The 121,896-nt window shown below is 53.9% G+C and overlaps 3 protein-coding genes across 9 annotated transcripts; 2 read left to right on the plus strand and 1 right to left on the minus strand.

Moving 5' to 3' along the window:
* Positions 1-5,548: 5,548 nt before the first annotated feature.
* Positions 5,549-6,613, plus strand: LOC149744723 (junctophilin-3-like). The gene is made up of 2 exons (XM_089902491.1): positions 5,549-5,648; positions 5,832-6,613. Exons 1-2 carry the CDS (start codon positions 5,549-5,551, stop codon positions 6,611-6,613), a joined length of 882 nt encoding a protein of 293 aa, XP_089758617.1.
* A 38,644-nt stretch (positions 6,614-45,257) lies between these two features.
* Positions 45,258-115,997, minus strand: KLHDC4 (kelch domain containing 4). 5 transcript variants are annotated; one of them, XR_016391053.1, is made up of 13 exons: positions 114,219-115,997; positions 112,374-112,465; positions 109,632-109,710; positions 108,961-109,059; positions 103,402-103,538; positions 78,433-78,525; positions 67,174-67,333; positions 64,647-64,722; positions 62,583-62,791; positions 61,666-62,071; positions 60,908-61,021; positions 51,529-53,316; positions 45,258-51,334 (listed from the first exon to the last, which is right to left on the minus strand). XR_016391053.1 is itself a non-coding variant. In XM_089903390.1 (12 exons), exons 1-12 carry the CDS (start codon positions 114,414-114,416, stop codon positions 53,054-53,056), a joined length of 1,926 nt encoding a protein of 641 aa, XP_089759516.1. In that variant the 5' UTR covers positions 114,417-115,997; the 3' UTR covers positions 45,258-53,053. The 5 variants fall into 5 exon arrangements, 3 of the variants coding, with proteins under 3 accessions (XP_089759516.1, XP_089759517.1, XP_089759518.1); XR_016391052.1 differs by having other exon boundaries at positions 45,258-49,902; positions 51,088-53,316; XM_089903390.1 differs by having other exon boundaries at positions 45,258-53,316.
* Positions 46,998-58,468, plus strand: LOC111179411 (junctophilin-3). Of its 3 annotated transcripts, none has more exons than XR_016391055.1 (5): positions 46,998-47,751; positions 47,845-47,969; positions 49,094-49,947; positions 51,552-51,765; positions 52,536-58,468. XR_016391055.1 is itself a non-coding variant. In XM_089903393.1 (4 exons), the coding sequence occupies exons 1-4, from the start codon at positions 47,639-47,641 to the stop codon at positions 51,630-51,632; spliced, it is 1,173 nt and encodes a 390-aa protein (XP_089759519.1). In that variant the 5' UTR covers positions 46,998-47,638; the 3' UTR covers positions 51,633-52,162. The 3 variants fall into 3 exon arrangements, 1 of the variants encoding a protein (XP_089759519.1); XR_016391054.1 differs by lacking the exon at positions 52,536-58,468 and adding an exon at positions 51,862-52,162; XM_089903393.1 differs by lacking the exon at positions 52,536-58,468 and having other exon boundaries at positions 51,552-52,162.
* Positions 115,998-121,896: the final 5,899 nt, after the last annotated feature.

The following is a 121,896-nucleotide window of genomic DNA, read 5'->3' on the forward strand; positions in this document are numbered from 1 at the left end:
TCTGTGTCCCCAGGCCAAGCCAGGTCAGTCCAGTTGGGTGGGAGGTTTCTGGACGGGAAGACTTGGACTGTGGCATCGGCACCTGGGTGTGTGAGCGCCGTGTAGGGCCAACCAGGAGAAGGGGTGGTTCAGCCACCTCCAGGCCTGAGCCCCCGTCTGCTGCGGGCTCCAAGCCGCTCCCAGGAAGAGCTCCCCCGTCCAGGTCTTGGCCTCTGGAGGTCACCGCATCTGGCCACACTGACCTGGCCCTCTCCTGGACGTATGGCAGAGGCTGCGTTGTCCCCAGGCTGGTCCCCTGGGCTCTGTGGTGAACGCGTTGGAATAATTTCACCGGGCAGGCGGGGGCTTCAGAGGAAGAAAATAAAAGCGTGCGAGAGGCGTGTGGGGCCCTGGGGAGGCACGAGTGACTTGGCTAGAGCCAACTGCCCACGCTGCCCAGGATGCCGGCTGCAGGGGTCGAGGCCCAGATCTCTGCTGGCTGAGGGACGCGGGTTGGAGTCGGCTTTCGGACTTGGACCCGGTGCTGTCCTGAGCCAGACAGCGCCGGTGCCCACAGTGTGCCTGGAGCGATGGTCTCGGTGGCCCTCAGAGTGGGTCCCCGAGCACAGTGTTGGCTTCACCGGGGAGCTTGTCAGGAATGCAGAGGCTCTGGCCATGCCCACCCGGCTGGGTCAGGAGTTCGGGGGGTGTTAACTCGCCCTGTGATCAGGGACACTGCCATCACCCAAGCCTGAGACCCGCCGGTGGTCACATCTCATTTGCTCTTCCCTACGAGCCTGGGTCGCTCCAGTTGGCATCTTACAGGCCATGTTTAGGGAGGTTGGGCCTCCCTAAGGCCCACTCAGATCTCCTGATTCTGGGTTCCGGGTGATGGGGACAGAGGGGTCGTCCCTCATCTTCATGGCGATGGGCACGTGAGGTGGCAGTGGAAGTGGCAGAGTCCCTGAGAGGGTCACCTGCGTGCAACCCTGCCCTCCCAAGCTTACCTGGAAAGAAGCAGGGGTGTCCCCTTGACGATCTGTCCGCATCTGGGCGTCTCCCTGAGAGGGGCAGCCACGGCTGCGGGGCCCGGGGTCGGCGGAGTGCAGAGTGCAGACAGGAAGTTGCCCCTGCCCTGGGGGCTGCACCGGCCCAGACAGACCCCACAGCACCGCAAGGGTGGTGCCTTGTCGGGCCGTGCGTAGTCTTCTCTTTGCGCAAGGCTGGCTTCTGTCTTTCCACATACAAGCTGCTTGGGGTATAAAACAGAACAGTGGATTTAGTCTTTTGCAAATAACCAGCCGGATTCAATGGAACCACCATGGGGAATCAGGGCCTTGAATTCAACCTTTTGTCTGTTGCCCCAAACAAGAAAGCAAGAGGGGGAGGAGAAAAGACTCTGGCCCAGTGGAGGCCGGCCCAGAGCCTCCCTTTGGGAGAAGCTGTCTCCTCGCTGAGGGCCCGCGTTCTCTCTCCTGCTCTGCACCAGCCCTTTGCTCTCAAGCGGCGGGGCCCAGCTACCCCGGCAGGTCACAGCAGAGCTGATCTGGAGCGTATTTCTCTAATAGCAACATCCATGTTTCTTACTGACTTCAGCTCTAAAATCAGAGGTGTGTTCCGACCGGGAGCAAAACTGCAAATACAATAAAAACTGCAAGCTGCAAGCAAGGACAGCGCAGCTGCCCTGTCACGCCATGTGCAGGAGGCCATGCCCACTGCTGTATGTGCCTGGGGGGTGGGTACAGTTATCACCCCCATTTCACAGGTGAATAAACTGAGATCTGAGAGGTGGAGTGAGGTCCCCCCGGTCGTGGGTGGGTGGAAAGGCCCAGCTCTGGACTCAGGGCTCCTTACTTCTGGCTCACACACTGCAGGCTCTACTCTCCCGAGGCTCCAGAACCGCCCGGCAGGCTGGCCCAGCAGGGCCCCGTTGGCCTCAGGAGTTTGTTTCAAAGCCCCGTGTCCCTCACTCTACTCTCAAATCGCCTAGAACGGGTCCAGCTCATCTTCTGTCTTGCTTTGGGATTTGAAATTATATATTTCTCACTGCTTCCGTTCATTTTTGTGTACCAGTCATTAACCATCTTGTCTTCTGTAAGTGACCTGAAATTTCACTTAACGTACAACTAGCCATTTTAAAGTGAACAGTTCAGCGGGGATAGAACACATTCACGACGTTGTGCAACCACCACTTCTGTCTGATTCCAGGCCGTCATCTTCGTCACCCCAAGACGAAGGAAACCCCGACCCCATTAGCAGTCACTCCTGTTCCCCCTGCCCCAGCCCCTGGCAGCCGCCAGCCTGCTTTCTGTCCCCACGGATCTATCTGTTGAGGACCTGGAGTGATGTATGTATTTTAGAGCAAAGGCTGGCTGAGTAGCTATTAGCTCCCTTTTCCTCACCATTCGCTCTTGTCTGGGCGCACCCTGCATGCACATTTCTGACCCTCTCCAGCCTCTGCTAATCTGTTCGGGGACCCCTGGAGTCACGGAATTGAGGAGTAATATGCCGAGCAGTTCTTTTCGCTGATGTGGAAACAGACTCGGAGGCCGTGGTTGGTTCTGGTCCCTCAGGTCTGCAGGGGCGCAGTGTCGAGGCTTGTGGAAGGCCAGGGTGGCAGGACCCGGGAGCTCGGAGTGGGAGGGAGGCTCCAGCCCCCACGTGGGACCCTTGTGCTGCCTGCTCCGTCTCTCAGAGAAAGCTGGTGTTTGCCTTTGTCTCCATTTATGTGATAGACTCTGCGTTCACGTCTGGAAGGTGGGAACGATGCCGTCCAGCCTGTAGAGACGTGGGGTAGATTCCGTGATTGGGCAGGGTGGCCCGCTTCCCAGCACCTCCCCATTATCACCCCTTTATCTGAGGGAGGGAATGTGGGCACTCATTTTCTCAGGGGTGGGGTCCGCTGCACCACGCAGGATGCCAGCTGTTGCTCCCAGTCTGGCACCCTCGGGACGCGGTGGGCAGGAGCTCACTGGGTGCAGAGCCCGGGTATGACCGCGAGCCCTGGGTTTGAATCCCTCTGCTTTGGCTGCCTGGCCCCTCTCTGAGCCTCAGTTTCCTCATCTGGGAGGTAAAAGGCTGTTCACCCCTAAGGGTTGTTTTTTGTTGTTGTTGTTTAAAATTACTTATTTATTTTTTGCTCTGTTGGGTCTTCATTGCTGCGCACGGGCTTTCTCTAGTTGTGGCAAGCGGGGGCTACTCTTCGTTGCGGTGCACGGGCTTCTCGTTGCAGTGGCTTCTCTTGTTGTGGAACACGGGCTCTACACGTGCGGGCTTCAGTAGTTGTGGCATGCAGGCTCAGTAGTTGTGGCTCGTGGGCTCTAGAGTACAGGCTCAGTAGTTGTGGCACACGGGCTTAGTTGCTCCGCGGCATGTGGGATCTTCCCAGACCAGGGCTCGAACCCGTGTCCCCCGCATTGGCACGCGGATTCTTAACCACTGCGCCACCAGGGAAGTCCTATCCCTAAGGTTTTGATGATGAATATTAGTTACCGTTAACTGAGCATTAACGACCTCCCAGCACTTTACACGGATTACATGGATTACCGCGTTTAAGCAGCACAGCCACCGTCCCCATTTTACAGATGAGGAAACCGAGGCACAGAGAGTTAAAGCAGACATTCCCAAGGGCACAGATCCAGAAGGAGTGGAGCTTGGATTTGACCCCGTGTCTGCTCCACTCCTGACTCCTCCCTGTGCCCCCATATCCACGGCCTCCACAAGGCTGTCTGTGCAGCTCCTGTGCATCCTTAGCTGAAAGCCCAGCCTGCCTTGAAGGGATGCAGGGGTGCTGGCAGGGAGGTGGGCTGAGTCTCTTCATGTAGGAGCATCCTCAGCTTTGGTCGGGGGGGCACCAGTGGAACCCAGGGTGACATCTTGGCAGGTCCCAGCTGGGGCATCTGGATTCATTCAGCAAATAAACATGGGACACCAGTTAAACTTGAGTTTCAGATCATCAGTCAGATCATTTCTAGTATAAGTATGTCCCATGTAATATGTCTCTAAAAATTACTTGTTCATGTGAAATTCAGATTGAACTGGGCGTCCTGTGTTTTATCTGACAGCCCTGTCGCCAACCCACAAGTGGCAGTGGCAGTAAGCTGGGGGTGAGAGGTCCCTGCAACAGCAGCCTACGCCCAGCTTGCACTGGCCACAGGGAGACCCACTGTCCAGGCAGATGGGTCTGGCCTTAAAGGGCCAGCTTCCCGCAGGCCACCCACCCCAGGCAGGGGAGGGGCCGTCCAGGACCAAGAGGCTAGTCTAGGTTCCTTCTCACAACCCCAGGTGCAAGCCCTGAGTCTCTGCCCCAGCGTGGGCAGCTGCAGCCTGAGGCAAGAAAAAGTGTAGGTTGGGGCGGGGTTGGGAGGAGGGAAGAGGGTGGGGAGCCGCACCCTGTGGAGTGTCATTTAATTTGCGTAACTACCTGTGGCAGGAGAAATTTAGACCCATCCCATGGGAGTCACACAGCCTATAAGTAGAGCAAGAATATGGGCCCAGTGCTGCTGAGTTTATTTTATTATGTAAAATACATAGATAACTGGGCTTCCCTGCTGGCGCAGTGGTTAAGAATCCGCCTGCCAACACAGGGGACACGGGTTCGAGCCCTGGTCTGGGAGGATCCCACATGCCGTGGAGCAGCTAAGCCCGTGTACCACAACTGCTGAGCCCGCGTGGCACAACTACTGAAGCCCGTGCGCCTAGAGCCCATGCTCCGCAACAAGAGAAGCCACCGCAGTGAGAAGCCCGCGCACCGCAACGAAGAGTGACCCACGCTCGCCACAACTAGAGAAAGCCCGCGTGCAGCAACGAAGACCCAATGCAGCCAAAAATAAAATAAATTTTATTTTTTTAAAAAAGATACATAGATAACATAAAACTTGCCACTTGAACCATTTTTCGGTGCACTGTTCAGTGGCATTAGTCATACTCAGAATGTCGTACAACCACCACCTCTACCTATTTGCAAGACTTTCGCGTCACTGCAGACAGAAACTCTGTACCCATTAAGCAATAATTCCCTGCTCCCCTCCCCCCGCCCCATCCCCACCATCTACTTTCAGTGTCTCTGAGTTTGACTCCTAGGTATCTCATATAAGTGAAATCAAATAGTGTGTGTCCTTTTGTGACTGGTTCATTTCACCTAGCAGAGTGTCCTCAAGGTTCGTCTACATTGTAGCAAATAGCGGAGCTGCCCGTCCTTTTGAAGGCTGAATAATGTTTCATTGTTTGGATGGACCACATTGTCTTTGGCTATTGTGAATAATGCTGCTGTGCATGTGGGTGTGCAATGTTGATTCTTTTGGAGATACCAGGCCTGCCAGTTTTCATGCCTTAAGGTGTCCTTGCTGAGTGGTCTTCCCAACTCTTCTTGGATGCCTCCAGCAATGGGGATCTCACTGTCTTCCAAGGCAGCCTCGTCAGTAGCCAGTTTGTAGCCTGGATCTGTGTCCTTGTAGCTGCCCCTTATGGGCCCCATGAGCCCTGTTTGGAGCTGCTCAGCCAGGATGTGTTTCTTCCTTCTTCTCTTCCACCCCGCTCTGTGTCTTCCCAGGTTGGGCCTTCTGCCCACATGGCCTGGGGAGCCCTGCAGGTCACTGCTGACTGCCTCAGCCTCTTACTCCTCCCATCGCCCTCCCCGACCTCTAAGAGAGAGAGAACAAAATCCAACCGTGAGAAGCAGGAGGGAAGGGTCTTTAAAAACACTATCAGTGGCAGGAATCATAAAAGCACCTGTGGTCTGATGGTCTGTCTACCTCGATGTAAACCTCACCGAGTTGCCCCAAGACAGGGCAGACCGTGGCGGCTGCATTGCCCTCCCGCACTCAAGCTCACCCTCTCCTGTGTCTCCGCAGGGACCTACCAGGGCCAGTGGGTCGGCGGCATGCGTCAGGGCTACGGCGTGCGGCAGAGCGTCCCCTACGGCATGGCAGCAGTCATCCGCTCGCCCCTGAGGACCTCCATCAACTCCCTGCGCAGCGAGCACACCAACGGCGCCGCGCTGCACCCCGACGCCTGCCCCGCTGTGGCCAGTAGCCCAGCCGTGTCCCGGGGGGGCTTCGTGCTCGTGGTGCACAGCGACTCTGAGATCCTCAAGAGCAAGAAGAAGGGGCTGTTCCGGCGCTCGCTGCTGAGCGGGCTGAAGCTGCGCAAGTCGGAGTCCAAGAGCAGCCTGGCCAGCCAGCGCAGCAAGCAGAGCTCCTTCCGCAGCGAGGCCGGCATGAGCACCGTCAGCTCCACGGCCAGCGACATCCACTCCACCATCAGCCTGGGCGAGGGCGAGGCCGAGCTGTCAGCCATCGAGGACGACACCGACGCCACCACCACCGAGACCTACGTGGGCGAGTGGAAGAGTGACAAGCGCTCGGGCTTCGGCGTGAGCCAGCGCTCGGACGGGCTCAAGTACGAGGGCGAGTGGGCTGGCAACCGGCGGCACGGCTACGGCTGCATGACCTTCCCCGACGGCACCAAGGAGGAGGGCAAGTACAAGCAGAACATCCTCGTGAGCGGCAAGCGCAAGAACCTCATCCCGCTGCGTGCCAGCAAGATCCGCGAGAAGGTGGACCGGGCCGTGGAGGCGGCCGAGCGGGCGGCCACCATCGCCAAGCAGAAGGCGGAGATCGCGGCCTCCAGGTAGGAGGGCAGGGGGCGGCATGGGGAGGCGCGGGGTGGTTCTGCGTCACGGGGCCTGGTTTGCTTGGTTGTGCTGCCCAGGTTGAGGGCTACACTGGTGTTTCTCAAACTGTGCCCTGTGGAGCCCTGGGGTTCCTCAGAGGTTCCCAGAGGCGCAGCAAGGAAATGGTTGATCTGAGGGGTTTCTGGGTCTTACAGCCTCCCCTCAAAGGGAGCAGACCTCCCTTCCTCTCTTTTACTTGTTCTGTATGCTGGTGTTTAATGTAAAACATTGATGGATAAAGATGGTGGCCGTTCTGCTTGGTAACATGCATAGGACGGCTGCGGAGTGCCCACTGCTGCAGGGACGTGGGAGCAGGGTGGCAGCTGTCCCGGCCACCCCAGCCCGAGGCCCAGATTCCCCATGGGCCCTGGATTCGGCACCAGCTGGACAGACCGGCTGTGGGCACTGGCCTGGGGCTCACTTGAGGCTTGGCGCTGTAGGCCAATAGCTGTTCTGAATGGGATGCAGGACTTACTGCATTTAGGGTTCAGCGGGGCCACCAGGCCCTAAGCGGTGGGTCCAGAGCTGACCATTGGCGGGCTCCGTGTTGGATGTTGAGGTGTCTTTGGTGTTGGTACAGGGGTGGGGGCTTCAGAGCTGGAAGAAGGGGCCCTGGGTCCCCCTGGGAAGCACAGAGGTAAGTGTGTGAGCCTGGGTCTGCCCCGCTTGGCTGTGGGCAGCAGGAACCTCCAGCCACAGCTTGAAGGAAGCTGCCCTATTGCAAGCCAAGGCCCCCAGGTGGCCATGCTCCTGGGCTCTAAGGAAACAGTTCCTGACTTGAGTTCATCGAGAGCTTCCCACCGCTGTCCCCTTTCCTGGGTCCGGGTAAGGCCCTCGGGTCCGCCCTGAGAGTCATGGGGCCTGGGACGGGGATCTGGGGTTGCTTTAAATGCCTTAGGCTGCCCGGGCAGGAGGTGTTCGGGAGGACAGACGCTGAGTCTTTCTGGATGATTCTGTATTCCCGGCCAGCGGCAGGCCTGGAGTTATTCCAGGGAGACGCCCAGCTCAGTTCCAGTTCAGGCCTTCCCAGCCTTGTCACTAATAAAACTTTAGCTCGTTCGGTTCTGGTCTCCAGTGACCTTTGATCCACACTGAGAGAACAGAAAAGGTGGCTGCGGGTTGTTGGCAGACTGTCTGCGGCTCCCGTCTGAGGTCTTGGAAATGAAACCCATTCCAAGAAGCTGAAGGGAGATGGAATTACAACCTTGAATGTCGGGGTCCCGCACCGCTCTGTTCACCCCTTCCTACTCCCCCAGAAGTGTTCAGGCCGCATGAACAGAAGCAGCATTTGTGACCACTCACCTGGTATTTTAAGATCAAATTTGGTTCCATAGTTACTTTTTCCATTATACATGTAACACTTGCTCGGGATGGAAAAGGCAGGGAGCCGCAGCCTGAGGGCGGGTCTCACGCGTCACCCAGAGACTCCAGCTGGCGTTTGGCGTATTTCCTTCCTTCCAGTAGTTCATCTGTTTGTCACCTTTGTGTTTGGTTGCGTCATTGACCTCAGTGGACCCAAGGCACTTTCCAGGGCAGGGGGACAGTGTCGTCAGAAATTGAGGTGCCTGTGAGGCCGAAGCACTAGGATTTCATGGACAGTATTCCCCGGAACTGACTTTAAAGTCCGACACCCAGGCGAATTTCTTGAGACTGGGGACATGGCACACATCTGCGGGAGGTGTTTTCTGACACCTCCCACGGAAACTGCGGGGGGCTGGTCTTCATGAAGGAGTCCGTGGAGGTGGTGGTGGTGTGGGTGGAGCTCAGAGCCAGCTCCCTAAGGAGCCCCACCTGGGACAGGCTTCCCACCTCTCACCTGTGGGATGAGAGCGGCGGCTGCCCGCCTGCCGCAGAGGCCTGGGAACTTCCCTGACAACGGCTCCGTGTATCGGGTGCTGGCTCGCTGAGACGTCCAGCCTGGGCCCATCACTGCTGAGCAGCCCGGGGGAGGTGCTCGCTCCCTCTGGGCCACAGGTTACTTGCGGAAGGATGGGATGGAGCGACATGCAGTGCCCTCAGCGTGTGTGGGGCCTGGCGTGCGCCGCTGTCACCCTCCCAGGCGTCCCCTGAGCTGGGCGGGCCCCTCCCCTCCCGCCCCAGGCCTTGTGGGGAGGTGGGTGTGAATGCACACCCATGGTGTGATCTCAGCCTTGCGGCTTTGTGGTGCCCGGGGTCACCCCTCGGAGGTGGGAAGGGACAGTGTCCTCGGTCACCACGACAGAATTGAGGACGAGCCTCCGTCCCAGGCTGTGGTGGGAGCTGCACTTGCCGTGTTTCTCGATGAGCTTAGATTTGAAAAAAAAGAAAGAAGAGAAAAGGAGGAGAAGGACCAGTGGCGGCTGTCCTGGAGAGTGAAGCCAGTGGATGCGGGCGGGTCGGTGCCCACCCTCCACCGCAGTGTGACAGTGGCCACGGCAGCCGCCTGGGGCTGTGGGGCGGCCGGGTTCTGGCCAGGCGCGGGGAGCTGCGTCCTCGGGCCCCAGCCGGGCTCGGTCGCTAAGCCGAGTCAGTGAGAAACGGTTTGGTGTGTCCTCGTCGTGATGCCTGGGACCTTCCCTGGGGGGCGCCTGCAGTGAGGACAGGGGCGCAGGCTTTCCTGGGAAACGGGGGTGGCACGGAGCTCGGGGTCTGAGAGGGGGTCCCGTTATGTCCGTTTCAGGGCGGACCGCACCTGTAGCTTCTAAGGGCTGGGCCCTGGCCCCGCCACTGAGATGGGTTCCCAGCATGGTTTCCAGCATCCCTGGCCCCAGTGTGCGCTGGGATCACCTGGGGGCAGACGCACAGGCGGCCCACCCCAGAGATGCTGAGCTCCTTGCTGGGGCTGCCACCTGGGCTTCAGAGCCCTTCGAAAGCTCTCCAGGTGATTCTCAGGTGCCCTCGGCACCCTCAGGAGGTGTGTAACATGCAGATGGTCGGGCCCCACCCCCAGGGCTTCTGCCTCAGCAGACCTGGGTGGGGCCTGAGAACCTGCATTCCAGAGGAGCTCCCGGGATGCTGGTCGGGCAGGCCTGCCGCTCTCGTATCTCCCAGGAGGCCCCAGGGAAGAGGAGACGTACGCAGACATGCCTGTGAGCAAAGGCGGGAGGTGGAGGAGGTCCCTGCCCCGTCAGACAGCATCAGAGGCCCTGCCGTGCCCCAGCCGTGACTTCTCAGCGTCGTGTCTGCGCAGGAGCTCGTTTTGAACGAATGCGTGAATAACTGCTCAGGCCCCACCCCCTCATGTTGTCAGAGGCCCCGGCCACCTCCTTTGGTTCTGGGTCCTGGACGTGTGGCCCTGGCCACGGTGGGGCAGGGGACCACCAGGCCAGGCTCCCGAGAGGGCTGAGGGTCCCTTCTTGCTTCTCAGTGCCCGCAGATTCTCCAGGGTGCGAGGCAACCCCGCCCCCCACCCCGGGGTCCAGCAAGGCAGTGTCTGCTGGTAAAGTTCATGGGAGAGAACTGCGAGTTTCTGTGGGTTTAGTCTGTCTCGGGGCCGGGCCCGCCCTCCCGCAAACACGGGCCAGTCCTGATCCGGCCGCGCTGCTGCGCCTCGCGGGTCCTCTGGCTCCACGGAGGGGAGGAGAGGGAAATCCCCCGCCCCAGGGTCCTGCGTTGTGGGGATTATGTGACAACTCGTTGCCCCACCTGGACACCCTGCAGGTACCAGGTTCGCGCCTCAATGTGCCCTTTCAGAGGGGCAGGGGCTGGATGGTGGAACAGACGCTCGTGTACCCCCCCCACCCCACCCCGCCTCTTGGCCTGGTGCCCTCTGGTGCTACACCCACAGCCTGGAGCTGGGAGCCACCTCTGCTTCCCGGGAGTGACCTCTGTGCTTGCGGCTGAGTGGGGAGCAGCTGCAGGCAGGGCGGCCGTGCTGCTCCAGGATCTCTTGTTCCCCGAGGGGCGGGCAGCCCTGGACGGGCCCGGGTACGGGGGCAGGAGGTGGGGGCAGCCGGGGCACCCGCTTCTGCGCGTTGAGGCTGCTGGGCGGTCGGGGCGGTGGACGGCGTCGTGGCCCCAGGCCCGCGTGCGGCCGTCAGTTGACACCCTTGTCTTGTGATGCTTTGCTGAGTGAGCAGAATCGCGCGCTGGGAGGGACCTTGACCAGACGTTTAGGTGTGGAAGATGACAGTTCTTGGCACGTGGGCAGCCGTTCCTCTCTCCCGCACCCACGGCAGACGTGGCTAATTGACGGCTGCGCTCAGAATCCTCACGCCAGGCAGTCCAGCCCTTCTGAAGGTCGGAGGTCATCCCTGCCAGCACGGTGGGAGAGTGGACCCCGCGGGCAGCGTGCCTGAGAGCCGGGCCCCCGTGCCAGCAAGGCAGCGCCCGGGTCTCAGAGCCAGGCAGTGGCCCAGGCGGGACTAGAGCTCACATCTCGGGCGCTGCCTACTGCCCTGTTCCTGTTCTCGGCCCCTTCAGACCTGCACCAGATTCTGGGGACCCTAACTGTGAATAGGGGGGTGCTGGCTGGCTTCCTTAAAGTGCTGTCCAGATACAGCCCTGCCCCTGGGACAGGCAGGGTTTGGCGTATGAAACCTCGGGTGAGGCCTACTCGGGGAAGGGCTTCCAAATCCCCAGTCGCTTTTTTTTCTTTTTTTTCCCCCAATTATTCCACATAAATGTATTGAATGTCAGGAACTGCGTGAAGCATTGAATACAAAGATAGGTAAGACGTGGTTCCAGCCATTTAGGGAACTTAGTCTACAAGTTTAACATTTATATTAGCAGATATTCTGCTCACTTCAAGAAGGTCTTGTCTTGGTTTTTAAAAAAAAGAAATAGAAACGATGTCATTCTTTTTCTGATTGTAACGTTGCTGTGCGCAGTCGCTTTTTTTATGCCCGGCCCTGCGTTGGCACCTGTCTGGGCCTCAGGGTGACCTGTTCGCTTTAAGCTTTCTGCTGTGGCGTCTCTGCCCCTGAGTTATGGATCTTCACCAGGCTGTCCCCAGAGCCCTGGGTGCAGGGGGACAGCGCACAAGACCCCCTGTGGGGTCTCCCAGACCGGGAGGGTGGATTATTGCTCGGAGATTGCCTGGGGCTCTCTAACTGGGGCATCTTTCCATCTTAAAGGAAACAAAATATTGGAGGATCTGAAAGTGGGGGGCGGGTAGTGGTGTATTATTGTTTTAAAATATGTACCTATCATTCCTTGTTAAAACGTTAAGAGTCATATATCCCTGTAAAAAACGTTAACGCAACAAGGCAGACCGGTATCAAGTAACCGTGTCCCACCGTGGGCTGTCCATCTCCTTAGAGGGAATCACGGTTTTTTCAACACGTGTACAGGTAAGTGTGTCACACCTACATGATTCCCGGTTACGGTGATGGAATTGTACTCGACTTGTTTTATAGCTTGTTTTTCTTCTCCCCTCACTTTTATCCGGGACCGCTTTCCATGTCAGGTATGTTTCCTTAGCAGCTGCATCATATTCCATGGTGTGGAGGCACCACAGCGGTCCAACTTACTCTGCTAACAAATGTTTCGGATGCGTCCCATCTCTCAGTCTTACAAACAAGACTGCAGAGACTGTCCCCTGTCCTCCGCGCCGCACCCCCCGAGCTGCTGGCAGGGGTCTTTCTCACCATGATGCCACAGAGCAGGCATGGCTGAGTGACATGTGCATTTAAAGATTGTGGAAGCTGCTGCCACATTGCCTGGCCACAGGCTGCACCAGTTTACCGTGGCTGGGTGGGAAGGCTCCAGGAGGGGGAGGTGGGGTGGCCTTGAGTGACTGCTCTGTCATCGAGGGGTTTCTCCCTGCAGTAGGCCGATAACAGCCCCCCAAAGCATCCCCGTGCTGATAATTCCTGGAGCCTGTGGACGTGTGACCGTCTGTGGCAAAGGGGACTTGGCAGATAAGATTACATTGGGATCTTGAGATGAAGAGATTCTGCAGGATTATCTGGGTGGGGGGCCCAGTATCGTCACAGGGGTCCTTAGTAGCGGGTGGCAGGAGGTCAGAGTCAGAGCTGTGATGATGGAAGTGGAGGTTGCGGTGATGTGGCCACGAGCCAAGGGATGCAGGAGCCTCCAGACTCTGGAAGAGGCCAGGAAACAGATTCTCCTCTGGAGCCTCCAGAGGGAACCAGCCCTGCGACACCTTGATTTCGGCCCATAAGACAGGCTTGTTTTGGACTTCTGACCCCCAGATCTATAAGGTAATAAATGCATGGTGTCCTAAGCCACTGTGTATGTGGCGAATTGCTACAGCTCCGTAGGAAATCCATAGGCTCCCGGCTGTAGCCGAGGGTGGGGTATATCCCCGGTGTCCCCCTTCTGGAGCGGGCATGCCTGTCCCCTTCTCGCTCCCACCAGGCGGCCTGCTCTGCAGCCGTGCTTCCAGGTCTTGCAGATTTGGGCTCTCTGCGGCTTCCTGCCTCCGGGGGAGGGCCGGCCATGTGCCAGGACAGGCCTTCTGGTGGGCGACAGCCATCTGTTCCGGCTCTGCCCTCCCAACATTAAAAAAAAAAAAAAAAGGAACAGGAGAGACTGGGGGAGTGGGGTGCTAGGTCCTGAGAAATGCCTGCATTGGGGACCAGCCCGAGGGCTCCCTGGGGGTGAGAGGCTGCTGCCTCTGGGGCCACGTGTGCCCCAAACTTGGGCTCCGTCCCGGAGATCCAGGAACCCTTGGCCTTGGGCCTGTGTCTCGCGTCTGTAAGGTGCTTCCCGGGGCCTGGCAGGTGTCGGCTTTGGGTGCCAGCTTCTGCCCACACCTCTGTCACCTCCGGTCTGCACGCGTGGGCTTGGGGATTCGGGCTGTCAGATGGGATTAGGATCGTTGCCCGCCTTGCTCTGTGCCACTTGTCAGACAGAACGCACGGGGCCTCTTACTCACCTGCAGGCAGCTTTCCCACCTGGCATCAGAAGGGCACCTGGGGTGACATGCCCTGGCCCTGGCCTGGGGTTCTGGGGCAGTTGAACCTACCTTCCACTGAACTCACCCCTTCACAAGAGAAGCTGTTGTCTCTCACACGGCCCTGGAGAAAGGGGTTCCCAAATGGTCTTGGTGAGCTGTCCCCAGGCTTCGTGACAGTAGGGATTTTTTCCTCTAAATCTAAACCCAAACCCTCCTGTTACAGCTGGAGCCAGTTTCTTTCCCATCTTTGAGGGAAATGGTAAATGATTCCACCGTTAGTAGTGCTGTGGCCTCAGGCACGGTGCATAAACTCCCTGGGCCTTCACTTCCAACTCTGTAAAATGGGTTGAAGAGAGCGTGTGCCTGGCAGGGTCATTGTGAAGAGTGACACATCACCAGGAAAGACGGGACACCAGGCTGCCTTTGTTAGAGCAGGCGGGGGTGGGGGATATAGGGAAGACTCCCCTGCCCTTGACTCCTGGGCAGCCGTGGAGCCTCAGTCTCCCCACCTGAGTGAAGGGGCTCCCTAGGTGCGGGGACTGCCATATCCACACTGGTCAGATCTGAGGAGTTTAATTTGAGGTTTTTTTTTCTTTTTTCTTTTTTTTTTTTGGCTATATCGGGTCTTAGTTGCGGCACGCGGGATCTTCATTGAGGCACGCAGGATCTTTCTTTGTGGCATGCGGGCTTCTCTTTAGTTGTGGTGTGCAGGTTTTCTCTTTTCTAGCTGCGGTGCGTGGGCTCCAGGGCGTGTGAGCTCTGTGGTTGTGGTGTGCGGGCTCCAGAACGTGTGGGCTCTGTAGCTGGCGGCACTCGGGCTCTAGCTGTCCCGCGGCATGTGAGGTCTTAGTTCCCTGACCAGGGATCGAACCTGCGTCCCCTGCATTGGAAGGAGGATTCTTTACCACTGGACCACCAGGGAAGCCCCTAATTTGAGTTTAAACTGAGGCGTTTCATCAGATGGAAGTTCAGTCCAGCCTGTGGTAGGTTACATGTTTGTTCCACATTCCCCATGCCCTTGTCCATGTGACTGTGGTCCCTTCCCACTGGAGGCTCGGCCACGGGCTTTGTTTGGTCCGTGGGACCGGCCTGGAGTGACGGAGGGTCCATCCCAGGCTGAGGCCCTGGGACGCTCGGTGTGTTTCTGCTCACCCGCCTTGTAATTCTGCCATCGCCATGACAACATACCCTGGGAGCCCCCATCCCTGGGGGTGAGGGACACTTGGGAAGACCTGATGCACGAGCAAGAATAAGTGATTATTTTAAGCCACCTACTTTGGAGGGGCGGGGTTGTTAAACAGCGATGTTTGGCATCACTGACTGCTACAGCCTTCAGCGGGTGGTTCTGGAGGGAAGAAAGGAGTGTCTTCACTGTGCCTGTCTGCACACACCACGGGCTCTGGGCCACACTGGACCTATTGGTCCTTTTTGGAAACACTCCTGGTCCTTTATATGAGTGTCCTGGGGCTGCTGTATCAAAGTGCCTCAAACTGGGTGGCCTAAAACCACAGAAATGTTCTCTCCCAGTCCTGGAGCCGGAAGTCCAAAGTCAGGGTGTTGTAGGGTTGCAATCCCTCTGGAGGCTCTAGGGGAGGGTCCTTCCTGCCTCTTCCAGCTCCTGGGGGCTCCAGGTGTCCTTGGCTGGTGTCTGCATCCCTCCAATCCCTGCCTCTGTGTCTGTCCTTCCTTCTTATAAAGACACGTCATTGGATTTAGGGACACCTTCATCCAGTGTGACCTTATCCTAATTACATCTACCAAGACCCCATTGCAAATAAGGTCACACTCTGAGGTTCCAAGTGGATGTGAACTTGGGGGTCTATGCTCTGCACAGCTGCACCACGGCCGCTGCTCCCGTGGCCATGAATGCCTTTCTTCCTCCTGCTTCACCTTGACCTCCTGCCTCTGGCGTCGGGCCTGCCCTCTAGAGGGCTTGGAGCAGAACTTACTACTCTCCTGGGTAGCCCCTCCCCCGCCCCCAGTAGTTGTGTCTTTGGGTCTCAGGGTCTTATGTGCTCGTGGGTCGTGTACCCCAAGCTCAGAGGCGCTGCTTTTGCTTTCCCAACTTTTTCTAACCATGAACATCTTCCGTGAGAGGCTACCTTATCCTCATCTAAGGTGTGTCCGTGTGTGTGTGTGTGTGTGTGTGTCCGTGTGTGTGTGTGTGTGTGTGTGTGTGGACTTTGCAGATGGTTTGGCGGAATGGAAGGGGGTTTCTTTGGTCGCTGTTTGCCGACCAGGCTGTTTGCACAGTGCCCAGCCTCTGCTCCAGCAGGAGCTTCAGGCTTTGTCTGCTGTCAGCTTCCCCCATCCCCGCTGCCACCTCAGACTCTGCCCCGGCCTCCCTTTGCCTCTCCCAAGACCTGTTAGTGGGCTCTGCCAGGTGGGGGGTCATCTTCTCCCAGCCTGTCTGGTACCCGGAGAAGTCATACCACGTGAGCATGGAAGTTACGGATTTGATCGTAACGGCAGTGAGTCAGGAGGGAGAAACGGAGGGAGGAACAGAGCAAGATCGGAAATGGGAACATCTCACGCGTAAGCACCTCTCTGAACTTAGTTTCCGTTGTTAAAAGACCTATATGTTTTGCATAATGGAGCCCCTAAATGTATATATTTTAGGGGATTTTGAAGAGTCATCTTGACCACTTGAGGTTTTCTCCAAACCTAAAGGCTGTGTAAAACGTGACTTGGCTCTATTAATCAGGACTCTGCTGCAAGCAATAGAATCGTAGCTCAAATTAGCTGAAGCAGAAGGGGACTGTAGGGGACTTCCCTGGTGGTGCAGTGGTTAAGAATCTGCCTGCCAATGCAGTGGACATGGGTTCAAGCCCTGATCCGGAAAGATCCCACATGCCGTGGAGCAACTAAGCCCGTGTGCCACAACTACTGAGCCTGTACTCTAGAGCCCGTGGGCCACAACTACTGAAGCCCATGCGCCTGGAGCCCGTGCTCCACACAAGAGAAGCCACTGCAGTGAGAAGCCCACATACTGCAACAAAGAATAGCCCCCGCTGGCCGCAACTAGAGAAAGCCCACGCGCAGCAACGAAGACCCAATGCAGCCATAAATAAATAAATAAATAGATAGATAGATAAAATTTGTATTAAAAAAAAAAAAGAAAGAAAGGGACCGTATTGGCTCCCATTTCCTGTGTTGGCTTCAGGCAGAGCTGGATTCAGGAGCTCAGATAATGTCAGGGCTCTGTCTCTCTTGGTTCTGCTTTCCTCTGTGTGATAATTTCATTCTCCAGCAGGTTTTCTGTGTGTGGTGGGAAAGGCCACCAGGTCTGCGTTCACATAACCCTTAGAGTTCTCGATCCCGGTGGGAGAGAGAGACTGTTTTCTCCCAGGGTCCATACAGTGATGATCTGGAATGGCTTGGATTGGCTCTGCTGGACTCACCTGCCTACTTACTACCCACAAGGGATGGAATTTCCTGATTGGCCAGGCTGGGTCATGTGCCCACCTCAAATGTGACAGTGGTCAGAGAATGGACATCCTGATACCCCACCAGGACGTGTAGTGGGGGAGGGATGGTCCCTAATGGGGGGCGCTGGGCAAACAAACCATCCAGCTTCAGCAGGGAGCAGGACCGGTTCATGTTGTCATGTCCACGTGGAAAGTAGCAGTGCCTCAGCCACTCTTCTTTCTACGGAGACATATTCACATACCATAAAAATCCCCCTTTTAAGGTGCACAACTCAGTGGTCTCCAGTGTGTTCAGAGTTGTACAACCGTCACTGCTGCTTTCAGAACGTTTCCATCGCCCCAAAAGAAACCTGCACCCCTGTGCCAGCCTCTCCCCCAGTCCCTGGCAGCCGCAAATCTACAATCTGTCTGTGGATTTGCCTATCCTGGACACTTCATATAAGTGGAATCGTACAATATGTGGAATACGTGGTCTTCCATTTCTGGCTTCTTCATTCAGTGCAGTGCTTTCAGCGTTCACCCCTTTTGTCGTCTGTGTCTGAGCTTCATTCTTTCTACGGCTGAGTAACATTCATGGTACAGATGGACCCCATTTTGTCGATCCACTCACAAGTTGAGGGACATTTGGGTTGTTTCTACTTTTGTCTATTATGAATAGTGCTGCTGTGAACGTTTGTGCACAAATTTTGGGGTGGATGTCTGTTTTCAGTTCTCGTGGGTGGATACCTGGGAGAGGAGTTGCTAGGTCGTATGGCCATTCCAGGTTGAACTTTCTGAGGAGCTGCCCCACTCCTCCGCACGGTCTGCCTCTTCCACGTTCCCGTCAGCACCGCACGAGGGTTCCCACGTCTCTGCGTCCTCGCTGACACTTGTTACCGTGCGTCTCTGATTCTAGCCGTGATCCTGGGTGTGGAGCGGATCTCCTTCTGATTGCATTTCGAGCATCTTTCCCTGCGCTTGTCGGCCATCTGTGCGTCTTCCTGGCAGAACCGTCAGCAGCTTGGATTTTTAATAAATATTTGTGTCGTCTTCCCTGTGGGCTGTGTTTGCTAGTTAGAGGCACCCACCCCATGGGGCTGAGCTGCCCTGTGCTCTGGCGGGGCCTCTGCAGGGTGGTGCTCGGGAGAGCTCTGGGCTGGGTTCGGCCGGCACTGAGGGAGGGACCCCTTCCCCAGCAGCCTGCTCTGCACTGACCCGCCTGACTCGGAGCCCTCGGCCGGCAGTGCTGTCCTGGGGGAGCAGCAGGGCCACCCTGGGGACAGACCTGACTCTTCTGCAGTTGTCACCAGGGAGACCAGGTCCCTCCTGCCCCAAAGCCCTGGTGAGCTCATCTTCTAGAGGAAGCAGGGCCCTACCCCCACCCCTGCCCAGCTTGGATCCCTCGGGCACGGGGTCCAGACTGAATGAAGCTCCTTAAGACCCTGCCCCCTCCCTGAACCTGAGGTGCCGCCAAGCTCCTGGGACCTCGCAGGAGCATCAGGGACGCTGGAGGGTGTTTGTCGCTTGGCCTCTTTGGCTCCCACACCCTCTCCCTTGAGCCCCCATCCCTGCCCTGGGCTCCTAGGATGCGGGAAGGGGAGGTGGAGGCAGTAGAGCCCCAGCTCTGCGTCTCAGGCCTCAGTGCCACACCCCAACGCCAGGGACTGGTGAGAGGCCACGTATATGGAAAGTGTAGCACAGTACTTATTGTGGGGGGGTTTGCGCTGGGGTGAACAGTGCCCCCCCCAGAATCCATGTCCACCCAGAACCTCAGACGTGAGCTTGTCTGGAAATAGGGTCTTTGCAGGTGTAGTTTAAGATAAGGTCACACTGGGTGGGCCCTAAATCCAATGGCACGTGTCCTTATAGGAGGCCACGTGAGGACAGAGGCTGAGATGGAGGGACACAGCCACAAACCAAGTGTCATCTGGACCCCCAGGAGCTGGAGGGGCAGGAAGGACCCTTCCCCAGAGCCTCTGGAGGGAGGGTGGCCTTGTGACCCCTGGGTTTCAGATTCTGGCCTCCAGACTGTGAGAGAGTAAATCCTTTTGTTCTGACTCACCCGGCGGCGTGTGCAGCAGCTCAGGACTCTGTACCTGCCCATACCACCTGTGTGTCGTCTCCTCGGCTGTAAGAGGAGCTCTCACACCTTCACGGGGACCCAGGGGCTGCCCGGCAGCCTTTCCCTTTTGACTTGGGCACATTCATCACTTCCTCTCCATTTGGAAAACTGCCTTGAGTAGGAATTTTCCTGAGGAAATGAGGAAACTTAAGCAAAACAAGGCTTCGTCCCCTCCCCATCCTACCGCTGCTGTCCAGCCTGACTGTGCAGGGCTGGCTCTCTGCAGAGGCAGGTCCCCTCCTTCCTGGGTGCACAGCTGGGGGTGTCTCTGGGCTCCCCCTGCAACGGGGTGGCCACAAGCCAGGCGGGAGCCGGAGAGCAGGTGCAAATGACCCTCCGCTCCGGGCGCTTGGTTGCTTCCCTGTCACTCGGCTTCACCACAGTGTGGCCCAGAGCCGGTGTTGACCTGAACTCTGACCCACCCCTCCCCCAAGGTTACTTTTGAAGAGAATTCCAGGCATCATACCCTTTCATGTATGAAAATTAAAATAATTTAAAAAAACATAACCTCAATATCATCCCCCCCCCCAAAATAACACCAATATCTAATATTAAAATCCAGCTGCGGCTCTCATTCTGCTGGGTGCCTCATTCTGAATTAGTTTACTTATTTAAATCAGGACTGAAATAATACCATACACTGTAATTGGCTGATATGTCCCTGGTCTCTTAAGCTGCAGGTTCCCTCGCTGCCTTTTCTTTTTTAGATTTTTAATTTTTATTGGAGTATAGTTGATTTCTAATGTGTGTTAGTCCTCGCTGCATTTTTTCCCTTGCAGTTTGTTTGTTGAGAAAACCAAGTTGCTTTTCCTGTAGAATTTCCCACAGTCCGGGCTTTGCTGAGCGCCTCTGGGGGTGGGCTTAATAGGTCTCTCCGTCCCGAGGATTTCTGAAACCGGTAGTTAGACCAAGGGGCGTGATCTGGTTCTGCTTGCTTGTTTGTGTAAGAATATTTGCTGGGTGCTCTGAGCAGCTCTGAAGATAGCAGGACTTAAAGGCCGTCCTGCCTCTGGGTGAGGTCACTGGTCAGTTGTGGCCATTGCCGGGTCATGTTTCAGGAACACCTGGTTTTGGCTTTAAATGAACAAGATATAAGCGTGGGTTGCATCCAAGCTGTTACCCATCGTTGGGCCTGTTTGTTACAGCACTTAGCCCAGCCTGACTGATACATTGACTGCTGAGCTGATGCCTCTCCTGCTGCAGCATGTGTGTGGGGGAGGGTGGTTCCGGCCCTGCGCAGGCAGCTGGCTGGACCCCAGAGCCCCAGGCGATGAGGGCCCCTCCCCGTGTGGCTCATCTGCAGGCAAGCCTGGTGCTGGCCCCTCTGCAGCCCTGCAGCCCTGCGCGTGGGTGAAGAGGTGGTTGCCTGGCTTCCGCCGGCCCAGGGAGGCAGCTGCTGGGAGGAGGGCGGTGGGGCTCTGCGCCCCCAGGCTCTGAGACAAGACTCTCCTCCCGCTCCGGCGTGGGGGAGCCTTCCCTCACTCTTCCCTCAGCCACTCGTGATGTTACAATACACTTTCTTCTTCTTTTTACTCAACTCAAGAGTCAGATCGAAACGCTGCCTCTAAGCCCCACCGCCCACGGGGGCCACTGCCCAGGGTCTTTCTTCCCGTTCACACAATGCACGTGCGTGCGTAGAGGAGGCATGTCATGTCGCTTCTGTAGTTCCAGAGTCACTCTTTATTCACAGACCCTTTTTGAACATTTCTGTGTGATACACACACCCGCTAGAGGTACTTCTTCTCCGGAGCAAGCTGCCTTCTAGGGTGTTCTTCATGTGAGGCTTTAAACTCACGTGTGGATAGTGTCCTATCTTTACAAAGAAAAGAAGACGAAAAGTATACATTCATGCACGTATACTGAGAGTATACATTTAGATGCTTGGTTCTTGGCCGTGTGGCTCGATGCCTCTAACTTTGACAAGCCCCTTACCGCCCCTGGGACTCCCCTGAGACGGGGGTGGGGCTGAGATCTGCCGGCTGACGGCTCAGAGCAGGCGGTGCAGAGCAGGGTCCCCTATCCTCCCGGCACGGGTAGGGACCCAGGAAGCCCATGGGGAGGACTCAAGTCTGTAGCCACAAGCCCCCTTGAGTTGGCCACCCGTCCCCTCCCGGGACTCGAGGCTGTGATGCTGGCATCAGCTCCCCAGTGAGGCTTTGATGTGAGGTCTGTGGGGCCTGCCCTTCTCAGAGGGAATCGCGGGGAGTGGAGGAATCTGGCAGTCGGGTCCAAGCCCTGGCGGGGTTCTCTGTAACCTCAGGCTTGCTTGTCAGACGGCCCCCCTGATACCCACAGAGGTCCTGCTTGACCAGCTGGGAGGCTAGTCTCGTGGGACCAAGTGTGGTGGCCAGTGTCGCCTGCGTGGAGACTGACCCAGCTCCATGGAAGGTCTCCACCAGTGCAGAGAGGGGATATCAGGGCGGGGGCACAGGACCCCTGCCTCTGGGACCGGGCACAGCGGCCTGTCCCTAGTGCCTCGTGTTGGGTCATCTCTGCAGTGGACAGAGGGGCACATCACAGCCTGCTCTCTCTGTCCCAGTGCTTCCAAGCCTCGGGATAAAGTCCAGATCCCCAGCGGGATGGCAGCCCTCCTTGTATTCTGGCCCTGTGACCCGCCACCCCGACTGCAGTCCTGCGCTGCAGCCCCACCACCCTCTGGGCAGCCTTCCTCTTTGCACATGCTGTTCCTTCTGCTTGGAATGCCTTAGCTCCACCCAGCCACCTCCTATGCATCCCTCAAGACCCAGTTCAGACGCACCTTTCTGAACTCATCCCCAACTCTGAGAGGAGTTTTTATCTATTTGTTGGAATTGTGAGTTCCCTGAAGTTATGACCATATCCTTCTCAGTACCCAGTAGGTACAGGAGCGAGGAGGGGAAGGAGGGGATCTCTTTAATAAAGAGGAACGCGTCAGAGTAATACATGTTGGGGCTGTAGGGTCGGACCAGCCGTGGTAGTCCGACCTCATGTGAGCCTTCACTCTGAGCTTGTTTCCCCATCTGTACGTCAGGCGTGATGATAGACCCACTCCTGGGGCAGCTGGGATGGACCGGGAGGATGCCTGTGGAATGCTCAGCACATCCTTGCCCCCAGGAAGCCCTCAGGGATTGCATTTCTACCTTGAGATCCTCGGGGCAGTTGGAACTCACAACAAGCTCGCTGAACACTAACTCAGGAATCAGAGGAATTCTCCTGCCAGGCTCTGATCCTCTCACCGCCCACAGACACTGTTCCTCAGGTCCTGGTCACTGCCCCGCTCTCTCCTTGTGGAAGGGTGACCACACGCGTGGACTGGTCACCTGGGATGTTCCAGCAAGGATTTCAGATAAATCCCTGCCCTGGTTTGGCTCCAGGAAGACACTGTCGCTGCAGGCGAGCTGTTCTTTGTTGCCGAGCACCCAAAGGGCGTGGCGAGCGGGTTCCTGTCGCCCACCCTGGACAAAGGCTATGTGCCACCAGTTTGCCTCGGGGGTCAGAGGGGTGGCGCCTTGGGGCTAGAAAGGGCTGGTGGTCTCGTATCTCTGGCCTCGTTGTGGCCCTGCTCTTTCTTCTTCAGTCTCACTATTCTGTTCGAGGCAGGAGGTGGGGACCCCCATCGCAACATCCCCTGCCCATCACCCCTGCCGGGCACGTGAGCTTCGACACAAACCCATCACGCACAGGTGCAGACCTGGCCTCAGGCCCACCAGCCACCTTGGCAATGTTGCCTCTCCTTGCTGAGCTAGTTTCTCTGTCTGTAGGACAGGAATCATTTGCTATTTTTGTTTTGATTTTCATTTCCCATTTCTCTTCAACAGTCATAACAATTCCCAGGGGTGATAGTCAAAATACTTGTCAACCAATCAGCACAGCACCAGCCAGCATCCCTACAGCTGCATGGAGAACCAGGCACCTGTCCCTGTCCACGCTCCTACTCGGCCCGCCTCTGAGGCAGTTCTGGGTTAAATGAGGAGGGAGGCAAGTGCACACAGTACGCTGGCCCAAGCACACCTGGAATCTCGGCTGCTCTGCTGCCGTCACTGCCCCCCACGCATTCCCTTCTACCACCGCTTGGCCAATCTCTGCAAGTTGACTTGAGTAGGGGCCGCCAAGGTCGGAGTGTCACCCATGACAGTGGAGCCTGGATAGTGGGTCTCTCCAGGGTTGCCAGCAATACCAAGTTAACCTGTCAGGGTGCCCTGACTGTGAACTTGCTTCCCCGAGCTGGTCAGCTGAGCGGGACACAGCCGGGTGCCCTGGGGTCTCTATGCCCCGTCCTCACAGGCCCTCAGGGTAGCACGGGAGCCCGTGCGCCTGTTTCACAGCTGAGGAAGCTGAGCACCTTCCGTGCCTTGTGCCTCTCTCCCCACTCCTGGCATCTTTGTCCTCCTCTTTGCCTGGTGTCTTAGCTCAGAATGCGTGACAGAATCTCACAGACTGAGGGTTTACACAAGACGCAGTTTCTCCCAGTTCTGGAGTCTGCAGAGTGCAAGGTGAAGGTGCCTGTGGGGTTGGCTCTGAGCCTCTCTCCTTGGGGCAGGCGGTACCGTCTCACTGTGTCCTTACGTGGCCCGCCCTCCACGCATGCAGAGAGCTGTCTCTCTTCTCCTTCTCATAAGGACACCAGTCCTATTGGATTGGGGCCCCACCCTTATGACCTCATTTATCCTTAGGTACCTCCTATAAGTCCTGTTTCCAAATATAGTCACATTTAAATTTCAAGGGATACAAAGTTCTGTCCATGGCACCTGGTGTGTATGGAAGGAGGCCAGATTGACAAGACCCCAAATAACAGTAATTTAAGGTCTAATACAGGCTGCAACATGGATGAACCCCGAGGACATGGTGCTGAGTGACAGAAGCCAGACACGAAAGGACAAATCCTGTCTGACTCCATTCATGTGAAATACCTAGAAGAGGCGAATTCATAGAGACAGAAAGGAAAGTAGAGGTTCCCAGGGGCCGTGCAGCAGGGTGGGCAGTGACTGCCTGTTACTGGTATAGGGTTTCTGTGTGGGGCAGTGAAAAGGGGTTTGAAATAGATCGTGGTGGCAGTCGCACGACACTGCGGATGACTCCACCGCCGCTGAGCTGCGCACTCCAGGTGGCTGACGTAGCAGATGTTATGTATAGTTTGCTACAATAAAGAAGCTCACAGCAGCGCAAAGGAGATGCTTATTTCTTCCGAGATCAGACGAGATCGGGCGCGTTCAGGGTGGTATCGCCATAGACGAGATGCTTATTTCTTACGTGTAACATCCATGCTGTCCCCTCCAAGGAGCACATGGTACTGTGCTCACACCCCATTGGCCAGAATGTAGTCACATGACCACCCAGCTGCAAGGGAGGCTGGGAAATGTAGTCCTTATTCCAGGTGGCCATGCACTGCTACAGGGGAGTGGGGCCAGTGGTTACTGGAAGGGCAACAGCTGTTCCTGCTACACCTGGCCACAGAATGGCCATTCTTGATGACCTAGGTGAGCCCTGGGGGCCAGGGTCCAGCGGCGTGGCCTGTGCTGCCCTGTCTTGGGGCTGTGGGACCTGGCTTTGTCCACCCCACCTGCCCTAGACCCCTCACTCTTTGGGTGCAGGGTGCTGCCCGTTTGTTGACTGGTGTCTCCGGGGTCAGATGAGAACCTGGCACGTTGGAGACGCTCAGCAAATACTTTACGAATGGGTGAGAGCAAGTGAAAGTCCGTTCCTGGGGTCATAGCCGTTCAATAGCCGAGCCAGGATGTGAAGCCTCAATGCAGCATCCGGGTGGAGACTTCTGTGTTTGCCTTTTGGGAAGAGCATTAGGACAAGGGTTCCATCTCTATGTCTCCCTCTCTCCACCTGTGGACTCTGACACAGACCCAGGGCATAACGGGCAAGGGAGGACAGAGAGAACGAAGACTTGCAGCTGACCCCACGTGTGGGCAGCGGTGGCTGGGAGGTGGCGTGCGGGGCTGTGCTTCCGCCCTGGGAAAGCTGAACAAGCAGCCGGCCTTCCCGACTGTCTTCCTTCTCAGGCCCTCTGCGTGGGACCTGCTGGTGGGGTTTATGTGAGGGAGTCTGAACCCCAGCCTGGTGGACACGGGGCGGGCGGGCGGCTGGGAGCCGGGCTGGGTGAGGGCCTGGAGCAACAGCGCCTGCCCCCTCAGCCCGGCTCCTGCCTTTCCGACTGAACGCGCCCTTGTTAGCTGTTCCTGGCAGGAGGCTTGACTGCGGAATAATTACGTGAAGTGGCTGAACAAGGGCACGATCACCAGCAGGGTGCCACCGTGTCTGCAACCTCGGTCAGCACTGGTGCTGGCCGAGACTCCCGGCCAGTCAGGGGGCCCCAGCCCAGGCCGGAGACAGCCCGCCCTGCATCTGGGGATTGGCGCTGGTTTGCAGGGCCCCCAGGCCCCGTCCTTCCCCTTCCCCCTTCCCCTCCCCTTCCCCTCCTCTTCCCCTCCCCTTCCCCTCCCCTTCCCCTCCCCCAACACCCCTCCTCCCTTCCCCCAGCCCCTCCTCTCCCCTCCCCAGCCCCTCCTCCTCCCCCTCCCCAGCCCCTCCTCCTCCCCCTCCCCTTCCCCAGCCCCTCCTCCTCCCCCTCCCTCAGCCCCTCCTCCTCCCCCCAGCCCCTCCTCCTCCCCTTCCCCAGCCCCTCCTCCCCTTCTCCCAGCCCCCTCCCCCTCCCCAGCCCCTCCTCCCCCTCCCCCAGCCCCTCCTCCTCCCCCCTCCCCCAGCCCTTCCTCCTCCCTTTCTCCCAGCCCCTCCTCCTCCCCAAGCCCCTCCTCCCTGGGTCCCATCTGGTCCCAAAGGTGGCAGCCCCATCCAGCTCTCCAAGGTCTCTTCTCTTGACACCCCCTTCCCCATGCTGCAGCCACACTGGCCCCTGCAGCCAGACTCTCGGGTTCTGTGCCTCTATCTGCAGGGCCCCTGCCTGCTGTTCTTTACCTGAGCCTCAGCACCCCTTCTCCAGAGCCTTCTGAACCCTCTCCAGGCTGAATGAGGTGCCCCCTCTCAGAGTCGCCACTGCCCGTCCGTCCTGGTGTGTGAATGGCCTTGGGTGGGGTTCAAGTCTTGGGGTCTTGGATGGGACAGGGTCCCCCATACTTCACGCTATAGGGGGTCAGCCAGGCTGGCCTGGTGAGAGGTCACGGGTGTGCCGTGGCCCCTGTGGAGGAGAGGCCTTCCCGAGACCCCCAGGGGTGTGTGGGCGCCCAGGCCCCAGTCCTGCACTCACTTCTCTGAGACACGGGGCAAGCGCCCGCACATCTCTGAGCCTCAGTTTCCCCGTCTGTGGAGTGAAGCTGCCACAGGACCCGTAGAGAGGCAGTGGTAGGGACCGAGGGGGTGGTGCCACATTGCTAGTCGAGCCCTCAGCTCCCAGGAGGTGGGGGCTGAGTTGTTAGTGTTTCCCGGGAGAACTTTCTAGACCAGCGAGTTCCCTCCTAGAAGGGCTCTCCCTGGAGCCTGATGCGGGGGACTGAGCCTTTCCCCAGAGCAGACCTGGGCGCCTTCTCGGGTGGATGGAGGTCTTCAGGGTCGGTAGTTAAGGGGCCCCGGGAGTCGTTCCCAGGACTCTGCTCTGGAGGTGGCTGGATGACTGTCCACTCACCCGCCCCCGTGCTCCCTGCAGAACTGGCCCCTCGGCCCTGCACTTGTCCTCCTGTTTCCCTGCAGCCCTCAGTCTCCCTGGGTCCTGGAGGGGAGACCACCAGCTCCCAGGAGGGTCTCCATGCCCCCTGCAGTCACCTCTTCCTGGATACGCCCATGATCACATGTTAGGTCACCTCTCTGAGCCTCTCTGTCCTTGCCCACAAGATGGGACGGCGGGACCCCCCCATGGGGCGTCCTGGGCACTCAGTGGCGAGTCCTCATAAAGCTGGAGTCGCCCGGCTGGATGTCAGCTTTGGGGGAATCCCACGTCCTCCTTGGACAGAGCCGCTGGATCTCCTGGAACTCACTGTAGTTTCTCTGAGCCTAGTTTTCCCATCTGTCGAATGGGATAATAATAGTACCTGCCTTTCAGAGCTTAGAACAGTGCCGGGCACGGAGCGGACTGACAAAAATGCTGTCTCATCCCCCCGGCCCCCATCAACACAACGGCTCAGAGTGCGGTGGGATGGGGACAGTTACATCTGCGTTGCGCTGGCTTCTAGAGGAGATGCGCGTTTCCCCATTTCCCCATGTGTGAACGTAGGCTTCTGGCCCCCGAGGCGGCAGAGCCTGGGCTTTGCTGCCAGGGGAGCCTCAGATGGTTCATCATGTGTGGAGGTTTCAGATGCCTAAATTCTGGTGGTTTTAGGCCTTGATCTGTCACGTGCTCACCAAGGAGCTGGCAGGACGTGTGACTGTCACAAACGTAACACAAATGACTTTACACCACAGAACAATCGGTTTCTTCGTAACATCACGTCTTTAATTTTGTGTGTTTAAAACCATCCTGAAACAGGCCGTGGGCTTCCCCTGCCCACCGCTGGCCCAGAGGAGTTGCAGACGGCTACCCCGTGTCACTGGGAGGTGCCTGGCCTTGAGGTGCTCCGTCCACCTTCGAGGACCCCGGGGGCCAGTGGGTTTTGTTGGCAGTGGGCTCTGCATCCCCGTGAAACAGAAACCATGGAAGAGTTAGATTCTTGCCCCACCGCCTGATTTTGCCAGGCTCGTGTCTGATTTCTGATACTGTCGGCTAACAGGCCTGGGTTAATTTTACGGCTGTTGGTGGTGGAATTGGGCACTGGCGTCTTTGGGGGTTTGTTTTAGGGCTGAGCACCTGTGGGGTGGGTACAGCAGGAGGCTCAGGGGCCTCAGACCCTCCTTTGCCGACCCCCCAGCGGCCTCTCTGTGGTCCACCTGGGGCTGGCCCAGGGTGCGCCGAGCCCACTGAGGGTTGGGCCGTGCACAGCCGTCTCCGGGGTCGAGGTCGGCTGGTGGGTGAAGAGTGTTCGTGCGCTCAGCCCTGCCCCCAGCGTTTGCAATGAAAACATGGATTTGCTTAACAGGATTGATACAGTAGGGAACAGTCTGAACATAAGGCAAATCACCTGTTTTCTCACAGTTTCATCCACCAGAAGCCCTGGTGAATGCGGACATCCCGCTGCACCGAGCCACAAGGGAACGCAAACACGTGGACACCCCAAGCCCACCGTGTCGGTGCTCCCGGGTGTGAGGCCCCCGGCCCCGCTTCGGGCACACCCATCCCACCCACGCCTCGTCCACACTCCCGCGTTTGTCAAGCGCAGAGGCACTGTAGTGGGTATGTGTTGCCCACCGAACGTGGGAGGCGGTGCCGTGCGTACTGCTCCCGTCTTTACGTGCTCCCTCAGCCGGGTCTGGCAGAAGCCCCCCTCCGTCCTCACTCTGTAGCCCCGGGCGTCTGGCTATAATTGCCTCGGTCTCACCGAGCCTGGCTGTGTCCCAGGGCCTCGTGTGGGTGACTCACCTACCCAGTAACCGTCCCACTTCACAGATGGGAGGATGGTGGGCGGTGCTCAGTGGCTGAAGCCAAGCCCGAGTCTCCTTCACCGTCTGTCCCCAGGTGTCTGGCTCGGTGCCGCCACCTGAAGACACAACAAGATTGGACCAGCAGGTCCTTCCTGAGGGCCCCGGGTAGGGCTGGAGACAGGTCACTGGAGCCAGTGGTTCAGAGCTGCAGGTGCAGCAGGGTGAGACTCTGTCGCCTCTGGGGCCGCCTAGTGGACAGACGGCCGTCACTGAATAAGTGACCTCGGCGGAGGCTGGTGGCAGGCGGAGAGGGGACGCCAGACTCAAACCCCCTAAGCGAGGGCCGCCCGCCCTTGCTGTCCTCACGATGCCTTGGTGACAGGGGTGTCATGGGCCGTGCTTCACACGTGGGGAAACTGAGACCCCGGGGGCCCTGTGATTTGTCCAGGGTCCCACCTAGTAGCCAGCATAGCTCTGTGAGGCCCAGGTCATGGCAGGGTCAGCCTTGCCCCCTGCCCGGCTCGGATGTCTGTCCCCAAGCCTCCACTGCTCAGAATTTGAGCATCTCATGAGCGGGAACCGTCCCATCTCTGCTCACCTAGCTCCCTCCTGCAAACGGTCAGCATGCAGTGGTCGTTTCTTGCAAGATAAACCTGGGAACTGTCACCCCAAGCTCATCCCTTTGACGTGTGGGCGCGTGAGGAACCGACAGGAAGTAACGGGCTCATTGCAAGTGGCTGGACTGGAACCTTCTTCCCTGGGGAGCGCTCAGGGACCCCCGCCCCGGACCCTGGGCCAGCGCTGCCTGGGACCTCCTGTCTCACCTTGGGGGCTGGTCCCGCAGGCCAGGGACGGCAGGGGCTCTGGTGTCTCCCACCTGCCCGTCTGTGTGGAGACCTCGTTCTTCCTGCAGGCTGTGGGAATGGTGTCCCGTGAGCCCGTGGCATGGAGCCTTCACCACGCCTTCCCTTGTGGCTCTGAAGCCTGGACCCCGCCCACGGGCTGGTGGCGGCAGGGGCAGGAAGGTGGGGGCGGAGGGGAGGGGTGGGAGAGGCTCACCGAGCGGGACTCGGGGCCCCCGCAGCTCGCTGACCTCTAAAACTGTCCCCTGCCCGAGTCCAGCTTGTGCACATGTCCCACCCAGCCGGCACCTGCCCACCACGTCCACGTTCCTCCCTTTGATGAGGCCATTTAGACAAAGCGCCTCGTCTGTTCTCCAGAATGTCCCGTCCCCAGTTGGCACGTTGGTCATCATTGGCTCCGTCCTGGGCTTTGAAGTCGGATCTAACGGTTGACCCTGACCCCAGGCAGCCTGTGCGGCACCAGTGTCCCGACACCTGCGTGGAGAACCGGGTCCTAGTGATTGGTGGTGACAGCTGAGGATCTAGGACAAGGTACCCCCATCTCAGAGCCTCGGAGATAAAGGGGTGAGACTTTGACCCACAAAGTTCCCCTAGATCAGTGTCATCACGCCCTTCCTGTAAAGAGCAAGACAGCAAGTATCTTGGGCTCTGCCGGCCCTGTGGTCTCTGTCATAGAATCTTCTCTTTTTCGTAAAATCCTTAAAAATGCAAAACCCACTCTCAGCTCCAGGTGTCGGCCACATTTGGCGGTGGGCTGTAGGTGGCAGCCCCCTGCCCTAGGCCAGCCCCCTGCCTCTGTCTGTAGGCGTCGTGCTGGACTCCAGCTTGACGGGCACTGGGCTCCATCCGTCCTGCTTTGGGGGTTTCTTTTCTTTGGCTGTGCATCAACGAGCAGAGCGTGCCGGCCCCCCGTTTCCTCCGACGTTGGTTCCTTGTCCTTCCTCCGTCTGCTCCGGGCCCCTCTGCCCTCAGCGGCACCTCCTCCAGGAAGTCCTCCTGATCTCCGTCCCAGCCTCAGCACATTTGCTGCCTGAACACTCGAGAGCTTGGCCTCAGGTGGAGCTGACCTGGCACTTGGAGCTGGCCTTGCTCTGCAGTGTGGCATTCTCCGGTGTGGAACTGAACTGGACTTGCGGTTCCACCGAGGCCCGTCCCTCATACAAGCACTTGAAGGTGGGTCCCACGCTCACACACTTTTCAGGAACACCCTTTCCGGTTCTTCTCAAATGGTGGGTGAGCACGGCTGAGCCTTAATCCCACTCGGATACACAGAGGAGGCGATACCATCTCCCGTCTGTCGTGCGAGGGTCGGGGGAGCTTGACTCCGTGCAGAGCGGCCCATCAGGCTGGCCCTGCCCGGTGTCCAGGGACAGTCAGAGGAGCGGATCAAGGCGGGTGAGGCTCCAGACAGGACGGGTCCCATCCCCTCCCTCCCTGGCATGACGGATGCTCAGTCTCTACAGAGGTCCTTGCGTGGCTGGCGCTGAGCCCCTCGTGCCCTCAACATTACTGACCAAGCAGCTGGACTCCAGTGCCGCCACCTGGCCCTCCTCCACAGGGAGCGCCGGCTGGGACAGGGACCTCTTCGCCGCCAGCCGGCTCCTTGCACCCGCCCAGATCTGGCCTCCAGGGAGCTCCAAACACCTTACAAACATCTCATTAATCCTCTCTGAGGTCCCGTGAGGTTAAGCTCATGCAGCCCTGCCTTCGGAGAACTGAAGGAAATTAGTAAGGACATCTCTCCCAGCGTCTCCAGCTGGACGCAGGAGTGTTGAGACGCTGCTGGCCTCTGCCATCTCGTGCCAGATGGGACAAGGGATATCTGTAGTCGGGGGAGGTCTGCTCTGGGCCCTCCCAGGGGTGCCATCGTCTGCAGCGGGGGGTGCGGGAAGCAGGAGGTGCAGGGGTGGAGTCGGCTGAAAGCCCCTGGTCTCCCCTCCGCACCTGCGGGAAACCTGGTCAGGTCAGTGGGTAGAGGATTCCTGATCCAGGAGGCCCCCCCTGCAGAGTGGGGCTCAACGCCCAGAGCGGGTGTCTCGTCTCCCCAACACCTGACTCGGGAGAGGCTGAGAAAAGGAGAGACTGGTTACCTGAAGGCTAAAGCTTGCGCCCAGACTGGTGCCGTATCCGAGTGGGAAGGCGGGCACCTGAGCTGGACCGGCAGGATCTCTTCCTCCCCGCCCAGCTGCTTGTCTGTCACCTGAGGCAGGTTGTTGAACCTCCCCTGTGCCTCGGCGTCCTCTCCTGTAAAGTGGGTCATCCTAGCACCAGGTGCTGGGATGGGGAAGTGCAGGGCGTTGGGCTGCTGGCACCAGCAGGCAGGATGTGTGAGAGCCACCAGCCCGGGTGGAGGGGGAGCCCAGCTGGATCAGGTAGAGGGAAAGGAACAGCAAAGGTCGTGGCAACAAGAGCCGCTAGTCCAGGGCACGGCTCTGGTGCCCGGCCCTGCGGAGGGCCTGCGTGTGCGCCCGCTCTGGATGAGGATCTTACGTGTAGGGGCTCTGGGGCTCGGACAGGCTGGAGCCACGTGCCGGCGTCCCACAGCAAGGGTCCGGCTGCATGCGGAACCCAGCCCCGTGTCCTCTGGCCCAAGCGCCCGTGTCCAGGAGGCCATGGGAGTTGTTCCTTTAGCCCATCTCAGCCCTTCCGGGGTGGAGATGTGGAGGCTTTCTGCAGCAGGTCAGGGATGGAGCGAGGCCCATCCCATGGCCGGCAGCTGGTTCCCAGGAGCCCGAGGCCCTGAGCGAGCTCGCTGTCACCCTGCAGGGGCAGAAGGAACAACAGGACAGGGTTGTGAGGAGGGGTTTGGACGGGCACGGGTGGGTTGAGTGCTGCACCCACGGCTGCTCAGCTGCAGGGTGGCGGCCTCAGGGGGTCTGCCAGGAAGATGGCACCGCCTCTGAGTGGCCTTTGTCTCCACTGCTCCTGTCACTGAGACCCTGGCAGAAGCGAGCCCGCGTGTAGCGTCCGCGGGGTGTCGGCAGTGCAGGGCCCTCCCCGCAGGCCTGGGGGCACGGAGCACGGCCCGTGCCGCTGTCCAAGGCCCCCCAGGGCCCGGCCTGGCCTGATTTTGTTTATTCCATCAGTCAGCGCCTGTTGCTTCTGCTGTGGGAACAGCCAGGTGCTGGGATCCGCGGGCGGACTCCGGGTGAGGGTCCGTCCCTCACCCACGGCGCCATCCCCCGGCCGGCCTCCCCCCACCCCCCCACTCCTCCTGTGGCTCGCGCCGGTCCGTCCTCCTTTCCATCCGCTCATTCATCAGGCGAGTGTCTCCTGAGCAGCCTCTGTGCCCTGGGCACCGGGGGGACGGTCGCAGGACATTCTCAAGGGACTGGGATGGGGTGGGGGCAGGTGGGCGTTCCCGGAGAGCCCCAGAAATACACTGATTCGTCCGTTCACCAGTTGCCCCATGGGGCCCTTCCTGCCCCCCTGCCGCTGTCCTCGGTACTTGGGAGGAAGATGCTGCTTGGGGGCTTACGCTCTAAGGCGGGAACAGGAACTGGGATGAATGTCCCGGGGTTCTGAGCGTTGAGGGGGAAGGGCAGACTGAGGGCGCAGGAAGGACTTCCTGGAGAAGTGACCTCGGTCGGAGATCCAGGGGCCAGCGGGAATGGGTCCTGGAGTCTAGAGGCAGCGTTGTCATCACCAGAAGGCGCGGTGGGGGTGGGCAGGACGCTGGGTGGGCTGCGGGCAAAGGGGTTGCCCGCGTCCCCCGCCCCAAGGGGCCCCGATACTCGGTGTCACCATCTTGAAATGCCTGACCCTTTGCATCTGTGTCGAGGGAGGTGCAGTGGGGCAGCGAGCAGGGCCTTGGCCTTGACCACAAGGGGCGGGTTTGCAGCCACCCGCCCCTGACCTCTCCTGGCCCCCGCACGCCCCCCACCTGCAGCGTGGCCGGTCTCGTCGGTGAGGGCACCCTCGTCCCACCACTGCCCTCTGCTCCGTGGGGCCTGGTGTATCAGGCCGGGTGCACAGGGCTGTCCTGAGCCGGCCGGGTCACGGCAGTTTGGTGGGAGATGGGGGGCAGGCCACCTCGAGGTTCCTGGAGAGCCTAGGAGGCCGGCAGTCCTGGGCCCAGTCCACACGTCGTGGACAGACTGGTGCCTTATTAAACTGAATACAGCTGAGTTATTTCAAAGTCCAGGTTTCAGGCAGGGCATTATGTAGGCAAACCAGAGGACAGGGACGCACTTCCAGCTGGCTTCTAAGTAACAGGGACTCGATGGGGAGGGGCCTTACATGCTGGAGAGAGACAGTGCCCACCCCTGCCCCGGCCCCTCCCGACACCCACCCTGTCTGGGCGCGCAGACAACCCCGGGGAAACGCGGTGCTGGCATCGGCCGTCTCCCACTCGCTCAGTGGGTATATAGGCTACTTGCGGGGCGGCAGCTCGCCTGCTATTCCTGGTGTGCGGGGGCTCGGGGTGTGGGGTGAGGGGGGGGCGCTGGGTCTAAACATAGACCACAGCGGGGGGAGGCGGCGGGAGGGAGGGAGGAGTGATGTTGGAAAGTCAACCCTTTAAGAGACTTGGGTTTCTAATGAGCGGGAGCCTGTGGGTTGCCTTGGCAACTGGTGTGTGTCTCCCCCCACGCCCATGCCCACGCCCACCCCCCTGATCACAGGCCCTTCTCTGTGGGCTTGCCCGGCTCCGACTGTGGCTGGGCTTCTGGCTGGAGGTGGTCAACGCACCAGCCGTGCCCCCGGCAGGGCCCTGCCTGCAGAGGCCTCAGTGTTCTCACCTGCACAATGGGGTGGGGGATGGCTGTGGCGGCCTCAGAGTTTCTTTATGAGCAGTGCTACAGAGCAGCAAGGAGACCCACTCCCAAAGTGCAAATTAAAACTACAAGGACATATATACGTTTTAAAAATATTTTCTTCTTAATAAGTGTATTTATTTATTTGTTTATGGCTGCGTTGGGTCTTCGTTGCTGCGCGCGGGCTTTCTCTAGTTGCGGCGAGCGGGGGCTACTCTTCGTTGCGGTGTGCGGGCTTCTCATTGCGGCGGCTTCTCTTGTTGCACAGCGCGGGCTCTAGGCTTGCGGGCTTCAGTAGTTGTGGCTCGTGGGCTCAGTAGTTGTGGTGCGCGGGCTTAGGAGTTGTGGCTCGCGGGCTCTAGAGCGCAGACTCAGTAGTTGTGGTGCACGGGCTTCGTTGCTCGGCGGCATGTGGTATCTTCCCGGACCAGGGCTCGAACCTGTGTCCCCCGCATTGGCAGGCGGATTCCTAACCACTACGCCACCAGGGAAGTCCCAAAACTACAAGGATATTTAACGAAAGAGAGAGAAAACTACACGGATATAATACTGTTTCACCTGTCAGCTTGGAAAGGAACAAAAAATGGGTTCCCGCCGAATTGGAGTTGTGGGGAAACGGGCACCCGCAATCCTGGAAACGTGTCCTGAAGATGGATTTGTGTGCGAGATACCAAATGCACAAGGATGTCATTGGACCTTGATTTGTAAAAGCAGAAAGTGGAGAACAGCCTACGTGTCTGTCAGCAGGGCAGGCGTAATGTATTTTGGCACAAAATCCATTAAAAAGAACAGGAAAGGCCTGTTTGCTGGTGTGGAACAATCTCCAAGGTACAGTGTTCGGTGAAAACGACAGAGAAGGCCAGAGGTAGAGCCAACTGGGGTGAGCTGACAGCCGCGTCCAGACTCTCTAGCGTGTGAGCGTGTGAGGGCCGGCGTCGTACACGCAGTGCAGGTTCATGCCGGCATCGGAAACAGTATGGAAAACAGTGGGGAAGTCATAAGCAGAGGCGTTCAGGACATATTAAAGGCAAAAACGAGTCACAGGAAGAAGTATGTAGAGTATGACCCCGTTCGTACTTCAGAAATCAGATGAGCATGCGTGTCAGTACAAGCCTCCCCCGCTATCCGAAAGCAGAGCGCTTCTGTGAAACTTCTCCTGAGCCGGAACAGCATAAGGTGAAGAAGCAATGACCTCAGGACACATCTGGCTGTCGGATGCCCAAAACAGTCCAGACGCAGCACAGATACTGACACACTTCACAGCTCTGGCGGCCTGATGCTGAGATGCTGAACGTGGTCCCCCAGGAAGGAGCTTGATGGGGGCCCTCTCGCTGCAAAACAAACACTGAACACTGTTTTCAATTTTCTCTTCTCATAAGCACGAAAATCTTCTTTCAGTTATGGGAAACGGGGATGAGTGTAGGTCTTCTGTAAAAACAAAGCGGCGTAAAGTGACCTTTGGAGAGGCAAGGGATTCCCGTATGTAGAAAAAGAGCTGGAAGGGCGTCAACCAGAATTAAGAGTAGCTACTGTGCGGTGTTGAGTAGATGAGGGAAAGCTTGGAAGGGGAATTTACATTCATTCTCCACAGTTTTTATTTAAACCTTTTTTTTAAAAAAATTAATTAATTCATTTATTTTTGGCTGCGTTGGGTCTTCATTGCTGTGCACGGGCTTTCTCTAGTTGCGGCGAGCGGGGGCTACTCTTCGTTGCGGTGCGTGGGCTTCTCATTGCGGTGGCTTCTTGTCGCGGAGCATGGGCTCTAGGCATGCGGGCTCAGTAGTTGTGGCTCGCGGACCCTAGAGCGCAGGCTCAGTAGTTGTGGCGCACAGGTTTAGTTGCTCCACGGCATGTGGGATCTTCCCGGAACAGGGCTCAAACCCATGTCTTCTGCATTGGAAGGCAGATTCTGAACCACTGGACCACCAGGGAAGTCCCCATCATATCTATTTTTAATGGTCTGTTTAGCTAGGTATATATCTCTCTCTTTCCTTCCTCCCTTCCTCTCTCTTTCTTAATGGCTGTGTTGGGTCTTCGTTGCTGCACACGGGCTTTCTCTAGTTGCGGCAAGCTGGGGCTACTCTTCATCGCGGTGCGCGGGCTTCTCATTGCGGTGGCTTGTCTTGTTGGGAGTACAGGCTCTAGGCGCGTGGGCTTCGGTAGTTGTGGCACACGGGCTCAGTAGTTGTGGCTCGCGGGCTCTAGAGTGCAGGCTCAGTAGTTGTGGCGCACGGTCTTAGTTGCTCCGTGGCATGTGGGATCTTCCCGGAACAGGGCTCAAACACGTGTCTCCTGCATTGGCAGGCAGATTCTCAACCACTGCGCCACTGGAGAAGCCCCTAAACCTTTTTTTATTTTTTTTAAATTTATTTATTTATTTTTTGAACCTTTTTTTAAAGAACACACGTGTACACACACACAACACTCATGTATGTGTGTGTGTGTATATATATATATATATATATATATATATATAATATATTTTTTAAAAGCCACACTAGCCGGAAAGTGGAATGTTTCAAGCCCCCCTCTTCAGGGTCGTCCCCACCACCGCCCCAGGGCCCCTGCACGCCACTCCCCCCTGCCCTGGGCCTTGGCGCTCGCTGCCTCTTCACCCCAGGGCTCTTGGCGGGCCAGCCCCTCCTCTCCTCTCGGGCCTCGGGGAGGCCCGTGTCCCCTCCGGAGCGTGGCCAGTGCTCGCTGCTCCGTAGTCAGGTCCAGACCGGCCTCCTCATCAGGACTTCCGCCCGGTCGGGGCAGGACCTGCCCCTGTGCGCTGGGTCCGTGGTGTCCCCACATGTCCAGCACATGGTCACACCAGGTCAGGACACCAGGAGCAAGTGGACAGGTGAGCCCAACAGACCTGCTCTCCCAGCGGGTGTCGGTGGTGACTGAGCCCTGCTGTGGGAAGGCATTTCCGTGTCTGGGTTGAGTTTTCTACCCTCCTCTCTGTCGTTTTCTGTTTTTTTCCAGGAGGGTGGTTTTCTAGACTTTTATGTATTTTCATGGGAAAGGGTTTCTTTTAACTCGGAAAAGAACAGCACGACAAAGGAAGTTCAGAGATGGCCAGGGCAGCGCGGAGAGCAGGGAGGGGGCTGCGGTGCTGGCCTGCCCCCAGGTCACCTGTCCCACCTTTCCCAGCACCACCCCCGCTGCACCCGATTCAAATGCAGCTGCCTCTCCCCTGCCAGCCCTTGGCCCTTAATTCCTCCCTGAGAGAAGTACTTCCATCAGAACAGCAACGAAACAGAAAGCAGGCTGGCTGGCAGCGGGCTGCCGGGGAACAGGGAGGGAGTGACGCTGATGGATATGAGGTGTCTTAAAGGTGACGAGAACGTAAAACGAGAGTCATGCAGCCATCGCCATAACCTAAATATACTAAATACCACCGCTCCCTTAAATAGGAGGACGTTCTGGTGTGTGGCTTACACCTCAGTAAAGCTGCTTTTTAAAAAGCCTCATCTACAGAGTATCCACTAATATGGAAAACTGGGCTGTGTGCTGTCTATGCCTTATCTCAGGAATCTTTACCAAGATCCCACGAGGATCCCTGTACTATAGCTTCTTCAGTTGAGGAGTCTAAGGCCCAAAGAGGCATGAGCTGCCCCAGACGAAGCAGCCAGTGATCAAGAGGCTGGATGTCAGCACTCACCCATTCAACCCCATCACACCTTCCTGGGCAGTGACACTGGTCCTGGGAAGCCCGGAATGCTCCTGGGGGGTGGGAGGGGCTCAGGACTGCTTCCTGAGGGTGATATTTGGCCTGGGATCAAAGGTCCCAAAGAAATGGAGCATTAATACCCCATAGTAGGTTAAATGGTGGACCCCAAAAGATCTGTCCAGCTGGAACCTCAGACTATGCCCTTGTTTGGAGTAAGAGTCTTTGCAGATGTAATTAAAGCTCTTGACATGAGATCGTCCTGGATCAGGGCGCCCTAAATGCAGTGATGAGTGTCCTTATAAGAGACAGAAGAGGAAAGACGAAGAGACACAGGGAGAGGCCACAGGAAGACGGCGGCAGAGGCTGGCTGCAGCCCCACAAGGAACGCCAAGGACTGTCAGCCCCACCGGACCTGGGAGGCAGGCCCGGGACAGAGTCTCCCCTGGGCCTTCGGGGCGGGGGGAGGGTTGGACTTCCCACCTCCAGAGCTGGGAGCGAATAAGTTTCTCTTTTAAGCCCCCAGTTTGCGGTCGTTCATTACGGCAGCCCCAGGACCCTTCTGCAGATCCCGAGGCTGCTCCCGGGTGGGGTCTCGGTGTCGGGCACAGGTGCCTCCTGGCCTCAGATCGTGCCCCACGCCCCTGGCAGCCGGGGCCTTGCTCATCTCCAGCTGGTGGGCGGAGCACTGGAGGCTGCACGTCCCTCTGTGACAGCCTTTGACCCCCATCTGTTTCTGTGCTTGTGAGTCAGCCTCGCTGGACCCGCTGGTACACTGGACACCATTTCCTTCTTTACTTTGAGTTTTTCTTCCTCTGTCTTTGAAGATGTTTTAGTAGGAAAAGAAAAGGGGGGAGGAGGTGGGGGAGACCTGGCAGGAGGCAGAGAGGCTGGCTGTCGTGGTTTGATCCAGAATGTTCTCCGGCTCTCTGGGCTGCTCCAGTCTTTGATGTTCAAACTGGGTCTGACCAGATGAAATACCCTTTTCAGGGACTCAGGTGGGGTTCAGGCACTACAGACCCCTTCCCCCCGACTCCGAGTTTCCTGGCTCCGGTAGAAAACCCCACTGAAATAGTTGCAACAAGCGACTTGTTTTGTATTCTACTGTTGTTTTTTGACTTTAATCATTTTGGAAGATATTGCCAGTCGCCTGCCTTACTTGTGTGGATCGGCTGAGGCAGTGGACGGGCGCGCGGACAACAGATTTATTTCCTCCCAGCCCTGGAGGCTGGATGGCTGACATCAAGGTGTCGCCAGGTTGGTTTCAGAGATTCTCTCACCGGCACGTAGACGGCTCTGTCCTCCCCGTGTCCTCATGTGGTCTCCCCCCTGTGTGTCTGTGTCCTGGTCTGTCTTCTTCCGAGGTCACTGGTCATAGTGGATCAGGGCCCACCCAAGTGACCTCATTTTAACTTGATTACCTCCATAAAGGGACTCTACTTCCAAATAAGGTCATGTTCGGGGGTACCGGGGTTAGAACTCCAACGTGTGTATTTGGGGGAACCCAAATCAGCCTGTAACATACATGTATTTTCGGTAATGCTTAAAGATCTTCCCAGAATTGAGAAAGAAAAAAACACACTTTTCAGGCAGGAGGAGAGTCCACCTGCCCTTGGGGGCCGAAAGCCCCGCATTCCCTGGGGCGATGCTGGATCTGTCCCTTTGTTTCCTTGGGCCTTGGTTCTCTCACCTGTGAATTGGATCATGTGGCGATTTGACACCCCCCGCCCCCGGCTCTGGTGCTCACCGCAGCCCCCTCCTGTCCTGCATCATCAACGTCCCCATCGGTCAGCGGGCTCCGGTCAGCGCCTCTCCTAATGAAAAAGCCTCGATTCCACAGCTGCCCATTTCCTGCCCCATCTCTGCTCTCCTCCGTGGCCCGAAGGTGTGGACAGGGAGAGCTGACATGGCCGTGGGGGGGGGGGGGACGACATGAGGTCCTGAATGGGGAACCCAGGGAGCAGCTGACAGGGCCACACGAGGCCCTGGGATGCAGCTCCTGTTCGGTGGTGTCAGGAGGCTGTGTCCTCCCCCCACCGACCTGCCCCAAGAGCCCCGGGCTCTGCCACCACCTCCCAGGGCCCCGGGCAAGTCGCTCCACCCCTTTGGCCCCAAGTTGTCTTGTCTGCAAGATGGGGGCCTTGTCCACCTCGTGGGGCCCTGGGGCTGAAGGGAGGGGTGCACGTGAGGCCGATCTCCGGTGGCCACAGTGTGCGGTGGCTTGAAGTGGAGCCTTAGCTCCCTGACCGGGAACTGAACCCAGGCTACTGTGGTGAGAGCACCAAATCCTACTCAGTAGACAACCAGGGGCTAGGGGCTGCAAGTGGGACCCCGGTTCTTGTCTTCTTTGAAGAAAGAAGTCAGCAAAGAGACAGAAAATTTGTGAAACAGAATGTTTATTAGAAGCAAAGTACACGCAGAAATACACAAGGGTGGGCTCGGAGAGAGAGCCGCGTGCTTTGGGGGCGGTGCACATTGCTCATGTGGGGGCAGCCTTCCGGGTTTTCTCTGGCCAATCATCTTGCTTTGTCTGGCTTTGTGTCCATATTTGGTCTGACCAAGGGCCCTGCCACGTGTGCACCCATGTTTTACCCACGACGGATTCCAGCGTGAGGGTTTCTGGGAGGTTGGCAGGACGTGTTATGGGCTGGCACCCCCTCCCTCCTCTGACCCCTGAGGAACGTCTCCGCGCATGTGTAGCGTGGGAGGTCTCCTTGACCCTAAGCATGAGCCCAGCTCCTCCCTCCTGCCTGCCTTGCCATTATCGTGCAGTGTCGACAGGAGACAGAGCCCAGCTGCTCACCTGGGGCCCAACTCTCTCCTGTCTCAAGGCGAGACAGCGCAGGGGTCCCACTCTGCCACTCCCGCCCATGTGAGGGGCTCGGGGCTGACCGGGTTGCCTATAGCCTTGTCATCTTGGGGGAGCCGCCGTGGCCACGACCATACTCTCACTCACTCACTCGGTGGTCTCGCGCATTTCCGTTTATGCACCGTTTATTGGGACTCACGGCTCCTCGGCTGGAAGGCAGCCCTTAGCGAGGATCTAACGATGTGAAAGCAAAGGGCTAACGCATGAGCCCTGCCTGCGAAAGGAAGGCTTGTGTGCTGTTCCCGCCTCTGTTTCCCCTCAGTTCTGGCTCCGATCCCTCAGCTTCTCTTCAAGGGAAGTACAGCTCTCGAGTCTGCCCTAGAGACGCCTGCCCTTCACAAGCCCCGTGCGGGGTCCGGGACAGTAACAGGTCTGGCACTGCCTTCGAGGCAGCCTTGCAAACAACAGTTAGAATGAAAGGACCCTTCAGCAGGGGTGGGCGGGGCTGGGCTGCCTCTCAGCCCAAACAGTGCCAGCCTCCATCCCCCCTCAAGTGGGCTGAACGGTACCCCCTAGAAGACACGTCCACCCGGGAACTGAGAGCAGCCCTCCTGGGAAGACGGTCTTTGCCGATGGAAGTGAATGAAGGATCTGGAGATGCAGTCGTCCTGGATGAGGGTGGCCCTGAGTCCAACGACTGGTGCCCTTACAGAGGTAGGGGACCACTGTACCAGAGAAGATGGCCACGTGAAGATGGGGTCTTAGAACAGTGTGGATCAACCTCAGTTAAGCTGTTATAAAAACAGAGGGAACAGGCCAGTGGTTACGAGGTCCAGACACCATGTCTCCAGCATGACCTGACAGGAAGACAGCATGAGCTCTGGAGGACAGGGGCCGGCGTCCCCTTTGTCCAGGGGCTGTGGGGACCAGAGATGGACGTGGAGCCGGGTCACGGCCTTGGGCAGCAGGGGCAGGGCTGCGGGCTGTCGGGCAGACTGGGCCTCGTCCCTCCTTCCTTGGGGCACCAAGGACCTCTGGGCCTGTCGAGGAGACCTTGGCACCGAGGGCTTCACGCCCAGCCTGACGGCCCCAGTTGGAACCACATGTGGGGTTCTTGAGGCTGCTGCGGGACCCTGCAGGGCCGTCAGGAGGCGGAACAGGGCAGGTGGGACCCCACAACACCTGACTTCAGTTTGGAGCCTTTCCCCCTAAATGTGCCCAAGGCACATCTGCACCTCTGAAAGACGGTCGATCACGTGGCCAGAGAAATGTGTGTACCTGTCCCACCCTCAGCCCCAGGCCTGGCCCTAAAGCGCCACCCAGGCAGGTGTGCAAAACTGCTGCTTCCCGAGCAGAGGAAACCTCCCCAGCTGTGCCTGTACCTCCCGCTCCCTGGGAGCCCCGTCCCTGTCCCCGCAGCGCAAGCACTGCCCCTTGCTGCCTGCGGTGCGACCTGGGGCTGCTCTAACTAGCGGCCCCAAGCCGGGGCGCAGTCTGGAGGTTACGAGTCTGAGGCCCGCCTGTGGGCGGGGCCGTGCTCCCTGCAGAGGCCCCGGGGGAGGGTCCCTCCTGCCTCTTCCAGCTCCTGGGCGCCCCGGCGTATCCCCCGCCAATCTCTGCCTCTGCCTTCATACGGCCTCTTCCCCATGGAAGGACGTGTGTCATTGGATTCAGGGCCGCTCTTGTCCAGCGTGACCCCATCTTAACTAATTGCATCTGCACAGGCCCTATTTCCAGATAAGGCCACGTTCGCAGGCTCTGGGTGGACGTGAATTTGCTGGGGATGCTATTCACCCCAGTACAGGCCCTTCCCAGGCAGATGCTCACGACAGCCTGTGTCACTCACCCTCTGGATCGATCACTTGTGGACTCGTGGCACCTTTTCGAGCTAGAAGAGAACTTGGATCCTCGATTGGGCCGAACCAGCAAAGGGACGTGGATGCCCAGACCCTGTGCCTCGGTTTCCTCACTTGTCAGTGAGAAGCGATCCCCACACCGACCTCAGGGTCGTCACGGACGTGGAAACGAGCCGGACTGTTGGCCGCCAACAGGTGTCATGACGCAGCATGTGACAACTCCTAACCCCGGGCGTCCCAGCATGCACACAGTAGGCGCTCAGCAAGTGCTGAATTGAATCTGGACGTGAATGGGCGGGAAGGGGGCCTCTCTTCGGAGATCCCAGGGACTGTTTTAGCCCCTTGGTGACCAGCACTGGTGACAGCTGCCTGGAGGCTGCGTCCCCTGAAAACCAGGATGGGGTATCACAGACCCGGCTGGAGGAGTGGGCTCAGGTTGGAGGAGAAACAAGGAACGGGGCGAGGAGAGAAGGTCAAGTGTGGATTGGGTCAGGGAAGGTGGCGGCCACGAGTGGGACGGCACGCCCCGACTGGGGCAGAGGAGAGCTGGAGGGCCCGGGGCGGCACTGCGGGCGGGCACACCTCGATCCGGGTGCAGGAGCGCGTTGACTGGGTTCACCGCGTGTCGGCAGAGTGCGGGGCTGGCTGCAGATGTGCAGTAGCCGCTGGGCAGGAGCGGCCAGGAAAGACCTAGGCTCCCACTTTCCTGCAGTGGTTCTCCGAGTGGGGCCCCCAGACCACCAGCAGCTTCACCCAGGGGTGCTAGGAATGCAGGTTCCCGGGCTCCGCCCCAGACCTGCCGAGTCAGACACTTGGAGGGGCGAGGCCATCTAGGGTTTTATCACACCCGTTGCCAAATAAGGTCACACTCCCCGGTTCCCGGATGGACAAAGTTTGGGAGGGACACAGGCAGGTCACCGCACAGCCCACCCGTCCAACCATCTGACACGCCTGTGGCTTTGTCTCGTGCAGCCCTGTGGTTGGCTATCCGTCCCCTGCGCCGTCTATGGGAGATGGTGTCCCACGTTGGAGGGGGCCCTGCCCGCCTTGCCCCCTGGTCGGCAGGAACGCAGGGCCCTCCTCTCGGGGAACCGGGGGTGCAGGCACTGCCGGGCACGCCGGTGGAGCTGCCGTCAGGAGGTGGGGGCCGGGGGCTCGCAGGCCGGCTCACAACGCTGGCCCGACCCTCCTCGGTGTCCCCGGAGGGACCGGTGCCCAGGGGAGCCGTTACCTGGCTGCCGGCCGAGTCCTGCAAGTCTCACTTCAGGGGAGCGTTCGCGATGCCTCGGGAGGTTTCTTCTCTATTAAATGCAGTCGCCTTGATTTAATTTTATTTCAGGGTTGCCGCAGCATGTTCTTTTTATATACGTGTGAACGTGTATGTGTAAATATACGTATGATGTTGGGGAATTAACGGCCGTGTGTTTTTACTAAGCAAAGCTGCGGGAACCAGATCGTGGCCCCTTCGATCCCTCGGGCTGTGTGTGTGTGTGTGTGTGCGTGCACGTGTGTGTATGAGGGGGCGTCCCGAGCAGGCGGGCGCAGCGGGCCCTCCTCTCTGGGAGCCAACGGTCGACCAAATGGGAACCAGATCTGGGGATTGGGGCTCGGCCACACCCACCACGCTGGCTTTGAGGACCGGGCCCAAGTCAGGCGTCCACGCAGCCATCTGAGGGCGGCGACCCGGCTCTCACTGTCCAGCAGGGCCTCCCTAGGAGCAGACCAGCCCCGTCCAGGGCAGTCAGCTGGGCAGGAGGCGCCTTTGTTTTTATTTCCGAGGGTTCGGGACAAACAGGGAAGCACGTGCTGTGAAAGCTGGGCCTCTGTCGGCCTTTTGGACGAACCCCTCCCTGGAGAGACTGCTGTGTCTGAGCCACGTGTCCATCAGGGACAGAGGGGACGGCACACGTGTTTACATGCGTGCCATTGGGACGTGTGTGCAGAAATGCGCTGGAACGATGCCTGTTAGCCTGACCTTTGAAGGGATTTAAGCTGGGTTCTTCGAGATGGGCGCTTATTTAGGGAATGTTCTCTGAGCGAGGAGCCATCAAACCCACTACTTCAAAGCACACAGACCCTCGCTCACGTCCCCGTCCCCGTCCCCGTCCCTCCGTCCGGCACGCTGCACTTGGCCGTCGCTCTGAAGGCTCCGACTACCCGCCGGCCCCCCAGCGTCCCTGCAGTCCGGCCCCGCCTCTGCCGGTCGCGTTCCTGCCACCCCATCCCTTTGCGGGGGTCGGTCCTTCCTACCTCTTGGTCCAGAGCCCCATCTGGGCTCCACAACCATCAGCACTTGCGCTTTCGGAACAGTAACTGTCAGGTGTAGGGACCTGCTGTTAGCAGGCGCCAGGGAACGCTCCCGGGGGTGTAGGGGGGTGGGAAGGGGTGTCGGCCCCAAGCCACCCAACCTACATGGAGCTGCGCTGGCCCCTCCCAGGCCCACGGTGCTGGTCTCTGGGTCGTTCCAGCCTTTTGCATTTGGCACTGAACTCACCCTGCAGGGCCCCACGTCCTGCACTGGGGGTCTTTACGGGAAGCCCCCCCACCCCGCCCCCGAAACTTTGAGGCCCAGAAACTTCATCCACGCCCAGAGCCCGGCCCGGCCACCTCTCTCCTGAGCCAAGGGTTTGATTTTGTCTGGCAAGTGCCCTGAATGGCATCAACGCCGTTCCGTGCTTGCCTTGGCCCCTGGGGAGCTCAGAGCCCTCCTGGTGCCCTGGGCCCTCCAGCACCCACTCTGTACTCACCCCTGGCTTCCATCCTCCCGCCTGACCTTAAGATACTCCGCTGTCAGTGCACGCGTCGGCCTGCTCTTGAGACCGCGAGGTGGCGTTTCGGAGGGGGCTCTGAGCAGCTCGTTTTTTATGTCTCAGGGCAGAAAGAATTCAACGAGAGGCAAAGCGATAGATAGGAAGTGATTTATTAGAATAAGACACTTGTGAGGCTTGCGGGCGGGCGGGCGAGAGGGTGCTGTACCCAGAACTCAGTGGGCTAGTTTTATAATCAAAGGAAAAGTGAGGGAGGCGGCAGGGAGGGTGAAGACCACCTTCCTCCTCATTCTTGATGTCACAGTCCCATCCTCTCCCACGTCCGGCAGGGGAGTTTCCTCATCTCTACATGGTCAAGCCGGGACTGTCACGGCACAATGAAAATGAGCAAAAAGGTGGTAGCGTATACACTAAAAATGGTAAATCATCTCAGGTTTTAGTATAACGTCGCCTTTTCCTTATATTTTCGTCTTTGGCGCACACAGAGGAGCGTGTCCTCGGAATCATTAACTTACTGAGCTCACTGGGCAGGATGTGGGTCTCGTGGCGCCACTGTGTTACTGTTTGGGGGCATGTCTCATGCTCCTGTTGCGTGGTTTTGTTGCTAAGCAAACCTGCTTTCTTGAGTGATCATTAACTCACAGGGTCTCCCATGCTTTTCTCTTTACTTAAAATCCCCTGTGGGATTAACTATCGAACCACCTATTTCGTCCCTTTCCTCTGTTCCGTGCCACTCTTAGGGCTACCAGACAACTGCTCTGATGACGGGTGTGCTGGGGACGCGACAGCCCTGTCCCCCTCAGCCTCCCCGGACCTCCCGTCCTCACAGCCTCCTCACTCGGGGTGCCTCCACCGCTAGGTGCACGGCCCTGACACGTTTACTTCTCGGGGTTCCGTTGTCTGTGACGGAAGCACACTGCATCCCGAGGGCTGGGCCCGTCCCAGACACGGTCTCCGAGGGCCTGCTGGAGGCTCAGGGTGGATGTCACCAGCTTTGGGGACGCCCCGTCTGGTCAGCCGTGATGCTCATCTACCAGCCGACGACCCCGGGTCCCCGGGATCAGACAGCACAGCGTGGCAGGGCACTCGGCTCAGACCCCAGGAGCAGCTCCGGGACTGGCACCGCCGTGTGGCTGGGAAGCGGGGTGGGCGCCGTCTCCGTGCAGCAATGGGAGGGGCTTTGTCAGCGCTGAATTGTGGCTCAGACCCCTGGTGCTGGGGGTGCAGGCGGGAGTGACTGCCCTGGGGATGGGGCTCTTTCTGGGGTGGTGGGAAGTGTGAGAACTAGACAGAGGTGGTGGCTGCATGGCCTGTGGACGTGCTGGATGCCTCTGACCGGGGACCTCCCAGGTGGTGCACCTTGTGATGTGCATTTCACCCCAGTCAACTCAGTCGTGCATGAAATGTCCACAACAGGCAGCTCTACTGATTGCCTAGGGCTGGTGGGGAGGCTTTGGGGGAAATGGGGGTGATTAATAAAGGTAATGGGGTCCTTTGGGGGTGATGGAAAGTTCTAAAATCGGCGAGGGTGATGGCTGTACAGCTCCGCGAACAGACTAAAACCCCCTGAATTGTATGCTTGAGAGGGGTGAGCTGTATGCTCTGTGAGTTACATCTCAATAAACCGTTACTACCAAAGCCAAACCCATGGCACGTTCTGGAAAAGCCACATCATCCAGCAGAGGCGAGCTCGGGCCCACGAGCTGGTTCTGGGCCGAGCTAGGGCCGTGCCGTGACAGAGCGCCTCTCGGCTGCGGAAGCCGCCCTGCGGGAAGAGAACCAGGTCGACCCGTCCGGGTGCTTCGGGCACCCAGTCCTGCCCCCTGAAGGGCCTCACACGGACTCAGCTGGGGAGGGGCAGCTGAGCGCCCGGCGGGAGGTTGTGCTGCTGGAAGCGTCAGGGCGGTGTCATCGGCTCATTTGGATTCGCGGCCCCGTGTCCACCCGGGGGTGTGCCCCGCCCAAGAGCAGTGCCACCACTGGCTCTGTCCATCGCCCCCACAGCTGCTAAGCGGCGTCGGGCCTCATCCCGGGCCACAGACTCGCAGACCAGGGCTCAGACTTCACCACGCACACCGGACTGGTGACACCAGCTTCCAGGGGACAGGGTTGGGCTGAAGAACTGCTTGGCCGGGGGCCCAGGTGCAGGGCGCTGGGACGAGCGAGGCCCCTTCACACAGGACGGCAGGAGGCTGGGCAGGCCAGGGCGGGCCGTGCGCGCCGTACTCCTCGTGCCCTGCGCCCTCTTCTGAGGGCGGGCTGGTCCTGCCGTCGAGCCCTCCCCTTCCTGCCCGAGGCTGGCCAGTTGCTCACCCTGGAGGGTGGCCCGCTCTGCCCACAGTGGGGGGGGAGACACAGCCGCCCCCAGACGGTCATCTCTGGTCGGGTCCACATGGAGCACCTGCCCGCCCCCGGAGGTTCAGAGATGAGTCAGTCACGGGTTGCGGTCTCTAGCCTGTAGCCAGGCCAGGGGACGGAGGGAGCCTCCTGGCGGCAGGACCTGGGCTCACCCCGGATGAAGACAGCCCAGGCTAGGCAGGTCCTGCTCTCGCTCGGGGGCGGTCTGCTCCATGCTCAGAACAGCTGGCGGGCACCCTGGCCTGGGCGGTGCCCGGGGACGTTTGCCGAGTGAGTGAGGTCTCGGGCATCCTGTCCCGGCCCCTCTGCTGCAGCCACCCCCCACCCCGTGCCTTCACCGCCCTCCCTGTCTCTCCTGCCCAGGACCTCCCACTCCCGGGCCAAGGCCGAGGCGGCCCTCACCGCGGCTCAGAAGGCCCAGGAGGAAGCGCGCATCGCCAGGATCACTGCCAAAGAGTTCTCCCCTTCCTTCCAGCACAGGGAAAACGGTGAGTTCCGGTGCCGCTGGGGGCAGGGCAGCCGAGGGGGGGGGGTGTCCCAAGGCACATCCGACGGTTCCGCCCCGCAGCCGCCATCAGCCCACTGCCTCCCTCCGTCTGCTTCTCCCCCGAGACTGTGTGTGCACTCCTCCCCCTAGGGTTATGCTAGAACCTGTGTGACTGCTCTGTCTGACGAGGCTGCTGCCCGCCAGGCCGGGACTGCGGCCACAGGTCTGCATCCATCCTTAGCTTCACCTCGTCTCACCCGATCCATCAGCAGCCACGCGTGACTGGCAGTGGCCAAGTCGGTCAGCACAGCTCTGGGACACTGGGGGGCGGGCCTCCTGCCTGTCCAAGGGGTGGGGCTGGAAGGAGCTAGAAGCCACCGAGAGTCAGCCAGACCCGAGGCCCTCGTCCCCCCTTGGGGGACGGGCCTGAGGGTGGCAGGGAGGCTGGAGCAGGGACGTCATTGATCCAAGAGGCCCGCTGAGGCCGCGATCCTCCCAGCCCGACGCGCCGCCCCACCTGGGTCAGGCTTCCCAGAGCGAGTGGAAGCCTCGCGAGGTTGGGGGTGGAGTGTGTCCCGGGACCACGCCCTGAGCTCTCCTCCCAGAGCCTGCAGTTCTTGGCCCTGCTGGTAGGATCCCTGGGCTTTGGCGCAGCCTTGAGAACCACAGGACCCAAGATAGGGAACAGAAGCGTTCGAATTCAGCCACAAACACTCCATGTCCTGCCTTGTAGAAGGTCACCTAGCACGAGATGTTTTTCTTATCGTCAGGAGGGGTCCGCGGGCGTGGGACCTCAGAATCCCCGAGCAGGCCAGGCCAGCACGTTCTCGGGCCTTGGGTCACCCCTGCAGCCGGGGGCATGGACCAGAACTGTCCACCCTGCCCGTCCCAATCTGGTCATCCTTGAAGTGCCCACAGAGGGGAATTGGAGGGTCTATTAGGGGCTTTGGGAACACTGCCCTCCCACTTCCTTCGCCCCATAGCCCGCTGGTGGGCAGCGAGGGCCCTGGCTACCTGCCACCATAACCCAGTCCTGGTCCCCTGCCATCCTCAGGTGAGACTGGGCCTCCACACAGAACACCCAAGTAACCCGCCTCTGTGCTCCCCATCTCGTCCCTGATCCAGGGCTCGAGTACCAGCGGCCGAAGCGGCAGCGTTCCAGTGACGACATCGAGGTCATCTCTGCCGGGACACCCTTACAGCAGGAGAGCCCAGAGCTGTACCGCAAGGGCACCACCCCCGACGACAGCCCCCTGCAGAGCTTCCCCGCCAGCCCCACGGCCACCCCTCCACCGGCCCCCGCCTCGAGGAACAAGGTGGCCCACTTCTCCCGGCAGGTCTCGGTGGACGAGGAGCGGGGTGGGGACATCCAGATGCTCCTGGAGGGCCGGGGAGGGGACTGCGCCCGGAACAGCTGGGGAGAGGAGAAGGCTGGGGGCTCCAGGGGCGTCCGCAGCGGCGCCCTCCGCAGTGGCCAGCCCGCGGAAGCCTTCCGGGCCCGGGGCCCAGGCCACAGGCAGCCCAGCAACCCCAAGCCCCGGGAGCGGCGGACGGGGTCCCCCACCACATTCTCCTGGACTTCCCACCACCGGGCCGGCAACCCCGGCCCGGGGAGCACCAAGCTGCTGGAGCTGGACGAGGAGAAGCTGAGCAACTACGAGATGGAGATGAAGCCCCTGCTGAGGATTGACTCGTACACGCAGGAGGTGCACCCCCCGAAAAGACGCTACAGCAAGGGGGGCACCGACGACCGGGGCTTCGGGGCCCAGAGACTGCGGTCCAAGTCCCAGAACAAGGAGCATGCCAGGCCGGCCTTGTGCGCGGAGCCCGCGGTTCAGAGGCTGGAGAGCCTGCGGCTGGGGGACCGGGCGGAACCCCGGCTGCTGCGCTGGGACTTGACCTTCTCTCCGCCCCAGAGGTCCTCACCGGTGGCGCTGGAATCAGACGAGGAGAACGGGGATGAGCTCAAGGCCAGCACGGTGAGTGGACGCTAGCGGTCTGGGGCCTGAGAGCCTGGCCCCCTGGGTCTTCCCCGACCCTCCAGCTCTCAGGACCCTCCTCTGTAGGAAGCCCACACGGGTGCGGGCTGTACTGCCTTGGACGGGTCCCTGTGAGGGCTACTCCCAGGCGCCATCCTTTCAGCAAGGGCACTTGGGTGGTTTTGGAAGCTCCCCAAAGGAAACGGGGCAGCATGGGACCCCGCCCTTGCCCCCAGACCTCCTCCTGCTGATCAGGATGGTCCTCACCTTGGAGGAACGTCCTGCGTCCTGGAGGGAAACACAGAGGCCAGAGCCGGCAGGACACACGCGGGTCTGGCTCCCATGTGGGCGAGAGGGACAGAGTCCCCCAGGCCTGTGGGATCAGACGCGCGGGGTGGGGCCGTGACTCGCCTCGTGGGTGAGACCCGCCCTTGGCGCACTCCTCCCATGGAGGGCGGGTGGTGTTGAGGAAAGAACAGAGATCCTGGGCCAGGCTGAGGGCTGGGGCTCTTGCACCCAGGGGACACCTCCTGACCCCTGGCCTACCGGCTCCCACCCATAAGCACTCCCCACTCCCTGGACCGAATGGCAGCGGGAATGGCCCGTGAAATGCCTTCTCAGCCCCACGGCCCAGCGCTGACGCCCTGTGCTAACGGCCATCAGGCCCCTCACCCGCTGGTGGGGCACAGCGTGCTCGGCCCCATTTGAACACGAGGAAACCAGAGGGCCTGCCTTGCGGGGCATCCCCACGGGGCCCTCTGGGACTCAGCACCTGCCAGGCGGACCCCGGGGCCGAGAAACTTTCTGTTGGAAGGTGGCCCTCGAGGCCACTGTGAGCATCCGTCTGGGAGGCGGGCTAGCTCCTGTGACGCGCCTGCCCTCTCTGAACCCAGGTGCTCCCGCTGGGACCTAGATACCAGCTCTATTCCAGAAACGCGTGTGGTGTGTGCGCGCACGTGGGTATTTTAGGAAGCCGAATGATGGGCAGGGTGGGAGATGCAGGAAGGGGTTCTATATTTAGCTCGCTGAACCGTGTTGTGGCTTTAAGACCTCTTCAAGCGCGTCTTGGGTGCTTTAAAACAACGCTGCTGCGGGCAGCGGCACGAGCACGTGGCCACCTCCAGCCGGGCATGTACTCACCGCTGAGTGGTTCCACGGGAGGGGGCTTCCAGCAGAGGCCCAGGGTGGTCGGGACAGCTGGTGCCCCTCATCCTTGTCCAGCACCGTGGCCTCGGCACCGTCACCGCAGAGGCTCAAGGACAGCGGGTTCGGGGTGGGGGAGAGGCTGTGGTCCAAGGGCCAGGTGGGCTCGTGCCCCAGGAGAGCAAGGGGCTCCCGGCGGCTGCGCAGCTCCTGGGCAGTTGTTCACTGAACCGAGAGGGCTCACCTGGCGTCCCAGGTGTGCAGAGCTCAGGTGGTTATGCTGGGACCCAGGCGTGCAGGTCTGAAGGGGTCAAAGCCTCAAGGACTCCACACAGAAGCTCGTGGGAGCCTCTGACCACTGCCTGAGCCTTGCGTTCCCCCGACCCTCTGGGAAGCCCTAGTTTCGCTCAGGAGGAGGGGGTGTGGCCTGGGGCTCACCTCCTCTTCTGCTTCTGTTCCAGGGCTCGGCGCCTATCCTGGTGGCCATGGTGATCTTGCTAAACATCGGAGTCGCCATTTTGTTTATTAACTTTTTCATCTGAGGAGATTGTCGCATTAGCAAAAGCAGCTGGTGTACAAACGGGGGACATTAAAAGCAGAACGACAGAAGGGAAGGCTCGTAGCTCGGACACCCAACGACAACTTCCTGGTCTTCTCACAGAACCACGTGATTGGGTATTACTCACAGTTTGCCTTTTTTTCTGGGTCATGTTTTTTGGATTTTAGCCAAAATTCTTTGCTTGTATAACACTCTGCTGTGTGGCATGGCAGAAGGAGGCCAGCACGCCGACCCTCCAGCTTGACGTGGAAAGAGAAGGGATCCCGGCAAATCAATGGCAAAAAATACAGTCACCACCATCATCACACCCCCGTCTGGGACGTGGAAAAGGAGGCAACCAGAGGCAGAGCCCCTGGAGCGTCCGACGGCTAGTGGGTGGCAAGCCCTGGCGTGAGGCACGGGAGAGGGCGCCCGCTCCAGCTGGTAGTGGCCTGGGCCTTTTTCATCTGTGCTGCACACTTACTTCCTTAGGGAAGCAGAGACCTGCTTTCTCTTCTGCCCATGAAACGACCACAACCCGGCCCTCCTGCAGCCCCGACACTGAGTCTTAAGGCAAAGTCCTTCTTTTCCCCACTGTCTCCCCCACCCCAACCCCAGACCCCAGGGCTGCTGTGCTGTGGGCATCCAGGGGGCTGGCACCAGGGCCAGGGAGCACTGCGGGCATGGGGAGGGCCTCACTGGACAGCCTGCCGTCGGGCCTGGGCTCAGAGCACGCGGCGTTTCTGCACTGCGGATGCAGGCTGTGCTTCCAGGCTGTCAGATGTCCGCGGCCCCGACGGCCCTCACACGATGTCGTCCTCTCAGTGTGTCACTGAGCCCACGGGTTTTCACATTCTTGTCCTGTGCCTGCCTCGACTTCCCTCACAGATATGCATATTTCTTCCAGATGCCTCACCCATACTCGGGAGCTGGTCGGGTGCCAGGACAGGAATGTGTTTGAAACCCGGTGGCTTGACAATTCCTGAGAAATCATGACATATCCATCTCCAAAATATGCAACATACCTTGTTTCAATCCAACAAAACCAGGTTCCTGGTGTGTCTGCCCTTCCTGCCAGCGTTGTCCCACCGTCCAAACAAAAGAATAAGGTCCCGGACTGTCTGGATGCCCCGTGGTCCCAGCCATGGAGCAGCCCCGGCCACGTGCATGGATGTGTCTGTGGGGCCCGGGCACGTCCAGACGGGGCCCCTGCACCCACGCCTGGGAAGGTCCTGGGCACGGCCGTCCGTGGACCCTGCCTTGCTTTGCTTATGTTCAGCTGTTTCTCTGCTACCTTTCGAGCAGATTTCTTTACTACACTGCACTGGATTGCTATATTTTTAACCAGAAATAAACTAAAGATTAGAGCATGTTCCCGTTAAATTCAGTTTTTTTTTCTGTTACATACTCACCCCCCGACCCTTCTCACAGTTTGGTTGCGTTTGGGGGGTCTCCTTTCAGGGAGTGGGGACACAGGAGAGGGAGGGAGGATCCACAGGAAATACGTCTCTCATGATGATACTTTCTAAAGGGGTATTCCATGTTTTTGTACATCTTACTTCCCGTTCCTTTTTTACAACTGCGTGGTTGCCGCAGCCCTGGAGTGAACCAAATAAACATGCCTGCTCCTCGCAGCTCTCTGCGTCGTCCGTGCTGGGTGTGTGGCTTGTGATTCTGTCTGCAACGCGCTGTGAAGATTAGAAAGACTTCTGTGCATTCCAGTAACTGCAACACAAAATGGTACCTACACAGGCAGGTTGCATCCTCACACGTGAGCACACACCGTGAGGTAACGTAGCTACACAGAAAAGCAACAGCACAAATGCCCATCACTCGAGGCAAGCAGTGGTTTCAGGGCTGGGGGCTCAGGGCTGGCCAGCGTCCCACCATTTGTCTGGCTGCCAGTAACACAACTGAAAACCAGAGCAGCACCCACCTTACTGCCACTTCCCTACACCTGGGTGAATTCCGAGTGGATTCCACCGAGACCACGATGTACTGGGTCTGAGAGGCCCTAAAAGCTAGTTTTTACCTGGTTTCCAGAGCAGGCTGCCCTGCACACAGGCCTAAAGCTTTCGCTCAGCCTGGCCAGTCTTTCCTACCTGCCGGAGGCCAGGGTTACCGGCAGGCGCGCCCGTGAACCCCTCTGGGCCAGGCTGGCTGACCCCGCTTCTGGCCGGACGCCTTCCTGGTGGACACGCGGGACAGGGCAAGAACAGATGCTGTCGCGAGGCCCTAGTGGCGCGGAGCGCTGACAGGTTTTAATTAATCCCAGAGCAACCCCATGAGAGTCATCTTCTCTCCTAACAGCTGCTTCTGTGCTCGAGATGTGAAAACCAGAGGCAGAGAAACTGAGTTACCTGAGCTGAGCCGGGGAGCGGGGGGACAGGCCACCCCCCGCCGCCCAGCCATCCCCCACCCCCAGCCTGGGAAGCTGCACCCGCACCTCACCTGCGAGAGCGGGAGAGGACGCTGCACAGGGTATGCGACACCTGCACCCAAACGACTGACGAGGAAGACGGTGCCCATGCAGAAAAGCTCAGCATGGCCACGAGAACACAATGCCCGCGGCTGAAGCCACTCCAGGGGAGGGCGGAGAGGGCTCCAAACACAAGGACTTCCCACACCCCGTCTAACAGCCATAAGCCCATTTCTCTGTTAGACGCCCTCTGGGTGGGGCGTGGGAGGATGACAGGCACTCTCCTACACGCACGAAGACCACGGCTCCCCCGGGCTGCACGGAGAACGCGGTGCGGGTCCCACAGACTCCCGCCGGGCCCGGCAAACATCCAACGCCCAGCCTGGCCATCAGAGTGCTCCCTTTCATCTCAAGAGCCCCACTTTGGACAGGAAGTTATACAGCCGCCCCATTTAAAAACCAAAGGGCGTTCCCGAGCCCAGGGGAGAGACCCAGGCAACAAGCCCAAGACGCTCTGGACCGCTGGAGCAGACGAACATTCAGGAAAGTGAATGAAATGAACTGTGTCTGGTTTTCACCCTTTTCTTAGCTTGGGTACCACCCCCCTGGGTCCTCCAGGCGTCCTGGGGGGAGGCCCACCCACTCTGGACCGAGCTCAGCTCAGCCTTACAGGTCTCGTCTCCAACGCTCCACGCCTTTCGTCTCAGAAATTTACCGTGAAGGTGCCTCCCAGACGTCACGACCTCTCTTCTCACTGCCACGTGGGCCGCCCACCCACGGACGGCATCCAGCTTGTCCCGTCGTGACATCGAGTCAGCACCACGACAGTCACTGTTGATCTTTCCAGGGACGAGGATTTGCTGCTGGTCAGCGAAGGAGGAGGCTCAAGAGTCCAGATGAGGGCGCAGGAGTGAGGGGGGTGCCGGGCTCGGGGCCTGGTCAGTCTCGCTCTCCTGCCCAGGGCTGTCCAGGTGTCAGGAAACGGGCAGGAAGCAAACACTGAAAAACCACCGGCCCCAAGTGCCAACTAGTGTCACTAACGCAGCCTTAAAAGAAGAAAAAGTGCAGCTGCCTTCGTGTAAGACCACAGAACGAAGCCGCTCCTGTACAGCACGCCCGCGAGCCCGGACAACGTGACCTCAAGGACGTGGACCACCCTCCAGGGTGGGTACGAGGCGCCGGGCACCGAGATGCTGGGGCCCGTCCTCCAGCAGGGGCTGCCAGGCGCCCAGGGGACCAGCAGGAAGGAGGCGGCCGCACGGGGGGGCCCAAAGCAGGCGGACACCCGAGGGCGACGGAAGCAATGCCTAACGCTCCCCAGACACGGCGCGTGCGTTAGCACAGACGGAGCTTCTGGAGTCCGCTTCCACCCCAACGTGGAAGAGCCTGGGATGCAAACGGGCAACACATTTTGTTCCAGATCGTCCCCCACCTCAGGGAAGCAGGCACCCCCGGGGGTGGATCACAGTGTGGACGCAGCCAGCCCCGGGCGAGCCTGGGTGAGCAGGCCCAGGCCTGGATCTGGGGCAGCAGCCCTCTCGCGCCCACCTCGCTGCCCCCAACACACACCTCTCACGGTACGCTGGGGCTCACACGGCTATCACGTGTGCACACCCTTCCCGTCCTGTCACAGGTGGGTGCAGGTCTCCAGTGTGCAGCCGCTGCCTGGAGGCCCCAAGGAGTGGCCGAGACGGGCCTCGGCTGGACCCTGCCCTCCACCGCCTGGCGGTTCCTCGTTCAGCCCATTTCAGTAACTCACTCCACGCCTGCCAGGACGCTCAGACACCAGGCTCCTCCTGAGAGGTCAGCGCTTGACACACCCAAGGCAGGCGCGAGAATTCCTGGTCCCTTCAGAGCAGAGCACACTGATATCCCAGGGCCTCCTGCGTGTGGACCACAGAACAGACCGAGGGTTTTCCGGCAGGTATTGTGTTCAGCCGTGACCAAGACACGGGCCTGGCCCAAGGGTGCCCCCCTCTAAGCGCCATCAACAGGACCATCAGGCAGCCAACTGCCGCTCAGTGGGTGACTCCCACCCCACACCAAGCCCGCAGAGGGCAGGCACAGGGCAGGAGGGGCCGCGCTCCACTGCCCCAGCAAGGGCTTCCCAACACTGGGAGCTGGTACGGCGAGGAGACGGGCATGAATGCAGGGGGGCAGGGTACGGCCTCCCCCCGTGCTGCTCCTGCACCCCTGGGACCCCCAGCTCTTCCCACTGGGCGCCTCGGGGAACCCAGCTCCAGTGACAGCAATGTGGCCTGCGCTCACCGCCGGGCCTGCCGTGTGGCAGTCCGCCCCGCGCTGCAGAGCCGTGGCTCACGTGTGGGCACATGAGCCCCTGATGCTGACCTGGTGCTTCCCTGACAATGTCCTCCAGCGGGACCCTGCTTATGGGTACCACCCACCATCTCCAAAGAAATGCCACCCGACGCAGCCTGACTGAAGTAAACCCACACGGTCCGTTCCGTGCGGGTGAGCCCTCACTCCAGAGGTGAAGCCACTAACCTGACACAGATGCCCTCCTGTGGATTCTCTCACACATCAGTCTCAACCTGCACTTTCTTTTCTCCCTCCTTATGTCCTGGTGCGTATAAAATGTTAATACAGGCAATCGTTTTGCACACTGACAAAAAGGCAATGTCGACTGTGTTCTGATTTTTCTCATTGATGAAGCGGTTAAAACGTTACCCTTTGCCTTTCTTCTCTTCTTTTAGCTGGAAAAATGGCTTAGTTACTTACCAAATGAAAATAACTTTCCTTAACGAATGTAACTGTTTAAATCGTACCGCTACTTCGTTCTTCACTACCTGCGAGTGAGGGACGCTGTCGAGATTACAGAAAACTTTCCCTCCTTTTGGTAATAAACGTCACCATCTGAAAGCTTGGTAACCTGCATCATCTCGGTGTAAGTCAGTGTCTTCACTGCAGATTCCTTCTATTGCCCACGTTTTGAGATGCACACACACAAACTCCTTCTCACGGAACCAGGTTTATGTTACCTGACGGCGTCGGTCTATCGTGTTTGGAGGGTCTCAGGACCCTGAGCAGCACAGCTCCGAGAGCAGGGATCTGAAATGCGCCCCTTCCCTCGCCAGCGCTGCCCCACTGGGTGCCAGCCCCTCACCGACCCGGGAGCCCACCTCGCGCCCGCTCCCCTCCGCCAGCCAACGGAGGACACAGAGGCGACTCGCAGAGGCACACTCTGCCGAGGGACCGCCCAGCAGCGTTGTTCCAAACCTATCTTAACTTTCTGAAACTTCGACAGCCTTGTGTCTCTTGGGGCGGTTACTCTTTCCTTCCGACTGGAGTCTCTCTGACCTCCACACCCTTCCCGCACCCCCATCCCTGCCCCAAGGCCGGGAGGAAACCGCCTCTCCTGCGTTCTCGGCTCAGGGCCCTGCGCTCCACGAGCTGCCCTGGTCCCGGTCCTGACCCAGGTCCAGGATCAGAGAGAGCCCCCGCTCTGCCCCCGCACAGCCTGCCGACCCGGCCTGGCCCTGGCTGCACCGCGCGGTTCCTCGGCCCCAGACGGCACACATCCGGGGGGCTCCGAGGTGAATGGCTGGGCTGGCCAGAGCCTAGATCACCTCAGCCCTGGCCCCGTGGCCACCAGCTGCGCCAGTCGGTGCCTCAGCTTCCACTGGAGGCTGTGTTCAGAGCCCTGATGACCAGGCCTGGCCTCAGACGGATCTTCCACAGAAGTGCAGGTGACCGTGGTCTAAGCTCTGGACCAACAGCTTCCACACAGCTTTGCTTTCTGACCTAAGACACCTGGGAAGACAGCAGCGAGCAGAGGCATCGCACGCCCACCCGAGCTGCAGCCACCGCGCTCCTCCAGGCAGGACCTACTGCCCCTCCCTGGCCACACTCCTCCAGTGGAAGCTCCAGGCACACTGTCACATTCTCATCCCCACACGGGGGGGGGGGGGGGTCCCTAAGCACAAGTCTCTCTCGTGTCACCTGGCCAGTGCCTGAGCGAGGCCTCAGGAGGGCCTCCTCTACCCAGTGTGGACAGCAAAGCAGCCGTTTCCCCGGCAGCCCCGCCCAGCATGTGGTCCCCCAGCACGTTTCTACTGTCACGGAGCACTGACTTCCTGCCTGCACCGACTTGGTACAAAAACCGGATGTCACGCTGCGATAAACACCACTGTCACATGCTAACAAACACGCCACAGAAGACTCTGTGAACGACAAGGATCTCCAAGCTCGCTGTGTGCTTCCCTTGATTTCTGCTCAATGCAGTCCAACCCCAAGGAATCCACCGCCTTAGACCAACCCTCTCAAATTATCTAAGCCCGACGCCGTCAGCCAGCTGAGCTGCTCCTGGGAAGCAGGGAGAAAGCAGCACAGCTATTCACACTCAAACCCCACAAAGCCCTCCAGGGGCTCTGGTGTGGTGTCTGCAGGAGTGACGGGGCCAGCTGGTGGGCACCAGCGACAGACAGAGGCAGAACCCGTCTAAAGGGGGACAGTGAGGGGGTCTTACCAACAGGTCAGCAAACCCAGGAGCAGGCAAGACAGACGTCCACTCAGGGCCCTCGCTGACCCTGAATACAGCTGTCACCCTGCTGTTTTGGCTCCAGCAATGCAGGGAACAGAGGCCTAGGGCTCTGTGCTGGCCGTCCAGGTGCCAGGAGCATTCGGTTCAGCAAACCAGCTGCCGGCAGGCAGAAGGGGGAACGGTGCGCTGGCCGCTGCCCTCCCTGGGGACCCGCAGTCCTGCACCGTACACCCACCTCTCCCTGCAACTGCCCCACCCAAGGGACGCTCTGATCACGGGGGTGACACAGCAGAGGCAGCTCCCCGTGTGGAGCCTGTGCTTGTCTTCCTGTCACTCAAACGGCGTCCTCAGCAATAACCCCGTGGACAGGACAGCAGAGCAAAGAGCAAAAGAGAAGTTTCTTCCGGGGGTTGTCATCTTTTTCTACTTCTTTGATTCCAAACTACCTTCCTTGGAGTCTCACCTGCTTGCAGGCTCCTTCCTCTGTAATAACAACGGCCCCGGGGAAAAGAAGCCTGCGTTGGGGCCGACGCTCTCCCAGCCACCTCCTCCCAAGGCAGCAGCCAAGAGAGCGGGAGCTGTACGCCTGGGCCTCGCACCGCGAGCACACAAGGCAGGTACCGGGAGGGCCTCTGTGGCCCCCGCGGGCCTGCCGTGGCATCCAGCCTGGCTTTGAGCCCTGCCCGCCTGCCCCAGCACCCACGGGGAGCCGCAAGCAAGATGCTGAAGCCGGAGCGCCTGCCCAAGCCCTGTGACCGGGACCCCCATGGGCTCTGCCAGGCCCCGTACCAGAGGGAGGCTCTGGTGGGCAGAGGCGAGGAGAGAGCTTCCTACTTCTGATCCGCGTGCAGTCAGGCGGGAGAAGTCTGACGAGTGAGGTCACACGGCCAGAGGTGCGGGGGCCGAGCACGGCAAGAAGATAAGTGCTGCTTGGGGTGAAGGGCTGCTTCTGGGCAAGCTGGCCTCAACCTTCCACGGAAGCCTTCCCGGGCCCGGGCCCGCTCTGCTGGGTGGGTGCGCCCACTCTCCACTTTTAACTTCCAGGTCATGAGCAGGATGGCCCGTTCAAGGTAACGATGGGCTGTTCGGCCTGTCACTGAAAACTAAGAACCCTGCTTTCTTGTTACTGATGATCCTTTAGATGAAGGTGAATTCACCTGGTGTGAATTCAAAGCCCAAGCTCTGCCCCAGTTGCATAAATGAAGAGCAGCCTCCTGCCATTAGCCCTGCAGCAGGCGCCAGTGAGCGTGCCCGGCAGGGGCCGGCGAGGCCGTGTGGGGACAGGGGCCCGCCCTCCGCTTTCCTGTCCTCTTCTGCTGCTGTGCGAATGACGACCTTGAGCCCGAAGGGGAGAGGGCAGAGCACAGCTCCACCACCTCCTCCCCAAAGGTGGGGAGCGGCCAGAGGAGCTGCGCACACGGCACTCCAAGAGACCCCAGGCAAAGCCACATGGCAGAGCGAGCAGACCAGCCCACAACAGGCTTTATTCTCCAGAGAAGCGAGAAAACGCGTACAGGAGGCGCTGGGCGGCTACCGGTAATTTTTAAAAAGGAAGGAGTCGGCTGAACGTGCAGGCGGGCAGAACCCGTCTCCTAGTTTTGCAGAAGGGAACCCCGCAAAGCCCGCGGCGTTCCACTTCACGATCAAGGTGCCGCCTGCCGTGTAGGCGGCTCCCCCTCACCATCAGCTCGGCCCCGACCCAGCCAGAGGCCCCGCCAGAACCACCGGGGCCCGGAGGCTGCACAAAAGACCACCTTCGCGGCAGCAGCCCCCTGCCAAGTCCAGTTTATTTTAAACCGCACGCAGCGCACTGAGGGCAGGGAACCCCACCCCCTCAGTCTAAGCTCTGGCTGCTGCGCGGCTGAGGCTGAGCCATCAGAGAAAGCCACGGCCACGGCCCGGGCGGCTCTCAGAACTCTCCTCTCTGGGGCCCGGCGTCGTCCGCGCCAGCTTCGCCCACTACTGCTCGGTCCTGGGCAGGGAGTCTGCGAATGGCTCACCGGGCGCCGCCGAGGGGCGTTGCTCTTTTGTGGGGAAAGGGGAATAAGAAAGAAACGGGTTCAGTCGGGGAAGGAGCGAACGTGCTGTGAGCACCCGGATTTACACGGAGGCCGTCACGACCCTGCTTAAACAGCGAATGCTCAAACGTGCTCCAGACACAGTTAGAAAAAACACTTCAGCTGGCCTCAGGAGCACACCTACATAGCAAAGTCAAATTTTAACAGAAACTTGGCAAAATTTTACGTACCCTCGTCACCGACAAAAATGAGGGCTCCGGCAGAGAAGTGACCTGAGCGGTGAGCCCTGGGGCCCCTCCTCAGCACCGGCTGTGGCCGCGCGGCCCCCGTGGCACACTCACCCCTGGCCTCCTCGCCGCTGTCCTCGTCCTCTTCACTCTCCCCGCCGCCCTCGGCGCCCTTGGCCTCGTCGCTGTCCTCCTCCGAGTCCGTCTCCTCCAGCCACTCCTGAGATTCTTTAAGCAAAAGCAAAAACCAGTGTCAACACGACCAGGGCACCGAGGAAACTGCAGGCGAGCCGCGGCCGCCCCCAGGAGCCCACCTTCTGCCTGGACACGCGGATGTGCATGCGGGGGCCCCGACCCCAGCACGTCTGGAGCTCACGGCAAACATCACATCCCCACGTGTCGAGGCAGAGACAGGCAGAGTGAGAATCTGCGCTCCAAGACAGCAGTCGTCTCGCACAGCCGCTCAGGGCCTCTGCCCAGACGTGTGGATTGTAAGGGATTTCAGCCTCAGACCCAAGGACTGCGCAGTGACCGAGTCCAGCGCAGCCTGTGGTGCAACACGGCAGCGGAGACGGGTGGGCCGCTAGTCTGCTCCTGGGCACACACGCGCACCGCGGGGAAAACATGCATCCAGTCCGCTTTGCCGGTGCAGGTCCGAGGCTTACAAGTGGTGTCGGGGTGAGCCCGCTCCCTCCCTCAGGCCCCCTGCAGGGATGGCCGTGCACAGACATGCCCCTGGGCAACAGGGCCCTCCCCCCGGGACTGAGGGCACGGGGGCGAGAGGGGGCAGAGGCGTGCAGCACTCTCTGTGGGTGCAGGGCAGACAAGTTGGGGGGGCTCCCGAGGCAACTCCAGAGGTGCTACCCCCTCACCTGGATCCATCTCCACCAAGACGGTCCACTCCTCCATCTTGTGAAGGTCGAGGCAGTACAAGTCGCTGAGGGTGACCTGGCGGTCGCCAGCCTCAAACATGCCCCCATAGAGGTAGAGGCGCCCATGCTTCACGGCCAGCATGGCGCTGGAGCGGGGGCTAGGCTCCACTGCAGGGACCCCCGCCTCGTTGGTGCCATCGTCGCTGTCGTCGGACTCGGGCTGTCCCGCCGGGCCCAGGGCAGCGAGCCCCTGCTGGATGGTGACCACGGTCCCGTCCTCTGCCACCAGCTCTCTGACCACCTGCAGGGGCTCCTGGGCCCCAGTCCCCTTCAGTTCCTGCTTGCTGGCACCCCTGGGCTCCCCTTTTTTGCCCCGCCTGCGCCTCCTCTTCTCCACCTTGGGCCCCTGTTGATAAAGAGCAAAGGCACCGCGACTCAGGACGGGGGTCAGCGAGCACCCGACAGCCAGAGGACCCCCGTCCACTTGCTGCCCCTCCCCAGGGAGCACACCACCCCTGCCTGGTGTGACCTCTGAGGGGAACAGGCGGCAGATACCAGCCCTTACATGCTGCCCGACTCCCCTCAGAGGCGCCAAGGCACTTCAACCGGAGCCAGCCTTTGCCACACAGTGGACCATCCGCCCTCCTTTGGCCACAGGGCCCTGCTTCTGAGGCCCCTGACCTGATGAAGCCCCCAGGGATGTCATTCCCGGGACAGCAGCCACTGTGCCGCGTCTCTCAGGCTGGTGCCGGCAGGAGGGGCAGAGGTGACCCGGTCCCTGCTTACGGTGACAGTAAAGATGGTGGCAGCTCCACAGAGCCTCACAGACAGAGGGACCAGGGAGGCCCTGGGCATCACTGATGGAGGTGACAGCCGGGCAGGCCCTGCGCTGGCTGCAGGTCTGGGGCCCAGGCTACCTTCAGCTGCCCCGCGAACCAGCGGTTCCTGACGGGGTCGTAGAAGTGCAGGTCGCTGAGGAAGTGGCCCTCCAGGCTCTCGTCCTCCTCGTCGTCACACACCCCCCCAAACAGCAACGTCTGATGGTTCGGGGCCACAGCCACCGAGAAGCCGGACCTTGGGGTGGGCTTGGCTCCGGAAGGGTTGACCCGAGTCCAGGCCCATCTGCCTGATGAGGAGAGGAAATAGGGATGGGGGGCCTGCAGAATGCCATGGCCGTCATTCTGTGCCTGCGGGTCCGGCACACCCTGGAGGCCATGCCTCCTCCTCGAGGGTCAGTCTGCACTGAGGTAGGAAACCTGTCCACACACCCTCCCAACACTTGCCCAGGGGCGCCGTGCGGCTGTGATGTGAAGGGTGAGGGAGAGGTGGGCGCACCAGCTCCGGGGGATCCCGTATACTGTGCCCTCGGGCGGGGCCCTCCGACCTCAGACACCCCCAGAACCTCCCGTGGGCCACGCACTGTGGTCCTTCCTTCTAGGCGGGCGCCGTGTTTACGCAGCAACCCTCAAGATGTGGCCTGGCACAAAACATGTGGGAGTCTTCCCAACATGTCCAGAAAAGGGAACTGGGATGTTTTTTCTTTAATGAACATTTAAAAGAAGCGAGAGAAGCAGCCAACAGCAAGCCTCCCCTGGAGGCGCAGCCCTAGCGGCATGACTTGTGGGCCACAAGGTCACTCACAACAACCAGCATCTCAACGTTTAAAAAGAAGAGGAGAAGCACCAGCGTGCCCTGCACGTGGCTGCGGGAGTCGCTTTCCCGGCTGTGCCGGATGCGTCTCAGGACACGCCATGTACTTTTCACTGGGGGCCAAGGGCCTGACGGCCAGACGCGGGGGCTGAACACAAGGGCTGGGGTCCCACTGCCTAGAACACAGTCCACTTTCAAGTTCAAGTGCGCTGACATGTAAAAGGGGCTCTAAACCTTGGCTCCCACGTCCCCGTCAGTCACCGCAATCCGGCGTGGTTGGGACCTGAGAAACGCCTTGTATGTGACGTTTCTGCAGCCTCTGCTTGAAGAACGTCACAGCAGGAAAGAGGAAACGTTCCTGCCCAGCAGGCCTCTTGTCTTACGGAGACGGGTCTCACAGGGGCCAAGGGGCAGCCAGGACCACACGGGCCCCATCCGCTCAGGCCCCTCTCCCATCACGTGCACCATGCAAACTAATCACCTCCCGACTTCTGAGCTTGAAAAATGAGCACTGGGAAGCCACCCTGTTGTCCATCAACAGAGGAACGGATATAGGAGATGTGTGTGTACACACACACACACACACACACTGGAATATCACTCAGCCATGAAAAAGAATGAAACAATGCCATTTGCAGCAACCTGGAGGGACCTAGAGACGATCGTACTAAGTGAGGTCAGACAGAGACAGACACCATCTGACACCACTTACATGTGGAATCTGAAAAGACGATACAAATGAACTTATTCACAGGAGAAACAGACTCACAGACAAAGAAAACAAACGTATGCTTACCAAAGTGAAAAAGCAGGGAGGGATAAATTAGGAGTATGGGATTAAGAGGTACACACTACTATATATAAAATAATTAACAAAAGACCTTCTCTATAGTACAGGAAGCTCTACTCAATATTTTATAATAACCTACAAGGGAAAAGAATCTGAAAAACAACATATACACGTATGTATGACTGAATCATTTTGCTGTACACCTAAAACTAACACAACATTGTACATCAACTATGCTTCAAATAAAAAACCAAACGAACAGTGGGCACTTCAACCCCACAAGATGCCGTCCAAAAGTCTACGCCCTAACGTTAAGCTAGAACAAATGAGAGATGACACAGATGCCGGGGCCCCGCCCCCAAGAAGGGAGCTGTGGATGGACTGACATCACCTGTGTTTCTAACTCAGTGCGTCCTCAACGCCCCGGAGAGGACACGGGGGCTGTTCATGGAGTGCCCCACCAGCCCTGTGACCCTCTGCCCGCTTCCCCCAGCGACACACTGACCACCCGCGTGGTCTGTCACCTGCACGGCGCATGTACCTTCTCTTCCCTCCTCAGCCTTCAGCAGGAACATGTCGGAGTGCTGGGTACCTCTGTCCACATCTTTCCTGACTCTCTGCAAAAGGAAAAGGGAGCCGTGACAAATACCACGTGCTGTGCCAAGCCACGCAAGGCCCCCCAAGCCTGTGGTCCCGTCTCCCATGGAGGTGACTCGCTAGCCTTCAGACCAGCCTCAAAATCTGAAACACAACAGGTTCCATCCAGACCGCCTCTGAACGGAATAAATGACCACAGGCTGGGGACACCCCAGAGCTCTCCTCTCAGAGCTTCCTGTGGCTCCGAGCCGAGCCCTGCTCTGGATGGGCGGGGTCGCCGCAGGGACCCTCCTATCATTACACAGCCACCCTCCATCTCCAACCCCTGTGCCCTCAATTCCCATCGCCTTCCCAGGAATGGGATTCGAGCTTCGGTGCGAGGATCAAACGCTCTGTGCAGAAGCCGGCACAGCCATTTAAAGAGCTTTCCTGAGCTGCAGACAGCACAGCCCACCTCCACCGGGTCTGCTGCTTCAAACCAGGCTTACGACGCTGGGCAGACCACACACTTCACTCTCCCGAGCGGCACCCCAGTCCTCACGCTGCACTGAGACTGCATAGTCCTCTTTTCCAGCAGGCTAGCAGGGCAAGTGGCTGCCACTCCCATGCCCACCCTTCCAGGCCAAAAGCCCAGCACTCTCAGGAACTAAATCCACACGAGGGGCTTCCCTGGTGGTACAGTGGTTAAGAATCCGCCTGCCGATCCAGGGGACACGGGTTCGAGCCCTGGTCTGGGAAAATCCCACATGTCGCGGAGCAACTAAGCGCATGCGCCACAACTACTAAGCCTGCGCTCTAGAGCTCACGTGCTGCAACTACTGAGTCCGCATGCCACAACTACTGAAGCCCACGCACCTAGAGCCTGTGCTCCACAACAAGAGAAGCCACCACAATGAGATGCCCACGCACCGCAACCAAGAGTAGCCCCCGCTCACCGCAACCAGAGAAAACCCACATGCAGCAACGAAGACCCAACACAGCCAAAAATAAATAAAATAAATTAAAAAAAATAAATCCACACGAGGCCTTGCCCACTGGCCGCACACTGCAGTAATTCAGTGCCGTCTGCTTGTGTCGCAAACTTGATCACAGCCGGGCTCCAGCCCTTCCCTCTCAGCCCCTTGCCCTCCTGCACCTGCGGGCATCCACGGCACTGCTCCGCCGACAGCAACCTTCCTTCCTTAGAACCAACGAGCTGAGGGGAACTTTCATGCTGTCACATTTCAATACACCCCCCGAGGCCTGTACGCCAGAGCCCTCCCTGAGAACGCCGCTCTGCCCGCCCGGGGCCACGGCTTCCACACAGTGGCCGGCGTGGCAGAGCCCGGGGCTGGGGAGGCAAGGAGGCTGCTCCCCATGAAGCATGTAACTCCCACTCCACCCCCCCTTCCTGACAGGGGTGATGAGAGGCCCGTGCGCTAGTCCCTCACCCAGTGGCCTGCGCTGTCCTTCCAGTAACGCGAATCACACTGGCCGGACACTCACCCTCCTCACTGGACCAGAGGAGGACGCAGAATGTGCGTGAAGCTCTGGAGCTGTCGAACTTCCCCCAGGGCGTGCAAGGCTCTGCACGGGGTCTCAGCTCGTCCCCAAGGGGAAGTGGACGTTAACGCCACGGAGCGCCGACTTGGGCGTGCACCTGACAGAGCATTCCTTCCGCTGCTCGCAAACCTCTGTCTCGTACAGTGTTAATGGAGCCCAAAGACATCTGAGAGAGACGTGTACCACGCAGCTCCTGTGGAGGGCGTTCCCGCCCAGAAGAACCCCAGTGCCACACCCACGCCTTTATCACCAACTCTGGTAAATCCCCCGTGAGTGCCGACAGAGCAGCTTCTCACTGCCATCCAATGCCGAAGGCCTGGCGTGAGTGGTTCCTGAATCAAAGGGACTCGGATCATCCCCCAGCTGTCCGTGTGGCTGCAGAAAAGCCGCATTTGGGAGTCAGGCGCTGCTTTGACTGAAGTGGCATCAGCTTGACGAGGGCTTGCTGTTCGTCACCCGGTTTTGCTGAGGAGCATCTACCGCGATAAAGCATCAGTTCTGGGCACTGCACACAGCTTCTGGCGACAGCCGCCTGTTGCGCAGGGCCCTCCCAGCTGTCACGCGTCTAGCCACACCCCAGGCAGGTCACAACCACAAATCCCAAGTCAGTTTTCCTTTCCAGAACAAGGGCTGGCCGCTGGCTGAGTGGGGGTGTGGCAGGGTGGAAGGAGGTGGCCGGGGCACCTCCCTGCCACAGCCATCATTTACGCTGCATGTTTCGGGGGCGTGTGGATAAGAACGCAACGTAACTGTAAAGAACCTTAGTATGTTCACACAGGAGCAGATCAACACCACCTCTGTCCACTTCTCATTCAACAGAAAGGACTGTTCATATTAATCCAATGAACTATTATTTGAAGTTTTCATCGCTGGTGAAACTGAAAAGGCAGCAGACAGAAGTCACTCTGCATCCCACACACACGTCTTACCTGCTTCGAGTAGCCCCCGTAGATGACGATGCTGCCCTGGGCGGTGACGGTCATCTGGCAGCCTGACCTGGGTGTGGGCCCAGTCCCGGACGGGGACAGCCTGCTCCACGTGAAAGCGTCCAGGTTGAAGGCATACAGGTCATTGTAATAGATGTAATCTCTGTTATAATATAGGAACACAAACAAAAAGGCGGTGACATGAAAACGTGAACTTGATCTAAAATAAAGGTACGTTTGCTACCGTATGTACTAAGTTATTGGTTTAATTAAAGTTTAAATTCATAGGAAAGGACAGCAAGCCTATGTGGGTTTGCACTTGAAGCCAGAAATAACGCTGGCCCAGAGAAGCACTATAACATGCCTGGATCCGAAAGTCTTTTCCTTCTGAAAGTTACGTGATACATCCTTACACAGCTTATACAATCACAGTCTTGCAAAACAACTACATTAGTTTTCTGTATGTGTAACTTTAAGCGGGACAATGAACTATGTACCAATACCCTGCATCCTCATAAGGGAGATATTACAGCTTGGCAAGGGCTGTGGAGACCCCGGGCTGGGCAGAGATGGGGCAAAGCGTTCCTGGAACTGAGAGAGAACTCCTGGAGCCCACAAGCCCGAGCCAAAGCCCAGAGGCCATGGCTGAGGCATCCAAGAGGCACAGCGACCTTGCCCTGCTCAATGCTCCTGGGGCTTCAGTGGCAAAGGACTCAAAACACACATGGGGCCTTGAGGAGGGAGCACGTGTGTGAGGAAAGCATCGGTTCTGCCAGAGACACAGAGGCAACCGTGTGTCCTGACGGGAATTTCACAGGTGGCCACGAGCAAAGCCAAGGGGCCTCGGGTCAGAATTACACGGAAGAATGAGAGATGCTCCCCAGCTACTCCACACGGAGAGCTGGGCCCGATGTTCGCAGGAAGAAAGCATGGATGCACGGAAGGACCGAGCAGCCCCACCGGTCAGACATGATTCCTGACTCTCCTGCTGCACTCAGATCACCCACGTCTGGCGCCCTGCAGCCAATGTGCAGGTCACTGAGCTCCCCGGAATGCTGTCCAAAGCAGGGCACTGGGAACAGGATGAGCCACGTGACCTCTCCACCAAACACATCCTTCCGTGGGAGGAGGGCTTTTAAGTAGATGAACTGAGGAACCAGGGGCACAGTTTTTAAAAGACTTCACCACATTCCACAGTTTTCTCAGATTTCACGTTGCAAATTTCCAGGAAAAAAAATATTCTATTCTGCACGTAGGGTAAACAACAACTGTCACTGGGTTTGAAAGGTCAAACTGTACTTTGTTTAATATGGATGGTGACCACAGATATCTGTTTGAGGAACTTCAACTTTTCTATATGTTTGAAATACTTCATAAAAAATAATTTTAAACAAGGTAACAGATAATAGCTTTTGAAAAACGTTCTGAGTTTGAAATGGTTCCAAGTTACAACCACTGTAAAACCTGACTCATTTTGTAACCTGTGAGTTTCAGGAGAAGGGCCTGTGTAGACCCCACTCACTGTCCCGCACACAACAGGTGCTGCATTAACACACTGGCGTCTCATGAACCCCCGTGTCTGCAATGGCAAACAATTATTTGCTTTGTTCAGGGTTTTAAATGTAAACAACAATCCTTTAAATAAGAATTTTAAAAAACAGAGCAGGCTCTCTTCTCCAAAATGGCAAGAAACCAAACACGTGCAGGTCAGGAAACGGACCACGGGCAGGAGATGGACCAGGACAGGGCAGGGAGCCGGGGTGGAGGCAGGAGACGGACCAGGGGTAGGAGATTAACCAGGGTGTAGGCAAGAGACAAACCAGGAGCAGGAGACGTTACCAGGGGCAGGGAGCCGAGGGGTGCAGCACGACAGAATATGGGAGTAACTGAACATCTGCAATCTTTGGTCGAGGACAAGTTCTACTACTTAACAGTTATCTTGGTTTCCTCATCTTTAACTTGAGATAATATAACCTACTCTCCCTATAGCTTGGTTTTTAAGTGAATTCTGTAAAAACCACTTGGTGAACTTTGTGACGAGACATAAAATTTAAGCACTATGATACCCAGATTACGCCTTTAAGATACACAATCATTCCTTGTTTTATGTGAATTCAACTTTAAAAATCTCCTCCCAAAGCACTTAAGAATTATACCCTGGGAGACCTTCAAGATGGCAGAAGAGTAAGACGCGGAGATCACCTTCCTCCCCACAGATACACCAGAAATACATCTACACGCAGAACAACTCCTACAGAACACCTACTGAACGCTGGCAGAAGACCTCAGACCTCCCAAAAGGCAAGAAGCTCCCCACGTACCTGGGTAGGGCAAAAGAAAAAAGAAAAAACAGAGACAGAAGAATAGGAACGGGACCTGCACCAGTGGGAGGGAGCTGTGAAGGAGGAAAGCTTTCCACACACTAGAAGCCCCTTCACTGGCGGAGACGGGGGGGGGGGGGGGGGGTGATGGCGGGGGGAAGCTTCGGAGCCACGGAGTAGAGTGCAGCAACAAGGGTGCGGAGGGCAAAGCGGAGAGATGCCTGCACAGAGGATCGATGCCGACCAGCACTCACCAGCCCGACCAGCACTCACCAGCCCGAGAGGCTTGTGCTCACCCGCCGGGGCGGGCGGGAGCTGGGGGCTGAGGCTCGGGCTTCGGAGGTCAGATTCCAGGGAGAGGACGGGGGTTGGCGGCGTGAACACAGCCTGAAGGGGGCTAGTGTGCCACAGCTAGCCAGGACGGAGTCTGGGAAAAAGTCTGGAACTGCCTAGGAGGCAAGAGACCATTGTTTCAAGGTGCACGAAGAGAGGGGGTTCAGAGCACCGCCTAAACGAGCTCCAGAGACGGGCGCAAGCCACGGCTATCAGCTCGGACCCCAGAGACGGGCAGGAGACGCTAAGGCCGCTGCTGCCGCCACCAAGAAGCCTGTGGGCGAGCACAGGTCACTCTCCACACCTCCCCTTCCGGGGAGCCTGTGCAGCCCGCCACTGCCAGGGTCCCGGGATACAGGGACAACTTTCCCGGGAGAACGCAAGGCGCGCCTCAGGCTGGTGCAACGTCACGCCGGCCTCTGCCACCGCAGGCTCGCCCCGCACTCCGTGCCCCTCCCTACCCCTCCCTCCCCCCGGCCTGAGTGAGCCAGAGTCCCCGAATCAGCGGCTCCTTTAACCCCGTCCTGTCTGAGTGAAGAACAGACGCCCTCCGGCGACCTACACGCAGAGGCGGGGCCACATCCAAAGCTGAGCCCCTGGGAGCTGTGAGAACAAAGACGAGAAAGGGAAATCTCTCCCAGCAGCCTCAGGAGCAGCGGATTAAAGCTCCACAATCAACCTGATGTACCTGCATCTGTGGAATACCTGAATAGACAACAAATCATCCCAAATTGAGGAGGTGGACTTTGGGAGCAACGATATATATATTTTTTCCCGTTTTGTCTTTTAGTGAGTGTGTATGTGCATGCTTCTGTGTGTGATTTTCTCTGTATAGCTTTGCTTTTACCATTTATCCTAGGGTTTTGTCTGTCAGGGGTTTTCTTGGTTTGTTTAGTATAGATTTTAGTGCTTGTTATCGGTGGATTTGTTTTTTGGTTCGGTTGCCCTCTTCTTTCTTTTTTTAAAGTACTTTTTAATTTTAAATAATTATTTTTTTATTTTAATAACTTTATTTTATTTTTCTTTCTTTCCTCCTTTTTTTCTCCCTTTTATTCTGAGCCATGTGGATGATAGGGTCTTGGTGCTGCAGCCGGGTGTCAGGGTTGTACCTCTGAGGTGGGAGAGCCTAGGTCAGGACATTGGTCCACCAGAGACCTCCCAACTCCACGTAATATCAAACAGCGAAAATCTCCCAGAGATCTCCATCTCAACGCTAAGACCCAGCTCCACTCAACAACCAGCAAGCTACAGTGCGGGACACCCTATGCCAAACAACTAGCAAGACAGGAACACAACCCCACCCATTAGCAGAGAGGCTGCCTAAAATCATAAGGTCACAGACACCCCAAAACACACAACCAGACGCAGACCTGCCCGAGATAAAGACAAGGTCCAGCCTCATCCAGCAGAACACAGGCACTAGTCCCCTCCACCAGGAAGCCTACACAACTCACTGAACCAACCTTAGCCACTAGGGGCAGACAGCAAAAACAACAGGAACTACAAACCTGCAGCCTGCGAAAAGGAGACCCCAAACACAGTAAGTGAAGCAAAATGAGAAGACAGAGAAACACACAGCAGATGAAGGAGCAAGGTAAAAACCCACCAGACCTAACAAATGAAGAGGAAATTGGCAGTCTACCTGAAAAAGAATTCAGAGTAACGACAGTAAAGATGATCCAAACTCTTGGAAATAGAATGGAGAAAATACAATAAACGTTTAACAAGGAACTAGAAGATCTAAAGAGCAAGCAAACAATGAAGAACACGATAAATGAAATTAAAAATTCTCTAGAAGGAATCAATAGCAGAATAACTGAGGCAGAAGAACGGATAAGTGACCTGCAAGATAAAATAGTGGAAATAACTGCTGCAGAGCAGAATGAAAAGAATTGAGGACAGAGGCTTCCCTGGTGGCACAGTGGTTAAGAATCTGCCTGCCAGTGCGGGAGACATGGGTTCAAGCCCTGGTCTGGGAAGATCCCACATGCCGCGGAGCAACTAAGCCCATGCACCACAACTACTGAGATTGCACCCTAGAGCCACCGAGCCACAACTACTGAGCCCGTGTACCACAAGTGCTGAAGGCCGTGCACCTAGAGCCCATGCTCCCAACAAGAGAAGCCACCACAATGAGAAGCCTGCACACTGCAACAAAGAGTAGCCCCCGCTTGCAACAACTAGAGAAAGCCCATGCGCAGCAACAAGGACCCAACGCAGCCAAAAATAAAAAAAATAAAATAAATTTATATAAAAAAAAAGAATTGAGGACAGTCTCAGAGACCTCTGGAACAACATTAAACGCACCAACGCACCAACATTCGAATAACCCCACCAACATTAGGGGGTCTCAAAAGCAGAGGAGAAAAAGAAAGGGACTGAGAAAATATCTGAAGAGATTATAGCTGAAAACTTCCCTAATATGGGAAAGGAAATAGTTAATCAAGTCCAGGAAGCACAGAGAGTCCCACAGAGGATAAATCCAAGGAGAAAAACACCAAGACACATATTAATCAAACTATCAAAAATTAAATACAAAGAAAAAATATTAAAAGCAGCAAGGGAAAAACAACAAATAACATGCGAGGGAATCCCCATAAGGTTAACAGCTGATCTTTCAGCAGAAACTCTGTAAGCCAGAAGAGAATGGCAGGACATATTTAAAGTGATGAAAGGGAAAAACCTACAACCAAGATTACTCTACCCAGCAAGGATCTCACTCAGATTTGACAGAGAAATTAAAACCTTTTCAGACAAGCAAAAGCTAAGAGAATTCAGCACCACCAAACCAACTTTACAACAAATGCTAAAGGAACTTGCCTAGGCAGGAAACACAAGAGAAGGTAGAGACCTACAATAACAAACCCAAAACAACTAAGAAAATGGTAATAGGAACATACATACTGATAATTACCTTAAATATAAATGCATTAAATACTCCAACCAAAAGACGCAGACTGGCTGAATGGATACAAAAACAAGACCCATATATATGCTGTCTATAAGAGACCCACTTCAGACCTAGGGACACATACAGACTGAAAGTGAGGGGATGGAAAAAGATATTCCATGCAAATGGAAATCAAAAGAAAGCTGGAGTACCAATACTCATATCAGACAAAATAGACTTTAAAATAAAGTCCAGGGCTACCCTGGTGGCGCAGTGGTTGAGAGTCCGCCTGCCGATGCAGGGGACACGGGTTCGTGCCCCAGTCCGGGAAGATCCCACATGCCGCGGAGCGGCTGGGCCCGTGAGCCATGGCCGCTGAGCCTGCGCGTCCGGAGCCTGTGCTCCACAACAGGAGGGGCCACAGCAGTGAGAGGCCCGCATACCGGAAAAAAAAAAAAACAAAAAAAATAAAGTCTATTTTATTTTAGATGTTACATAATGATCAAGGGATCAATCCAAGAAGAAGATATAACAACTGTAAACATTTATGCACCCATCACAGGAGCACCTCAATACATAAGGGAAATGCTAACAGCCATAAAAGCGGAAAGCGACAGTAACACAATCACAGTAGGGGACTTTAACACCCCACTTTCACCAATAGATCATCCAAAATGAAAATAAATAAGGAAACACAAGCTTTAAATGATACATTAAACAAGACGGACTTAACTGATATTTATAGGACATTCCATCCAAAAACAACAGAATACACTTTCTTCTCAAGTGCTCATGGAACATTCTCTAAGACAGATCATATCCTGGGTCACAAATCAAGCCTTGATAAATTTAAGAAAACTGAAATCGTATCAAGTATCTTTTCCAATGACAACACTATGAGACTAGATATCAATTACAGGAAAAAATCTGTAAAAAAATACAAACACATGGAGGCTAAACAATACACTACTTAATAACCAAGAGATCACTGAAGAAATCAAAGAGGAAATCAAAAAATACCTAGAAACAAATGACAATGAAAACACGACGACCCAAAACCTATGGGATGCAGCAAAAGTAGTTCTAAGAGGGAAGTTTATAGCAATACAATGCTACCTTAAGAAACAAGAAACATCTCAAATAAACAACCCAACCTTACACCTAAAGCAATTAGAGAAAGAAGAACAAAGAAACCCCAAAGATAGCAGAAGGAAAAAAATCATAAAGATCAGATCAGAGATAAATGAAAAAGAAATGAAGGAAACAATAGCAAAGATCAATAAAACTAAAAGCTGGCTCTTTGAGAAGATAAACAAAATTGATAAACCACTAGCCAGACTCAGCAAGAAAAAAAGGGAGAAAACTCAAATCAATAGAATTAGAAATGAAAAAGGAGAAGTAACAACTGACACTGCAGAAATACAAAGGATCATGAGAGATTGCTACAAGCAACTCTATGCCAATAAAATGGACAACCTGGAAGAAATGGACAAATTCTTAGAAAAGCACAACCTTCCGAGACTAAACCAGGAAGAAATAGAAAATATAAACAGACCAACGCCAAGCAGTGATATTGAAACTGTGATTAAAAACCTTCCAACAAACAAAAGCCCAGGACCAGATGGATTACAGGCGAATTCTATCAAACATTTAGAGAAGAGCAACACCTATCCTTCTCAAACTCTTCCAAAATATAGCAGAGGGAGGAACACTCCCAAACTCATTCTACGAGGCCACCATCACCCTGATACCAAAACCAGACAAAGATGTCACAAAGAAAGAAAACTACAGGCCAATATCACTGATGAACATAGGTGCAAAAATCCTCAACAAAATACCAGCAAACAGAATCCAACAGCACATTAAAAGGACCATACACCATGATCAAGTGGGGTTAATTCCAGGAATGCAAGGATTCTTCAATATTCGCAAATCAATCAATGTGATACACCATATTAACAAATTGAAGGATAAAAACCACACGATCATCTCAATAGATGCTGAAAAGGCTTTTGAAAAAATTCAACACCCATTTATGATAAAAACCCTCCAAAAAGTAGGCATAGAGGGAACTTATCTCAACATAATAAAGGCCATATATGACAAACTCACAGCCAACATCGTTCTCAATGTGAAAAACTGAAACCATTTCCACTAAGATCAGGAACAAAACAAGGTTGCCCACTCTCACCACTCTTATTCAACATTGTTTTGGAAGTTTTAGCCACAGCAATCAGAGAAGAAAAAGAAATAAAAGGAATCCAAATCAGAAAAGAAGTAAAGCTGTCACTGTTTGCAGATAACATGATACTATAAATAGAGAATCCTAAAGACTCTACCAGAAAACTAGTAGAGCTAATCAATGAATTTGGTAAAGTAGCAGGAGACAAAGTTAATGCACAGAAATCTCTTGCATTCCTATACACTAATTTTGAAAAATCTGAAAGAGAAATTAAGGAAACACTCCCATTTACCACTGCAACAAAGAGAATAAAAGACCTAGGAATAAACGTACCTAAGGAGACAAAAGACCTATATGCAGAAAACTATAAGACACTGATGAAAGAAATTAAAGATGATACAAACAGATGGAGAGATATACCGTGTTCTTGGATTGGAAGAATCAACATTGTGAAAATGACTATACTACCTAAAACAATCTACAGATTCAGTGCAATCCCTATCAAACTACCACTAGCATTTTTCACAGAACTAGAACAAAAAATTTCACAATTTGTATGGAAACACAAAAGACCCCGAATAGCCAAAGCAATCTTGAGAAAGAAAAATAGACCTGGAGGAACCAGGCTCCCTGACTCTGGACTATACTACAAAGCTACAGTAATCAAGACAGTCCGGTACTGGCACAAAACCAGAAATATACATCAACAGAAAGCCCAGAGATCAACCCACACACATATGGTCACCTTATTTTTGATAAAGGAGGCAAGAATATACAATGGAGAAAAGACAGTCTTTAAGTGGTGCTGGGAAAACTGGACAGCTACATGTAAAAGAATGAATATTAGAACACTCCCTAACACCATACACAAAAATAAGCTCAAAATGGATTAGAGACCTAAATGTAAGGCCAGAAACTATCAAACTCTTAGAGGAAAACACAGGCAGAACACTCTATGACGTAAATCACAGCAAGATTCTTTCTGACCCACCTCCTAGAGAAATGGAAATAAAAACAAAAATAAACAAATGGGACCTAATGAAACTTAAAAGCTTTTGCACAGCAAAGGAAACCATAAACAAGACGAAAAGACAACCCTCAGAATGGGAGAAAATATTTGCAAATGAAGCAACTGACAAAGGATTCATCTCCAAAATTTACCAGCAGCTCATGTAGCTCAATATCAAAAAAATCACCCAATCCAAAAATGGGCAGAAGACCTAAATAGACATTTCTCCAAAGAAGATATACAGACTGCCAACAAACACATGAAAGAATGCTCAACATCATTAATCATTAGAGAAATGCAAATCAAAACTACAAATGAGGTATCACCTCACACCAGTCAGAATGGCCATCATCAAAAAATCTACAAACAATAAATGCTGGAGAGGGTGTGGAGAAGAGGGAACCCTTTTGCACTGTTGGTGGGAATGTAAATTGATACAGCCACTATGGAGAACAGTATGGAGGTTCCTTAAAAAACTAAAAAGAGAATTACGATATGACCCAGCAATCCCAGTACTGGGCATATACCCTGAGAAAACCATAATTCAAAAATAGACATGTACCACAATGTTCACTGCAGCACTATTTACAATCACCAGGACATGCAAGCAACCTAAGTGTCCATCAACAGATGAAAGGATAAAGAAGATGTGGCACATATATACAATGGAATATTACTCAGCCATAAAAATAAACGAAACTGAGTTATCTGTAGTGAGGTGGATGTACCTAGAGTCTGTCACTCAGAGTGCAGTAAGTCAGAAAGAGAAAAACAAATACTGTATGCTAACACATATATATCGAACCTAAAAAAAAAAAAGTTATGAAGAACCTAGGGGCAGGACAGGAATAAAGATGCAGACATAGAGAATGGACTTGAGGACATGGGGAGGGGGAAGGGTAAGCTGGAATGAAGTGAGAGAGTGGCATGGACGTATATACACTACCAAATGTAAAACAGATAGCTAGTGGGAATCAGTCGCATAGCACAGGGAGATCAGCTCGGTGCTTTGTGACCACCTAGAGGGGTGGGATAGGGAGGTTGGGAGGGAGACGCAAGAGGAAGGAGATATGGGGATATATGCATAGCTGATTCACTTTGTTATACAGCAGAAACTAACACACCATTGTAAAGCAATTAAACTCCAATAAAGATGTTAAAAAATAAAAAAGAATTAAAAGAAAAAAGAATTATATCCCCTTTTCTCAACTAATGAAAATATTTTTTGTTCGTGAAAAAAATCTGAAACCTTAACTGAGCCAGATTGACACCAGGATGCCTCAGCTCGGGTAGGGAACAGTGAACACAGCAACGCTCGCTCCCGTTAACGTACCGAGTGCCACTCTCTCCACATATATGTGCAAGGACTTATTTTCACGAGCCAGTGAGTATCATAAAAAATGTGTGCCAGGGGCTTCCCTGGTGGCGCAGTGGTTGAGGGTCTGCCTGCCAATGCAGGGGACATGGGTTTGTGCCCCAGTCTGGGAAGATCCCACATGCCGCGGAGCAGCTAGGCCTGTGAGCCATGGCCGCTGAGCCTGCGCGTCCGGAGCCTGTGCTCCGCAACGGGAGAGGCCACAACAGTGAGAGGCCCGCGTACCGCAAAAAAAAACAAAAAAAGTGTGCCAATGGAGTCACACTGAAAAAAGTGTGTGTGCTGCCACCACCACGAGTTGATGAGTATGTTATTTTTTAAAGGAGTAGGGAACAGAGGAGCATGTGAAACGAGGCACCAGCGAGAAAGCCATCCACCCACCTTGTCTGACACGGCCCGAGGTCAGAGGAAACGCACCACCTGCGGGGCCTGCACCAGGCATCAGAGCAGTCTGGACGTCTTACCCAGAGCCTTAGAGTTTTACAACAGTGGCAGGAACTAACCTGTTCACCAAGGGTCTTCTTTTTCTGGACTGAACTAATAAGGACATTCAAGAAAGTATCAGTATAGATGATGGGCTTAAAACCCCCGGAGAACATGCCGCCAGGCTGGGCACATAAGCACTGTGGCGACAAAACCAGGCACAGCAGACCTGGATGTCCCCTCAGGTCCCTCTGCAGGATGCAAGCTGCCACATATTCCCCATCGGGCAGATTTTAAAGTTATTTTAGCCTCGTGCTTCTCAAAGTGGGGTTCCCTGGCCAGCAGCATCACCTGGAGGCTGAAGAAATGCAGATTCTCAGCCCAATCCCAGGCCAATGGAGTCACAAATCAGAGTCTGAACAAGCCTTTCAGAGGATTCTCAATAGGCTGAAGTTTGAGAGCCAATCTTAGATAGGATTGGCCACATTACTTGCAGGCCTTGGTGCAAAATAAAACTGTGGGAACCTCTGTTCAGTAATTATGAAGAATCCCACGACACTGACAACAGAGCATTAAACCAAGCTCAGGGCCCTCCTCTGCAGGTGCCCAGGCCGTTGGCCCTGGTTTAAGGGATGGGCAGCATTTTCCACGTGTATTCAGAATGGTTCTTCACATAAGGAGCCCACTCCTTACAGCTCCAGGAGACATTGTCCTCCTGTTTGTACTGACCTTGTACTCTCATGGAAGCCACCAAAAAGGATTAACTGTCTCTTCCAGGCCACCATCCGATGTCCACTCCGTCCTGAAGGACCGCCTGGTGATCTAAAATTGAACAAAAAAAAAAGAGGAGCTTGGCAGATGGCGGAAGAGTAGGACGTGGAGCTCACCTCCTCCCACAAATACCAAAATACATGTACAAGTGGAACGACTCGCACAGAACATCTACGGAACGCTGGCACAAGACCTCAGACTTCCGAAAGCACAAGAAAACCTCCACATAACTGGGTAGAACAAAAGGAAAAAGAAAAAAAAAGTGAAAGGGGTTGTGACGGGACCTACACCCCAGAGAGGGAGCTGTGAAGGAGGAAAGGTTGCTGCACCGTAGAAAGTCCACTCATCATCAGGGAGATCAGCCTGGACAGACGGGGAGCTCTGAAGCCTCTGAGGGGAGCGCAACAGCCAGTTTGCGGAAGGCAACACGGAGAGCGCCCTGCACAGACAGTCGGTACAGCTGCCCTGCACTCCCCAGCCTGAGACGCTCATCCACAGGCACGGGGGGCGGCTGGGTGCTGAAGCTTGGGCTTCGGAGGTCAGACCCAGGGAGAGGACCAGAGCTGGCACACGGAGACAGCCTGAAGAGGCTGGACTGTGGCAACTGGGGGTGTGCTCAGAAGAAGCCTGGGCCTGTCAGAGAGGCAAGGCGCCATTGTTGGGGGGCATGTAAGGAGAGAAGGCGGACCACCATAAAAGCTTCCTTCCTTGTGCACGTGCTCTCAGTCAACAGGACACCACCTACACAAGCTCTGAGCTGGGTGTGAGCCGCCACCACCATCATGGGCTCTAGAGGCGGGCATGGGCCATCGCCACTGTAAGACACACACGAGCAGGCCCGAAGCGCTGCCCCCCGCTGTCCCGGGAGTGCACAAGCCACGACCACGAAGCCCGCGAGCAGGCCCCAAGCGCTGCCCCTGCTGTCCCGGGAGTGCACAAGCCACGACCACGAAGCCCGCGAGCAGGCCCCAAGCGCTGCCCCCCGCTGTCCTGGGAGTGCACAAGCCACGACCACGAAGCCCGCGAGCAGGCCCGAAGCGCTGCCCCCCGCTGTCCCGGGAGTGCACAAGCCACGACCACGAAGCCCGCGAGCAGGCCCCAAGCGCTGCCCCTGCTGTCCCGGGAGTGCACAAGCCACGACCACGAAGCCCGCGAGCAGGCCCGAAGCGCTGCCCCCCGCTGTCCCGGGAGTGCACAAGCCACGACCACGAAGCCCGCGAGCAGGCCCCAAGCGCTGCCCCTGCTGTCCCAGGAGTGCACAAGCCACGACCACGAAGCCCGCGAGCAGGCCCCAAGCGCTGCCCCTGCTGTCCCGGGAGTGCACAAGCCACGACCACGAAGCCCGCGAGCAGGCCCCAAGCGCTGCCCCTGCTGTCCTGGGAGTGCACAAGCCACGACCACGAAGCCCGCGAGCAGGCCCCAAGCGCTGCCCCTGCTGTCCCGGGAGTGCACAAGCCACGACCACGAAGCCCGCGAGCAGGCCCCAAGCGCTGCCCCTGCTGTCCCGGGAGTGCACAAGCCACGACCACAAAGCCCGCGAGCAGGCCCCAAGCGCTGCCCCTGCTGTCCCGGGAGTGCACGGGCTGCTGCTGCCACCACAAGACCCATGAAGAGGTGCCAAGTGCTGCCTGCACTGTCTCCGGAGGGCATGGGCCACCACCACCAAGAGACCCGCCAGCAGGCGCCAGTCATTGTGCCCTTGCGGGAGCATGCGGGCTGCCACCGCCACTACGAGAACTGGGAGCAGGGGCCAATCGCTGCCCCCGCTGCCCAAAAGGCTCAGGGGCCGCGGCCACTGCAGGGAGACCAACGAGAGGCGCTGATCGCCGCCCCCGCCACACCAGGAGCGCACGGGCCACCGCACCTGCACGCCCCGTATCAAGGGGATAACGTCCAGCATACACTGAGGAAAGAGGCAGCAAGCATCCAGACTGAAAGCAACCCCTCAAAGCCAGACAAGATGGCGGAGTAGAGGATCGCGCTCACCTCCTCTCAAGAAAACTCCAAAATCACAGCTAACTGCTAAACAACTATCAACAAAAAAGATTGGAGGGCTTCCCTGGTAGTGCAGTGGTTAAGAATCCACCTGCCAATGCAGGGGACATGGGTTCGGGCCCTGGTCTAGCAAGATCCCACATGCGGCGGAGCAACTAAGCCCGTGCACCACAACTACTGAGCCTGCGCTCTAGAGCCCGCGAGCCACAAATACTGAGCCCTCGTGCCACAACTACTGAGCCCTCGTGCCACAACTACTGAAGCCCACGAGCCACGACTACTAAAGCCCGTGAACCACAACTACTGAAGCCCGCACACCTAGAGCCCATGCTCCGCTACAAGAGAAGCCACCACAATGACAAGCCCGCACACTGCAATGAAGAGTAGCCCCCACTCACCACAACTGGAGAAAGCCTGCGCGCAGCAACAAAGACCCAACTCAGCCATAAGTAAACAAACAAACAAGCAAATTTTTTTTAAAAAGACCGGAACCTACAAAAAAAGATATTTTACACCCAAAGACAAAGAAGAAGCCACAACGAGATGGTAGGAGGGGCACTTTCACAATATAATCAAATTCCATACCCGCCAGGTGGGTGACCAACAAACTGGAAAATAATTATATGGTAGAGGCCCTCCCACAGGAGTGAGAACTCTGAGCCCCACGTCAGGCTCCCCAGCCTGAGGGTCTGGCCTCAGGAGGAAGAGCCCCCAGAGCTCTTGGCTTTCCAGGCCAGCAGGGCTTGAGTGCAGGAGCTCCACAGGACTGGGGGAAACAAGAGACTCCACTCCTGGAGGGCACACACAAGATTTCGTGGGCTATGGGACCCAGCACAAAGCAGTGACTCTACAGGAGCCTGGGACAGACATACCTGCAGGTCTTGGACGGTCTCCTGGGGAGGCAGGGATCAGCTGTGGCTCACTGTGGGGGCAAGGACACTAGCGACAGCGACAGAGGCCCCAGGGAATATGATCAACGTGAGCTCTCCTGCAGGTCACCATCTTGGCACCAAGACCTGGCCCCACCCAACAGCCAGCAGGCTCTAGTGCTGGGATGCCTCAGGCCAAACAACCAGCAGGGGAAACACAGCCCCACCCATCGGCAGACAGCCTGCCTAAAGTTGTAATGAGCTCACAGTTACCTCTAAGCACACCCCCTGACATGGGCCTGTCCACCAGAGGGACAAGACCCAGCTCCACCCACCAGTGGGCTGGCTCCAGTCCCTCCCACCAGGAAGCCAGCACAAGCCCAGCATCAACCTCACCTACCAAGGGCAGACACCAAAAACAAGAGGAACTGCAATCCTGCAGCCTGCAGAAAGGAGACCACAAACACAGAAAGTTAGACAAAAAGAGATGACAAAGAAATATGAAGGAACAAGATAGAAACCCAGAAGAACAACTAAGTGAAGTGGAGATAGGCAAGCTACCTGAAAAAGAATTCAAAGTAATTATAGTAAAGATGACCCAAGATCTCAGAAAAAGAATGGAGGCACAGACCGAGAAGATACAAGAAATGTTTAATAAAGAGCTAGAAGATTTAAAGAACAAACAGACGAACAACACAATAACTGAAATGAAAACTACACTGAAAAGAATCGACAGCAGAATAAATGAGGCAGAAGAATGAATAAATGAGCTGGACAACAGAGTGGTGGAAATTACTGCCACAGACCAGAATTAAGAAAAAAGAATGAAAAGAAATAAGGACAGCCTCAGAGACCTTTGAGGCAACATGAAACACATCAACATTCACAATATAGAACTCCTAGAAGAAGAGAGAGAAAGGGTCCAAGAAAATAGCTGAAGATATTATAGCTAAACACTTCCCTAACATGGGAAAGGAAACACTCACTCAAGTCCAGTAAGTGCAAAGAGTCCCATGCAGGATAAACCCAAGGAGGAAGACGCCAAGACACATATTAACGAAACTGACAAAAATTAAAGACAAAGAGAAAATATTAAAAGCAACAAGGGAAAAGCAACAAGTATCATACAAGGGAATCCCCATAAGGTTTTTTCAGCAGAAACTCTACAGGCCAGAAGTGAGTGGCATGATACACTTAGTAATGAAAGGGAAAAAGCTACAACCAAGAATACTCTACCCAGCAAGGCTCTCGTTCAGATTCGAAAGAGAAATTGGAAGTTTTACGGACAAGCAAAAGCTAAGATAATTCAGCACCACCAAACCAGCTTTACAACAAATGCTAAAGGAACTTCTGTAGGTGGAAAAGAAAAGGCCACAACTAGAAACAAGAAAATTATGAATGGGAAAGCTCACCAGTAAAGGCAAACACACAGTAAAGGTAGGAAATCACCCACACACAAATATGATATCAAAACCAGCCATCGTGAGAAGAGGAAAGTACAGATGCAGGATATAGGAAGCGTGTTTGAAATTAAGAGACCAGCAACTTAAAACAATCTTGTATATATTCAATATATAGACTGCTTTACGAAAACCTCATGAGAACCGCGAACCAAAAATCTACAATAGGTACAACAGACACACACACAAAAAAAGCAATCCAAACACAAGACTAAGTCATCAAATCACAAGAGAAGAGAACAAAAGAAGAAGGGAAGAAAAAAGACCTGCAAAAACAAATCCAAAACAATTAACAAAATGGCAATAAGAACATACATATCGAGAATTACCTTATATGGAAATGGTTTAAAGGCTCCAAACGAAAGACAAAGACTGCCTGAATGGATACAAAAACAAGACCTATATATACGCTGTCTACAAGAGACCCACTTCAGATCTAGGGACACATACAGTTTGAAAGTGAGGGGATGGAAAAAGGTATCCCATGCAAATAGAAATCAAAAGAAAGCTGGAGTAGCAATACTCATATCAGACAAAATAGACTTTAAAATAAAGACTGTTACAAAAAACAAAGAAGGACACTACCTAATGATCAAGGGGTAAATCCAAGAGGAAAATATAACAATTGTAAATATATATATACACCCAACATAGGAGCACCTCAACATGTAAGGCAAATGCAAACAGCCATAAAAGGAGAAATTGACAGTAACACTGTAATAGTGGGGGGCTTTAACATCCCACCTACATCAATGGACAGATCATCCAGACAGAACATCAATGAGAAAACCCAGGCCATAAGTAACACGTCAGACCATCCAAAAGCAGCAGAATACACATTCTTCTCAAGTGCACATGGAACATTCTCCAGGATAGGTCACATGCTGGGCCACAAAGCAAGCCTTGGTGGATTTAAGAAAACTGCAATCATATCAAGCATCTTTTCCGACCACAACACTATGAGATTAGAAATCAGTAACAGAAATAACTTAAAAAAATAACAATACAAACATGTGGAGGCTAAACAACATGTTATTAAACAACCAATGGATCACTGAATAAATCAAAGAGTGAATAAATAAATAACTAGAAATAAAAGACAATGAAAACACGGGAATCCGAAACCTATAGGATGTGGCAAAAGCAGCTCTAAGAAGGAAATTTACAGCAATACAATCTTACCTCAGGAAACAAGAAAAATCTCAAACAACCTAACTTACACCTAAAACAACTAGAGAAAGAAGAAGGAAACACAAAGTTAGTAGAAAAAAAAAATCATAAAGGTCTGAGCAGAAATAAATAAAACAGAGACAGAAAACAATAGCAAAGATCAATGAAACTAAAAGCTGATTCTTTGAAAAGATAAAATTGATAAACCTTTAGCCAGACTCATCAAGAAAAAAAGGGAGAGGGGTCAAATCAATAAAATTAGAAACGAAAAAGGAGAACTTACTACTGACACCATAAAAAATACAAAGGATCATAAGAGACTACTACAAGCAACTATATGCCAATGAAATAGACAACCTAGAAGAAATGGACAAATTCTGAGAAAGGTACAACCTTCCAAGATGGAATCAGGAAGAAATACAAAATATGAACAGACCAATCACAAGTACTGAAATTGAAACTGTGACTAAAAAACTTCTGACAAACCAAAGTCCAAGACCAGATGGCTTCACAGAGGAATTCTATCAAACATTTAAAGAAGAGTTAACACCTATCCTTCTGAAACTCTTCCCCAAAACTGCACAGGAATAAACATTCCCAAACTCATTCTATGAGTCCACCATCACCCTGACACCAAAACCAGACAAAAATACCACAAAAAAAGAAAATTACAGGCCAGTATCACTGATGAACACAGACACAAAAATTCTCAACAGAATACTAGCAAACCAAATACAACAATACATCAAAAGGATCATACACCGCGATCCAGTGGCATTTATCCCAGGGGTGCAAAAATTCTTCACTATACGCAAATCAACCAGTATGATACACGTTAACAAAGTGAAAAATAAAAACCGTACGATCATCTCAATAGATGCAGAAAAAGCTTTTGACAAAGTTCAACACCCAGTAATGATAAAAACTCTCCTCAAGTTTTTGAGGGAGGGAACGTACCTCAACATAATAAAGGCCATAGGCCATAGATGACCCACCCACAGCTAACATCATTCTCAATGGTGAAAAGCTGAAAGTGTTTCCTCTAAGATCAGGAACAAGACAAAGATGTCCACTCTCACCACTTTTATTCAACATAGTTTTGGAAGTCCTAGCCATGGCAATCAGAGAAGAAAAAGAAATAAAAGGAATTCAAATTGGAAAAGAAGAAGTAAAACTGTCACTGTTTGCAGATGACGTGATACTATACATAGAGAATCCTAAAGATGCTACCAGAAAACTACTAGAGCTCATCAATGAATTTGGAAAAGTTCCAGGACACAAAATTGATGCACAGAAATCTCTTGCATTCCTATACACTAACAATGAAAGATCAGAAAGAGAAATTAAGAAAACAATCCCATTTACCACCGCATGAAAAAGAATAAAATACCTAGGAATAAACCTACCTAAGGAGGAAAAAAGACCCATACCCTGAAAACTATAAGACACTGATGAAAGAAATCAAAGATGACACAAACAGATGTAAAGATATACCATGTTCTTGGACTGGAAGAATCAACACTGTCAAAATGACTATACTACCCAAAGCAATCTACAGATTCAGGGTAATCCCTATCAAATTACCAATGGTATTTTTCACAGAACTAGAAAAAAATTTTTTTTAATTTCTATGGAAACACAAAAGACCCCAAATAGCCAAAGCAATCCTGCGAAAGAAAAACGGAGCTGGAGGAATCAGACTCCCTGACTTCCCACTATGCTACAAAGCTATAGTAATCAAAACAGTATGGTACTGGCACAAAAACAGAAATATAGATCAATGGGACAGGATAGAAAGCCCCAAAATAAACCCATACACCTACGATCAATTAATCTATGACAAAGGAGGCAAGAATATACAATGGAGAAAAGACATTCTCTTCAATAAGTGGTGCTAGGAAAACTAGGCAACTACATGTAAAAGAATGAAATGAGAACATTCTCTAACACCATATACAAAAATAAACTCAAAATGGATTAAAGATCTACTGTAAGGCTGGATATGATAAAACTCTTAGAGGAAAACATAGGCAGAACACTCTGACATAAATCACAGCAATATTTTTTTTGGATCCACCTCCTAGGGAGGAATGAAAATAAAAACAAAAATAAACAAATAAACAAATGGGACCTAATGAAACTTAAAAGCTTTTGCATAGCAAAGGAAACCATTAAAAACAAAATGACAACCCACAGAATGGGAGAAAATATTTGCAAATGAAGTGACTGACAAGGGATTAATCTCCAAAATATATACACAGCTCATGCAGCTCAATATCAAAAAAAACAAAGAACACAATCAAAAAATGGGCAGAAGGGGCATCCCTGGTGGCGCAGTGGTTGAGAGTCCACCTGCCAATGCAGGGGACATGGGTTTGCCCCGGTCCGGAAGATCCCACATGCCGCGGAGCGGCTGGGCCCGTGAGCCATGGCCGCTAAGCCTGCGCGTCCAGAGCCTGTGCTCCGCAACGGGAGAGGCCCACGTACCGCAAAAAAAAAAAAAAAAAAGGGCAGAAGACCTAAACAGACATTTCTCCAAAGAAGACAAACAGATGGCCAAAAAGCACATGAAAAGATGCTCAACATCATTAATTACTAGAGAAATGAAAATCAAAACTACAATGAGGTACACCTCACACCTGCCAGATAGCCATCATCAAAATATCTACAAAGAATGAACGCTGGAGAGGGTGTGGGGAAAAGGGAACCCTACTACACTGTTGGTGGGAATGTAAATTGGTGCAGCCACTATGGAGAACAGTATGGAAGTTCCTCAAAAAACTAAAAATAGAGCTACCATATGACCCAGCAATCCCACTCCTGGGCATATATCCAGAGAAAACAATAATTCAAAAAGATACATGCACCCCAGCGTTCACTGCAGCTCTATTTACAATAGCCAGGACATGGAAGCAACCTAAAAATCCACTGACAGAGAAATAGATAAAGAAGATGGGGGCTTCCCTGGTGGCGCAGTGGTTGGGAGTCTGCCTGCCGATGCAGGGGACACGGGTTCGTGCCCCGGTCCGGGAAGATCCCACATGCCGTGGAGCAGCTGGGCCCGTGAGCCATGGCCGCTGAGCCTGCGCTTCCGGAGCCGGTGCTCCGCAACGGGAGAGGCCACAACAGTGAGAGGCCCGCGTACCGCAAAAAAAAATAAAAAATAAAAAAAGAAGATGTGGTATGTATATACAATGGAATATTACTCAGCCATAACAAAGAATAACATAATGTCAGTTGCAGCAACATGGATGGACCTAGAAATTATCATACTAAGTGAAGTAAGTCAGACAGGGACAAATATCATATGGTACCACTTATATTTGGAATCTAAAAATATAATAATAATACAAATGAACTTATCTACAAAGCAGAAACAGACTCACAGACTTCAAAAAAAAGTGATGGTTACAAAGGGGAAACGTGGAGGGGGGAGGGATAAATTAGGAGTTTGCAATTAACATATACACACTACTATATGTAAAATAGGTAATCAACAAGGACCTGCTGTACAGCACAGGAAACGCTGCTCAATATTCTGTAATAACCTATACAGGAAAAGAATCTGAAAAAGAATGGATATATGTATATGTATAACTGAATCACTCAGCTGGACACCTGAAACTAACGCAGCACTGTAGATCAACTATACTCCACTATAAAAGAAAAATTAAATTAAAAATAAAAAAGAACCACTTTTTACACCAATTTATTCTGTAAGCACTTACTGGGTACCATCAAATTTGACCACAAGCTACCAAAACCATCCTGAGTATAACTAACTATTATAAACTCTAGAATAAAACAGAAGAAAATCTCTATGACCTTGGCACAGATATAGATAGAAGCTAACAAACTGGACTCCATCCAAATAAAAATCTTCAGCTCTTCAAAATAAACCATTAAAAAATAAAAAGGCAAGTGACGGACTGGGAGAAGTATTTGCAAATATACATCTGCAAGTGACCTGTATCCAGAATATATAAAGAACCCTTACTACCTTATCAGTAAGATAAACAACCCAATAAAAACACAGGCAAGGGCTTCCCTGGTGGCGCAGTGGTTGGGGGTCCGCCTGCCGATGCAGGGGATGCGGGTTCGTGCCCCAGTCCGGGGGAATCCCGCGTGCCGCAGAGCGGCCGGGCCCGTGGGCCATGGCCGCTGGGCCTGTGCGTCCGGAGCCTGTGCTCTGCGGCGGGAGAGGCTGCGGCGGTGAGAGGCCTGCGTACCGCAAAAAAAAAAAACCAAAAAAAACCACAGACAAAAGATCTGAACAGAAAGTTCACAAAAGATATGAAAACAAAATTCACAAAAGATAGAAAAATTATGTATAGACATACAGACGACTAACATAAATATGAAATGTGGTCAAGGTCATTAGATGTCAGCTGTTTAATACCAGAAGTGAGCTCCTCCCTGCACCCCCCCCCCCCCGGGGGGGCCTGAGACAAAAGATGGCACCCAGAGCTATGAGGCCAGGAAGCGCTGGAGTTCGCTCCCCCTCCCCCTCTCCGCTGTGGGGAGGGTGAAAACGGGACAACAGCTTCTCACAACTGCCACACACAGACTCAGCACACAACCTAGCAATGTGACACCAGACATCTATTCAAGAGAAATGAGAACACAGGTTCACACAGACACCTCCACGTGTTCAGAGAAGTTTTACTAACGGCTGTCCAAAGCTGGAAGCGGTGGAAAGTGCTCCGAGTACACAGATACACAAGGTGTGGTGTGTTCGTCAGAACACGCGTCTGCCATGGAAAGGCGCCACACACCACGACATGGGCGGTCTCAAATACACCACGGACAAGGGAAGCAGGGAGACGGAGGAGCGTGGACTGGGTGACTCCACTTGTAAGAGAGCAGCTGCCTGGGGCCCAAGCTTAGGAGGGAACTGACTGCAAAGGGGCAGAAAGGAACTTTGCAGGGTGATGGAACGTTCTGTTTCGGGTATGCGGGTGGCTACACAGGTATATATAGTTGCTGAAATTCATCTAACTGTACACATAAAAGGTATACATTTTATAGAATGTAACTGTATCTCAATAAAACGGATATAAAAATACACAGCAATAAAAAACAGGAAAAGGGACGTCCCAGCTTCTGGTTCAGCATATAAGGAGCCTGGAAGTTGCTACTCTGTCCTATAAAAAGCTAAACAGACTGAAAAATCCACAGTTCTTGATCTGTAAGAGAGGTGAGGACACAGGGAACACTGCTGCCCACAGACTGGAGAGACGGGCAGTGACACAGAGTTGTGCTCGGGGCAGGGGGGACACGCACAAGCAGAAACCCCGGAAGGAACCAGTGCTGGGGTAGAAACCAGGGTAGAAACCCTAGCTCAGCTGGAGGCCCAGTGCAGACAACTCTGAGAGTGGGAAGCCCCAGGTGGACCTCATCACCAGGGTACCCACAATATTGTAAGATTTACCGCCAGGGGCTCGACCAAAGTCCCACAGTAAATATCAGAGAAAAACCCCCTTGTGCCTCTGGCAGGGGTAGAGGAAAAGGAACCACTTGGAGAGACATCAGAGCCCTGTTCTTAACAAGGCCGGCCCTCGAGGGAAACTAGTTAACCACAGCCTAAGCTGCTACGTATTAACAGAGCCAAAATGACCTGGAGGAAGAGAAATACCCAACTCCAGCCCACTCCAGGCACCCTGTCCCACCTAAGGGGATGGAAAAAACTGAGAAACACTGGAGAAGTTCATGGTCCAGAGGCACAGGCTTCACTAGAAGACCTAAACCCAATCAAAGGACTAGCGAACGCTTCCCGTCCCCCCTCATCACCAGCGACCTATTTACAGCAGTTCCTTTAACAGATACATCATGTCCCGCAATCGAGAAAAAATTACAAGGCATACTAAAAGCAAAAAACACAATTTGAAGAGACAAGTGTCACAACCAGACATGGCAGGAATGCTGGAATTCTCAGACCAGAAATTTGAAACTATGTTTAATATGCTAAGGGTTCAAATGGACAAAGTAGACAGCATGCGGGGGCAGATGGGCAATGTTAAGCGGAGATGGAAGTCCTAAGGAAGAACCAAAAAGAAAGCCTAGACGTGAAAACCACAGTGACAGAAATGAAGAATGCCTTTGATGGGCTTGTAGTTAGACTGGACACAGCTGAGGAAAGAATCACCCAGCTAGAGGATATCTCAATAGAATTCCTGAAAACCAAAAAGCAAAGAGAAAAAGACTGGGGGGAAAAAAAAGAACAGAATATCCAAGGACCGTGGGACAACCACACAAGGTGTAATGTACATGTAATGGGACTATTAAAAGGAGAAGAGAGCAAGGAACAGAAGAAATATTTGAAATAACACTTATTGAGAATTTCCCCAAGTTAAATTCAGACACCAAACTACAGACCCAGGAAGCTCAGAGGATGCCAAGCAGGATAAATGCCAAAAACTACACCTTGGTATATATCATTTTTAAATGATAGAAAATCAAAGATAAAGAAAGTATCCTGAAAGAAACCAAGGGAAAAAACACCTCACCTATAGAGGAACACAGATAACAATTACATCCAACTACTCCCCAGAATCCATGCAAGCAGGAAGAGACTGGAAATGTCTAAAGTGCTGAGAGAAAAAACCCCATCACCTAGAATCCGTCAAAAGTGAAGGAGAAATAAAGCCTTTATGAGACAAATAAAAATTGAGAGAATTTGTTGCCAGTAGACCTGCCTTACAAGAAATGTTTAAGGAAGTTCTTCAGAGAAAAGGAAAACAATATAGGTCAGAAACTTAACTGATCATACAGGTAACAGTTTGTTTAAAATAATAATGGCAACAATGTATTCAGTTATGTTTGCTTTTGTGCCTGTGTGCGTGAGTGTGTGTATACATGTATATGCCTCTAAGGAATATATATTTGTGTGTGTATATATACTCACATATGGGTACATATAAGTGAAATGAATGACACAATGATACAAGGGATTGGAAAAAGAAATTAGGATTATCTTGTTCTTACAAGGTACTCACACCACCTGTGAAGTGGTATAGTGTTATTTGAAAGTGGACTTGGATTAGTTATAAATGTATACTGCAAACTATAGGGCAACCACTTAAAAAAGTAAAAAAGAAAGTATAACTGATATGCTAAGAAAGGAGAAAAAATGGAATTATAAAATGCTCTATTAAAACCATAAAAGGCAAAAAAAAAAGAGTGGAGGATAAAAACAGGAACAAATAACAAGGGCAACAAACGGAAAACTATAACAAACATGGTAGATACTATATCAGTAATCACTTTGAATGTCAATGGTTTAAATGCACCAATTAAAACACAGACACTATCGGAGAGGATCAAAACACAAGACCCAATTACATGTTATCTACAAGAAACCCACTTTAACTATAAAGACATATATGGATTAAAAGTAAATGGAATGGGGACTTCCCTGGTGGCGCAGTGGTAAAGAGTCCATCTGCCAATGCAGGGGACACGGGTTCAAGCCCTGGTCTGGGAAGATCCCACATGCTGCAGAGCAGCTAAGCCCGTGGGCCACAACTACTGAGCCTGCGCTCTAGAGCCCGTGAGCCACAGCTACTGAGCAACCCCCACTTGCCACAACTAGAGGAAGCCTGCACACAGCAACAAAGACCCAATGCAGCCAAAAATAAATAAATTAAAATAAATAATTTGTTTAAAAAAGGAAATGGATGAAGAAAGATATACCATGCTAACAATGATCAAAGGAAAGTAACAGTAGCTATATTAATTTCAGATGGGGCCGACTTCAAAGCAAGGAAAGTTGTCAGGGATAAAAGGGGCATTACATAACGATAAAGGAGTCAATTCTCTAAGAATACATAACAATTTTTAACAGGTATGCACCTAAGAACAGAGTGTCAAACTACATGAGGCAAAAACTAACCAAAGTGCAAGGAAAAACAGATGAATCCATTATCATTGCTAGAGAATTCAATGCCCCCCTCTCAAAAATGGACAGATAAGATACAGCAAGCAGAAATCAGTAAGGATATGGTTGAACTCAACAACCATCAATCAAGTGGATAAAACTGACAACAACAGCAGAACACACATTTTTCTCAAGCTCACAAAGAACATTCACCAAGTCAGACTCCATTCTGGGCCATAAAACACATTGTAACATTAAAAGTATAGAAATCATATAATGTCTACTCTTAGACCATGATAGAATTAAACTAGAAATCCGTAACAAAAAAAATAACTGGAAAATCCCAAAAAAGGTAGAAATTAAACAACACACTTCTAAATAACACATGGGCCAAAGAATAATTATCAAGGGAAATTATTAAATATTTTAAGTCAGATGGAAATGAAAAGACAACTTACCAAAATTTGTGGGATGCCGTGATAGCAGTGCTTAAAGGGAAACTGATAGGGTTGAATGCACATATAAGAAGATCTAAAATCAATAATCTAAGTTTCCACCTTAGGAAACTAGAGAAAGAAGAGGAAATTAAACCCAAAGTAAGCAGAAGAAGAAAAAAAAAGAATTATAGCAGAAATTAATGAAATTGAAAACAGGAAATGAATAGAGAAAAAATGAACAAAACGAAAAGCTGGTTCTTTGCAAAGATTGATAAAATCAATAAATCCCTAGCCAAGTTAAGAAAAAAAGAGACAGGATACAAAGCACTAATATCAGAAATGAGGGCTTCCCTGGTGGTGCAGTGGTTATGAATCCGCCTGCCCAGGCAGGGGACATGGGTTCGAGCCCTGGTCCAGGAAGATTCCACATGCCGTGGAGCAACTAAGCCCGTGCACCACAACTACTGAGCCTGTGCTCTACAGCCCGTGAGCCACAACTACTGAGCCTGCATGCCACAACTACTGAAGCCCGTGTGCCTAGAGCCCGTGCTCCACAACAAGAGAAGCTACCACAATGAGAAGCCCACGCACGGCCACTTGCCGCAACTAGAGAAAGCCCACGCACAACAATGAACACCCAACAGAGCCAAAAAATAAATAAATTTAATAAATTTTAAAAAATGGCTTCCCTGGTGGTGCAGTGGTTGAGAGTCTGCCTGCCGATGCACGGGGCATGGGTTCGTGCCCTGGTCCGGGAAGATCCCACATGTCGCGGAGCGGCTGGGCCCGTGAGCCATGGCCGCGGAGCCTGTGCATCCAGAGCCTGTGCCTCGCAACGGGAGAGGCCACAACAGTGAGAGGCCCGTGTACCGCAAAAAAAAAAAACAACAAAAAACAAAGACCCAATGCAACCATAAATAAATTAATTAATTTATAAATTTATTAAAAAAAGAAATGGAAGAGAGGACATCACTACAGATCACATGGAAATTAAAATGAAAATAAAAGAATACTGTGAACAATTCTATGCCCACAAATTTGACAGCCTGTATGAAATGGACTTCCTTCAAACAACTGTCAAAACCCACACAAGAAATAAACAATCTGAATAGACCTATGTCTATTAAGTAAAAGTAATCAATAATTAATAACCTTCCAAAACAGAAAGCCACAAGACCCAGAAGGGTTCACTGGTGAAATCTACCAAACATTTAAGGAAGAAATTATACCAATCCTCTACAATCTCTCTGAGGAGAGCTTCTAGCCTCTATCCAGCATTACCCTAAGGACGAAACCAGACAAAGACATTATAAGAAAACTATAGGCCAATACCTCTTGTGAACATAAATGCAAAAATCCTCGACAAAATATTAGCAAACTGAATCCACAAAATATAAAAAGAAGTATACACTATGACCACGTGGAATTTATCCCGGGTAAGCAGGGCTGGTTCAAGGTTTGAAAATCAATATAAGCCATCACATTTGACAGACTAAAAATGAAACATCACATGATCATATCAACAGTTGAAAAAAAGCATTTGACAAAATCTAATATCCATTCATGATAAAAAACTCTCAGTAAACTTGGAATAAAGGGGAACTTTTCCAACTTGATAAAGATCTACCAAAAAAACTACAGCTAAAGTCATACTTAATGATGAGAAACCTGAGGCTTTCCCACTAACAGCAGGTACATGGTAAGGATATTCTCTCTCACCACTCCTTTTCAACTTCGTACTGAAAAGTTCTTGCTAACACAATACGGCAAGAAATGGAAATAAAATGTATACACGTTGGGAAGAAACATAAAAACTCTCTTTGTTCACAAATGACATGATCATCTATGTGGAAAATACTTAAGAACTGACAGGAAAACTTCTGGAACTAGTAAGCATTTATAGCAAGGTTCTAGGCAACAAAGTTAATATGCTAAAGTCAATTGCTTTCCTATAAACCAGCAACGAACAAGTGAAATTTGAAATTAAAAGCAGTATTGTTTACATTAGCACTACAACATGAAATACTTAGGTACGAACCTAACAAAATATACATAAAATCTATATGGGGAAAACTGCAAAATTCTGATGAAGAAAACCAAAGAACTAAGTAAATGGAGGGACATTCCGCGTTCATGGATAAGAAGACTCAGTATTGTCAAGGTGTCAGTACTTCCCAACTTGATCTATAGATTCAACAGTCCCAATCAAAATCCCAGTAAATTATTTCATGGATATCAACACACGAATTCTAAAGTTTATATGGAAAGCCAAAAGACACAGAATAGTCAACACGATCTTGAAGGAGAAGAACAAAGTTGGAGGACTGACGTTACCTGACTTCAAGACTTACTATAAAGCTACAGTAATCATGACAGTGTGGTGTTGGTGAATGAGTAAACAGGGAGATCAATGGAAGAGAATAGACAACCCAGAAACAGAGTTCCATAAATACAGTCAACTGATCTCTGACAAAAGAGCAAAGGCAATACAATGGAGCTAAGACAGTCTCTTCAACAAATGGCGTCGCAACAACTGAACATCCACATGCAGAAGAATGAACCTGAACACAGACCTTTGGCAAAAAATACTCAAAATGGACCACAGGCCTACATGTAAAGTAACTGATAGATAAGCTGGACCTATAAATGTAAAACTTCTGCTCTGCAGAAGACAGTGTCAAGAGAATTAAAAGTCACAGTCTGGGAGAAAATATTTGCAAAAAACACATCTGATAAAGGACTATTATCCAAAATACACAAACAACTCTTAAAACTCAACAGTAAGGAAACAACCTGATGTGAAAAGAGCTGACGTGTGGTCACCCGGGCACCCTCACCAGGTACCTCTGCCCACCCTGTTTTGCGCTGGTGCTATCTCAATCTCGCTCTCCCACCTACACAATCCAACCATGACGTCAAGGCTGCAAAAGATGGTTACAACCTGAGCTGCCCAGTCCAGGACTTCTCTCTACAAGGCATTATTCTCCATTTATTTCCACAAAGCTTTCCCCCAAACCAGGTGCCCTAAAATAAATACAACACAAAGACTCTCAAAATGAAAGAGAAGCTTGAGCTGCCCAACCCAGCGTCTCCCCACTAGCAAATCTCAGATGAACATTTCATCACACACTGCTATGAGGACCTCCAGGATCTTCCCTTATTCCAACCTAGAAAAAATTCCATTCTTCTCACCTTTCTTGAAATGCTTGAACATCCTAGTCTCTCTCCCCTAATGCCCTCAGCTTATTAACTTCCCTTTTAATGTGTCATTCAAACCAACCACGGTACTCATCCATGGAAAGTCAACCAAAAATCACCAGTTCCTATTCCTGAAGACTACATCCTGCTAATCTCATCTTTAAGCATCAGCCTTGGAGTCGCCTCACCACATGTAGATGACTACCGGCGTTTCAACTTACTAAATACTTCTCTTCTACTAGCAAGGGCAGCTTCTTTAAATGCTACATTTATATGCAACCTACAAGGAAAACTTATCCCACTTCAATTTCATCTTGCTAGATTTGGTCCACAAAGAGAATTTTGGATGCTGAACTGCCAACCAATTTATTTGCTTTTCTTCCTAGTTTTGTATTTTTTTAAATTTATTTATTATTTATTTAAAAAAATTTTTTTGGCTGCCTTGGGTCTTCATTGCTGCGCGCAGGCTTTCTCTAGTTGCGGTGAGCGGGGGCTACTCTTCCTTGCGGGACACGTGCTTCTCATTGCGGGGCTTCTCTTGTTGCAGAGCACGGGCTCTGGGCGCACGGGCTTCAGTAGCTGTGGTGCACGGGCTTAGTTGCTCCACAGCATGTGGGATCTTCCCAGACCAGGGATCGAACCCGTGTCCCCTGCATTGGCAGGTGGATTCTTAACCACTGTGCCACCGGGAAGTCCTTTCCTAGCTGTTTATCACCCACAAATCTAGTAAGCATGTTTTCTTTTCCAAATTCATGATAAAAATCCCAGACGGACAAGGTTCAGGAGGGTCTGCACCACGCCACGACATCACCACCACAGGTTCACACCGTCACTGGGCACTGACCCTGCCTGTGCACTCTGCACGGTGAGAGCAGCGCTCTCCTCGGAGCTGGCCCCACTCCACAGGCTGAAGCGGCTGGCACGACTTTTCCACGTCCCGAGACTGGGTGCCGAGGAGACAAGCCACAGTGTACAGCTGCACAACAGAGAAGGTGAATGAGAAGACCACCACCGTGCCGGGCAAGCAACAAACCCCCCTTCTGAGAAACTGTCTGTTACGGCACTTTACAAGTACAACCTGGGAAACAGGTTTTCTTTTAAAAACTAATAGGTTTGCTTCCAATTCTACTTCAAAAAAAGGTACACAGGAGAGCCCAAAACGCTCCCAATGTTACTCCAGTAACCATGAATGGAATGGCCCAGTGACCTATGGAAACAGCACCAGCGAGCCAAGTGATTGATCTCTAGATGACTCCCCAGAGCCGAGATGGCCAGGTTAGGGCCTCCTGCAGCCTCTGGCCACAAATCTCATGGGTGTTCTGTCCTTTGGTGAGCCAGGCATTAAGGACTCAATTAACTTTCTGTGGCAGCAGCCAAGTACCACTGTGTTTTGTAACCAAAAAGGGAAATGTTTTCTATAAAAAGACTCCATATACCCCTTTAGAAAATAAAGCTACCCAAAAAAGCCTGTTTATATTTGAATCTCCAACAGGCACTTTTCAACTGCCGTCACTCCTAAATATGGAGTCTTAAAAAATTAACATGTCCTACTCAGCCAGCTCTATAAGCAGCGCAAAAATACATGTGTACTGTCGTGGGAGTGAGTGCTTCCAGCGCATCTGAGCTGCGTGCAGAGCAGCACTGCGGCAGGGCACACTGCCACTCAGCATCACCCAGGCCCCTTCCAGCCAGCTGCTGTGGTGACATTTACAGAAGACGCACACGCGTCTAATAGCTCCATGGGCTTCGGGTACAAACAGAGTGTTAAGCACTCAGTATGCAAATGCTTCCCTGAGTTATCTGAAAGCTTACACCTTACAAAAGATACACCATAGTACCATGCTGTTCCCGAGATATTTACTGAGCAAAGGAAAAATTTCTCTCACCAACCCGGAGATTCAAGGCCACACAGGCTGACCTGACGGGGAACTTAGTCTAGTGGCCCATCCTCAGAAAAGGAAAGGGTCCTCCTCCAAGAATGGTTCCGACGTGGAGAGCAGGCAACGCAGGCAAGAGCATCTCTCCCTTCATCAAACAGGGCACCTTCAAAATTCAGCGCCACTTTTCCAAGTACCACTAAACAACAAATTTGGGACTTAGTAAGTATTTACTCACATTGCACAGAATAACTAGTAGCAGTCTCTAGAATCCAGGCAGCCTATCAAACTGTGCCCTTCTACCTTAACTATTACTATTAGTAACGAAACCATCTGGGGAGTGTTTATATATAATAACCCTACCATAGCGGAGTCTGCGCTGTGAGAGACTGAGCAGGCAGGCAAATGCTGAGTCCTGCCTTTGGTGTCGAACTGCCCTCAGACTCACACGGGTGCACATACACCTAAACACAGCCCACTCTCCTCCCCGACCTCCTGGAGGAGATGCAGCGGGGAACAGGGGGAGAGGCTGTGTATGGTATAAAAATAAAAACACGATTAGTAGACAGAATCTGTGTTACCAAATCAGGCCTTTTTTTTGTTGTTTTTTTTAAATCAGGTCAGTTGTGCAGGCACGTCCCACCGAAGACAGACACTGCAGGGAATCTCAAAACATCTGTTAAAGTTGGTCACACTCGTCCAATGTAAACCAGGAGGCTGTGCTGACATTTAAGCTCTGGTCTTCCTGACGTTAGTAACACTACGACCTTTCCTCTCATTTTCAAACTGTTATGATGTCAATTAAATGTTGCAAGAATGGAGAATGTGCATAAAGGAAGACAATACAGACTCCTAAGGGTCTGCTCCTTGTAAACAGTGCTACAGATGAAACCGGAGACGGGCAAAATTGAAAGACAAAGCGGATGCCTGGGAATCAATCACCCTGCCCTCCCACGAGAAAAAACTGCTTAAAAGCCCACAAAGGGACTACATATACCACATGCTGATTTAACTCTGCCTCTGCCGGCCTTTACTGTTATGTAACCTTTTCTTGGTCTCAGTCTCCCCAAACTAAAACTACCCCCACGGGAGTGAAGAATGTTTCCTAAAAAATGAATGCACAGAATTCCCTGGTTAGGACTCGGTGCTCTCACTGCCAAGGGTGAGGGTTCAAAACCTGGCCAGGGAGCTAAGATCCCGCAAGCCGTGCAGCATGGCAAAAAGAATGCAGAGTGCCGGGCCAAGTCCTGGAGACTGAATAAATTCGGTTCACAGTGACCTCTTCCTGCACTTTTCCCATGATTTGAGCTCACACCGTGTGGATTCCCCCAGACTCAGTGATCTTCCCCAGAAATAGCAATATCAGCCTTCATTTTGGCTGAAGCGCCTTCCCTTTTCTTTTAGGTCAGTAAGAAAAAATTACAGAGGAGACAGCAGCCATTGTGTCTGCCTATTAATAACCAAGCCCAGTTCCCAGTGGCGGCAGCTCCAAGGCAAAACCCCACGTGCTGTAACCCAGCCCCCAGGATCGATAGACCAACTTCAGTAATTAGTCGGCCTGCTTCCGCCGCTACACCGGGTCTCGTCAATTAAGCATGCACAGCCCTGCCAAACAACAGTGGGGCAACGCTTTCATTGTGGAATAAGTAGTAAATTACAAAAGCAATACCCACACCGTTTTTCATTGTTAAGGATCTAAGAGGCATTTTACATGAGTTCTCTTACTTCTGAAAAGGCAGCCGACGTTTTCACATTAGTGAACAGTGCTCAAAATATGCATGAGATGCGCCAGTAGGCGAGGCCTCCAGCTGTGATCCAGGGCCGCCTGGATCAAGGTCACTAAGGGGGGTGGGAAGGGGTTACTGTCAAATGCAGATTCCTGAGCCCCATCTTAAAGCGGCTCTGAATCAAACTTGATGTTTAGGGGGACGAGGACAGGAACATGCATTTTCAGAGCTCCCTAGGTGCTAATCGGTGCAAGGAAGCCCAAGAATCACCCAGAGAGGTATCCTCTCAGCTCTGAGCCATCTCCCCAGGCTGACAAGTCTCCCAGCCACTCCACCACCGACTCTTGCTGTGAAACCTTGGAAGTTCTTTAAGACACCCCCTCCAAAGTGCAGACAGGGCAGCCACCCCGCGGACTAAGTATGTGCTACACTGTGAAGCGAGGGTGGTCCCTGAGAACAAGTAAGAACTGCCCCAGACAAAACACCTGTGCGCTGCAGACAGCTGTGCCCACAGTGCCTGGGGAGAAAGTCAGACCCGGGGACAAGGCTCCAGGAACACATGCCCTCTGACTTTGAAACTCTACCTCTGGGCCAGTTTAAGTGTTTCTGGAGGATAAAAAATAAACCTAACTGAGACTCCTAAGAGGAGAGAAGTGAAATGTTCCCGACTGGGAAGGCTAAGGATTAGACAGATGTCAATTCTCCCTAGGTGAAATCGACAAACTGCGATCCAATCGAAATCCCACTGGAACGTTTATAAAACAGAGCTTGAACATTCTGAAGCTCTTATGAAAAAAAATGAGTGGGGCTTCCCTGGTGGCACAGTGGTTAAGAACCCACCTGCAAATGCAGGGGACTCAGGTTCCAGCCCTGGTCCAGGAAGATCCCACATGCCGTGGAGCAACTAAGCCCATGCACAACTACTGAGCCTGCGCTCTAGAGCCCGTGAGCCGCAACTACTGAGCCCACGAGCCACAACGACTGAGGCTGCACACCACAACTACTGAAGCCCGCGCACCTAGAGCCCGTGCTCCACAACAAGAGAAGCCACCGCAATGAGAAGCCCACGCACCTCAACGAAGAGTAGCCCCCGCTCGCCACAACTAGAGAAAGCCCACAGGCAGCAACAAAGACCCAATGCGACCAAATATTAAAAAAATATAAAAATTTTAAAAAAATGAGTGCATGACAAAGAAATGTTTTAAGTAAATGAGAAAAACCTTCCTGCTATCCAAATAAACCACAGAGCTATAGCGATTAAAATGGAGCAATACTAGAACAGGTGGGAAGAGAAGATCAAGGAATCAGAAGAAAACCCGGAAACATCCAGACCCTTCTGGACTGCGTGTGTGCACGCATGTGTGCCTGCACCGGCTCTCTGGCCCAGTCTGCAGGCACACGTGCATGCACACACACTCAGGCACGTGCTGCTCTGTATCTTAGGTTTCTGCACAAGCTTTTTTGTACAACATGAGAGGGAACATTTCTTTAGGGTATACTCCTACAGTGCACATGGGGTCGAGGGGCAGGCGCAAGCAACAGGACGCTGGAACCACAGGTGCTGCGGGCGACACTTCAGCCAGCGGGAGGGGCCCCTGCTCGCCCAGCCCTCGCCGCCTGACAGTCCGGCCTTCCGTGTGAGCCACTCGTGCTGCCTTCTCACGTCCAGCCGCTTGCTGCTCACTACCCTACACAAAGTCTCTGTCCTGAGCGTGAGCTCGCTTCACGCTGTAAACCTGTCCCCACTCCCACTTTCCTGCGGCATCACTCCTGATACAAAAACCTTAACACTTCCCACGGTCAGACAGCCACCCTCTTGTGGCTTCCGGTGTGTGACTCACTCAGGGAACCTTCCCTGAGACGTGCTTGCTCCTTACACACGGTGGCTGCAGACACTGTAACAGCAAGGAACGGGCCACATAGGGCGCACCTTCCTCGCTGGTCTCACAGAACACGCTGGGGCGGGGCAGGGGAAGGGCTGCGGCTGTGCGCATGCCCAGGCACCGAGCCCAGGGCCCACGACGGCAAAGGGGAACGGAGGTCGTCACCCCACAGTATCTCTCACACACCGCTGCCGATTTCTTGCATCCCACCAGGGGCCTTAAAAACAGAGGCAGCCTCGAACACCACGCACCCGGGGACCGCAGGCACGCGAAGCAGCAGAAGCACAGAAGCTGAGCTGGCCGTCTAAAATCTCCCGGCAAACACGGTAAGAGGGGAAGCCAGGGGCAGACCTCCGTGCCCCAACTTTCAGCCCCGCAGGGACCACGGGCTCTGGTGAAATGCACCGCCGCACCCTGGCCACAGAAGAGAGCAGCTCAGCGCAGCTCTGCCCGGCTGCCCATCTCCCCACCGAGAACCAGAGATGACGGCCCAGAAGGTAGGCTCAAAAAAAAGATGCTGTGGACAAAAAAGACAAAAAATAAAGCGCCTAACCCTTTCCCTGCCACATCACTCTATCCAGGCTAGAACAGGGGTGCCGAGAAAGGCAGCTCAGTTCTGTCTCTGCCCCTTCACATTAGCATCTCGCAGGTTCCCCAGTATACCTTTAGGAATTCTCCCACTTTAATTACAATCAGCAAAAAAGTAATGAGAGACCTGCTCATCAGGAACGACTTCTGACTTAGGACAGAGGCCTCGCATGCCGAGCAGGCGCAACCAGGCCGACGACGCCGGGACACAGCTCACGACGCACAGTGAGGCGGGGCTCGGGACAGCAGGCCCGGCGAGCTCTGCAAAGGGCACTGACTGCACAGCACTAGGGCCTCCCTGCTTCCCTGGAGCCAACACCTGCAATACCTGTCACAGAAGCGGAAAGGTCTGGAGGCCACGAGAAAGCACGCGCCACAGCACAGCCCGGCAGGGCACTGCGGGACAGCCCACAACATGCCACCACAATCAACACCAGGCCCCACGGGTGCTGCAGGCCCCACGGGGCCGTTCACCGTCCCTCACCCATACGCTACAGGCAAAAGCTACCAAAGCTGACAAAAATGCAACGAAAACATCAAGAACCGATTCGCCAGAAGTGAACAAAGACATAACAACTGGATTTTGAAAAGAATAACTGAAGCAAAGCAAGAAAGACAAAAAAGGGTACATGCTCTGGGCCTGAACACTCTTTAAATTACGGGGAAAATGAAAATGACCAGGTCTCAACATATACACAATGAAATCAATTTTTAATATGAAAAGTTCTTAGTTGCCATGCCTTTCCCAAAGCAAGTAAGACAAGAAGATGCAGGCGGCGCTCGGGAGAGCACACCAAGGCTCACCCTGGGTCCAACTTTACTAGGACTGCTCTCCAGAGCTTCCCCGGCAGCTTAGCGAGCTTGGGGATCTCTGAGCACCTTCCAATCACTCTCACGGTCAACTCTTCACACGGTTAGTCTAGCACTCCAGGCTGGAAGCCGATCTGAGCAGGCCGACAGCCGGGTGTTCACGGGCTCCTAAAAGGCCCCTCAGGGGACCACGGAGCACACCCTCCAGAGACCTCCCTCGGATGCAAGTCCCGGGACCTGACAGCAGCACTGTACCCCCCCGAATTCCACTCCGCTGAGGCGGGGAGCCTGGCGGCCGCTTTAACAACACAGAGCTGGTGCCCCAGAGCCACGCATGCGCTCCACGAGGGCAAAGCCACTGACTCGACTTTCAGTCTGTCACGCTACTAGGCTTCTTCTTGTACATAATTTATACGCAGACACACCGTCCGTCTCTCTACAGAGTCAGGTGTGTGGCTCTGGCCACGGAGACTGCAGGGGTGAACGTGACAACCACACGTCAATGTCACCGACAGAAGCAGGAATCGAGCACCAACGATGGCCGAGCCTTCTTTATTCAACAGTGACATAAAGGCTTCCCTGTCCTTCCTCTTATACGCTCCACTATTCCTACGTCAAACAGACCTAGCCGGATACTTCCTCTCAGTGACACGGCACTCCACGGGCAGCAAGATGAAACCCAGAGCTGCCTCTGGGGCGATAAACGGACAGGAGAACTGCAGGAAAACATGACCACTGTTGACGCTGACGAGGGGAGGGAGGACCAGGAAAACGAACCCGGATGCGGCGCTGGTCCCAGAGACCCTGGCAATGCCTTCCACGAAGCCAGATGTCAGGCAGCCAGCACCGGGCCGGGCCGCTCCGCGAAGGGGAAGCTCCTCCCTCACTTTGGTCACCAGCCAGACTGGTCTCCCAGGCGGGGCAACCGCGCTCCTCAGAGGGCTGGAATTATCCCACAAGAGCCGACCCCGTCACCGTGAACCCCAGACGCCGGCATGGGGCAGGGGCGGGCCCAGGGGTCACGCTCCTCACCTTACCTGACTTGCTCCCACGTCCTGGTGGCCAAATGCAGGACCCAGAGGTCCCTGTAGTGGTAGAAGTGCTCTCCATCGGGAGAGGCAAACTCCCCGCCAAAGATCCACAGCTGTCCGCCGCCCTGGGGCACCATCACAGCCTGTTGAGAGAATGGTGACAGGTCAGGGCACAGCCATACAGCTCTCGGGGAAAACCGGAGCCCCTCCCCCAGAACACCCGGTGCCAAGCCCTGACCTCGTCTTCAGATGCCTGCCCCGTCAGGTCCTTCTCGTATCCTGCCCCTCTGTGGTTCTGCTGAAGGCCCAGGACTCACAGGCCACGTGGGAACGAGGCGGGACCGCCTGGGCTGACAGAGCCACACAAGCCATTGGTGGGCCAGCGCGCCCTGAGAGTCACCAGCCCTGGGCCCAGACAGCGAAGGAGGCAACTGGGCCTGTCCTTCACACCAAGGGGGTGCAGGACGGGAACCCGTCGAGGGGCCGTCTGGCCAGGGGCTCACATGCAGTGCCAACGGCAGCAGGCACAGTGTGGCCGGGGCAGGGGAACTGGGTCGGGGGCAGCTAGACGCCAGGTGCTCCAAAGCAGCCCGTGTGAATGCCTCCTGCCCTCGCAAACCGCCACGGGCAAGCACACAGTGGGCGGTCAGATGGTGGTTCCCAGAAGGCCCGCCCCGGGCACCCTCCGAGCACCCTGGGGCTTGCACTGCAGTGCGGTCCTTCGCTTAATTAAGCTTAACGCTGCAGAACTGCGGCTCCATCACCGATGCTGCTCCTGTCCTGGACTAACTGGAGGGTCCTGGTGACACACTTAGGGTGATGTGCCCCCCACCACCACCATTTTCACTCAGTCTTGTGCATCCTCTCAGGACTGACCTATCGAGACAAGCCAGCTTCCTAGGACTCTAAAACCCCAGTAATTATAAAGAAAGAAACTGACCACTTCAAATCTTTAAACCAGACGTGAGGATTAGCTCAGGCCCAAACCTAACACGTTTTTTTGAGCTTAATGAAGTTTAGGTAGTACTTTCACGCTACTCGATACAATGTAGTTTTGAAATATCATATTATAGAAGCTACTGAACGTCCCAGGATACCACCACAAATAATGCATTAACTGGGAAGAACAGTACAGGGAGAACATATGTATATATACATACACACACACGTGCACATACGGGCACACACACGTATACACACGTATGTACGTGTACAGTCCAACTAATATGAAATGCATAGAAATATGAATCACAGATGCAGAGAAAAGATGCAGAAAATATAAACTAGGAGTTCTGGAAGAATGGACAATGGACTTACTCTGCTTTCATTATCTTCATTTTTTTTTCACAATGAATATTTATTACTTACATAATCAGTTTTCAGAGTCATTCTTAAAAAATGAAGTCAAACTCCAGGCAAGAAAAAAGACTGTGACCAGAGTGTGTCTCCCACGTCCCATCACAAGCAGAACTCTGGGGACGACACGAAGGTGGATTGATGGCCAGTGATCTGAAGGCTCTGTATTAACCTCCTCCTCAAAGACCATAAACACCAAGAAAGAGCTAACATACTACTCAAGAGAAGATGCAAACTATAGGGACAGGCATATAACTTCCACTTCTGCCCAGGCTCAGCAATCAGCACCATGCCAGCCCTCCCACTGTAAACAAGGAGGAAACTGGACAAAACCCATGAAGCACGACAGCCAGACAGCACGACGTGCAGGACCGTGATCCTGAGACACGGTAAACGGGCAAGGTCAGCCGTCTGACCCCACAGGCAGTTTCACAGCCTCGTGGTCCTGCTGAGCTGAGGAAACAGAAGCCAGAGCTCCAGGATGCTGAGGCAGCTGGAATTTGCAGGGCCGAGCACCCTGAAGTCTGGCTGGGTCCCCCGGGAGCCCATAAACACCAAGCTGCACGTGTGCAGACTGAGACCACCCGAGGCCGGGCACACGGTGGGCACCATCACCGTGAGGCTGAAAACTTGAAAACGACCTGAGCTCACAGGGGGCTCGGAGACAGACAAGTTCCAAGCAGAGTGACAGGTGCCACTGAATACCCAGGGCGTTCACTAGAGACCCCAGCGAGGCCACGCCATAGAGCTACCATTCTTCGAGAGCCTCCAGAGGCTCATGGTGATGTGCACGAGGCTGCGCCACCCACCAGAATGAGACTCACCATCTGTTGATGAATGAAAACAAGCGAGACGGTCGGCCCTCCAGCTGCCCTCTGCTGAATGGCGCCACGCTCATGGCAGGAGGGGCCTGGGCGTCCCAAACACCACCCACTTTACTAGCGTGACACAGACTGAGGACGCTGTCTCCTTGTGGGCCAGGCTGAAACTGCAGAAGGCACCTCAACAAGGACAAGCTGACAGAGGAGGAGTATGAAGACCCCAGGGGAATGCTGTGAATGCGAAGACATGTGAGAATCTGAAAAAACAAGAACCGCCCTAGTGCTCAGGGGTGTATCTCAGCTTTGGGGCTTGCCCAGGCTTCCCTAAGATCTGCTTTTGCATCCACAAAGTCTATCATCTAACCACACAGTTCCAGCAGAAAAATGTGACCCACATCAACAAAGTTGGTCAACACAAAGAGACCAGAAATGATACAGATGAGAGAATCAGCAGACAAGGACTTGAAAAGTTATAAATATGTCCAAAGACTTAGGAGAAAACATGAACATAATAAACAAACATGTAAACAACCAACATTCCCTGGATCTAACAGAGGCAAAGCACTGCCCAGAGACCAAAGTAGGACGGCACTGCTCCCCATACAAGGCAGGGCTGTCCTAGCCAGCATCTACTTTGCTACTTGTCCCACGAGGCTGTATGCTTCCCAGGTGTTTGGGTTTCTGTATTGTTGTCTTAACCGGAATAAAATCATGTCTAGAAAACCTTAACTTCACAACTCTCCAAAAAAAGGCACAATGGAGTCCAAACAACATACAGGCTCTGTGAATGGATTCTGACATCAGCCACATATACGTCAGCTTTCTGAAAGCCAAGTCCTAAAAACGTGCCAGGCCATCAGGACCAAAGGAAACACAAAATATGGGACATCACCAAGAACGGCAAGTGTGTCTTTTTTGTCGCTGTAGCCCAGCTCTAGAAGAGTGCCTTGCATGTTAAAGATGCTCAGAATTTCCCAAGGAACAAGCCTGCAACACCTTCTCGGATGGACGGCAACGAAGCTGTGTGAGCTGGAGGAAAACACTCCCTGCAGCTCATGTGGGCACTGTCGGTGCAATTCTGCTCACGCAGGAACAGGCATTTTGTAAACACTAACTCTTCTACATAAACGGCTTACTGCTCATGCTTGCACCAAGGCCGACGAGAACGGAGGTGACATTTTTTTAACCATAAGGAACCTTCTGTTCTACTGTATGAGAGAATGCATTTTGTTTCAAGTGAGTTTAGTTAGTCATTGCTTGGGGAGAAACAAACCATCAGGCAAGTAACAAAATGTGAACTCCGTCTGCGCCCGCACCTCCCACTCCCCCACGCCTCAATCCTCAACAGTCCCGTCAGCCCGTCCAGGCAGGAGCGTCTGAACATTCTCCCCAAGGGAGGGTGCCAGGAGGGGAGCACCTGCCAAAGCCTGACAGGTGAGGCCTGACAGGTCGTCGTCAGGCACACCTTCAATGGGCCTCATGACCCTTTCCCTTCTCTCACTGGCTGTATTCATTTCAGAAAAGGCCACTGAACTCTCAAATTACACGCTAAAATAACTTAACCACTGGACCACCAGGGAAGTCCCGGGTTAAGACTCCACGCTCCCAATGCAGGGAGCATGGGTTCGATCCCTGGTTGGGGAACTAAAATCCCAAAAGCCACACAGCACAGCTAAATGAACGAATGAATGAATGAACAAAATAAAATAACCCCCCAAAAATCTAGAGAAAAGACAGAACGAAGGGTCCACGTATAAGCTTTCTCTTTCTACTCATTTTGCCCCTGATTCAAGATAAAGAACATGGCTTCTATAATCACATTCATAACCTAGTCCATCATGAGGAGAAAACTTTTTTAAATATTTATCTATTTATTTGGCTGCACCGGGTCTCAGTTGCAGCACGTGGCATCTAGTTCCCTAACCAGGGATCAAACCCGGGCCCCCTGTGTTGGGAGCACGGAGTCTTAACCACTGGACCACCAGGGAAGTCCCGTGAGGAAATTTTTATGTCTCAGAATTTAACGTAGTGGAATTTGAACTGTAATGACCTTTAGGCAAAAGACTTTATAAGCAATTATCTGTTTCCCACAGCCCTGATTTGGTGTGAAATTCACAGAGTAAACAGCAAGCCAACCTTATCTACAGGGATAATAAGCCTCAGACTCATAAAGTACTCACAGGATGCACACACAAACCGGAGCCTGCCAAAGTAACTTACTTAAAAACCTCAGACTTTTTGTCAAAAGTCTCAATGACACTAAGACTTCAAGGACAGAGTTAACTACTGATTAAAACGGATAAGAAAACGAACACCAAAGAAGCCCCTCAGTCTGCGTTCCTGGGGCCCAGGAACTGGAGAGGCGTTGAGCGGGGAGCCCTCCCCACCGGATGGGCCAGGATGGGCCAGGACAGGACTAAGTGCTTGGCCTGGAGGCCTGGGGTGGATGCATTCTCAGAACTGGAGAGGGCTCCGGCGAAGGGACTAGAACTTATCAAGATCCATTTATTAGTCTTACTAAGTTATAGTTTTTAAATCAGAAAGCAGTGCATGCCTCTCTTCCAGAAGATGAACCAGTCCAAATGCCTGCAAGCCCGGCTATGCACGAGACGCCTATGCAGTTCAGGCAGTCAGCTCCCCCTCACAGACCCCATTTCAATCGGGAGGCTATTCTGAGCACAGGATTAGAAAAAAGAGAAACACACACTGTGGAGGGATGTTTCAGTCATGCCGCAGTAGGCTGACACTGGAGAGGTATCACTCTTTCAGATTACCTTTTGAGCCCCAACACTGCCCCGGGTACAATAATGGACAAGAAAGACCAACGCCTGTCCTCGTGGAGCGTACGAATGTGGAACCATGAAACCAGGACGCCTTCCCTGGTAAGTCATCGGCTCTGAAGGAGCTCGCTGGGGTGAGCGGAAACGAGCTGAAAGCACGCCGACCTGGCGCTGCTCCCTCAGCGTCCCTGGGCACGGCTCACTTCACTCTGCAGTAGCTACTTTCTGTAGCCACTGACACCTTCCGTTCTGTCTTCTTGTTTTCATCTCTCTGGTCACCAGATCTTGGGCCTGTGGGAGCCTCTCTCACTCAAATACAAGAGCCTTTTTCTGACTGCTCCACGCCAGGCACCACGTCGGTATTTTTACCTGGCTTCACACCACCTGCAGGAGCAAGAGTTCATCTCCAGCCTCACAGGTGAAGGCTAAGGGTGAAGCAGCTCAGAAACAAGGCCAAGTTGGAGGCGGCAGAGTGAGGACCAGGGGCAAGGTCCAGCGTCTCCATACCAGGCTACCCGCCATTACCAGCTCTAAAGGTCTGTCGTGGAATCCTGAGCCAGAGCCCCAGTGAGAGAGGAGGGGAGGCTGATGGCCATACGGACACGTACCTGGTGAGCACAACGCCTCGGGGGTGGGTTGGGGATTTCGACTTTAGTCCAGGCGTCCTTCCTGATGTTGTAGATGTAGAGTTCATTATATAAAAAAGTCTGCAGAAAGGAAGAGGTACTTTAGCGTCACGAATGGTGCTTCCACACAAGCGACAGCAAGTGGAACTAGGATCTCAATCACTAGCTCTCCTCAGGAAACGTGTTTTCTAAGGCTGGTCCCCGGACCCTTCAGGGTGATGACACAATGACAAAGACCATCTCTGGACCGCCATGCAGGGAAGGCGAACTCAGGATTTTGGAACTGTTTCATCTATAGCTCTGAAACCCAGGGCTTTCTGGTCTGCTCAAAAATAAAAATTACAGGTTTTACAATTTATCAATTGCTCTGCAATTGATCAGCACTTTCCCTATTCAAACACCTTTGGAAACCCATCATGAGGAAGAACAGCAGGGTACTGGCCCACCTCACGCAGGCGGTAAGAGACGTGACCCTAAAGGTCCCTAAAGGACCCTGGTGGCTTGTCAAGGACCATGGCCCAGGCCAGTCCTGACATGTAGACACACAAGAGGGGAGCTCAAGGACCATGAATATCTGATATCAGCTTAAAATGAAGTTTCCTCTAAATGAGACCCATGCAAACTTGGAGGGAACGAGGGGATACACACGTAACTTTTTGGCCACTGAAACAGTCACCTCCGAAAAGGATTAATTCTTCTTTCTCAGGATGAGCACAGAGTGAGGCACTTAACCTGCAAGAGACACAAGCAGCAGCTCAACACAAAATCAAACCGCGTGACGCCCAAGCTGAGAGCCGCTCTCCTTTCCATCAGAGGGCTTCACCACCAGGGACGTGCCTGTCCTAAACTTCTGTGAAAGAGGAGCCTGGCGCTGAGGACAGAAGCTGAGGCACCGCCCTTAAAAGCAGCCTCACCGTCAAGACGCTAACACCCCGGCTCAGTCTCTTACGAGGGCAGGGGCTACTCACACAGCGTTTGGCTGAAAATCAGCAGCAGTGGGAAGTCCAGGGGCTCCTATTCATGTGCCAATTTTCCAGAACTGTCCTGTTTCAAAGGTCTATCCTCTTAAATCACAATCTAAACTGTTCTAAGAGGTCCAGTATTGAAGCATTTCAATATACAACCCAGATCCCTTCCATCTAGAAAATGCAAATACTTTTCTACTTACTTCACACACGAGGACAAGGGAATAGCCATAAGGGAATTGTAAGGAGGTCCTGACCATTGCAGCAGGAAGTAATGAAGGGTATGGTGACTGAGAGGGAAAATACCCTTCTTGCAGAAACCCTTAGAGCGGCATTCCCCAAGGTGCCCTCCACCACGTTAATCCCACAGGACGCTTCTCAAAGGGAAAAGGGTTTCAAGGTCAAGGAAGTCTGGGAAATCTGAAAACGTTTTCTCCTGGGGATTTAATGTAGACAGAGACGTTCTATAGGGTGAGAAACGCTGTAGCCAAACCCTCAAGTCAAGAAAGTGCACCCTGGGCTCTGGTACAACCAAGCACCTCATCCTCATGTCCCCATTAAACTACCTCTGAGCCAAGACGTGGGGACGCACACACTTAAACTTGGTAGTTTTCATGGGTTTTTCCCCGTAATGCGATAGAGAGGTGGAGGTGAGAAGGTACTAAGGTTACCACCGAAACGTCTGCATCCCAGTAGATCTCAGCTCCAACTGCTCCCTTCTGCCAGGAGGCTTCCCAGCTGACCCATGGAACTGCCAATGTCTCACATCACATTGTGACATTACACCTGGCCTTTTTGGGCAGCATACTTTAGGAAAAATGTCATCCAAAAAAATGAACCCACATTCAAAGTGAATTCCCTCAAGGGTGCTGTACAGATAAAGCCTCAAAGGTCTCAAGGACTTACCCGCTTCAACAATTCAGATGAAAACGTCCACCGACCACGTGTGACTCTTATGCTTGGCCTCAACGATAACGTGATAAACACAAAGAAAATAATAGCAGATTCCTAACGGAATTTAAGAGCCAAAGAATAAGAAGGATCTGCAACTTTGGGAGCGGCTGCACAGTCGCTTGTGTCTGCTCAGGGGTAAGCACACTGCTCCCAACCCTGAACAGGTAATGATCGCACGCCGGGGGCCAAGTCGTGGGATTCGGGGCCATGCCCTGCACCCACTGAAGCAGAGGGGGCACTCTTACCACCTCCCTTCCTGAGGTGCTAGACCAAGGCGTCCACTCAGGCCTGAGGGAAACAAAGCAAATCATTTCTCAACTGATCAAGACAGCCCCGGATGCTCGTGCAGTTAAGGCATTTCCCCTTCTCCAAAGGACACGGCATCTCCTTATCAGGGTCACTCAGCCTCCCTGGGCTCCTAGCTTGATGTACTCCGTGTCCGGCCTCTGCTCTGCCAGGAGCAAGTGTAAGAACTATTGAGCCTGAATCCATGATCAAATTAGAGAACTGGCATTCTGGAGCCAAGGGGACAAGAAGAAAGGAGCAAGAAGCCAGTGAAAACCACAGCCTGGGGCTTCCCTGGTAGTGCGGTTGTTAAGAATCCACCTGCCAATGCAGGGGACACAGGTTTGAGACCTGGTCCGGGAAGATCCCACATGCTACAGAGCAACTAAACCCGTGCGCCACAACTACTCAGCCTGCACTCTAGAGCCCGCGAGCCACAACTACTGAGCCCGCGAGCCACAACTACTGGAGCCCACGCGCCTAGAGCCTGTGTTCGGCAACAAGAGAAGCCACCTTAATGAGAGGACTGCACACCGCAATGAAGAGTAGCCTCCACTCTCTGCAACTAGAAAAAGCCCGCGCAGAGCAACGAAGACCCAATGCAGCCTAAAATTAATTAATTAATTATTTTTTTAAAAAACAAAAGAAACCCCACAGCCTGCTCCTTCCACAGGGTCTCAAATCCTACAAAAGATGCTGGAGCTCCTCACATAAACTACAAACCCACCTAAAATGGCTAACAGTTTACGCTAAATGGTCACACTTTTCACACGAGAATTTGAAAGCATTATGAACGAACACAGCAAAAAGCTATCACGATTTTAAGTTTCGCACCGTGATGGGCCTTTAGAAACCTAAGAAGCAAGGAGAAGCTCACGGACTGCCCACAGACTGTCACCAGGTGGCGAGCAACCAAGCCCACACAACCTCCCTGACCGGCAAAGCAGCTGTGCCAGGAGAGCTCATTACTGTGTTTCTACACGACAACGAAGCTGCGTTGCCTCACTCCCATTCTTCCTAAGTGGAAGTGAAAAAAATGTTTTGTGGGAGCTGATCTGGCGGGTTTTCATGATGAAAATGTCCCAAGTGCCTGGTTACTTACAAAAACACGGTGCCTACTTCAAGCACTTTTCCAATCTATACCAGAAAACTTCAGGTCAGAAGCTACACTGGAGAGTCCGTGCTGCTTACCTTGGAGAAGGTGGGGAGCAGGGTGTCTCCACGATCCGAGTCTTTCTGGCATCGAGAGCCTGGAAGTGGGCTATGAGGGCTTCGAGGTCCTCCTATAGACAGACAAGCCACCACACGTGAGACGTTTTCTTAAACCCTATCACGGGGCCAGATGCCTGGGTCAGCTTTCCCCAGCCCCTCTGACCTGACCGGGGTCCAGTCACATCAGTGAATTACAACTTGTTTCTCCCATTTCAAACACACAGAACCTGACACACGCGCAAATGCTCAGGGCCTGACCTTTCCGCGCACGGCATGTGCATCACCTCCTTCCAAACTCTCACCCCGCCCCCCAAGGCCTTCCTCTCAGACAAGCCCACCCAGCTTCACGCCAACACCTTCAGCCACCCCTGGAAACCCAGGCCTGGGCTACCGCACCAGCCTGCTTTGCTGTCTGCAGAGCAGGGTCTGATGTTTTCTTGCTCACTTATTTATTTTGTTGCCACCTCCCTCCCACCAACATAAAACATAAGCTCCAAATGAACCAGACATGTCAGTCTGCTTAGAACGGCGCCTGCGCGGTGGGGGCCCGACATCTCTCAGCTGCAGACAATCCGTGTACGAAGGCCTCCACCTTCGCAGAAGGACCGCAGAAACCAATTTAGACGTTAAGGCGCCCATTTCCGTGCACAGCTGGGTAGCACTGGCACTCAGTCTTCCCGCCCTCAGTCCCTGCATTTACAGTAGTCCCGCCCACCCCGCAGTGATGCATGATGTCTGTCACGGGAAAGTCTCCCATCCTTCTCTTCAATGCTCAGCCCAGCACCTTGCTCATGCTGACACCTGGCATCCGTCCCCCACATTCTTCCTCCCATCCCATCCCACCCCACCCCACACTACCCCGGCTCTCCTTCCCAGGCTCCACATTCTGCAGGGCCTGAAAGCAGGTCTTCCAGACCCTTCTCCCTCCCTCGTCTGCCTCACGTCCCACCCCACCTCCTCACTCTCCCAGCCGCACTGGCTTCCTCTCAGCTCCTTTCCTCAGAGCATCACACCCCCTGGGCCTGAACAGCCACCCACAACCCCACCCCCACCGTGTGTACCCCCTTCACCTTCCCGAAGGCAGCCACTCTCTGGAACGGAGGGCTCGTTACTCTCACACCATCTCTCTATACTTTTACTACACGTTATGTATCCCTAAACTACGTACGTTATTGTTTTAGGTTTTTCAATTCCATGTAAATGTTATCGTACTGAACATTCCCTTGCAACTTGCTTTTCTGCTTAACACTGCTGAAAGAAAGGTCTGATGCCCTGAACCCGTTCGTCGTCATGGTGGCGGAGCTACATGGCTTCTGCACCATCCAGCTGCTGCTGAACATCTGGGTCAACTCCAAAATTTTCTTTTTTACAAGAAATACTACCTCGGCCGTTCTAGTACCTGTCTTTGTGTAGCTGGGGGTAATTTTTCCAAAGTAAACCTCTAGGTGGGTAACTGCTAGGTTGTAGCTTCCACTTTTCTAGGTATTGACAAATTAGGACCCAACTGGCTCTACCAATTTTCACCTTCGCGGGAGTCCACAAAAACACCCGTCATTCTGCTACTCCTACATGTAATTAGGTACTCAAGATAAGTTACTGAACCGCTGCACCCTTACAGGAAGACGTGCGTGGAGAAGTGACTGCTGGGGCCTCAGTAAGCTCAGAGCTCCCAGTCCACTGTCACTCACCCGGGAAATTGTCTTCCTTAAAGGGAGAAGGGAAGACGGGAACAAGGTGGGAGGAAGGCGTGGCTGCGACGAGCAGCGGCAGGCCTGGAGGGAGAGCTGCTGTATCAGTCCTGGGGCGAGTGGCACTGACACCCACCTGGCTAGGCCGGCAGGAAGCATCAAACCCCGTCACGCGAGGGCAGGCACGAGCACGGTGTCTCTGGTTGGGAGCAGGCCTCGTCGACCCCTTAGTTAGGAGCACAGGCTCTGCCGTCGTGTAACTGAGCAGGACCCTATGAAGCCTTCCGGGAACAAGAAACCGCACCCCTCCCCCCCCCCGCCCCCCCGCCAACATGTCCTCTGCCTGCCTCTTGTCTGTAGAAAAACTTTAGCCTCCTAGGCCTTCCCGAGTTCCAAAGAATAAATTTAATCAGAGAAGGGAGAAAATGCAGAAAGAAGAAAAAGAGTCAAGGAGGACAAAATAATAATAGTTTGATCTTAAAGTCAAGGATCTTTAGTCCCTCCTCAACAGCTGCATTTGATACTCCGTGCCATGTCCTGGGAGCTGTTTCGCAGACATGGAAACCCTCACCAGGTGGAAGAAGTTAACTACATGCTGCCCACCGGAACGCAGACCCCAGACGGGCTGGAAACAGGTTAATGATGTTGACTCCCGATGACCTCACCACCAACCAACAAGAAGAATGTCCACAAGCTGATCACACAGCCCACAGCACCCCCTCCCTGACCCTGTCTTTAAAAACCTTCCTTAAAAGCCTTCGGGGAGGTCGGGTCTTTTGGGCACCAGCTGCCTGGACTCCTTACTGGGCACCTGCAATAAACCCCGCAGTTTCCCTCACCACAACCCAGGGTCTGTAGGTTGGCTTTGCTGCGTGCAGGCAAGGGGACCCAACTTTGGTTCGGTGGCTGTCGGGTGACTCGCTTCAACCCCCACCTCCTCCACATCTCGCCAGTTAATCTAGTAGCCGCTCCCCATGCCCGCACGTTGAACAAATCTCACCAGATTAAAACAAGGTCCAGGAGCCAGGTAAGCTTCCCTCCTACCACTCTAAGGCAGCACTTCTCAAGCGGCTGAGCATCCCAATCACGGGGCCGAGGGGCTGGGACAGGGCAGGTCTGGTAGCACAGGCAGCCTAGTCTGGGAAAGCCTCTCCAAGGTGACAACAAGCTGAAAGATGAAAAGGAGCCAGTGTAGAAGAATGTATTTGGGGTTGAGGTGCAGAAAGAAGGTGGCATATCTGAGACACAGCACAGGGTTGTGTGGCTGGAGGGGAGTGAGCCCAGGTGATGTAGGTCTCCCCAGCAGGGTGAAGAGATGGAGCTTCAATAGGACAGTGTAGAAGGGGAGGAATCTGCGCGACAGCCACTTGCAGGTGTCAACCAGGTATCTGAGACATGAGTTCTGCACTGGGCAGAACTCCAAGTTGTCCCCCAAGACCACTCGCTTAGTCCCCCTGCCAAAAAATAATAGGAGACAGGGAGAGAAAAAGCTCAACCCCATTATTTGACAGATGAGGAAATGGAGACACGAATGCCTTAGGAAGAAAAGGGACAAGGGTATGTGGTTAAGAGCTCTGGATCAGGGACACCCAATCAAATTCCAGCTCCAAGCCACCTCACAGCTGTGTGACCCTGAGCTGCGTGTAACCTGTTAGCTTCTGACTTCCTGTCAGATGGGGACGCCAAAGCTACCTAACTAAATTGATTGTAAGAATTAAAGCCCAGAGAGCACAATGCCTGGCACGCAGCAAACACTCATTAACCACTATAAACCGCCCCGGGTTAGGGAGCCCGTGAACAACAGTCAATTAAGAGCAGAGAGCGCTCCTCTAAGCTTAGCACTGATCCATGTGTACACACTTCTAAAGATAGAGAGAAAGAGGGGGAGAGAGTAAGAGGGGGAGGGAGGGAGAAAGAGAGACAGAGACGGAGAGAGACACAGAGAACTGTTTTGGAACGCCCCACAGTTCCACTTACCTATTCCACTGACGCTCACTGCTCAGGGCTGCCGTGAGGATCACGTACCCTCTTTTAAAATCGAGGGCTGAGGCTTGCAGAGGCGCGCCCGCTCAGCCCGGCCCCTCCCAGCGCCCAGCACACGGGGCCCGGCTACGCACGAGAACCGGGACGAAGGAGGCCAGCCCGCCTTCCGGCCCCGCTCACCTCCTCCTTCTGCGAGCGCTTGGACACCTTCTTCTCCATCTTGGCGGCCGTCTTCTCCGCCCCGCGGCCCTTCTTCTCTTTCTTGCCCTTCTTGCCCATCGCGCCGGGTCAGAGGAGATGCCGGTACGCCTGCAAGTCTCGAGCGGCGCGCAGCGCGCAAAAAATACGTGCTAGGCGGCGCGCAGAAAGCACGTCACTTCCGGTCCGCCCCCACCGCGCGCTTCCGAGAGAGTGGGCGGAGCGGGCGGAACGGGCGGAACGGGCGGAGCGGGCGGAACGGGCGGAACGGGCGGAACGGGCGGAGCGGGCGGGGCGGGCGGGGCGGGCGGGGCGGGCGGGCCTCGCTCCGGGGATGGATGTTTTACTGGTTGTCTGTGCTCCGCCTTTGGAGACGGGTTTGAGGGCCTCGGGCTCTGGGTGGCGTCCGCCTGGAAGCAGTGGGGCCCCGTCTCCGTCCCCGTGCCGTCCGCCCTCAGCTCGGAGACCTCCTCCCGGGGACTCGATGCCTGCTGTTTCCGCCGCCACCGGGCCCGGGCCTGAAGATTGGCTTCAGTTTCTGCCGTGTTTACGCATATTGCTTAGTGCATGCACATTGCACAGTGACCCAGTTGGGTGACTTGGTAAATGAGCCGCGTTTTGTCAGCGCGAGCCCTTGTACGAGTCAAATGATTGCTGTGCCTTCGTTCCCCACAGAAACGCTTATGCCCTTAAAGGATTCGCAGACCCTGAGCACCAGATATTGTTAGGGGCTGAGGGTACTGTGCTCAGCAAGAAAAACAGCCCTGCCAGTCCGCCTTCTAGGTGACTCCTTAAGTGTCCTGTGTGAGGCGACTTGTTTCTCCATGATCGAGCAGGGCTGATGACACCCCCTCCAAGAGAAGTCAGTGTTCCAAGTCTGGGAAGCCAAACCGCCCGCTAGCATTTGACTCAAACGACTTAGTAAATGGGAAAAACCACAGGTAGAACGTGGAATGCTATGGTTTGGACAGAGCAGAGTGAAAACGCTTCTCATTGCTTAGAAGATGTCATATTTGGGCTTGTGATCAAGGAAACAGGACAAATTAAGGACAAGCACAAGCAAACATTTGGCAAAGGGAAAGCATAAATCAGGAAATAATCTCCTTTCCTACTTTGTGGGTGAACCGCCACAAGGCTCAGCCTTAAAGAAATTGAGACAGGCTGAGACCTGGGACCTTTTGGTGCAGTGCTTGCACCTGGACAAATCTCGTCCAAACAGAATACAAAGAAACTAAGGGATTAAAAATAACTGCATGAAAAACAACAACAACAACAACAACAAAAACTGCATGCATGTGGCAGTTGGGGCAAACTATGAACAAGATACAAAAGGACCAAAGACCCAACTGCCACTTCTGAGGAGTCAGGAAGCAAAGCACAGGTACTGCAAATGATCCCTCTACTTAGCACCGCCAAGTTGGGGGGTCAGACCACCCAAGCCACTGTTGGGGACCAACCCGTGGACCCGCCTCTGCCCTCACCCCATGTAAGGTACAAGCTCGCCCCCCCACCCCCATCCCCCGTCAGGGGGTGAGCAAAGGATCCTGCTACTTGGTTTCGCTCCCTCGTGCTGCAGCACAAGTCCCAATAAAGCCTTGCCTGAATTTCTTCTCTGGCCTCTTATCAATTTCTATTGATTAAGGAGTCCAAGAATCCTAATCGGTAACAAAATCAACTTAGATCCAATCAACTTACTAATCTCTGAGCAGCCAGGGAGGAATGCTTTTTCAGCCAACTCCAAGCCTTGTCCATTAACCTAGTCTTTCAGAAGAAAAATAGGGCTTCCCTGGTGGCGCAGTAGATAAGAATCCTCCTGCCGACGAAGTGGACATGGGTTTGAGCCCTAGTCCGGGAAGATCCCACATGCAGCGGAGAAACTAAGCCCGTGCGCCACAACTACTGAGCCTGCGCTTTAGAGCCCTTGAGCCACAACTACTGAAGCTCATGCGCCTAGAGCCCGTGCTCTGCAACAAGAGAAGCCACCACAAGGAGAAGCCCACGCACCACAGCAAAGAGTAGCCCCGCCCGCCACAAGTAGAGAAAGCCCGCGCACGGCAACGAAGACCCAACGCAGCTAAAAATAAATTTAAAAATTAAATCTTTAGGGTTTCCCTGGTGGCGCAGTGGTTGAGAGTCCGCCTGCCGATGCAGGGGACGTGGGTTCGTGTCCCTGTCCGGGAGGATCCCATGTGCCGCGGAGCAGCTGGGCCCGTGAGCCATGGCCGCTGAGCCTGCGCGTGCGGAGCCTGTGCTCCGCAACGGGAGGGGCCCGCGTACAGGAAAAAAAAAAAAATTAAATCTTTAAAAAAAAAGAAGAAAAATAAAATTTGGGGAACTACGGGGGGTGGGGAGGATGGGGAGGTGGAATAGGATTCCGGCTGCCGCCGTCCCCAGCACCGATTGTAGGAGAATGTGAGAACACGTGAGATGATAGAGAAAAGAACCAGCTAGAAGCCAACTGGAAGGGAGCTGCAGAATTTCACAGTACCCTGGCCCCTGAACCTGCAGACATAATCACCTTCAACAATGAGCTACAAATGGCGAAAGCCTCACTAGTGCTCCTCAAAAACCGTTACCTTCCCTCTAGTGCAATATGACTAAGAGCATGCCTAATCCTTTTATACTTTTCTGAGAATACTGGGTAACCTGGAGGCAATACACTTGAAGCAAGATGGCCCTTCAGTCACAGCGCATCTGTCTGCAACACATTACAGTGGTCGCCTCTTAAGAGCTACGGAAGGGGGAGCCTATGCCCTGCTGAGGATTTGGAAGGATCTGATAGATGGAGGATTTTGTACTCTTATTATCTGAAAGAATCTTGAAGCTCAGTTGGAAGGCTCTTGGAATTAATAGTGTCATGGTGATTTACGTGAGGTTGAAACTCTCATTACCAAGAAAGAATAGAACACTTAAAATGAGATCAGAATCCTAAAATAGTAGAAAGATGAAGTACACGGTCCTATTTTAGTGAAATTCACGTTTTTGAAACTTTAATGAATAATCTTAAATCTAATATATCATTAACATTTAGAGTGTACCTTTTGTGTGGTCAGGCGCCCTCTGCTGTCTTCAAGTTGAAATCTAGAAGAGAAAAAAATATTAACAATGCACCTAACATCTAATTACCCTCACCACAAATAATCAGTGTAATTGGAGAGATCTCCCAAGTATGCTATAGATGCAGTGGGTCTTTGTACTTTCCCACCTGGAAAGTGATCATATTAAACCCACCCACCTACTACACAGAACTCTTGAGAGAATCAAGTGAAATTTAAAAAGCATAGAAAAGTAAAAAGCAAAATACAAATTTAAGAGATTCTCTGTGCTGCAAAGTGGGGTCACGGTTTTGAACTGGCTGACGATCATTTCATTTAACAACATGAATTGGTTACCACAACGCGGGGATGTTGTACCGGGACACGAGACAGAAAACAGAAGACCCAGCCACCAGCTTCAAGGAGGTTTTCTTCTAATGAGATCAACATGATGACACTCCTCAAATGCTCTGTGAAATGAAGCAGGGAATAAGTACAGGAGAGGATGTGGGGAGAAAGGGAAGAGGGAAGGCAAGGGAGGGAGGGACATCAAAACCTTTGTTTCATGTATTTTGTCCAGTTTAATAGACATCTGAGGGGAAAGGGGGAAACCCAGTCTCTCTTCTCCATCGTGGCTGAAAGCAAAACTTTCTCCTCTTTGGGGTCAAAGTGTGCTGTTTAATTTCCAAACATTTGGAGATCTTTCTGTTATTTATTTCTAATCCAATTCACTGATTTGAGGGATCTCAGAATTCAGTGCTCTCCATGTCCCTTTAATTCTGCTTCAGCTGCATCTTACAAATTTTAATATGTTGTTTTGATTTTCATTCAGTTCAAGACACTTCCTGATTCCCTTTTCGATTTCTTCTTTGACCCTTGGGCTACTTAGAAGTGTGTTATTTCGTTTCCAGATATTTGGAGATTTTCTAAAGATCTTTCTGGAGAGTAATATTTTTTCTCCACCTGCTTTTGCGGCTTTTTCCTTCATCTCTATTATCCTGCAGTTTCACTAAGATACGTTTAGATATTTATTTCTTTGTATTCACTTTGCTTGGGAATTGCTGGTCCTCGTGAGGCTGTGTGTGGTGGCCTTACAGGTCTGGGATTTCTCTGTCATCCTCTCTTCAGAGGACGCTGTTGCCCCCTCGCCTCTCTCTTCTGGGTCTCTTAACCTCTCTTCTCCATTTTCCCTCTGTTTGTCCCTCTATGCTGCATTCTAGATAATTCCTCCTGGTTTATCTGCTGGTTCATGGATTGTTTGCTCAGCCCCATCACATCTGTCTCACTTGTCCATATAATTTTCTATTATGATTAGTAATTTTCAGAGGTTCAATTTTTCTCAAATCTGCTGGATCACTTTTATAGCTTTCAGTTCCCTAAAGATGTTTTCACGCTGGTCTTGTCCTTAAATAATGTATGTTAATCGGTCTGTGCTGCGGTGACGCTGCTCGTATCCTTGAAGAACTGCTTGTGAATAACCTTTGAAAGATTTCAGCGAAAGCATCTTTTTCCCAAGGGTAATTGCTTTTGCTTCTGCCAGACATCCTCGGACACTGCCAGCTCATGACATCCTGAGTCCAGATTAGTGTCTTAAGTTTCTTTTGGACAACCCAGGTGATGTAAATTGAGGCTGAGCATCCAAGGAAAGCCTGGATGTGGTTACAGTATCTCAGGGACCTTGCCTTCCCACATACCCCGCTCGGCACTGGGGTGACTTTCTCTGTTCCCGACGTTCTGGGCAGCAGGCTTACTTCTGCTCCACCCTCATCCTCAGGCACAGCTCTTGGCACCTCAGCTTCATCTGCAGGGAATGGCCCTGTAGTTCCCACCTGGGACAGCCTTGGATTTGCTGAGCTTTCTCCTTGCCCTTCGAGGCTGTCAAACCCAAGTCAAACATGGCAACCCTCGCCCATGCCGGAAGCAAAAGCCGTCTCAGAGCCCAGCCTCTACTCAGTTTTTTTTCTGTATGTACCTCCCGTTAGGTTCCGATTTGGTGATTCTTTACTCCTTGTTACCCTTCTGATGCCTTTAAGAAGACTCATTTCAACATTTATCCATCATTTTCTAGTTTGAATGGGAGGATTGGTCCAGATAACTTAGTCTACCATATTACAGCACTGCTTCAGTCTTCAAATGGTATTTTTCAGCGTGTCATTAATACACTAACTTTTAAAATTCGGAAAATACAGGCACAGCCTGTCTTTCTTCGCTCCCACGCACATCCACGCTTAGCATGGGGGGGAGTTTCCTGCTGACTGATTTTAAGCAAAGATCTGTGTTGTAGTTTCACTCATCTGCTTGGCTCACACGTGCAGGGTTTCTTCATCCTTGCCATTGCCCCATCTTCTTTATCACCCATCTCGGAGCCATCACGTGAGGATCAGGGACATTCTGTAAGTCATCAGATGCCAAAACTGGGGAGGGGGAAACACCAAAACCTAGACAATAGTGCAGGAAATGCAACAAAAGACAGAGCCATGCTGGGTATGTTAACTGCAAACTCGAAACGGACCCGTAACATCACAGCGAGTCAGGGAACAGGTTGCGATGAAGCCAACGACCTTGCGTGCCGCCCTGTGAGCCTGCAACTGCTCATCT

This window comes from Delphinapterus leucas, chromosome 20, assembly GCF_059928025.1.
Source record: "Delphinapterus leucas isolate spDelLeu-1000000601 "Yukka" chromosome 20, BTC_Dleu_Yukka2, whole genome shotgun sequence".
Lineage (NCBI taxonomy): Eukaryota > Metazoa > Chordata > Mammalia > Artiodactyla > Monodontidae > Delphinapterus > Delphinapterus leucas.

Coding starts and splice junctions, on each gene's coding strand:
- LOC149744723 (XM_089902491.1), top strand. CDS start 5,549: ATGGCCTGGGGAGCCCTGCAGGTCACTGCTGACTGCCTCAGCCTCTTA. Junction 5,649..5,831: donor AGAGAGAACAAAATCCAACC/GTGAGAAGCAGG, acceptor GTGTCTCCGCAG/GGACCTACCAGGGCCAGTGG.
- KLHDC4 (XM_089903390.1), bottom strand. CDS start 114,416: ATGTTGGCGGGGGGGCGGGGGGGGGGAGGGGTGCGGTTTCTTGTTCCC. Junction 109,060..109,631: donor ACTGTTTCAGTGGCCAAAAA/GTTACGTGTGTA, acceptor TCCTTTCTGCAG/ACTTTTTTATATAATGAACT. Junction 53,317..60,907: donor CAGCGGCGAGGAGGCCAGGG/GTGAGTGTGCCA, acceptor TAATCTTCACAG/CGCGTTGCAGACAGAATCAC.
- LOC111179411 (XM_089903393.1), top strand. CDS start 47,639: ATGAAGACAGCCCAGGCTAGGCAGGTCCTGCTCTCGCTCGGGGGCGGT. Junction 47,752..47,844: donor TGCCCGGGGACGTTTGCCGA/GTGAGTGAGGTC, acceptor TCTCCTGCCCAG/GACCTCCCACTCCCGGGCCA. Junction 49,948..51,551: donor ATGAGCTCAAGGCCAGCACG/GTGAGTGGACGC, acceptor CTTCTGTTCCAG/GGCTCGGCGCCTATCCTGGT.